The 143756-nt window shown below is 41.2% G+C and overlaps 5 protein-coding genes across 18 annotated transcripts; 2 read left to right on the top strand and 3 right to left on the bottom strand.

Moving 5' to 3' along the window:
• Positions 1-2333: 2333 nt before the first annotated feature.
• Positions 2334-19629, top strand: AKIRIN2 (akirin 2). Of its 3 annotated transcripts, none has more exons than XR_014227535.1 (6): positions 2334-2984; positions 14053-14196; positions 14792-14926; positions 17644-17837; positions 18712-18783; positions 19095-19629. XR_014227535.1 is itself a non-coding variant. In XM_082305273.1 (5 exons), exons 1-5 carry the CDS (start codon positions 2780-2782, stop codon positions 19103-19105), a joined length of 582 nt encoding a protein of 193 aa, XP_082161399.1. In that variant the 5' UTR covers positions 2340-2779; the 3' UTR covers positions 19106-19615. The 3 variants fall into 3 exon arrangements, 1 of the variants encoding a protein (XP_082161399.1); XR_014227536.1 differs by having other exon boundaries at positions 2337-2984; positions 14777-14926; positions 19095-19618; XM_082305273.1 differs by lacking the exon at positions 17644-17837 and having other exon boundaries at positions 2340-2984; positions 14777-14926; positions 19095-19615.
• A 247-nt stretch (positions 19630-19876) lies between these two features.
• ORC3 (origin recognition complex subunit 3) lies at positions 19877-64439 on the bottom strand. 12 transcript variants are annotated; one of them, XR_014227527.1, is made up of 22 exons: positions 64308-64439; positions 61642-61696; positions 58292-58389; positions 54093-54237; positions 52690-52794; positions 51756-51910; positions 50684-50829; positions 48440-48599; positions 47542-47655; positions 45557-45690; positions 45015-45078; positions 41756-41872; positions 40778-40857; positions 36687-36820; positions 34883-34965; positions 34310-34407; positions 33262-33403; positions 28241-28357; positions 27053-27126; positions 23320-25894; positions 22235-22283; positions 19877-21462 (listed from the first exon to the last, which is right to left on the bottom strand). XR_014227527.1 is itself a non-coding variant. In XM_082305268.1 (20 exons), exons 1-20 carry the CDS (start codon positions 64329-64331, stop codon positions 25789-25791), a joined length of 2151 nt encoding a protein of 716 aa, XP_082161394.1. In that variant the 5' UTR covers positions 64332-64439; the 3' UTR covers positions 23245-25788. The 12 variants fall into 12 exon arrangements, 5 of the variants coding, with proteins under 5 accessions (XP_082161394.1, XP_082161396.1, XP_082161393.1 ...); XR_014227526.1 differs by lacking the exon at positions 22235-22283; XR_014227528.1 differs by lacking the exon at positions 19877-21462 and having other exon boundaries at positions 21771-22283; positions 54093-54228.
• Positions 64440-64652: 213 nt separating this feature from the next.
• On the top strand, positions 64653-104286 carry RARS2 (arginyl-tRNA synthetase 2, mitochondrial). The gene is made up of 20 exons (XM_082305274.1): positions 64653-64726; positions 65349-65422; positions 66039-66144; positions 70166-70249; positions 73592-73689; positions 74817-74872; positions 76420-76503; positions 80200-80276; positions 83397-83552; positions 85490-85596; positions 86213-86308; positions 87673-87733; positions 91935-92011; positions 93339-93463; positions 97610-97677; positions 97776-97885; positions 98935-99030; positions 101736-101810; positions 102693-102756; positions 104143-104286. The coding sequence occupies exons 1-20, from the start codon at positions 64688-64690 to the stop codon at positions 104227-104229; spliced, it is 1740 nt and encodes a 579-aa protein (XP_082161400.1). The 5' UTR covers positions 64653-64687; the 3' UTR covers positions 104230-104286.
• A 1778-nt stretch (positions 104287-106064) lies between these two features.
• SLC35A1 (solute carrier family 35 member A1) lies at positions 106065-120359 on the bottom strand (the record flags this gene model as incomplete). Its single annotated transcript, XM_082305275.1, is given in 9 exon segments — positions 106065-106195; positions 107555-107689; positions 108096-108272; positions 110948-111014; positions 111827-111979; positions 112362-112521; positions 117077-117254; positions 120277-120331; positions 120333-120359. Coding segments are annotated over 9 exon segments (1083 nt in total).
• Positions 120360-122023: 1664 nt separating this feature from the next.
• CFAP206 (cilia and flagella associated protein 206) lies at positions 122024-138271 on the bottom strand (the record flags this gene model as incomplete). Its single annotated transcript, XM_082305481.1, has 12 exons — positions 122024-122254; positions 125337-125480; positions 126716-126909; positions 128938-129075; positions 129784-129982; positions 132118-132237; positions 133058-133266; positions 134193-134351; positions 134618-134806; positions 135920-136010; positions 136340-136423; positions 138164-138271. 12 exons carry the CDS (start codon positions 138269-138271, stop codon positions 122024-122026), a joined length of 1866 nt encoding a protein of 621 aa, XP_082161607.1.
• Positions 138272-143756: the final 5485 nt, after the last annotated feature.

Genomic DNA, 143756 nt, shown 5'->3' on the forward strand with positions numbered 1-143756 from the left:
AACTATCAAGCACTTTGTCACTGCTGTTGGACTTTTTGCTGCCTTAGGGCTTGTCTACATGCAAAGTTACATTGGTTTAGCTGGGTTTAATTTGCTGCAAAGGGCTGCGTGAATTCTTATTTTGACTTAAATCAGACCTACTTCAGTTTAGTTCAACAAATTAAAGGTCAGATAAAGCCTGAGTAACTCTGTTGATTAGGACAATCATGGTTCTAATCAATTGCTTACAATTATAGTGTCGCCTGCGCTGGCAAAAGCTTGCTTTCTAGTAGCTTATCCTGATGAAGTTTTGCCTGATTCCTCAGACTGTTTTAATTGACTTAAATTGTGCCTGAATGGTCCTTAGGATCTGGTGTCACATGAGTTAATGTAACCAAATTTCTTCTGCTGCTGAATGCAGAATATATATATATATATATATGAAATATTAAGTTCAGTGGGACAAATATTAAGTTCAGTGGCAAAGTGCTGATTATTCTAATTTTTTTTTTTTCAATATTGCACCCAAACATGGGCACTTCCCAGCACAGAGATGAAAGCAGAAGTGGCTGTCTCAGTCCCGTATGGGCACAGGCATTCCAAACTAAACAAGTGCATCACACACATGCTGAAAAACATGCAAGGTTTCCTTAATTCAAAGCCTGCAAGAACAATTTTGCCTCAGTCTTCCTGGGTGAATTGCTTGGTAAGAATACTTAAGACTGTCGCACGAACACAGGGAAACTTATCTGCTTAGGGAAATGTAATGGAAATGAGAATTAAATGAATGGAAAACCAGCCATCATTATTCCAAAGAGTGTCCCACAGAAGGAGTTATACCAGTACAGTAATAGTAGGACAATTATAACACTGTCATAACATCAGTACATTTCCTGCCCCTTGTTATGGAGAATCAGAATTTGTCTTAGTCTCAGAAAGGCTTGTCGGCATCCTCCTTACCAAGGAAATACTCTAAGTACTTCCTCCACAGAGGAAAAGGTAACTGCAGAGGAATCATTTTGCTATTTTCTGTAATTAGTTTTAGGCCAAGGCAAGTCAGGTAAACCTAAGGAGAATTTCACCTAATTGTTCCAACATCATCATGAACTATCTGTTACAGAAAGCAAATTATTAATTACGATTTCTATTTTTGTTTAGCAGAAAAGCTCTGCCAGGTCACCCCATCACTTGCAGCATCAGTTACTCCAAGAACTGCACAACCACATTGCCAGCACAGACATCAGATTTGTGTTTAGACTGACTGAGTGCTGTTATGGCTTAATTAACAGTATATGCCACACATGGAGCATGTAAAGCAAAAACTTGCTTCAAAACGATAGTAAGGTTTGTTTTGGGTTTTTTAAATGCCATTAGAGAAAGGCTAGCTTATGTTTCATGGGACAATAAAAAAACCACCAAAGCGTTAACATTTTATTAGGGCATATTCCCCGTTTTATCTTCCAAAGACAACCCATCTTTGTGTTCATAGTTAAATAAACAGGATTAGATACAGAAAACCTGAAGGTTACACACATTTTGGGGCCTATCGACCCCTCTTAGCTTTTCCACTGGGGTGAACCGCGACACAGTTTCTTTCCATTAGGAAGCTGAACAGGAAAGAGCCCTGCTCTTCCCGCAAGCAGCTGTAGTTCTTTGAACCTCTCCTCTCAGCACCCTCCTTAAGGAAGGAAAGCCTTTACGCAACTGCAAGGAAAGCAGCTGGCTACGCCGATACACCACTCTCGGCATGGCGGGGCCCTTCCTGGCGTGCCCTCAGCTGTCACCTCCACCTGCTTCGGACCTCAGACTCCCGCACGCTCCCTGCTCTGCCCTCATCATGGAGGCCGCGAAAGGCGCCTCGCCTCTATTTCACGCACAGACAAGCGGCCTGCGGACACACAGCCGCCGGCGGACCCGCTCGGGGCCTGCGCTAACAGGAGGCCCCCCGGGCCCTTTGTGTCTCCGGGACCCGACGGGAGCCCCCCAGCCCCTTCCCCAGGGCCGCGCCGCTGCCCGGGGCGCTGGGGGCGGTCCGGGAGCCGCCCCCGAGGCCGAGCCCCGCTGCCCGAGGGGGGCGACCCCGCCGCCCCGTCCCCACAGCCTCAACCCGCACCCCACACCGCAGCCTCTGAGGGGGGATTTAAACCAGAACCCGGAAGCCGGGGCGGCCGGCGCAGGGCACGGCGGGATTTGTAGTCCCGCCGCCCCTGCGGGCGCCCCGCCGCCGAGCCGCGGGGCCGGGGCGGGGAAACCACGAGTCCCCTGAGCCTCTGCGGCCGCCACCGCCCCAGGAACGCAGGCGCAGTGCGGGGGGCTGGTTTTTGAATCCGCGGCGTTGTTATTGACGCCATATTGCTGGTGTGGGAGTCACAGAGGGAAGCGCCGCCGCCGCCGCCGCCCGGGCCCCGCCGCCATCGCTCGTCATCGGCGGCCCCCGACCGGGTAGCCGGGCCCGGCCCCACGCCCCTCGGCCCAGCTCCCGCCCCGCCACCGGCCGCGGGCGGAATTGGCCCGGCCAGGGCAGGGCGGGCGGCGAGAGCGGGGGATCCAGCCGGCCGAGCCGGAGCCGCTGGGGGGGCCGGGGCCGCTCCCCAGAGAGAGGCCGACAGGGAGGCGGCGGAGGCCCTGACGCAGCTGCCCCCTCCTTTCCCTGCCGCCCTCCCTTCCCTCCCCACCAGCCCGCCCCAGACAGCGGGGAAGGCGCCTCTCGGCAGGGCCGGCTGCTGCTCCCACCGCCGCCGCCGCCTCCCCTGCCCCTCGCTCCGAGCCCGGTCCCTCCGCCCCGCCGCCGCCCCGCGCCATGGCTTGCGGCGCCACTTTGAAAAGGACTCTGGATTTCGACCCGCTGCTGAGCCCGGCGTCCCCGAAGCGGAGGCGATGTGCGCCATTGTCAGCCCCGGCCTCGGCCGCCGCCTCCTCCTCCTCCTTCGCCGCCGCCTCCCCGCAGAAATACCTGCGTATGGAGCCCTCGCCCTTCGGAGAGGTGTCGTCCCGGCTCACCACAGGTGAGGGAGGCGGCCCCGCCGTGCCCCGCAGCCCCCCGGGGCGGCGGCCCGGGGTGGGGGTGCGGGGCGGCGGCGGCGGGGGGGACCTCGGCGGGGAGGGCAGCGGGCCGGGAGGGCGACCGGGGAGGAGGAGGAGGAGGAGGGGAGGGTTGGGTGGGTCTGGCGACCCCCTCCAGCCATTTTCTGTCGGGCTGCGTGGCTGGCAGCGGCGGGGGCCGGGGCGATCCCTGCTCGGCTTGGCACCGCGGCGGCGGAGACACAATAGAAATGGCCGTTTGCAGCAGGAGAGGGGGAGGAGGGACGGGGAGGAAGGGGGGGGGGGGCGGGTTGAGCCGATGCGGGCGGGTGGCCATAGGAAAGGGACTGGAGAAAGGGACCCGAGCGGGGGAAGGGGGGGGCGTTGGTGGGGGAGGCTTGATCCGGTGCCGAGGAAAGGGGGAGGCCGGCTCTCCTCGCCTGGGGGACGGGCACGGAGGTTTTTTTTTCTCCAACCCCCCCCTTCCTTCTTCCCCGGGTGCCTGGATGCGGGAGCCGCAGGGGCGAGTCAAGCTGCGGAAAGGCTGGGGGCGGCGGGGGGTGCCCCTGGTGCCTGCGGGGGCGGGGGGGGCTGGCTCCCAGCCCCTCCCGGCGGGGCCCCCCTCGCCCCCCGGCAGCCATTATCGGTGGGTCGAGCGTTGCCCGAGCCGAGGGGGCGGCGGCGGCGGCTCCTCCCGTTGCTCAGACATCGGGCGGGGGGGGACGGGGGGCGGGAGGGCGGGGAGCGCGGCCTGTCATCAATCACCCGCAAAACGCCAGTGGGAAAAGGCAAAAGCAGATAAAACAAAGAGGTAATTCCGCTTCCAGGCCCTTAGCGCCTGCCACCGTCCCGGGTGAGCCGTTCTGTGGCATCCTTAAAGTTTCGTAGGAAAACCGAGCGATGAAGGCGATTGTGTGCAAGGGTGAGAGTTGCCTTTAGGGCAGATAAAATGGAATCGGGCAGCCTTCTCCTCTCGGAGACGCTGGGCGAGAAGGAAATCTTTTTACATTCTTAACGCGTGAGAGATGAGTCAACCGGTGGCCCGGAAAGCTCCGGGTCTGCGCGTGTAATTGTCGTCAATTAAAAATCAACCGAGTTCGTTTTACCAGCGAGCAGGGAGAGAAGAAAGGAATGAATCTTGGCTGGACAGGCAGGATTGATTGGCCCTTGCTACGGTTAGTCTGGTGGGTAGCTTCCAGTAACGCACTTAAGAAGGGTTAAGCTCGCAGCCGTGAGTGGCTGTAGCGCTGAGGTATGGATCCGTGTCCTTTGTGTGCAGGAGAAAAGCCCGCTGCAGTTGTTGCAGCTGAATTCCTTCTGCTGTTGCGTTGGGTACTCCCTTGTATACAAAAGTTGGCCCCGGATTACTGCTAGTATTACCCAGCAGTAAGTTTGCATCTGTTTTCAAATTGCCATCTCCTCCACGTAGGACAGTGCCTCGTTTCAATATTCTTAGTTCTGAAAACTGTACAGGAGAATATATTTTTTCCCAGGTTTTAATCAAATAAAAAAAAAAATGCTATGGAGGAAACATATAGATGGCATACAAAATACTTACACTTGGCATCAGTGCCTTGATTTTTTTTTGCACCTCTAGGAAAAGATCTTGAATGAGTCAGCGGTCTGGGATGAGAGTTGTGACGGATGGCACTCCCTGGTACAGTGAGGCATTACATGTACTTTGAGATAGATGTTTAAAATCAGAATTCATCTGATTCTTTTCAGAAGATAAGTGTTGCCTCATTGCAAGGATTTCTTTTGGCTTGTTTCTTTGGGATTTGGAGAGCTTAGGTTATGAATATTTAATATAAATATTGTCTGGCCAGTAAATGTGTATTGCTGAAAGGAGACAAATCAATAAAATTTTCAGCAGAGATAACCTACAGCAGTATTTGAGGTAATAACTAAACTATCTTAATGATTCTGAAGCTCTTAAAAACTAAAATGTTACTGAACTTGAGCAAATACAGGCCTCATCATCTCTTGAGAAAATCAGAAGTGCCGGTGGTAATCCATGTGAAAAGGTGATTTTGTACTGACAATTCTGTAAGCCATTTGTATAATACAATGAAAAGCGAAGGACAGTAAATCAAAATGTCTCTTACAGCACTTGAATGCTCTTGAGCACAACATTTATAAATTGTGCACGTTTACATGGGTTTTGCTTAAAAGCTCCCTCTATGGTTTCTGTTACAAGGAAAAAAATCTTTATACAGGGCTAGTGCAAATATGACTGTTAAGCAGCTTGCTTAGTTTTTACTTTCAGTTGAATTTAGGGGTGTTATGACATTGTGTATATTTCATTTCAACCATCAGCAAACAAAATAGAGCTTATCATTTTAAAGGGGCCACTTGAAAGATTGTGTGAGATTCATCTAGTCTAATTTTGTAAATGTACATCTGACCTAATAATTTGTGGTTTTCTTGATAGTCGGAAGAAACAGATGGTTTATTCTAGAGCTCTGACTTAGGATGAAGCAAAGTGTGCTGTGGAAATATGTATTGCTTTGCACTGACTGTAAAATGAATTTACATGACCATTTCTGATGTAGATGTCTACATTTGGGTCAGATAAGTCTTGCTCTGTTTGTGAAAAGAATTCCAGTCTGATTTTAAAAGTGTTCCCAACTGAGTCACCGTTTTGTTCGGTTTTTATCTTGGGAAATTCAGTCACAATAGCCATAATTCAGTTGACTTCACTTAGGGTTTTCTCAGCATGTTGCTGTAACGCTTAGGTTCCCAGCACTTGAAAAGTGTCTGTCTGAATTTTGTTTAATGAAAATTAATGGTCATATGAAATCAGAGCTCTGGATATAAAACCTGATGCTGATACTTTATTTTAAGTTCACGCTTAAGCATTTTTCTTCTATCTGATACTCTGTCCTGGTAGTATTTAACTTCACCCAATGGGAACTATATCAGCACCAGAACTTCTTACCACATGGTTAGTCATTTAAAAAATGAATTATCTGGAAGCACAATACAGATTGATCGAGGGAGGTGCTGAGAACTAAGAATACAGTGTGGTAGTCAGATGAGAAAACAGCTGTCTTTATAGAGTGGTCATAGACAAATAAACGATATGTCTGTTTGAGAGATGGTAGGCTTATTCAAGATGAAATTTATCTCTCACAAGAGTGTTTTAATATTTTGTGGTTATTTGAACAGCTGTTAGGTCACTTCCAGTTTCTCAATGAATTTGGCAGCCAAACTGTAATTGTGGCTTTACCGTCTATACTTTCTGTAGAATTGTGCTTACTGGCTTGAGCATACTCTGAGTGTGTTTGCTAATTTTTGGATACCGTTGTTTGCATCTAGAATTATGTTTTAAAACTGTGTTCACTATAAGCGGTGCAGAACATATCTGCCTGGGCATAAGACGGGTTTGATTTTGAAAGAGTGGCTCCTCTACGAAGTTTTCTGCTGCTTTCTGAATACTCCAGATGGGTTTTACTTCCATGTAAGTTCTAGCTGTAAAGGAGACTGTTCTGTGTATGACCAGAGTAACTGCACTTGGGTCTGGATGCCTGTGTGTAATGCCTTGTAAATGTTCGGTTTCCTCTGAAGTCCTAAGGGTGCTGTCCTGTTTTGAAGCTGTTAAATGACTTCTAGAGGGTGAAAGGAGGAAGGAGCAGCAGCAGCACTATTTTTTGTCTGTTCTCTGCTGGGTGTTTTAGAACCATTATTTGCAGTTTTAGCCTGATGAAAGATTATGGGGGGGGAGGAATAAATACATTTGTTTTTCAAATTCAAAGGCAGGTCAGTGTTAGAAAGCCTGCATGTCTGGATATTTCTGAAATTGAAGCTACACTGGGAAATACAGTCCAAAGAAATGGCGGGGGGGGAGTAGGGAGAGATAGTGTTGACCTTAGGGATTTAAATCTCCTAATTCATGGTACACAGTAACTGAGAAAACAAACTGAAATGAGTAGCTTTCTTCCATACTCCTCACCCGAAATCAGAGGTTAACTTGCAGAGCTAGAACTTTGTAGAACCAAAAAGAATGTTGTATTTAAAGACAGTTTGTGAAAGCGCTTAAAAATCCGCAAACTTTTGCATCTGCACATGCAATTTTTCCTCCATCTGAAACATTCATCTGCCTCAACACTTCCCCAGCAACTAACTGATGTTGCAAACCAAAAATTGTAGTGGGTGGGGTTATTGAGAACAGTCCTTCAACTCAGGTCACTGGTTGAAATCTGAGCAGAGATAATGTCAAATGCTTGACGGAATATGGAAACTGTTGAATTTATGCAGTATTTAGTAATGAGTATGCATAATTAGTATTTGCTGCTCTAATGGCAGTTGTATGGCAAATGTCTCTAGTTAAAGATGACAAATGGAGTTGGTTGTAAGAGTCCCTCTCTCATGAAGGACTCCTTACAAACAGAAGGTAGATAAATTTGTCTTTAATGTATACCTTTTTCTTTCACAGAATAATCTGGGAAAAAAAGGATCTAATACATTTTTTTTAAAGTTAATGCAAGAAAATGACTTTGACCTTTTTGAATAGGAAGAACTGTTAGTCTTCCCTGTAGGCTGTCCTCCTGTGACCTTTCAGTTGCCCTCTTGAGCAAACTTAACTGCTTCTGTCTGAAACTTGGTCAGACAGTGGCCAAGTACAGGTTTGGCTTTTAAATGAACCAATCTAGTGGCTTTGGAATGTGACATATTAGTAGTGCTGCATCTCTTTCTGCTTAATTTCTGTTTTGTTAACATCTATCCTCATGTGTATTTATTGCTAAATTATCTTGGCGAGGTGCCAGGTTTCTCATTGTGCTCCAGTATTGCAGAAATCATTGGGATTTTAAAAAACAAAACATTCCCACCTCTTAAAAAAAAAAAAAAAGGCACATAATGGCTGCATCTGGACTTGATAATTTAATTTATATGAGAAATTTCTATATAGATGCCTGTGGTGACTATAAATGTTAAATACACTTGGTCGTAGATGTCATAAAATGTTGAAGCAGTTTTTGTTTCAGTGGCAAGTCTGATAGATGCAATGTGACATTTTTTATGTGAAAAGAAAGATCTAATTGCTGTGTCTAATACATTTTGCATTGCTTGATTTATTTCTCATTCCTCGACCTCTTGATCAGGAGAACTGGGATTTCCTGAAATAACACATTTGCAGAATGAGCTAATGCTCACATATTGTGAGCATGCGACTTGTTGTGGGAGAACCAGAACCTTCGTCAGCCTGAGACCTTGAGTAATGGGATCTCGTGAGGTGGCCAGCTCTGTGCCACGGAGTCCATTGCGAGCTGCTTCTGTCCGTTCTGTAGCTATAGACGCTGGCTGTGAAGTGCCAGCGTGTAGCCGTTATCGGCGTTCTCTCTGGCGCTTAGAGCATGCTCCTCTGAGGTGAGCATGATTTCCAAAAGCATACATTCTATTACGGAAGTCTCGCAGACCATGCCTAATTAAGAAATGTAACTGGAGTGATCCATGTCTATGACCAAAGCAAGAGAGTAAGAGGAATATCTGGATTGTTTTAATTTCTGTCTGTGCCTGGGGATTCCCTGGTTAAGTAGGTATAAAAAGTGAAGAATACTGTTACCCATTGCTCTGCTGCAGTGCTGCCCTTCGGGGAAGCTGTCTTAAAATTAACATTGTGTGTCAGTCGTCTGGTGGGGAGACCAAAACTAGGAATGTGGTAGCATTGACTAAATGTTGAATAAGGGTGATGGCCTAATGGAAATGCTACAAATCTGAACTAGGACAGTGAAGCAGTTTTGCTTTAGCAGGAGCTGAAATCCCTGAAGATGTATGCATCAGGATAGCATTTGATTGATTCACATAGGAGAAATCTCAGGCATGGTTCAGGTTTGAATGCATATGTTGAATGGTGACATTGCAAACTGAAACCTGAGCTTTAGGTTCCATTTCGGGCCAGGAAAACTGCTACTCTGATTTCAGCCTATTGAGTCACCTTCCTACGTGTTTTGCCAAAGTTTCCTTCAGCTAAATTAGAGAAACCAGGAACTAAGATGAACGATTGCTAGTTTAAAAATCGAGGCCCCCCCCCCCCCCCCCCAAAAAAAAAAAAAAAAAGAAAAAAAGAAAGAAATCCTTCAGGGGAAACAATCAGCACCTTCATAGTTGATAAGCGGTTATTAAAATGGAGAAAATAATTGTTTGCCTTGTTACCTTTTCAAGTTGAACTGCTGTTTGCCTTGTACATAATTTCTAGGTAATTACAGGTCAGGATGAAGTAATTAGATGACAGAACTTTGAAAAAGAATACTTGCCTTTCTATCATGAATTAAAGGAAGTAGGAAGAAGACATCACTCCTTGGAAGTGAATATTTGGCTTTGTAATCCATTAGTGTGACAGATCATATTTCAGATGTCAAACTTGAATTCTGAATTGCCCCCTTCATGTTTGATGCACTCTTCATTGAGTGTGAAAGCAGCTGAAATTTTGGTTCCCTGAATCATATCTCAGATTCTGAAAGAAGACTGGCGTGGATGCTGTCCCCCATCTTAAGCAGTATTTTATGAACCTGTGTACCCAACTTTATGCTCTTAGTACACAGAACCCTAGAAAAAAAAAAGGGGTATCTATGCATTTCAGGTGTATGCAGTTCAGGTGTATTTAACTGAGTCTCCTATGCCTTTAGTGGTTACGGTGGGACAGTAGCAATCTTCGTTTGCAAGTCTTTATCTTAGCCTTGAACCTGAAGGAGGAGAAGGGGGCATATAATACAGTCTTGCCTAACTGGCCAGGATTCATAGTGATCTTGAATTTGAAGTGTCATTTATGAAGTACTAATGCATTTCACCGTGTTAGCAGCGTAGCTTTTTCTTGCTACTACCCTAGATTCAGCAGGCCTAATTTTCCCTTTCAGCACCTCTGCCTGGTGTTTCCTGTTAGCTAGCGCTCTGCCTTCAGAGGTACCTCTAACCAGTAGGAAACACTGAGCACAGGGGATAAAGTGAAATTAAAAAGAAAGTGAGGACAGGCCACAGCGATCATATCAAATATATTCCTTTTGTCATCTCAGAAATGCTGCCTGATGTACAGTGTTTGAACTTGAGCACCTATAAGATGGATGCAAGTCTTTATTTAAAATACCTAATGAGTTCTAGTATATATGATAGAAGTTCTCACTTCAGTTTTATAGTCTCAGAGAAGCTCACTTAGGTTAGGTTTTCTTTAATGAGTGCGCTTTCAGATTCTAAATTTTTATATATAAAATAATTTGTTAATTAAAATGCATGTCATTGTTGAAAAAGACAATTTGGGCCTCCGTATTGAGGAACACATAAAAAAACTGTCCTGTGTTTGACACCAGTTAAATACACATTTTAATTCCGTTGTCAACTGCAGAGAGAATTGTCAGAGCTAATTGGAAGTAAAGGAAGTTAAGAAACAGAACTTGAAAAGGCAGGAAGGTTTTCTGGAATCAAAATTTGGTTGGAAAATGAGATCTGCTAACTCTAAGCTTTGTTTAACTGGGCCAGGCTTTACAGTTAGATGTCTGCAATATAGGTGTTGTTCAAAACTTGCCTGGTTTGCACGGCCTTAATATTTCATGGCTTCTTTCAACTGCTGAGATGCTATAAAAACTGTTTTGAACAGAATATGTTTGTTCATCAGACATATTTTTGTGGCTTTATTGAGCAAAACTGTAAATGCCAGAAGTAACTTGGTGCATTTCAACAACTTTTCTTACTCTCCTAGATTGTTGGTTTTTTTTTTAAAAAAAAAAAAGACAATTCAATTTGGCATTCAGATTTTCATTTAAAATCAGTCATAAGTATTTGCAAGCTTGCATTTCACTTCACAGTGAAGTACTTTTGTTTAAAGGCATAGATTTTATGCCACTGCATGTTAATAAAAATGTCTACTCAGTCTTTGCTGCTGCAAAAATGTGCCTGCTTAATTTGAAGCATTACTAGCCTGATCATTCACGTGAGAAATGATTGAACAGTTTGGTGCTGTGTTAAACTTGTGTTTCTTGACTGTTAATCTCCGTTTTACAAATGGTGGAGATCGGGAAGTATGAGATGAGTCATGCTCAGTCATCTTGCCTGCTAGCAGCACGGTACTGAGTACAGCTTGTAGTCCGGTTCTCTGTGCTGAGCAATAGTGCCTTAAATCTGGTCAGTTAAGCTAAATAGAGGAATACCGTTTACCAAACCAGGTTATGTACATGCTCAACAAGTGTTCAGTCAGGACTTCAGATTTCAGGCTTTTTTGTCCTGGTGGCTGTTTGCAATGTAGACAGTGTATTGTCATGTTTAAATAATCCCCTCCTCCATCCCACTTTGCTTAGTTTTATACCTTTACCTGAATTTATAGTAATACAGACTGTCAAAGTGGTTTTGTCAGGACGGGGATCTCCCAATGTATCTGTCAGTGGCATTTCTTGAGATTTTTGATTTTCAGAGCAAGATTTGAAGATGGCACATTAAAAGTGTTGCCAAGTTAGAAGTAGATGAAATTCCTGTAATATCATTGAGACTTCTGTGCTGACAATTCAGTGTAATTTGGAATAGAATCCCGTATCCTGAGTGCACAGGTCTTAATTTCCTGTGTCAGTTGTTACTGTTCTCCCAGAGGCAGTACCTGATTTCTCCGCCTCCCTTCCCTGTCCTGTGTTGTGTGTCCCCCCCTGCCCCCCTTACGTTGTTTTTGCTCCTTCTCTGCTGGCTGGTAGTGTAACATTTTCTCTGAATTATTTCCTGTTTAATTTGCAGGGGTTGTTAGGGCTGGAGGAAACCTGGCTGATGGTTGTTGTTTTAACTCTTGGAGTTTTATCCATTGACCAGAGTCTGTTCAGGGTTTTTTTTTTTCCCTCAATGATTTTGGTGGTTAATGTGGTTTGAGATTGTTTCTGCAAAACGATAATATAAAGGAGAGCTGGAGAGATTTGTATCAAAGTTGTTACACCAGAAATCTGGCTGATGTTTTTGCAGCTCAAACAGAATTTGGAAAGTATGCCCAAGACAAAGTAATGTAGTGAAGGATGGATGCATGCGATCTGTTACATTCTTCAGTTAATGTAAATACAGTGTGAATGTTTGCAGTCACATTTCTCATAGTGTAGACATGCTTTAGGACAGATGTTATCTTATGAGCTAATTTGGTTCCCACTCAAAATTACGCAGTATCGCTTTAGCTAGAATAGCACGTGATTCTGAGGAAAAGTATTGTTTTACCACCATAATGCTGTTGAGTAAAAATATCGCAGGGCCATTCTTTGACTGATGCAGTATGTATGCACGTGACAAATTCTACATGGGATTCTATTTAATTTTGGAAGCCTGACTGCATTTCGGTTTAACCTGATTTATGTATTTCTGTACCATGCTGGGCTCCAGTATGTATCTTGTCCTACAAAAAGTACGAATCCTCCAGCCACCCTTGAGTACTTTTTTCCCTCACTTTCTCGTAGGTTCCTTCTCTTGATTTTCCTACTGTGCTTCTTTATTATGTTTTGTGCATTTGCGGCTTCTTTATACCAAGTTATTGATCCCCCTTTAGGGAGCTGAAAATTGTACAAGCACTGTAGGCATGGGACTGAAAAGGTGTAAACTGCAAGGCCTTCGTCAATGGACAAAATCCAAACAAGAAGCTCCTTTGCTGAAAATGCTGGTATTCCTGTTGACTGGAAACAGTTTCCTCTCCTTTTACGAGTTGGAAGCTCCCAGGCTGACTTACGGAATTGAAGAACCACCACAATAATTAAACCCCTGAACTAGGAATTGGCAAATGTTTGCTCCTGCTTGGCCTAGCATAGGCTTCAGCCACTTAACGAATAAGCTGGTAGCTGAAGTTACTTGCTTCACATGGTTGCTTACTAGAAAACGTTCAAATAAGGAACCTCAGTGGCATGCTGTTTACAAACCTGAAAATTAGTTAAGTTTTCATGGTATTGTATTGGCAAAATGCCAGACAGAAGTAGGAAGGTACTGGGTGAGTGGAGTCCTTTGCAACTCTGGCATGATCACATTGATTTCTATGTATCCGAGTTTTGGAAAGCTGTCTCTGCCAAAAGTCTAGCAGCCTCAGTGGAAGATGATGGTAGGGAATTTTTTTAAATGCCTTTGAGCATTTGAAAGTAAGAATTGTCATGAAGAGGGAGTCCTTGGAGGTCTCTTTCTGTGAAAGTCTCCTGTGAAAAATAGAAAATGGCGTTTAGTTTTGTTTTGTTTTCTTTAATATTTTACATTGCCAGAGGATATGCAGTTAGGGCACTGATGTACCTGTCCTTTTGGTACATGGAATTTCAGAGAGAAGGCACACAGGATTGATAGTTTTATTGCAAGGATTACTTTTTTCCTTGTAATTCTACCGTGGAGATGAGATTATTAAAAGCACTTGCTGTATTTCATTCAGTGCAATCAAATTCTGAACTATATATTGCCATATTCCTTTAAAAGCGACTATTGATCCGTCCATTGTGTGTGTTTGGCTAGATCTGAGGCTGTCAAAAATGTGGAAGGTTTTTTGTATTTTGTCGGTTTCCAATTCTTTGAGATTTTTAAGCAATAGTTGCTTTATGCATATTCTAAATTGTGTTTTCCTCTCCTCTTTGCTGCCTATATGCCAGTAACTATACAGAGAGGAATGGTATTTCGCGTACACGTTTTATTCTGGGGTCTTTTGTTACGCGTAACTGTATAAAGGCTGTCTGGGGGAAGAAAGATGATTGCAAATTAAATGTATGAAGGGAAGTTGATGAATACCAGTAGTAGTTCTATAGCCTAATTTTTATACATGTGTATTGTATAGTTGATAGTTCCTAAATTTTAAGCTTATGCTGTTTATTTTTGTTAGCAGTACTCTGGCACCAATACCTGACCTTGACTAACAACATTTTTGCTAGTGTTCTCCTGGTGAAAACAGGACGGAGTTACCTTTCTTTAGTTAGTTTCATTGTATGTGTCTTAGGTAAAACATGCTGGTTTTTGCAGGCCATGTTTTAAGAGTCTGGCTTTTATCATCTGTTAATTAGCTACGGTGTTTGGTGTTTGAGTGGAAATAAATACTGAAATGTAATTATTTTAGGCTTAATTTTCTTATTGTTTTTCTTTTAGAACAAATTCTGTACAACATAAAACAGGAGTACAAACGCATGCAGAAGAGGAGACACTTAGAAAATAGCTTCCAGCAGACAGATCCTTGTTGTTCTACTGATGCACAGCCACATGCATTTCTTCTTACTGGACCAGCTTTGCCAGGTAACCAGAAAATTCTGTGTAATTCTGCTATGTGTTCTTAGACTGTTTGCGTAAATGATTCTCCCTAGTTATCTGGTGGTTTATGGCACCTTCTCACCAGTCACTGTTGCTTTTTTTGGCAATGCTAGCATTGGTCTGGAAGATTGTAGCTTCTCATTTTAAGAATCAGTAGGACACAAAGCTTGCGTTGTTTTTGAGAGACCATCCTGCATACCCTGCCGCTGATACTGTAATAGGCTTTTGCAAAGCATCTGTCTTTGCAAAAATATACTGTGCTGTAATTTTTACATAAAATAGAAGCTTAAATTTGTAAATGGCAGCTGCCATGGAAATGGTGTTCACAGTGTTTGTGTAACACTCTTGGTGTTTTGATACCCGTGCGTATTGCCCATTGTAGATGTCTTCCTTTTGAGTGTCCAGTTTTACTTTAGTAAATTAAAGTGTTCAAATGGCAGAGGAAGACTTCTCCAAATGTTCTGTAAAGTTCTTTTAATGTAAAAGATGTGAAGAAAGCTGATAATAAAAATGGTTCTGAATTACTTGTAAGTGTAAATTGGTATGCCCAAATATTTAATCTTAGGTACTTCATCTGCAGCATCATCACCATTGAAAAAAGAACAGCCGCTGTTTACTCTCAGACAAGTTGGAATGATCTGTGAACGTTTGCTGAAAGAACGTGAAGAGAAAATCCGTGAAGAGTATGAAGAAATTTTGACCACAAAACTTGCAGGTATATTATAGTTCAAAATAATGTGTTAGGATGAGTTTGAAAGCTTAAAACTTTTTCTCATTTTTGTCTTATGCTGTTTTTTTCTGACCTAATCTGATTAAGGAATGAGATTCCATACAGCACAGATAAAATGATGTGTAGTCTCTTTGGTAGGATTTTTTCTTCTATGCTGCCTTGGATAGACACTGACTCCTGGGTATTACTAATCAATGGAAACAGTGGTTTTATTTCAGATAGAACTTTCTCTTGCTATCATGTTTCAATCGATAACTTCCTCCTCATTTTTTTGCCAGAAAGACTTTCTATTCTACTGGCTTAAGAGCTCTTTGTGAAGGACTTCCCCCCCCCCCCCCCCCCCCCGCTTGGGAACTGACTTCCTTTTTCTGGAATTTGGCAAGATGACAGTACCTAAGATTTCCCTTTCTCTTCCCAGTACTTACCATTACTCTGCTGCCAGCGGTGTTTGGTATCTGCCTGAGCGTCAGGAGTTTAGCTACATTTCTGATGCTCTGTGTTGAATTGTTGTATTTCACATCATTCAGCTGATACTTTTGGCACCTGATGTCACCTTACCTTTTCATAAGGATCATGTTAGTGTCAGCATTGTAAATATCACCTTTCTTTAGTTGTTGACTAAGCATCTTGCTAGCATTTGAGCACCTAAATTCTGTTGCATTCAGAGGTAGGTGCCTTCACAGTATGATTCAGTGTCTAATTTAATATTTAGTGTGATGATAATGAACATCTGAGTGCACTCTTCGGCAGCAAACCAGCTTTTGAATACCCACGGCTGTTCTGCTCCCCACCTGAAAACACATCAGAATTAAAGTTTGCAAATCTTTTTAAGTGTGGGATTAAAAGCTTCTGCAGGCATGCCCGTGCTGAAAGTCACCAGACTTGTGTCAGGCTTGTGGTTTGCCTGTGACAGTATTGTCTCTGCACCCGAGCCTCTGTTCATGTTCTGTGCTTGCTGATCTGCCATTGCTGTGTAAGAAATGACTATAGTTCTAAGTCCCTCTTAAATGTACCTCTGTTTACAGCTGTAACTAGAGCCCTAAATACTTCTGTTGCTTTGGGCCTTATGTTCCATTTCTGCATTTTTCCTTTTAACCTGCTTCAGACTGATGAATTAGGACTCTGTAGAGCTCTTTTTTTTTCTTCTAATTTATGTATGTTAGGAATCAGGTCATTTCTTGCATTCTCTTAAATGCGTTTCAGTTAGCAGTGATCATCATAACCATTTGAAGACCAGATATATTTACCTTTGTTCCAGATACTTTCTGAGTACAAACTTGTAGTTCTTTACAGCAGGAACCCCTCTGGCAACATGTGCTTCATCTCTCAGACCCAAAGGGAACGTTTTTGGTTTTGTTTTTGGGAAGGGAGGGGGATGGTTTCTGTTTGGAGGGTTGTGGTTTACAGCGAGATGCGTTAGGTTTACTTGTTACGATGGTGGTCACCAAAAGAGCTATTAGAAAGATCATGTTACTGCATCCCATATATCAAGCCAATAATAAATTTTCAGCATTATATGGGAATTTAGAAACAGAGTCTGCCAAAAGAATTTAGGAATTCCTTACATAGAAGGCTAGTTATGTTTTTCTGCTGACAGAATGATTGTATCTTTTTCTAAACTTTGTGCAGTAAGGTGATACTCAGTCTTACAAAGTAGTGAAGTCAATGGAAATGTAACTGGAAATTCTGTAGTAAATCTCAATTGAATAGCTTCTTTGAAGTGACTTGACTTGAATGTTTGGATCTCAGATATTTTCCTCATTCCTTTTTGAATCACGGTTTTCTTTTAGGTAGTTAGCCAGATACTGCCCTTTTTTTCCTCTCCCATGTTCTTTGTGAGCAGAGTTGCCTTTCATGCAGAGTGAGCGTTTGATAAATGGAAAACTCAGATTGCTGTAATGCCCTGATTTCCCCTCCTGCCTCTGTTACCTGAAGCTGCTATGTTAGCATGAACTTGGGTTTGCAAGATCCTTTGCAGGTTTTAAAACCAGAGGAGGAGTGTAAGGGGCTAAGGGGAACTTTAGGTTGAAAGAATCTGTGAAGAACAGCTTTTTATACTAAAGGTCAAGTCGTAGAGTATAGTAGTCATATTTGTGGCATTTACCCACCTTTTGACTTAAAATAGATACTTAGAACATAAATGATATGGGATGCCAGTGGTATAAGTATCTTTACAAGCGTTCGCTTAAATATTCAAACAGTTCACTGTAGGTTGCTCTTACCTTTGGATTGCTTAACTTTCCCAATCTGAATGCCACAAGAAAGGGGATTTTTAGTAAAATGGATCATTTACATTTCCAAAGCCATGATTTTAACAAAGATGGTGCTACAAAGCAGCTGTGTATGTTGACTTAAAGCTTTAAAGAAGAAAGCTTGCAAGTTGGTTTCTGGCCTTTAATACACACTTTTAGGAAAAGTTCTGGTTGCTGTTATTTTTGGAAATGGTTTCTGGGCAACAGATCCTTCAATCTGCTCTTTGTGTTATTTTGTTGTTTGGCTAAGATCCTGGCATGGCTGCTGAGAAGCCATCAGTCAGAACTGCAGTGAAACAGAGGTCCTGCTTGTGGGCAGAGGGGAGCTGGCTGCCGTGACCCTGGGCCCCTTCAGTCAGGGATGAATGTCCGTAGATCGCTGGGTCAGGTCCGTGCTTTGGGCTGCTGCTGCACTACTTGCTGATTACTGATACCCTGTTTACTTCAAAGGTGAAGCTCATCCCTGCAAGAGGATGGGGACTTTAATGGGGCAAACCTGTGGGACTAGGAACCACTACAAATCTAACTGCATTTTTGGTTGAAGATTGCCTTCTTTGACCTTGCCCTTTTCTCAGAACACCCCACATTGCTGCACATGTATTTTTCCACAAGGGAGGAAGGGGAATGGAGAGGAGCGGCATCTGGTAGATATTACTCTCCTTGTTCAATTTCCTAATTCTGAAAGGTGATATCCTGCTGATGAGTGCAATATGAAAACTGAATAAAATATTGCGAATGTATTTGTATGTATGTGTGCATAGAAAGAATAATCTTTCTGGAAAATAACAATGCTTAGTTCAAAGCCAAATCAGTCCGTTTGATATCTAAATTTCATTTCAGATTGCACAGTAGCTGTTTTCATGAAGTCCACAGTCAACTATATGTCTCCTATTGTGGCTACTTCTGTGACTGGAATTAGTCAAGTGTTAGTCACATAGCATTTCATCCTTTTAGTTTGTCATTTGCTTTTGATTTTCTGGTGGTCACCAAAAAGAATTTCTAACTCCGTAGCAAGTCCCTTTCCTGTACTTCTGTGTTTCCATTTCATTAAATTAATTTTCTTACATCTGGTAGTGATAGGAGCAGAGAGAAGTTATGTTTCCAACGCTAGCACTGACCTTAATGCCGTGTTTGCTTAACTACTCTGCCCCCATTATGGATCTGTGAAATGGGCACACTCGATTACTTCAAAATACAGTGTCTGACGCTTAGCCAGGTGTTAGGTGTATTGAGGTCTTTGTGTACGTGCAGCATAATTCTCTTTGAGCATATTACTGTCTTTCCCATTACAGAATTTTGTAAGGGAAAGTCTTTTAATTAAGGGGACATGTGCTGCATTGTTGTTCTCGGGGAGGAAAAGGAAATGGCAGCTATGAACTGTGTAAAGTCACTTAAAACTACTGTTAGTGGATGCGTGTTTAATTTACATGATTTGTACGTATAAAAAAGTAGCCTTGAATATTTTTCAGCTTGAGTTAATCTCAGTATACTCACACTTCTAATGCTTCATGCTTGCAGAACAATACGACGCATTTGTGAAGTTCACGCATGATCAAATCATGCGACGATATGGAGAACAGCCTGCCAGTTGTGAGTATCCATTCCGGTTCCTATAGCAGCATTAAATTACTGAATGTTCAGTAATTTAAGTGACCATTGTTTCTTGTTAAGCTTCAGCTAGGCCCCAAGTTAAAGTACTTTAAATTGGTAATATGGAAGACCGAGGTTGAAAGGAAGGTGTGAGATAAAATGCAGCTTTTGTTTAAAACATCTAGATCTCCCATAACATTCCGTTTTTTTATTTTTGAAACAGGTTTCCATATTGCCATAACAGGTTTGTGATAGAGCCGGCATTTGTGAACTCTATCTTTAACTCTTGCTTTTTTTTTTTCTCTTTCCAGACGTTTCATGAATCACACTTTCTGCATATGTGGGCTGCCCTATACACCCTGTTTTATTGTTGCAAGCTGTCCCAGTAAAGACTTGCAGCAATGCCATATTTTTTCCCCCTGTGAACACAGGTTATTTCAAGCTTTTGTCAGTGGCAACCACTCTTATGCAGCAACTGGTTTTGGAGTGCTCCCTGATGTCAGTACCACCTGGATGTGGACCTTTGCTACCTGTAATAATACCAGTGGCCTCATTTGCTGTATCATTACAATTTGGCTTCTTATGTTAATAAGTTTGAAAAAGTAAAGGATTAAAGCTGGTGTTCTAGAAGTTGCCCTTCACTGGTTGTGTAAATAAAAATGTAGAATGACACTTCTGACTGAAGTTAGTGTGGTTTTCATAACTGTGCACTACAACAAAGCTGTAATCACAGTTAAGTTAGAATGTAATCCCAGGACAATTTTAAGCAAATAGCCCACAGTACTGCCTGTGAAATAGTGAAGGAGGGCATTTCTGTATTCCATGACTTTTTTGGGGGTTAAGAATGGGTTTATATGATTTCTCATTTTTGTAGTTTTTATTTATTCTATCAGTCTTTAACAAATGTTTATTGCTGCAATTTTTCAGTGTATCATTGTTTTACTGCCCTTGTAGTACTGGAATTTAGTTGGAAGAATAAAACATTTACTTCTAATCTGTTTGTTTTTAATATGCAGGTGGAACTTTTGCTGTGTATGAATAAACTTAAATCTGAGTGTTTAAATGAAAACTTTATTTACTAGCAGGAGTGGATGGGTCAGAATTTTAGATCAGGAGAAGGAGGTGGATGAAAATCTTGGGTAATTCTTCAGAGGCGAAGAAATCTTCCTTAGATTGGCTGTATTGTTTCCTGTTGTGGAAGCGTGTTTGTTACAGAACTGCTAAGAAACTGTTGATTTAACTTGCTGTGGCTGACTCAAAGAGCTGTGCTCATCTTCCTTCAGATTTAAATGACGCATCAAAGGAAATCGGTTCATAAGATAAGAGCAGGCACTTGCACCACAAGCTGGAACTGCGTAGGTATTGGAAAAGCTAAAGGTGTGTAATCTTTGTGTTCAGGGTCGAGGAGTTTGTTGTTGGATGCCTTCGGCTGTTTCCAGACTGCTGGATCAGTGCTGGCTGCTGCTGGCTGTGCAATTCTGAGTCTCGGTGTGGATTACTGAAAAGTTACTACACGGCAAGTCCCGGTCTGTGTGCTGTGGGGTAGAAGTATTGCTTACCAAATGACTCGGGTTATCTGCTTTGGGGACTTAAAGGATTACTTTGAAACTACTTTAGATTATAAACTGTTGTCTTCTCTAACTTACTATCAGCTTCTGGTTAAGTAGAAGTCTGTTGTGTAATAGATCTTTGTACAACTTCAAATTAACAGAAGAGTTTTAGTTGAAATGTAATTGAAACTTCAGCTGGTAGATACATGCATTAATTGGCTCATGCTTGATGCTCGTGGTTTCAGAGAAGCCATGTGATGAGCTCTAGCTCTTAGTGAACTTTTATTCACTTCGTAGTGAGATTATAGGTTCAGAATTAGGTACATCACCACAGTATCAGAGTATTTTCTGCTCACTTGTCTGAAACCTGTCTTAGCCAAATATTTGGATTTTTTTTACTATATTTTCAGAATCTCAGAAATGGGAAATCACTGCTAGACTCCCCTCCTGGGTCTTCTGTTACTGAAGATAAAACTATCAAGGGCTGTAATTTCTGTTGTCTGCCTCAGGGCACTCAGTCTCTCTCCTTCCTGCTCCTCGTTTTTTGACCTCCTTGTATTGTTAACGTGCTCAGGGTAGGAAAACCACTGCTTCTCGGTGGACCACTACCCAAATTCCAGCATCCTGATACATTTCCTGCGCCTTCTGTGTTCTTGCAGATCCTTGTTCTGACTTGATAGAAATGTGTCTCTGCCTAACTGATAATTTGAGATAGGAGTAGAATTAAGATACCAGCCATGGTGATTGTCTCTGCGCCACAGCTTATCTTTTCTTTTGGGATATTAAGGGTTATTATAAATAAGAAGTGATGTCATGTTAGCACCCAGCCACTCCTGTGCTGCTCCAAATTAATGCATAATAAGCAGTCTTCTGGCAGATGAACTGTAATGCCACCATGGGTGCTTATGCATCACAGCTATGGTATGCTTAATTTGTGCCTGTTTTGAAAACACGGTTGCATTCTTTGAAACTTTTCATTTTTTAACCTGCTGCTTGTTCTGTCTTGGACTTCAGACTGGCTCCTTTTCCTAGTCTCAGTGCCAATATCTGATGTGATGAATTTCACATGAAAGGCTTGTTCTAACAGGTGACTTATCCTTTAGCAGGAAAATGGTTGGCTGCTTGATCACTGTTGAAAGAAATTAGGAAAATTGGGGTGCTGTGAGGAGCAGGCTGGTGCTTAAAAACAAACCTGCTTTGGAGAGCCTTTTCCAGGGCTTTTGAGTCAAGTACAGACGGGTAGGATTCAATAACTGCTGAGTTCTTGGACCTACGTTTTGTGGTGGCCACATTTAGAACATTTTTGCAATTTGTACGTAACTGCAGTCTATCCGAAAGCAAAGCAAGCTGAGGACAGTTAATTGCAACTTAACAGAGTGAAACCAAAGATCTTGATTAACCTATTTTTAAGGTAGTGATGTGCAAATTCTTTTCAAGCAGATCTCAGTTACTGTATACGTAAAAAGCAGCACGTACATCCTGACTGCGTGTTGATTTTTGTGTCTAGATGTGAAAGCATGTAACCATAAGGTTATTCAGCATTTCTCAAGGTCAAAAAGGAAGCAATCTTGTGTGCTGATGCTTGATATCTGCCTGTGTACTCTTGAGCAGCAAGATCATTAGCAGATTTTGGTTAGAAACTGCGTTTTGTGAAAGCTCTCTGGGAATTGGGAAGGATTTAGCTCTCTGATTCCACAGTGGGGAGGGAGAAACCTGAGGCTGGTAAAGTATTAAGAGTTTATGCTCTTGCTGCGAACCAGTGCTCCTGACCTTTGTATCGGAAACAGTTCTCTGAGACGAAAAATGTGAGGATGAATGTGTGGCTTTTACAGGCACCTGGCTTATTCTTGTATTCTTATATTTTACTGCTGTTGTAGGCTCCAAGATAAAGGAAAAATTACCAAGTTTGTGTTTGAAACCAGTAGTGCAGTAGGTGCCAGAGAACAGCATCTGTAACAGTAGAGAAAAATGGTAAACTATTCGAGCGAGTTAACTTACTTTCAGGTCTGATTTTTGGTAGTAGTTTTGTTGAAAGCTGTGGCTATTAAATGCAATACAGTTATCAGCTCAGAGGTGAGGCTTTACATCGTTACGGTTTCAGAGCTAGTACCACAATACAAACACTGGCGCTTTTCTTTTTTTTTTGTCCTGTTTGCTTTCAATGCACACTGCAAACAGAGGTGGTTTCCTGGAGTATCTGCAGAAGATGTTACTACTATGCAGATAGTTGTAGAAACTAACATTTTAAAATGACATATATATTTGCAGTTGAAATCTCTTGTGTGTGTATTTCAGCTGAGGTATGTGAGGGTGAGTTTGGAATATTTATAACAGAAAGTAGTAAAATGATACGAGAGGAGCCAAGTGTAAAATTCATACTGTATAGCCAGGTTATCTGCAAACAGAAAGCCTGGTGTTCTTAGACCCCTAGCACCAAAATTTCATTAGAGGAGGAAAAGCACAAGGTGCTTTTTCATAGCTGTAGTGTCTCTGCTGTAACTGATGTTGGTTCAGAATTTAGCGATGTTAAGCTCCTTGCAGGCAGCTGGGACTCTGACGACAAAGTCCAGCCTCTGAAGATAGGCAAACTAAATGAAATTTATCACTGGTTTTGTTTAGTTTGTGTTTTTAACTGTCCAGCCTAACTGCACTCCTTGCTGAAGAAAATGAAATTACACAGTACTTCCTACATAATTTTAGTCAAGTATTTGCCCTTTACACATCCTACAGGCTGAAGTGCCACGTACTGAATTAAGGATTTGATCCTGAGAAACCGTATGTAGCATAGCAAACGTGACTTTAAACTTCAAAATTTATGTTACTAGTTAAAGGGAAGAAACAGCCATTAACTATTAACTTTTCTGTTTTAATGTCATGTTACCTGCACATTTGGGGATTAAAAGCCACACACTGTTGGGGCTTGCTTCTCTTTATTTCCAAATACTTTACCCTCAGAAGGCGTGGAAGTTAGATGGTGTGGGCTTACCTGGCGTTGGGCGAGGCGGGGGGAGGCTGCAGGCAGGCGGCAGAGGACAGCTGCCCAGAGCACCTGGCTCCACGTCCCTTTGCGGATCGATGGGCGAGACGTTTGGCTGTTCTGCTGCTCCCTTCCATTTGTCAGGTGTGTTTGCAAGATAAATAGGCGAGGCTCAGGACAGAGGAGGGCCGTTTAGCATTCCCCTCCTACGGAAATGTCTCACTTTCGTCTCTGCTGCTTGAAAGCCGTACATTGTACTGCGATACAGGTGCCCTAGCTTGCTCTCTGGAGCGAAGAACAGTGGAATTTGTTTACCCCCGTGTCTTGGTGGGAGAGAGGAGCTTGTGCAACTGCTCCGCGGAGATCCTAAAAATTCTTGCTCTGAGCTTTCATCATTACATTTCCCAAGTAAGTTGTATGTTTAGGCAGTATAAAGGCTGATAAACTACTCGTCCTCCTCAGCCTCTCGATTTGCCTGGCAACATCCAGAACCAGGCCCTCCCCTAAGTACAGCGGGAAGCGTTCTTGTCTCTGCAATTAGAGCAGTTGGGAAATACGTGACTCCTGCCCTCTCTGAGGGTATTTAAAACAAGCCTAACCTATCTTGTATACATTCCTGGGTAAACAGCCTGGAAAGTTAACAGGTTCTCGTAACAAGACTTCCCCCCTCCTAGTACAGATCTGGTTTATGCAAGTGATGCAATCTTCAGCGCTCCAGGCTATCCTTTTCAGTTGTTTTGAGTAGGCTGAAGTGCCAGTGCAACTAAGTGGGAGCATCTGGATTCTAGCATGGCTGAACAGATGCACTTAAGAGTAGCACTTGAATGCTTCAAATAGAAGGAAAGTGAAGTCTGTAGTCCTCTCACTCAGCTGAGGAGGTCTGGGAGGTTTTTTTGGGGTAAATACAGTCTTTTACAATAAACTTAAGTAATCACCATTCCATTTTTAAGTAGGCTGGGAGGAACAAAGTCTGAACACTTTAACTGTGCCCTTTCCTAGGTGATAAGACTGACCTGAAGTCTCCACCCATACTGGCGAAATGCATGTGTCTCAGCCCTGGGGCCAGTTTACACAGTGCTGGATGGAAACACTGCTTTTCCCCTTTGGTTTCCAAGGCTTTTTCCATGGTTGGAAAACATGGGACACTGACATCAGCATAAACACGTTTGCTCCCCAGACTGTCTGAGGGAAGGTGAAGTTTAATGCAGGAAGATCTGCAGTGTGGCTTCCGAGTGCTAAAGAGAACAGATTGGGCTGGTTAGGACATACCCATGGTACTCGGATACCTGCAATCAGGTGTAGGTTTTTCTTAACCACCTCAGCTTCCTTCGGGACCAGAACTCCAGCAATGACTGTGGTTTTTTACAGCTTTCTGGCACTTTTTTTTTTTTTTTTTGTGGCTTTTGTTCTAGTATCAGGCACTGATCTGTGACTGACTCTAGGCAGAGACTAGCAGCTCTTTGGTCTATCCTGACAAGATCAGAAGTGGCTGTGAGCCGTTCCAGTCCTGTTCCTACACACGGTACAGCATTGGTAACCTGTCCTGGGGTGTGGGCACTTCTCCGTGCGCTGGCAGAAGCTCAGAGCGCATCCTGGGCTTGCTCCGTCCAAGTGGCCGAGAAGGCTCTTTGATGATCAGTCAGATAAGCAGTGGTTTAACACCCTCAGCCAACAGTTGTTGTTTTCACGTGGCTGTTTCCTTTGCTTGTGTACAGTACAAGTCCTCAGCAAAGAGAAGAGGTACAGTGTGCACTGTAGGGGTGGATTTTACTGCCTTCCTCCAGTGCGCCCGAGTGCCATGTTCTCATTTAGTCTATGCTGACACAAGTTCCCCTGACAGCAAAAGGCAGCCAGGACTAATCAACTTCACTAGAAAAAGGGAATTATTTAAACAGTTTGCTTTTGCTCTTGAAGAGCAAAAAAGTTTCGATCTTCAAAATTATTCTGTTCCTTTCTCCTCCTCTTTCATGAGGGTTTTCAGGGAGTTATGACCAGTTTTGGTTTGAAGAACACGCAGCAGAAGCTGAACATGGAAGCTTACTGTCTTTTTTAGCATACTGGTTTTATTTATTTTTAAATCTGTAGTTCAAGGATCTGGAAGGCATTTTATAATGATGACTCAAATCCTATCAGCTTGCAAGCAAGTTAATAACACTGCTTCATCACTTCTGTAGCTTACACAGCCAGTGTTGTCCTTTTGGCTTGCTAGCCTGAATTGTATCAGTATAGTGTTATATGTAACACATCAAAGAAGATTAAAACTGGCACAACACTACAGTATTTGGAACAGAACAGTACGTTACACAGGGAGGCTGAGTATTAAAAAACAACATTGCTATTCAAGTCCATCCAGGCACTCGGAATGTATCTCGCAGCATTCAGTCATGCTTGGTTTTGCCCCAGTATGCAGAGTTCGCAAGGACTAGTTTAGTTGCACAACGTCAGAAGGAACAGGTTTATTAAGATCTCGGTGGCACATTAACAGCCTCCCCATGTCAACCTTGCCACGTGGTCGGTTTTCTGCTTGCTAGGCTTTATGAAGCCTAAGAGTTCCAGTTCAGAAACAGCTCGAATAAAACGAGCACTGGGCACTTCAGTAAAGGAAATTGAATATACTTTTTATGACATATATTCATGGAGACACCGTTCTCTCTAGGAGGGGAAGATTTCTAAGTCATGGTAAGCACAGATTACACAAAATGTGTAGCACACTAAAATTATTGGAAATAAGGGTAAATCATGATTTGCCTACAAAAGCACAAATCTTCAATCTACATTGCTGTGTGCATACAATGTGGCAACAAAGGAAGAGTTCCTTTCCCCACTGCTAAGAGAACCTTAAAGCCTACAAAGATACTAATTTTGTAGTCTCTCAGAAGAATAAAGAATTTACACTTTCATGTCCCTCGACCAAAAAATGGGAAGATAGATAATTATAGATTTTTTTTTTTGAGGTTTCATAAAACAGCATCACCTTTTCTTTACTTGCTCTTCACTATACCTTTCTTGCTGCCTTCCTGACACACAGCTATACATCCTGGAGTTAAACAGAGGATTTAGTTTTGCGTTAATTACGAGTGGAGCTTGTAAAAAAGGAAAGGCCTTATAATAAAGGAACGCTAGGTGTAGTATTAGAGCATATAAATGCTCTTCCTCCTTTTGTACAACTATTCATCGTTTCTCTGTGGCAGCACTACTGTTGTAGCCACGAGTTTTGGTTCTAAGGCTCAGCCTACTTAAATATTTTTCAGTTCTCAGTTAAGAATCAGGACAAAGTGAGAAGCAGAATGGATGTTTTGTGGGAATTAAAATTCTCAACTCTAAGGTCCTAGAACTCATGGCTTCTACAGAGACACTACTTTTATAAGCATTTCCTCTGCTAATGCTTCCATCTTCCTCATAGTAAACTACTGTCCCCATTTCTCCATCTGTTCTCGAGGGCACAGCTGTCTGTTCCCCAGTAATGCTCTCCCCCTATACAGCAGACCTACACAGGTCAGTCTGTTTCAGACCCAAACAGCTCCTATGGACAAAAGCTGCTCTCTTACCTTGCCACCCCCAGCCCAATTGTTTTACCTGATCTATTTCTGTGACATTTTCAGTACATTAAGACTGTTTAAACTAGCCATCTTATTTTTCTGGAATTAGTTATCAGTGCATGTGAAGCTATATTTTAAAAATCCTGGTTCATTAATCCTGTAAGCATTTGAATGTCAAACTTGAGAGAAATGAGAAAGGATACTGGATAATATCATCCACCTGGTCTGAGGAAGCCGCAGCTGGTCCCTCAACTGCCATCACCACAGTTGAGAAAGCCTAGAAAGGGAAAAGCAGCAGAGATTTAACACATTTCATAGACAGACAGAGCTGCATATAAAATAATGAGCTTTGAGCTGATGACTGTCACTCGGGAGGAATGAGATCTTGGAGTGACAACTCCATGAAAATGTCAGTTCAGCAGCAATCAAAAGAGCAAGCAAGGTTACATACTACCATGGCAGGAATACAGAATGAAAGACATCACTCTCTGAACTCGTGTGCCTACATTTTAAATCCCAATGCAGTTCTGGTCCTTGACCTGTTCTCAGAAAAAATACAGAACTGAAAAGCATTCTCAAAGCAAGACTGCGTAAGCATTCTGGAAAAATGAAGGGGATGATAAGTTGGCTGTGAAGAAATCTATAAAATTGAGGGACAGCAAGAGGCGGGGTAGGAATCTTCTGTCCACTTTTATTTCCAATACACAAACAAGGCAGCAGCAAACAAAACATAGTCGGAACAAGTAAAAGGAGTGTCCTCTGCACTGCAGGTAATTAAGCTACAGAATTTCTTGCCAGAGGATGCTGTGGTTGCTAAAAAGTTATATTGGTAATGTAACCCAGGTAGGCTTACAAAATACAGAGAAACCATTCCAGGTTTAGGAAATTTTAGAGCTAAACCATGATTGTTAGCTAGGGAGTATTTGGAGAATGTATCACATTAATGTATGTTCTCCCGTTACGCGCTCTCTGCTTTTGGTCCCAGTACGAGACAGGACGTCAGGCTAGAAGGACCTTTGCTCCTCCCTAGCACAAGCATTCTCTCCAAGAGCCCCGCACTTGCCTGTTTCCATAAAAATGTCACAGAATACTTAAAGATGAAAAAAAAAGGGAGCTTTGTGAAGCATAAAATCTGATCTGTGCCAAGCATAAAACAGAAGCAAAAGATTTTCATCACAGAGTAATAATGCTGAAAATAAATGATTCACAGCAGTCAGAGGAAGACTCTGTGGGCTGGTGATTGGAGTTACTGTGTGTTCTTGCCCAGGAGGGACTGAGGTGTGCAATGATTTCAGCTGTCAAAAGGGGCACTGAAGAAAAGCAGACATGCAGCAAAAAGATAAATCAGAACACTGAAAGCAGGTAAAGGCACTGTTTGCATTGTCACATACCTCTAACCAATCAACAAGATTAATCAATCTGCCACACTCTAAATGAAGCTTATACACTATGCATATGTCAGGGGCTTTATTAGAAATGCTTCCTCCGTCACCTTTCAAAGCTTGATTCTGATGAAAAAAAAAAAAAAAATTAAGGCAGTAACCTTGATCAGTTTTTGATCTTGAACAATTTTAAGGGCTAGATATATTATTATTTCAGGAAATTCACATGGTAGGTATTTTAACTAAATGTTTATTGTTTGTGTGTTCAGTGGCAAGTTGACGGTACAAAGCAAAAAAAACCAAAACACAGGAAGATAAGAAAACATACCATTAAAAAAAACGCAAGAAAAAACCACCCAGCTACTTCACTCCTGGTGTTCCTTCTACAATTTTGTCCACTTATGCAGTCTCTACTCTAATGAGTGATTATCTGATTAGGCTTTTCCCCAATTCTTTTGCTAGTTCTACTTATGTATCACAGAGAAATATTCTATTCTGTGGATTCAGGAAAACAAACTAGTCATGATTTGCCTCAGACTGTACTACATAGAAAATAGAAAAGTGTCTCTTCCCCCCTGCCCCCCTGAAAGGAAAGAGGAAGTCTTGGTATAGATCTATCAGATGTACTAAAAAGCAAAACGCTTCTCTCATCTTTGAGTTTTATCTTTGAAATGTAACAAACATTTCTCTCTGGCTTGAAACTCAGCACCTCTATGGGCAAAAGTCTAATTTCTCACAAACTATTCTGTATGTCAGGAAATTTAGGTCATCAGCACTGAACCATTTACTTGAGAAGTAAAAAAGCCACTTGAGCCAGAAGCAAAAGTCTCTGTAGAGTTGCAGAAATTTATAACATTTCATATCAGTTCATGATTTTTCTTCCAGTTTTCAGTTTCATGTACTCTAAGAAGCCAGCTCTCTTAACATGAAAACAGCCACTGATGATTCAAGTTCAGGTCATAGAAATTTTTGCTAAAATGCTCTTATACACATTATGCGTACACAAGCATGCACATTACTATTGGGAAGTCTATAAAGAGCTAGCAAGGATACCTTCATAAATAAATGCTTTTCAAGATAGGAAAGAAGGTTGGGCAAAGAATATAACCTTGCTCAAGAATCTCCAGCTTACCTTTCATAGATCTCAAGCCCTGCAATTTGTGAGACTCAGATTCAGTTTGGACTCTAGCACTTCCGAGACACTTCACAATTTCCAGAAAGCCTAACGATTTTCAAGTTTATTTATTCTGTACAAGGAACACAAAAGCTGCAGACATTAGCTTAATGTCTGTCAGTTCAGTTCAGTCCAGATGGTCTCCAGATAAATTCAGAGTAACATGGCTAAACCCTCAAAATGTTACAATCCAGACATTAGTTTACCAGACTATAATTCAGGAGCATACCATAATAGTTTCAAATACTACTGTGTTACTAACCAGCACAGGTGAAGTGACACCTTCTGGCTGATGTAGTGGCTCACCACTGCCCAGAGATAACCCTACGCCTTTCTCTTTTCCCCTCTGCTTCTTCTCCTAACTCTATGGCTTCCTATACTTTGCACTGATTTTCTAATCTTAAGGCCAGAACAGTTATTGCAACCAAGAGAGGATGCAACTGCACTCTCCTGGAACAGGTTCATCTGCAGAAATTAATATCTAGCTGGACCACAGGCGAATGCTGAGAACGATCCAGGGAAGATATTACTGATAGCGCTGCAGGGTCTCTGCCAGCACCTGAAAGAATTCAGCCTCACTTGTGATAAGCAGGCCACGTTGTTAGAGCGCAGTGAGAGGGAGCTGCAGCTGCCTGCGGGGAAACCTCAGCTTCCTGAGGTCGCAGCACAGGCGCCGTCCCCGAGGGGAAACAACCAGACCCACAGGCAGGAAGCTGCCCTGAAACCACCCGTACAGCGCAGAGGTGCTGCTTCCGAAAGGGGAGAGCGTGGCAGTGGGAACAACCCAGAACACTGTCGATGAGGGGTTTCTCTTGCTCGACCCTGCCCTGGAAGCTAGGCAGAGGACAGACTCATACCTTGCCCTGGAATCAATGTTACTATCTTTCCCAAGGACCAAATGCTAGTATCTCCTTTCCCTGATCTGGGAGCTTAATTGCAACTCAAGGATTTTCGTTTCATAGCAATCAAAGTATCTTCATGGGTAACAGGGCTCATTCCTTGAGATTAACGTGAAAAATCGCCCTTCTTACCCAAGGTCAAGAATAAAACTTGCATGACCATCTGAACTCCAGGAAGATCCAAGATCACATTTCCTTGTGCTGACACAATGCTAAGCAGTACCTTGCTGGTATTCCAAGTTACAGCTTGTTGAATTTTCAAGGGATCAGTGAAAACAGAATTATACTCTTTTTTTTGTGTTTTTTTCTTTTTTTTTCCAGGATAAGTATGATCCTTGGTTCACGTTTTGCTAAATAAATAACTGAACTGGATTCCTGTAAGAAATGCATCACATATTAATAATTTGCTGGTACTCCACTGAAGCAGATCCTTTTCTGTCCTAGCCTTCTGGAAGAAACAGCTCTAGAGAACTTTGCTCCGGTCATGCCCAGGAAAGTACAAGCCATACAGAAGGCATGGATACAAGCAAGAAAAAAATATCTCTTTGACTCACGCGGATTAAAATGCTAAGCAAGGTACTCAGCCAATACTGCTGCTGTTAGAAACTATGCCAAACCTTCACTATCTACTCAGAAAACATCGGAAATACGTTAAAGTATGTCAAAGAACGAAGTGCAGGATGACAGAGGGCTTTAAATCCTGTCAACTCATCAAAGAGAATACTTATTAAGCACATCAGTAGCTAGATTTTGCTAGCTCTCCTAATCTATATTTTTACCGGTGTTCTAAAAATATAAATTACTGAGGTTCACATGGGTCTCTCTAATGGTAGCCCACTTGCTAACTACTGTTTTCACAAATAAGCTCTCTAAGTGGTTTTAGAAATAACTCCTGCACACAGCAAAACTGACAACCCTCGTTCAAATAGAGGCACAGTGCCAACAAACCCAATACGAATTGGGTTATAGATTTCAAGGACTGATCTTTATCGAGTACAGTTCTTGATAAGTGCTGGCTTTGACTCAAGTAACATATAATCACTCAGATATATCTACAACCACTGTTTTCTTCAAAACAGTTGTCACATTTTTAAGGCAAATGTTAGGGCACAAGGATAGCTGCAAGTAGCATCTATAATCAAGGACAAAACAAAGAAATGTATGTTCACTCCTTTTCCAGATCCCGCTCTATTCCTTTCAGTCAGTCATTCTGTGTATTTAATTTATGAAAGAAGTGGAAAAGGGGCTGCTTTTCTTCTCTACAAAATGGCAGGGTTAACTAATAGAATCAATGGCAATCCTTTTCTTGGACTTGGAAAAGACAGGACGTCAATACACAACAGATACTAAAATAAATTTAAAAAGAGAAACAAAGGACTCCTTTAGATATCATAGAATGCTTTGGGATGGAAGGGACCTTTAAAGGTCATCTAGTCCAACCCCCCCTGCAATGGGCAGGGACATCTCCAACTAGATCAGGTTGCTCAGAGCCCCATCCAGCCTGGCCTTGAATGTTTCCAAGGATGGGGCATCTGCCACCTCTCTGGGCAACCCCTTCCAGTGTTTCACCACCCTCATCGTGAAAAATGTTTTCCTTGTGTTCAGTCTGAATCTACCCTCCTTTAGTTTAAAACCATTACCCCTTGTTTTATTGCTATTGGCCCTGCCAAAAAGTCTGTCCCCATCTTTCTTATGAGCCCCCTTTAAGTACTGAAAGGCTGCAATAAGGTCTCCCTGCAGCCTTCTCTTCTCCAGGCTGAACAACCCCAGCTCTCTCAGCCTTTCCTCACAGCAGAGCTGTTCCAGCCCTCTGATCATCTTTGTGGCCCTCCTCTAGACCCGCTCCAACAGGTCCATGTCCTTCCTGTGTTGAGGACCCCAGAGCTGGACACAGCACTCCAGGTGGGGTCTCACCAGAGCAGAGGGGCAGAATCACCTCCCTCAACCTGCTGGCCACGCTTCTTTTGATGCAGCCCAGAATATGGTTGGCTTTCTGGGCTGCAAGAGCACATTACCGGCTCACGACAGCTTTTCGTCTGTCAGTACCCCCAAGTCCTTCTCCTCAGGGCTGCTCTCAATCCCTTCATCCCCCAGCCTGTACTGATACTGGGGGTTGCTCCAACCCAGGTGCAAGACCTTGCACTTGAGGGTGCACTCGATCCCGCTGTCTATGTCACTGATGAAGATACTAAACAGCACTGGCCCCAGTACAGACCCCTGAAGGACACCACTTGTCACTGATCTCCATCTGGACATTGAGCCGTTGACCACTACCCTCTGGATGCGACCATCCAGCCAGTTTGCTATCCACTGAACAGTCCGCCCATCAAATCCGTATCCTTCCAATTTAGAGAGAAGGATGTTGTGGGGGACCGTGCCAAAGGCCTTACAGAAGTCCAGACAGATGACATCCATAGCTCTTCCCTTGTCCACTGATGCAGTCACTCCATCATAGAAGGCCACTAGGTTGGTCAGGCAGGCATATACTGTATTTAAGCTATTATTAATGTCATCACTCCACCTGAACAGAGCCTTCACCTTACAGCAAGTCTACACAGTGAGGACTAAGCACCAGCCCTGTAAAGAAAGTCTCTGGAAAGAGCCACAGACACTGTATTTTTCCCCATGGACAGTCATCCCATTTGTAATGGAGGACAAAATGACTTTTCTCCTACATCTACAGGAGAAAGAAAAAATCATGACTTGAACAGGCTCTGGAAAAAGGATTCCCCATATAAAACTCTTTCCATAATTAGCTTCTTTATTTTAGCCAGACAAATTTCCTAGCTCTTCGCGAAGTCCCCAGTTGCTTATCAACACTAACTTGCTGGTTCTCTACAAAACAGCTGAATGTATGCCAAGCTTCATGAAACAGCAAAACTAAGCCTTACACATCATCCTCACGTGCAGCCTTCAGAAACTGCTCCAGCACCACAAACAACTCACTTGTTTCTTACCTTCAGGTAGCAGTATGGGTTATTTAAAGCTGTATGAAGTGCAATCCTCGGGGCAGCGTTCAAGTGTCCACGGAGAACACTGGCTGTGTTGAAATACGCTACCTCATGCAGAGTTTTGTGGTCTGCAGGAACAAGGTACTTTCTGAAAAAGCAACATGAGGTAGGGGGGAAGGAAGGGAGATAGAAGCTTTACCTTAAGGGAAACAACAGAAGTCTACTGCAGTCAGAGACTACAAGAATGTATGTTTCCCAACCAGTACTGACAAGCGTCTGAAAAAAATGAGACAAACGGCACTGAAATCAACTTTTAAGCAAGGAGGTCAGCTATTATCATCTCTACATCTAATGGATTTAGCATAGAACTCTAGCTGGGCCACTGACAAATTCAAAAATAAGGGCAGCAGCTGAAATGCTATCACGAGTCATGTACTCTACTCCACAGATCTTGCTTATCCATCTCGAGGGCTCCTGATGAGTCTCTGCTCACCTTTGTCTTCACGTCTGAAGCTTTTTTCTTGGCACAGTCATACTTCAGCTAGCTTCTCTGCCTCCTGCCACCAAGGCTCTATAATTAACAAGTGCCTTCATCTCTTCCCCCACCCCAAGCCTTTCACATTTTCTCCTACAGAGCTGCCTCCAAAACCCTGTCTGCTATGCCTTGCTCACCAAAACAGTTCCCAAAATGGATAGGATATCACACTTGACATCTATACAGTTTCCTAAGTAGAACAGATCAGCAAAGATTAGGGTAAAAACTCTTGACTTTATTTTGCCACATATACCCAGTCCTCCCTCAACTTTTTTCTGTCGGCAAAATAAGTTGGTCAATTCATGTGCCAATTACTTCTACTCATCTATGGAAAAGAGATTTATTTTTTTTAATTATTATTTTTAGAGCCCTCATCAAAGAAAGAATAGGAAGGAAAAAAAAGTGTGCTTCACACCACAGGGACCAAGACAGAATTTTGACACGATTAACATGTTAGCAAAATTTCTGTTACAACGTATGGTGCAAACTAATGCAGGAATATAAAACAGGAAAGCTCACCTTACAAGACTGTCTATATAGTCAACAACTTCAAAACGAAGCATTTCAAACTTTGTCAGTTTCTTAGACCGCCTTGATTCCTTCAACTCCAACAAAGTCTTTAAAAAAAAAGCGGTGCATAAAACTACATGGGAGGTAGTTATTCTCTGGAGAACACAATCTATATGTTTAACATGTGTAATTAATTTTTGCTGGCATGTCTTCACTGATGATGTTTGAAAGTGTGATCGAGCAGTTATTTTTATTTAGGCCAGTGTATTCAGTTCTAAACTGGTAGGAGTTTGGGAGAGAAATATGTGTTAGGCAGAATGTGTAATTTACAAGTTAAATAAGAAGAAAACTCCTAATTTGCATTTTAAAATCCTATTTTATGACAGATATTCTCTATAATTTTCTATGCGTCAGGTGGGCCTGACATAGATAGTTGGTACTTATTCATTGATTTTTAAGGAAAGTTACTTATACACAACCTTTACTCAGAGCTCCAGCAAGCTGGGAAGAACTAACCACGGATGATTAAATCGTAAAAGATTCAGTTAAGGAACTCGTCAGTAAAACCTACGCAGGCCTAACCTTCTGAAGATGATAAAGGTCTGTCTTCTTCTGGAGCTCCTTTTGTGATGATACGGACACATCTCGTTCTTGGAAAGCTTCTGCTACTAGAACAAAACTGATGTTTGATACGTGGGGTAAACTTTTCCTGACTACCTATACAACCCCCCTAACCCAAGCAATCTGAGAAGTGTTCAGTTACTTGTTCACATAGACCCAAACACAGGCAGCTTGGAGTCTTGCACCTTCTAAAAGATGGTTAAAAAAGGAGTCTGCAATGCAGCTTAACCAACAGTAATTAAGTGACCGAAGCAATTCAGCCCTGAGCAAACATCCAGCACAAGCCTTGCACATCACTTGAATTCCTCTTATGTCATCCTAGGTCATACCCTCAACATTTGTAAATTGGACAGATTAGTACTAGATACTACTGATGTTTTAGGAGCATTCAAGAAGGCACACACTGCATATTTTTTCCTTCTCATATGCAAAAAACCACAAAGTAAGAAATGAGTTCTCCCTACTTAACTCCGAAACTGCAACCAGAGCAGCAAACCAAAAGTGTGCTAAGGTATTTCATTGTGCAGTTTTATTCTCATCTTGATTTATAACAAAATTTTGTTTTCATAGCCATGTAGTTTGTTGATCAATTGCACCAATAATTAGTAATTTTTAGGTAAAAACAAAGAAGCAAAAACTCCCAAAGCACAATCAATGCCAGAATAAGTGATAATCAAAATCAAAAGGTAACTAGATTTCTTGCCTTACTTATGAAGATGGTAATAAGATGGAGGTTCCACCTACAGATCACAGATAAAGCTCCAATCAGCAGTGACAATCATGATATATGAAAATTTTCTGGTGACCTACATAGAATGAGTTGGTATTTTCCAGTGCCCTGTGGACATTTGTATTTGTGTTGAAGACTTCAAAACAGAGAACTTCCTCTCTCCACTGGCAAGAGCCAATTCTTCTAAACAAGCCTCAGTTAACCCTAGAGCATTACATGACTAATTAATATTAGACTGCATTTGGTGGCTTATTGCCTACTTGTCCAAATGCTGGGTAGCAACCACACTGATAATAAACTTCATTTAATATGCATAAAACAGACCAGATGATAACCACTTCATCTTCAAAAGGGAATCATAGGGGAGCACTTCTCCATAGTTCAGGAGAAGCAACGAAATTCCTATTCCAGAAGAATGCTGGAATATGTCATATTGCTATTTCAGAAGGAAGACAGCAGTTTCTCTTAACCTGCCTCTGAAAGGCCGAAGGCTGCCTTACTAAACTTCCAAATATATCCTCTACCATGAACAAACATATATATGAGCCTGAAAAGTTACAGCGTAGCAGCAGAGCCCTGACAACCGGTGCTGGCTGTCCTAGCTCTTACATGAATTTAACTGAAGGTGCAGGTGAAAGAACTTTATAAACATTTGGATTAAATACCATATCATAAGGAAGTCTGCTCCTATTTATCTTTCAATATCGGTTTTTATTTGTTAAATGATGTTAATGATTGCAACATCTGGTAAAATGCTCAAAATGTACGTATGACACATTTAGTGAGTAATGTTTGCTGATCTGTCCAAATTCTTATCTTACATCACTCTTCCATATTATAAAAAGCATGAACCACATATCAGTAAAGAATATAAACATTTCCTGATTTTGTGCATGTATTTAAAAAAACAATCCCGAAAAATCTGATGGTTTGACACAATGACAGGATACCACCAGGGAAAATGATACCCACTGGTCAGATTATAAAACAGCTTTAATGTAATCTGCAATGGAACGTATGATGGTACACACCCACCTTCTAGTTTCTGAAACTGGGTCAAGAACTCCTTCAACTCCTCTACTGTCTTACCAAACTCCTTTCCAGAAGATGACACAAAAATTTCCACACATTGTTGAAGCATGGTTACCAAATCAGACTTATTCAACATCCTAAAATACACAATTGTTGGCTGAAGTTGAAACACAGAATGATGAAACAGCTTTCAATGTTCTTAGTTGAAAAAAAGTTAAAAAATAATTTGAAAAACTCCTTTTAGAAAGACAAAACCTCCAAGACTTCAAGCATTCAGTCTTGCAGTACAGTCCATTTTTTCCTTGCTGTCGTTAACAGAAAGAAACAAATCAACTTGGATAGATGCCCTTCACATTTTCCTGCAGAACTGACAATGAAAGCTATTCTGGTATTCTACCTAAAAACACTTGCTGGATACAGTTATAATTTTTGAAATGCCAAGTCAGATTAAAAGAAAAAATATGGTAGGGTTCATAACTCATTCCCAGAATGGTAAATGAAATGGTTAAAAAAAAAATCAGATTAATATATATTCACACATCCACAAAATCCATTACTCTCTGTGATTCAGAATGAGTCTCAAACAAAATCCGAAGTGCTGTTTTCTGTATTTAATTGCTATAAACTTAACCACCACTAGAATCCCAGAATCATTTAGGCTGGAAGGGACCTCTTGAGATCATCTAACCCAAACTCCAGCCTAGCATTTACTTACTTTAAATTATGTATTAGGGCATTTTATAAATGTCACCAAGCACTGCTCAGTCTCAGAATCTTCATTTAAAAGATATCAAAGCAAGTCCTTGCAAATATCCATAAATGAAATCCAGAATTACAGTCATTGCATCAAGCCAATACCATTACATATGCATGTAACTTTTTTCATGCAGTGGGAGAGGTTCCCATTGCTAAACACTCTGGTTCTGAACAATCACACATTTGTAATAGCTGCTGTTACTAGGAGCTCTTCCCAGCCTGGTGTGGTTTTGCTTTGTCTTATACAAAACAAAGGTGCTAAAAGTTTAAGGATTTTAGAAGACACAAAAACCACAGCCACACAAAAAAGGGAGCATGACAAAAGAATGAAATGATGGTGATCAATGTGTCAGGCAGTGGGTCTCCATATCAGCTACCTAAACACTAAGAGAGATTTAAGGAAGAACTTAGAAAAGGCTGAGGAAGCTTTATAGACGTCTGGAGGGACAACTGCAATTTAAGCTCTAGTTTCTAACTGGCAGTTGATGCTAAATGCTTGTAAAGGCTAGAATTTGAAACTTCAGGTTATCTGATTCAGGGTTATGGATTTTTGCAAGTCGGGTGTTGCCTTCAGATACACTTGTTTTGTACAGAAAAGCATCGGGAGTTAACAACAGAAAAGGTGACCTTGACCACACAAAAGGCTAGAAAACATTTTGAAACTGTCTTGTAGAATGTAACGGGTAAACAAGATAGCCTTCTTCCAGGCCAGAGAAAACCCTGCAATAATTAAACACCTAAGATGGAGAAAGGATAACCAGACTGATTTGGAGAGCTGTGGATGGGAAAGAACAAATTTATTTTAGTAATATTATTCAAAAAGAAGCTGCAAGTTCTAGAAAAACTTATTTACGACAACAATGGGATTACAGGGCCCGAAGAACAGGCAAGAGGATGGTTATCACATATCAGGAAACAGTAAAGTATCCTTTTCAACCTTTTGGGCTTGAGATTACTGCAAGGCATGCCAGGTATCAGAGAGCGGCGTTAAGATTTTATTGTGGTCAGGAGACAAGCTTAAAGCAGAAAGGAAGATCTCAGATCATCCAAAGACAGTAAATAAATCTGTCTCTGATTATTCAGATGCAAGTTATGGAAGAGAAGAAAGGAAGCTAGGATGAAGTCCATAGAAACTCCTTCTGAATGCTTAAGTGGGGAAACATCTGAAGAAGTGATAACAGAGACTGGTCAACAACAAAATGTCAACAGTCACAGAAGGGCAGGACTGTGATAAGCAGTATGTGACGAATGACATCAGTGATTAGCAGGCAAAAAGGGAGTACAATATCTAGATGGAAGACAATAGGTCCCCATGATATTTTTTAGACTCTAGACAACTAGCTTACAGTAGAATAACTATTGTCTAGACTGCTCACGTTAGATCACCTGAAACACCATCTTTGAGGAGAGCACTTTTAGCAGAAGGGATAAAAGCCAGTCCAAGGAAAGGCTGAAGTAGAGAAACAACCAACCAACCACAAAAGGAACTCAATGCAACAACTGAAAACGCCACATTCAAACACAATTCATGAAGGGCAAAAGAGAGACCTTTTTACAAATTGAGACATAAGCTGATCAAAAGCTTCTCTATTTTTTTACTTTCTAAATACAAGGAAAAAAGATGGACTCCAGAAAAACACTGAAAAGAAGAATAAGGGATGGGAAAGGGTGAACATCAGGATATAAACAGGTGATGTGGCTGCTGGGAAGGCAGAGATATTAAGGAACAGTGAATAACTTCCATACCTGAGCAAAGGGGGGGGGGGGGGGGGGGGGGCAGGGATAAGATAGTGAGTAGAAGGGGGAAAGATCACATTTTATCATTTTCTTCTAAAAGGCAGCAGCAAGATTCTATGCAGAAAAAGCAGAGACAAGCGGAAGTATGTGTAAAATGGAAGAGCGAGTTAAAGAAAAAGTTAAAAGCTGAAAAAATAATAATCACAGCTAGACTCCCAAGTATTTGAAGGAATCGTGTTGAAGGAGTTTTGTTAGAAAAATGACAGGATTCCTGGATTAAAAAAAAAGAATCATTTATGAAAGGAATGACCATGATTACTGTACTTCTATCAGAAGCTCCCACAGTGGGAGCCATGACCAGAGGAAAAACAAGAGGGAGATTAACAGATAAGAATAAAGGGGAAGCAAGCCAGAATCTGATGGCAGTATCAACTTCTAGATAGGAGAAGAGGAAGATTAATTCAGAGGGGAAAAAAGCAAATTAAACATAGCAGGAGAAAGAAGAGGGGAAAAAAATGGCCAAGAGTTATTAGAGATTACAGAACAGACGGTACAAGAAAGCAAAATGACACATTTGTGGGCAAGGGTTGATAGGTGATTGAGTGCTGTCAAGATTCAGGAGAGTCAGAGAAGAATTAAGAAGGAAAGACTGTAGAAATGACAAATCAACAAATCAAGCATGTAATCCTTTCAAAGGGATGAGGGTAAAGAACATAGTGCAGTGGCGGTGCATAAGAACCACTCAGTATGGCAAAGGTACAGTTTGAAGAGTATGCTTCCTTGGGTATATGAGCTCAGGAAGTTATCCTCCACCCACCAATGACATGATTTTTCTATTCAGTTTTACTGTCAGACACATCAAATCTCACACGCTCAGAGGCTCTTGAAGAGGCAGTTATGGTAACGGTGTTGCATCAGCTCCTTGTGCAACAGAACCGATGTATTATCTGAATGAATGCAGCTATCGGGAAACAGCCACTTGCCACAATAAAGCACGTTTTAAAAGCCTGTAGCTGCAACATTGCAATTGAAGGGTTTTTTATTAAGAAAATTGGTTTAGATGACTTTTCCATTTTAAATACTGACAGGCAACACACATATAGGCTCTCCTAAAGTCCTAAGCTCACAGTAACACAAAAAATTAACTCAGTCCCTGTACAAACTGCTAGACAAAAGAGGCAAAGGGAAAGCAGTAAAATAAAAAAAAAAAAAATCTAAGAAAGGCCTCAGCTTCTCATTTGGAACAGATTCTAATTTTCACAACAGATTAAAATTTAGGTCAACTAAAACTAATAATTTGGTTGATAATATCTAACACAATCATACTTTAAAAGACAAAGCCCAACTGATGTTCTCATTCACACACAGTAATCTCTGGTTTCAGCATAATTGCTCAGGGCATAAGAGATATTAGAACCTGGTTGAGTTTCATGGAAAACAGTAGAAAGACAACATGAAAACAGCAGTCAATTATACTTGCAAACAATTCTACAACTAGCTGTGAACAAGTAATATCCTCAGCTTTAAGTTCTAGAATAACAGATGACTGATATTCTCCATGTGTACAGTGGTATTAAAACAAAATGGGGGGGGGAAATCACCTTGCTAGCTGAAGAAATGACTCATACTCCTCTGTCTCCCACACTCGGTTTTCCAAACATGCACAGTGCAGCTCCCTGATCTGTTATGCAGAAGGTGAAGAAAGGATAAAGTGTTTTACAAACAAAGCAATACGGAACTCATACAACAAGCTTTTCAAAGTAATATGTAATTCCTTTGGAGCTTGTTTCCCAGAGATGCAGAATGATTGCAAAAGAAATGAGAGCATTTAGGATCTTACAGAACTAAGCTCCTAGTGTTGCTGGAGTCTTTCTGTTGCTCTGCACCAGATTTCAAACAATTAACATTCAGATGAAGATAAATGCAGAGAACAGAGAGGAATTCCAATCAAATGCCCCAGTTAAAACATCTTTTTGTTCTCAAATACTGGGACAGTTCATGCTGATTTTGTAGTTAGGGACACATTCTAATAACAGCATGGAACACATCGAGAACTGACAGACAAGTGCACATGCACAGAATATATTGCTCTTCTAGTGGAAGAAGAAATTGCTTAGCATGACAAAGAGGATTTAATGGCATTAGAGCAATATGGCTACTAAGAACAATTATCACTGTTCCCTTACTATTGTTCTATTCTGTACAGGAGGTTGCTAAAACTCAGTGTCTTCACCTGAATTTGGCTAGTGAGCTAATAGGTGATAGAAGAGTATACATTGTCTGCAATGCATACAGATAACCACAGGTGTGGGAAAGTCAATGTGCGGATTCTTTTGCTGCTCTGTGCATCTGCCTCCTCCTGGAAACTCCTTGTTGACTGACAAGGTATCATCCATGCCACTGAAGAAACCACATGCTGTTGCCCTCTGCCCACAGCAAGAAAGCATCTGTCTCCATTTGAAGAAGCAGGGGGCAAAGCAGCAGAACAGTAAACAGAGAAAGAACGAATACCTATTCATACGTCATACTTTGCAACAAAAATCCCCACGTTTCACTGAAATGGAGTAACAGTACATCACCTGCTTGCCCAAAGGATACTTCGGAAGAGAAGATGTGAAAACATGAAGACATCTCAGAACTGAAACATAATTTTCATGGTAAACATGCAAGTCTTCCAGCAACTTCTGTATTACTTCCTACAGTGACAGAATAATTGTTTTATAAGTCATTCTGACATCCATTTATTTAAAACTCTCATGAAGTACTTAAAATTATTCTGAAGTTTTCAGAATTTGAATCACCAGTGTTCAATTAAGACCACTATGCAAAAAAGCTGTATTTCAACAATTCACTGCAATCACATTGCATATTGTTAACTTTACTTTCTTCCTCTGTCTCACCGGAGAATTTTTATTGATTAGCATTATTATTTTACCATTTTCAAATATATTTAGCCTTTAGATTTGGTGTATCATCTTGCAAAAATGAGACTATACACTATACCTTTAATAGGCAATGAGAAATTATATAGCTACTTTTACTGAAATACTTATTATTTGCATTTTTTCTTATATTGTGGGTGGCTGCTGTTTTTATTAGTTAGGTATACATAAAAAGACCACTCCACAGAAAAGAAATACGCAGTTGCTGCTCCTGTGTGCTCTTAATTAGACTTCTGTTTATTCACAGATTGAGAACTGCAGAAAAAAAAAACCTCATGTATTAGGAAAAAGAAATTATTAACTGCTGCTACTGAATTTACTGGATGGTATCTCATTATCACTGGCCTCCCATGGAAGCATAAGTAACACTTCCGGAAAACCACACTCAAAATTTTTGGTAGTTGTATTAAAGTACTTTGGGCTCATTACATTTAAGTTCGTGAATCAGAAGATCTTCTCTCACCTGTCTTCAGTCAAAGATAAAGAGGAAAAACCCACAGGATTCTCTACATATTTTATTGCCAATTTGCTCAACTCTGAGCAAACTATTCCAAACAGAAAAATAAAACAAGCCACTGAATTTGTCTAAAGTTAAACTGAAACAAAGAGTATCAAAGATTAAAAAAAAGGCAAAACCTTATCTGCAGGCAACAAAGACAGTGCTGTAGAGAGCTTTCTGATGTTAAAAGAGTTCGAGATGATTAAAAACATTAAAGACATTTCTCCCCATAGACTTTTTATCTATTAAAATTTAAGGGTCACCGATATAACAATTGTTTAAATTACTTCCAAGACCTTAGGGCAGACACAAATTCGTATTTTGATCATTTAAAAAAAAAAAAAAGAAAAAAATTATCCTCACCACAAAAAAAGCCAAGAGAAGAAAACAAGTTCTCTTTAATGCTGCTACATCAATCTTATTCCCACAAACCCAGAGCATTATAGCATCTATATTTCCCTTATCTTGTTTCCCAGCTCAAGACTGGTATAGTTAACATACATAAATTGCAATGCAGTAGTACTATGTATTTTGCCAAATAACAGAGTGAAAGCGCATATTCTGTTTTAGAAGAGTTTGAAGACATTATTAGAAGACTATGCAATGTCATTTCCATAAAAATAGATCACCACATTTATATAATTTCAAATGAAATATGCCATGAAAACTTCAAGATAGAGTTGTAAGTAATTAGGATGTAAAATTGCTTTTAAAACTGATTATTCTAAATAGGTGGAACTCTTCCCATAGTTATTAAAAAAAAATGGTAACAACATGGAATATAAATTGCAGCTGACAAAGGGTATGGCAGGTTTAGGTGCTTAAGCTTGAACAGTAAGCTCCTGAACATGAACAGCAAACTTATATGAAGTAGTACCATAGTGACTTTGGAAGTGTTTCCTAAGTTCGGAATGATATTGTAGATTAGTATGACATACAGAATAAACAGCACCTCATTCATGCAGCAGTAGGGCCTTTTCTCCCCAAGTAGACTACACTGCCAGCTTGGCAATGCAATAATAGTCCTACTCTTATTGTAGAGGTTAGAACAAGTGTCTTCAATTAAAATCTTTCAGAAGCATCATATGCATATAAGCACAAGAATTCCAGCTTTTTTCCCAAACTTGCAGGGTGAGGCTTGTGAAATAAGGGGTATATTGTTAAACGTATAAAGTTTAAACCACAAAGTTTTAAGTTGATGAGTATTCAACTTTCAAAGTAGCAGCCCATTACATGGTCTTTAAACAAAGAAATAGAACTGCTCATTCCCACTCCTTCCCTCCTCCTGTTGTTTCAACAGAAGCATTTATGCACCTGCAGAGTGAACTGCGTTGGGGAAATCATTCTGCAGAAACAGCTCAGCAAAGAAATTCCCATGTCTTGTCTTTTTTTGATCAGGTTACTTTAATTGGATTGTTTCTCTGATTACATTCATTGCACAGCCACACAAGCAGTTGTTCTGGCACAGCTGAGGTGTGTATAAACAGCAAGGGACAGCAGTAGCTCAAGCTATTTTTGCCACTGAAGACTATGGATCATAAAATCACGTATAAATCATGTCTCGTCTTGACTACTATAATTGCACTGCACTTGCAAACTTGCCTGCTACCAACCTGTCTTTCATTGTTCTTCACACCTGAAAAGTCCTTACAGACGAGGAAGCTCTGCTAGGATAAATTAATTGCTTTATCTCTAGTAGTACCATTTGCCTGACAGGTTAGCTATACTTGAGATGAAGAGTTAGGAGAAATCCTTTACCCTGAGCAATGCTTCTACTGGGAGTGGTTCAGCTGGTAAAAAAAACCCGACAGATCTTTGTTGGTGAATTCCTAAAGGGCTCACAATAGTAGTAGCCTGACTTTAATTACTTGACAAACCTTCAGATAAACAGGTAACATAAATTAAAATTTTAATCCTGTAAGACATTTAGTGTGAATGTGTGCCTCGGGACCCAGACTGCCCTACTGAGTTCAATCAGAAACTACACAGAGAGTATAGAGGATTAAGAGCTTATGAAATAACCTCCAAGATTACTTACTCATTCTTCAAACACTTCACTGACTTTCCAAGAAAGTCAGTCTGAGTAAGCATTAAAAGACCAGGCCATAAATAAACCTTGTAACCTTCTTTTTAAGCAGTTATATTTCTAGACATAGCTAAACGTTGGTGTAAGAAAAGTGGTGCAGCTTTGTATAAAGGTATACCTGGCAACCCTAGAGATTTGGAATTTTGATCTGCCAATCCTAATTCTCCATTACTGGACATGAAGCACAATATGTACTGTACAAAAGATGTTATACAAAACTATACATCTTAGTTTTGTATTATATTATGCTCTACAAACTAATATATTGGGAAAGGTATTTTTGCTCTCCAAAGACATTCTTAAAATTTTACCTTTAAGAAGTCATCTGCTGTCAGCAGTGCAATCTGTTTCTCTGATACTTGACTTTCCACATACCTGATGCCAAGAAAAAACAAGAACATAAAAATTATAATGTAAATAATGACTAAAGATTATAGGATTAGAAAATTCAAAAAGTTTATGCTGCTATAAGGATTTCTTTGGAAAGATTCAAAAAGTGACAGTCAAATTCAGCAAGTTGAAAGGCCACTCCAAAACCCTAGAGATTATGCTCCAAGTCAGCTTAACAAGTTCAAAAGTGATTTATGGTTATTTGTCATAATAGCTTGTTTCTGTATTAAGAACAAGAGAAAAAAAAATGCAAGTGATTACACATCACAGAAGCTGTACTCTCTAGACCAGAAGATTAAGGCTTCCTGAAATTTAGAACTGTCCTCCTTTTGATCAATTTACCTTTACTATAGAAACATATGCATTAGTGATCTACAGTTTTCATGGAGCTACATTTACAGATTCCTTTTATCTTTTTTAAAGCTAAATACAAGATTGTTCAAAAATTTATTTCCCCTTTTACCTTCTAAAAGAGGGCAGTCTTCGAATGTTTTCACACTGATCATGTGATAAAGAATTTACTCTCTTCTTAGCGTCTACCAGTTTGCAACACAGTACACTAAGAGGCTGGGAATAGAAGTGCTCCACAATACAGAGCTGAAAAACAAAGCAAGACCCAGTGATGTTAATAAAATTCATCCTCTCTGCTATATCTACCTTATAATGCTTTCTTATTACTACAGTGCATATACTACAATGGTAGTAATGGTATTCCTTTAAAAAAAAATTCATTACATTTCATAAATATTCCGTAAGTCACTACAGGACACTGATTATTCAGTTTTAAATACAGTCACATAATTACCTCTTTTGCTGTACGCGCTATTCATTTTCAGTACCTCATCTTCCCGCCCTCTTACGTAACGATAACTATAGCTTTTCAAATATTTTCTGTTCACTTATGTGAATTACTGCTTTCTTTAGGTTATACATTCAGCTCCAATGCTCAGAAATAACAAAGAGTATATTTAAAGATATGAGAAGCAACTACTGTACACAAGCAAACTTATCACGTCCTAATTTTAATTTCTCTTTCACGTACACAAAAATACACTGCTAAGCTCTTACTACGCAAACGTACAAACATGCTTTATCACTGATTTCAGCTGCACTAAATGTTTGTAGCATCATGGCCTTACACAATAGTAGCATATACTCCTCACAACTATTCTTAAAAACAAAACAAAAAACCAATCAGACTACCTCACTAAAAACTTTTAAAACATAAAAACTGTCAAAGAGGAAAGACTCTTCCTGTCAGAAAAGTTAACATCACTCCTAGATATAATGAGATGATGGTGATCCCATTTATCTATCACTTAGGAAATCTGACCTGAAATTGCTTCATCCTTGAATACTTTTAATGCACAAGGACACAGCCATCTGCTGTCAGGGCTAGGACTTGTATTTTCATATCAGACCAGTGGGGAATCATTACATCCTGGTGACTCTTTCAAGCAAGAGGAGTTGAAACCTATGACAGCCCGCGCAGGTCTGTCTGCAGGAAGAGGTACTACAGCCCGGATATTTCTCCTGGACATGTGTAATCGTTGAATCTTAGATACTGAAGAATCTGAGACACTCTAAAGGTATACAACACTAAAAGGGCATGTTTTACTAACAGGTTCACACGTGGAACCAGGCAAAAAAGAAACAATTTCACAAACCCGCATTAAAACAGATTACAGGGACTACAAATTCTTCGGAGAACTCTTGTCCGCAGTCCACAAAAGGTACAAGGAGACTCGGACATGAAATACATCTAGATATGAAGATCTATATAAGCCAATAAAAATATAATTATCACGCTCTCTATAGAATATTTTTTGAAACTTTGAAGTCTTCCACTTCATCTCCTGAGAGGGTAAATGTAACTCCCACACTGCTGCACAGCTGCCTGGAGCACAAGCACCACCTACTCTGAGGCACAAAGTAAGTGACCCTACAGCTCCTGTTTCTCTGAAAAGGTAAGAAGTGTGCACCCAGAAACTGTGCCAGAGGAGTCCAAGCGGGGAAGAGACACCACTGTAGCCTACTCACACCGTGACGAAACAGAGTACAAGGACCTGGTACAGAGGATCAGAGATGGAGAGTTCTGCCAGGGGCGTTAGAGGCTACGAGTCCATCTATAGCAAAATACAGGTCTTTCTACCCACTAAGGCAGGTCACCCTTTTAAATGCAACCTTTAAATACATTTTTTTTGTGTGTCAGAGTAAGCTTTTTTACATGCTTCTTCATACTTGTCTTACAAGTTTTCCCTTAAAATGTTAGCAGTTAAGTTTTTAACCTTAAAACACCCACCTGTTCACAGATCCAAACTGTTTCCAAAGGACATTTTTTCATCCAACTCGGTAACAGTAAGATTAGGACCTAAAAAATCTTTCAGTGACTAGTAATTACCCTTTGTTTTCACAACCATAATTTGAGTTCTTGTTACCATTGCCTACCTGAAATCCTTTGATAAAATTCTGGACAGAAAAATCATGGTACAAGAATACGTTGATGAGAACCTGCAGAACTTTCTCACCCAGTTTAAAGGGCAACTGGGCTGTCAGAAGCAGCTAAGGGAGACAAAAAGGAAAAGCAGTCATAGCATAAATTCTTTCCTGAATTCAATTCAGCAAAATTTATAAATACAATTTGATACAACTCTCAGGATGTGTTAGCATTCAACTAAATGAGATACTAAATACACTGCCAACTTCTAAAAACAATATTTCTACTAAAATATCCATGCAAAGACTGATTTTCAGTTTACTGTTTCACCACATTTTTGTAAGTACCTTTTACTAATATGCAATGTTTGAAGCTAGTTTTGCTTAATACTATTTTTGTATTTATTTTTAAAATTACAAACAACAGAACAGAGATTGCTGTAACAACCAGGGATACCACCACTTTCAGCATGTGTAACAGTGATTTTGGAAATCCTGCACAAAGTGGCGTACCAAGAATCGCACAGGCACATTTTTGACAGGCAGCAAAATTCAGGCTGAACTGAATTTTTCTGTGTTTAAAGGTATCTTTTTCTGGAACAAAGTAAAACTCAAATCAAAACACTACTTTAATTAATGGGTGGGAATGTCAAAGTGTAATTGCCCAAGTGTGTATGCACAGATGTCAATGAAAATGAAAGGTGAAAGCAGCTGTCTGAGTGTGTCTCAATGTGACAGGGAAGCTCTCAGTATTAAGCTACTATGCAGTTATGAGTAGACATACCCAAAATCCACAGCTCTCAGGAACAGATTGCATCTCAAAAGCTTCAGACAAAACTACTTTTAAAGGCCACGCAAGTACACTGTGCTTGAATACGCATACGCTCCTCCTATTTAGAAAGGGAATTACCTTTTCAATTATAGTAGACAGGTGCTCCTTACAGGAAAGGGACTGGAAAAGCTCTATGCACAGCAGAGAAGAAACAGAGTGAGGAAGTAAGCTGTGGATAATCATTGGAGATGTAGCGATTCCAAAAATCAGTACTAGAGGTAATTCATGGATATGCTGACTAGATCACGGGGGAAGGGAGAAAAAAATATAATAGTTACATTACAGAAAATCATGAAACAAATGCATTATGTTCCTACTACAGCACTGAGCTTAGATGCAGAAAGGGGTAAATTAAAAGATTTCTTGCCAGAAAACCAAAAGAGTTTTGGTGTGGAGTAAAATAAAAACAAAAGGAAGCTATTTAAAGCCATAAAGTAGAAAAGCAAATTAAATTATATTTTAGGATTCAAATTTCAGGAAGTGGCATAAAAAGGCATCTTTTCAGTTAGACTATTATACTGGTCCTATCTTCCCAAAAAGTTATATTCAGAGAACTGAATCTTATGAGTTTTTTTTTCCCCGAAGAAAGAGAGAAAAAATAAGAAGAGACATTAAACAGCTAACCGTCAAGAAAATCTACAAATTTTACACCATTTAATAAATTTAAAATAAATATTAAACTCCTCTAACATTCTATGTTCCCGTTATACTTAAAAAAAGAATTCCAGCTTCTCCAGATTCAATCTTTCTCTTCAGATAATTTTTAGTATATGCTTTGAGAACTGATAACCAGGACTGAATGCTGTATTCCTTGTGAACAGCATACAAATTATACAAAATACAGTGTTTTCAGTATTATTTCATCATTATTTTCCATTTTTATTAGTTTAAAGGAGATACAAATTCTGCTATCTTAAATATCTTCCAGGTTACAATTGACAATTTATTCCTTTTCTGTTTTCACTACAGCAACTTTTTGACCTTTGTGTTTTATTATCCCACAATTATTTCATTTTTCTAACTCCTCAAAAGTCATTGCTAGAGACTTAAGCATAAAAAACACTAAACTTCATATATTACTGTCCACCGCTGATAACCTAAAAGAATATCAGAGAGAAATTGAATGTTGTGATTAACAATTCAGAAGAACCTCTCATGTTTACCGACTTCACCCTTATTATTAAACGTGTTTAAGACTGAAATGGAGAGAATAAACCCAAGCTCAACAATTAACTTAAAGATCTTTTTCAAAGTATTATGCAACTCTGCTGAGCTTCTATTTTACCCATCTTCTACTTTACTTTAATCAAGACAATCTTTAGTTATAAGATTATTTGAATCCTCTAAACCTTTCTTTCTGAAGAGACACACAGCCTATGAAAACAACTGTATTTGCAAATAGTAGACTGATAGACCTGAACTGCACTTCATCTTGCCACAAAAAGCAAAATAAAATACAACACTTAAAAAAATTAAAACCTCATTTTCCCCTGCCTTACACCCTAATTATTTCCAGATAATTGTACATTTCTGATTTTACTTCTTGAAATGTTCCCCAGAGAACTCACCTGCCAGATCTGAAGTAGAAAAATATTTTTATTGTGGTTCTCTCAGCAGGTGAAATAGCCTAGCCTTGTTTACAGGTAATGTCAGGTGTGCATGCTGCAGCTGAATTAATTGCACAACTGCAGCCCCAATTCTGCTGCAACTGTAGGTTCAACCCGGGGACTAAGTGTAAGATGCACTTTTTTGGAGGACAGCATGGCTTTTTTATTAGAATGCATGAGATGATATTAGGGAAGACAGGTTAAGGAAGGACAGAAGCACAGGAGCACCTGAAGTAGTCAGCTACTCATTACATATCCTGGCCAACACTGAGAAATTCTCTGGGTAAGTTTTATATACTTCTATTAGTAAGCTAGTGACCTTTAAGCAGCATTACATCAGTAGTTACACAAAAAATATACTTTGAAAACAATTTTAAAAGTCGACTGAAGAAATATCTAGGCATCTTAGAAAATTAGTTTCACAATCACAAATTCTGTAACAACTAGTACCAATAAATCCTCTTGTGTAAAGAATTAAACCAGCCAGCCAGTATCTCAACCCAGCCCTTAGGCACTCTGGTTCAGAGTCCCAAGTTAGCTTCAGGATAATTTATCCCCAAAACCTAGCAAATAGGTTTTTGCTCAATCACTGCCGCAAAGAAGCGGCATCAATATTTGATTCTGACTCTCCACTGTCCTCATTGTTACACTTCAAAACAGCTGCAAATAGAAAATGGGTAAAGGAGTATAAGAACTAACCTTCAGGTAACATTACCTGCTGATGACTATGAAGTCTTGAAGTACTTTTGCGGTGAAACTTTCCATGTCTTTGAATATAACTACAACTGGAGGAGATTGCCAGTGTCTAGAAGCTGAAGTTCTTTTTTTGCTTGGAGTTTCTGTTTTCTTTAAAGCCATTCGCTGTGGATTAATAAACAGAAGACAGAAAAATAAAAAGATCAAATCACATCTACGATTATAACGCTCCAAAGTGACATGACTGACTTTCTGCTACAGTTGTATTTATTATTAGCATCTAGAATTGCAATTTTTCTTTCTTCTGTTTGGCACAGCAGGAAGTACAAAGAATAAACAAATTTTAAAAACCCACATTCCAACAAAGACAAGAACAGCTCTGTGGGACAGAACTGGTGAAATTCTGTTGGGACCGAGGGAGAAGATTTGAGTTGTGTACATGGACGTTGCCCATTTCCTGTATCTTTACCCAGTAACAATAACAGTATGCACTCATTAAACTTTTATTTAACATACTGCTCTGATGAAGTCATCATAAAATCAGTTCTTTTATTAATGACAGAAACAGAACTTAAAACTTCATTAGCTCTATTAAATACAAAGATACAAAAACATTTTGAAAGTTATTTTCTCACTGCTTGTCAATGTAGCGTGGGCTGCAGATGACATAATGGCACATTAGCGCTAATACAGTGCCTTTCCCCTGGATGGCTGTTCTTAAAGTGTTGTTTTAATAAACAAAACATCTCAGCATTCCTGAGAGAAAAGCATCTGGCATGAAGTTGATACTGCATTTTAAGCTTCTAGTCCCAATTAAACATATGATAAAATAGTACTTTTTGCTTGTTTTTTAGAATTCTGACATTCACACCTCATCAGAAACTAACTCTGCATTTGTTACATATGTTACAGATTTATATTCAAATCACGTCAATCTCGGTTATTTCTTAGTACTAAATGAAGAGCTAACCTTTGGCATTTTTTCACTACAGCACAAGAATTTGAGTTATTCAGTTTCTTTTTTAAAAGCATCTAAAGGTCAGGCATTTTTATAAACTGGTGATACAAAAAAAATTTTAAAAAAATCATACCTTTGTTACGCTCTCATACCAGTTGATAAGAGAAGTCATTGAACAACGTATTCTATTCTGGGAAACCTGCACATAGTCCTCGTCTTCCAATGAGTCCACATCTACGTAGCAGTTCATCAGCTGCCCCATCAGCTTCTGCATCAGATTTTTTATGCCTTCACAACACATTTTTAGACACACAGTAAAGACATTTGGTTATTCGGTAACACTTCTCCAACTCCTACTCTAAAAAATTACCTGAAGTTATCACTTATTATTTTTCACTTTTCTAATTATTCTCCTTCTCTCTCCAGAATGCATATCTCATGCTCCAGAAAGCTTGAAAGTATTCATGATATGCATGTTGTTAATGCAATAAAAATTATCCTATTAATTTAACTAGATAGCAATAATTCAGGTTAAGATGTTGGCCCTGCACCTTTCCCAAATTCCAGCTATATGCTATTAAAGTGACCTAAAAATAAATAAGGCAGCCAATCCATAGATCTGGGGACGCTGCCATAAGTTATTCCACTCTTTTTACTTAAAAAATAAAAAGGGAGCAAGGAGAGTAGCACAAAATTTTATTCTACCCATTTCCTCACTGTAGTAATGTGACTGTAAGCATTTAAAAAGTAGAATGCATACATACACTGTCCAGTTAAACGAGAGGAAAGCCAACCTACAATATCAACATGCAATACACTAAGCAGCATGATCTTGACATTTATGCTACAACTAAGTAGTATTTCAGTCTTCATTGTTTTAAACAGAACTGGATACCGCTTGAAATACAGTAGGCATTACCGCTATGTTAACATGGGATTGAGCAAATCTTTAGAAAGTCTTCAAGACCCCTCCATCCCATTATTCTTACATTTGGGGGCAAAAGCTAGAATTTCTAGTTAATTGACAGCTTATTCAGATGAAGAAGCAAAGCTACTGTAGTATTTACCTGGGCAATCTTTGGCTTCCAGCAAGGCTATATAAGGAGTAATGTTATTCTGAAGGACTTCTGAGAGACTTCTAAAAGTTAAGTCATGATCTGTAACATTTACACCTAGAAGAAAGACAGATTTTTAAGGGCATTTTTCCTGTGATTTGTGACCACAATGATTGAACAATAAACTGAACAGCAGACAAAACAGAAGATACCTCAAATATTCAAGGAGGGAATGAAAAGCATCGCATCATCTATGAGGAAAGATGAAAAACTAGCACAAGATTAGACAGACATGTCAATACTAGCCCATTAAAAAGAACAGGGAGTCACTGCAAAGACCCCTCATATAGCTTGGGGTTTTTTTTAAAGAAAGACTTCTCAAGGGTGCAAACCTGCAAGGAGTAGGATTGGTTTTCTAACTTCCCTGCTCCTCATACCCTCAGAAGCCATCCACAGTCACCTAAGGCCTGCAGACAAGATGATGAAATTCACCTTCTCTAGAAGAAGAGCAGTGCATACACCTGAGACCTGGATCCTCACATGGGTTATGTAAGGAAGAAAATTACTACAAGTTAGTATGAACTACAGTCTGAATTTACTGCAAACTACTCAATATTTACTGCCTTTGTTAACAGCCTTAATCAACCAAGAAAAAAAAAAAACCCTCCAGAAGGCAATTCACAGCTTTTTCCACAGAAATATTCAAAGCAGGAATTTCTCACTTTCTATTACCTACAAAAGTAGACTACCTTCTAAGCTTTGTTAGTGCTTACATGGTAAATTTGAAGCACAGGCCTGATTTTAGGTTCCCTAAAATGTTCCACTGAAAATGCAATCAAGTTGCCTTGAACCAGGTTTAGGATTACAGTTACAACTCTTTGAAAGAAGGGGGGGGGGGGGGGGGGAGAAAGACTTCACAACTTCACTGACTTCAGTAATAAGATCTTCAGCTATTTTCTTCACCCTCTGCTCCTTTTCCAAGATAATGACACTGCTTTCCTACACGTAAAGATGCACTGCAAGAACATACACCAGAAATGCAGCAAGAACACATCTCAGAAATGCAGCAGCTGTGTAATTCCGTGGTTAGTCATAGAAAGCACGTTGGTGGCAGAAACGGGGACAGAATCAAAGGATCTCCAGTGAATCAGGAAAAAAATGCCAAATCACTACCAGCTGCCTAAGACAGACCTTTAGAGAAGGTGTTACCTTACTGCACTATTATGCATACACACAAAGGGGAAGGAGGTCTTATCCTGCTTCCTTCTCCCAGCCCCGTCTCTTCTGTTAACATTTCTGAAGCTGATATGGCTCACAGTAATTGCTGGAAGACAGCAATGTATTTTTCTTTGATCCAGAGATCAAAGTCAGTTTTAAGCAGATGTACGTAACAAAATATATCTTTAAAAAATTACCTAAGACAAGAGCTGCAGTAGGGATTTCTCTGGACTTCATCCGACAAGTCCATTTTGTTGTCTTCTCTTGGGACTCAGAATGAGACCGCCTCAAAAAATTTACGAGGTTATCAAATAACTGCTTATTCAAGTCTTCCTGTATTTGCTGTAAACAAACACAGAGAGATATTATTTCTAAAAATGTGGAAACACCACAGTATCTTCCTTTTCCTACCCCCTTCCTGCATAATTTTTAATCCTTAAAACTCTGGGGTAAAATCTTAAGTAACACTAAGTTTTCCTGTGAACTATAAACATGCTAATTTATTCACTGCGTGGCAAACACAGACATTTCCCATCTTGGAACTTCTGGTCAAATGCCTCAACAGTAACTTGGAAAGCAAATGAGCTTAACTGTGTTGTCCCACCAGGGGCTTTAAAGAAGGAGGAAAAAAAAAAACCATCCTGACAAAGTGTAAGTGACATAGAAAGAATAAAACAATATAATTAGTTTCTGGAAGAATGTTCATGAAAATTCCTGTTATTTCCTCTTGGCTTACAAAACACCTGTAAACATTTTTCTGAGAAACCTATATGAGAGCAAACATTCAGCTCCTCCAAATCTAATTCAGGATGAAAGAAAAAAAATACAGGAAAGCATTAAGTATGTTTCATAGGAAAAAATACTAAACCATGACTGCCACATTTGCTACACTGTCTTTTGCCCTTCAGGATGATTTTCATACAAGAATATGTATATGCAGGAATATATGGAAAGGTAAGAGAAAGCAGGGGGAGATAAAACTTCTAAAGGTAGATATATAGTGGCAGCATTTTGTGTTTCTTTTATTATGTATGTGCCTTTGAGAAATGTGTCTCTAATCCAAGACACGCCTTCTGCTAGAACAGACAAAAAACCCCCTGTACTCTGAAGTTCAGGATATCAATATATACTCTAGAACACAGATGTTAGAAACAAGATTAAACCCCTGCCCCCAATAAAATCATCATCAGATTTATTAGCAAAAAGAAGTGACACACACAGCAGTGAACTTGATTTTAAATGAAGTGGCAAAGCCGTCTAGCAGCATTGAGGAGGTAGCTATCAAAGGAGTTAAGGTCGCATCTCCAGAAGATTGCACACGATGCCTGTTCAAAAACCTGAGCTCCATTTCCATTATACAGAAGAATTCCTATTGCTCTCCTGAACAACTGATAAAACTGTACACAAAGTAATCTTATTCTTTTCACCCTCTACTTATTAAAATATATTCTTCTGGCCTTTCTGATGTTGATTGTGCACCTCTGAGCTCCCACATGATAAATTCTATGGCAATTCAGAAGAGACTGTAACATGGCATTTTAAAAAGAAGAGCTTACGCCATCAGCTTTATAACAGCATTGTAAACAGCTCCTGTATTACCATAACAATCCTCCAAGCTTCTGCTTCAGAACCCATCAGACCTTGAGCTTCTTCTGATCATTATTGTACAAGTTTTCACTAAGCTGCCCTAACAAGAACCTAAATCATTACTTTGCATGGTTACAGTATATATTATTTCTTCCAATGCACACTTGTGAAGATGGAATTCAGTCTGCCATAGCACTACATATTTACTTAGCTTTCTTAAAATCCATCAGTTACTGGCACTATTTTGGTAGTGCTCCAGAAAGTATAGTAGGCTGCTCTGCATCTCAAGTGACCAACTCGTTTACTCGCATGACACTGCTTACGCTGGAAAAGTCTTGGGAACTGGAAGTTCAGTCCCTGCTATGGCACTAGGTTTGGTCATGATTATCTGTTGTGTGGTCTGAAAACCATTATCTGCACATTAGAGCTAAAATTACCATATTACAGCCCTGCACTTAGGCTTTTTGTTTCTAACCTGGATCCTGGTGGTGCAACTGGAATTCCTCACCTTACAGGAAGGGAATGTTTCTGAAAGCCCTTGATGAGATGTGTCATAATAAGAACATTTGCAAGGCCACTGCTGACAGCAGGGGTCAAAACTGGGATACCTTGCAATACTGAAACAAAAAAGGTCCAAAATTCACCTCCCAAAAATGAAGGACGGTTCCCGCAGTCCTTTTGCCAGCTTTTCATGCTATGAGAAGCTTGAAAGGATGTCATCATCAGATGACAGATGGTGCTGCCACAATCACAGCACAGTTTATGATGGACATACAAAGGCCAAGAGCGCTCCGCAAGGAAGTACTTGGAGGTCAAATCCTCTTCACTCTTCAACACCTCAAGTAGATACCAGAGAACTGGGAAAACACCAGCACAAGCACATGGCCTGCTGACAAATCGTCAGGCAGCAGTACCCTGGCAAGAACTTTGGAGAACATCCTGCTAGGCTCCCTTAGCACACTACCAGAGCCCCTAGAATGAAAGTCCAAACCAGCAAGCCACGCACTTCCCAGGTATTCTGCCATGGATCAGGCTTACTACACCAGGGTTTGAAAGTATGTAAGAAATAATATCCTGACTGGATAAAGCCCACACCTACCTGGTCTGACCTCACAAATGATGCCGCTTTGAGCAGGAGTTCAGACTAGAGACTTTCTAAGGTCCCTTCCAAGCTGAATTATCACACAATTTTATATGTAAGAACAATTATCACTTCCAAGTCTGCCAACAGTGACATAAAGGATAGTAATTCAAAACTCAGTAGAAAAAAAATATCAGGGGTACCCCAGAAGCTGGATAAAGAAAATTCTATGTATAGGAGCAAAAGTAACTGCAGGTAATCTGCCCTTGGGCAAATCAAATTCTAAGGCAAGACCCATATTAATTTGTCAATGTAGCATGAACTGTCTTCCATCAGGAGGAGGAAGAACAGAAGAAAGTATCTGGCAAACTCCTAGCAGCCTCAAAGAAAACAAGGGTAGGAGATTTATAACAGGAAAGAATGATGATTTTGCATATGGCAATGGCTCTGTGCTTCTGAGCGGTTAAGGGAGGCTTTCACTATGATGGGCTGTGCCTGCTGCTCTGGGAGAAATCCTTGCAGAGAACTAGGAAAAAAAAACCCAACACTTCTTCAACCTGAAAATCCTGCAGCCGCTGTTGGCAACGTAGAACCATTGTCTCAAAAGCCTTGACAACACTTTGCCAAAGAAGATCCAAGAAAAGGCCTTCCAGAAGTAGCTACAGAATGTCATCTTCCCTATAGTCCACTGCGTAGCTCACAAGGCATTTTCTGGTGCAGCTGCCAATGTTACTGCCAGTGCTGGTAGCTAAGAAGCAGTCGGCAGGAAGATACAAATATACCTCCACAAACTTCTGTGTGTTCTCTGTAATCAGCACTGCAATGTAGTGCACTGCTTTGCTCAGCCTGGCTAGTTATGGTTTGAAAAGGGTGCTGACTAGTCAAAGTGAGCTGGATCATGGAATAGTAGGAACAGAATTAGAGGAATTTATGAGTTTAGCCCAAGGGACCAGATTGTAAGCTACATCCAGCTGGCTTCTACTGTACATCCCAAAACAAACTTCGGAAAAAAATTTCTCATAATGTCTAGAGCGCAACAGCAGGCAGAGGAATATGGAATATTTGCCCAGAATCCTTGACACGGAATAGAGGAGGAAATCCCTGCTGTACGGAAGCAATTATTCATACTATAATACAAGCCAGCTGGCCATAGGGACACAGCAACAGCATGCCATCTAGCACACAACAATTAGGAGGCCACAGTTCAGCATGAAATTAACTCCGATCCCCACCAGACAACCCCACTGACACTGTCCGTACTAATTCAATAGACTATGCTTGCAGCTGTGTCATTCAGGATTTGACATCCATGCAGTTGTATTCACATAAATCCACTGTGACTCCTGGGCTGCTATGAACTCTGTAACACTGAGGTCAAGAGCAGCCTAAAATCCTCAGAGGGCTGGCAAACACGTAACTGAGCTGAAGGTAGAAAACAGCAGTATGCCAGGAATTAATAAAAAGGACAATTAGTAAGAAGAGAAGCTTAGAAGCAGCAGCTTGAAGCATCAAAAGCATGTAGTTGTGTGGTTAGAAGTAACGTGTAATTGATGGATTTATTATTACTATTTTATATTCTGGACAGGGATTTCAGTCTCAGTATTTCTGGCCCTTTTATCACTTTAACTAATTGCCCTTTTAAGCATGTAAAAAAAGATCTCCAGAAACAAAGCAGCAAGCAGTGTTATACATGCAAACCACTGCTTTAGTATTAGGTGCAAGACTCACCTCTGTTTCCCATTTGATCTCATTCCATAAAGCCTGACAAGTAACAAACCGCAACTCAGCATCCTCTGAATCATTGTTTCTTTCTCCGAAATCACGAGCTAGAAAGACAGGAAGCAAAGACAAGCACAAATAAGACTATTAAAACATTTTTTGTTGAGAAGAAAATGAAGCACCCAACTGAAACAAGAACATCTTGATATATCTGTATTTCTGAGGGAAATGACTTTTCTCTTAACCAATTAATTAACTGCTGGTATCTGGTAGAATAAGCAAGGGAACAAGCAGAATCTATTACCCAAGTATGCAGGCAAAAGGTAAAGAACTGGCTTCCATCTCAAGTCCCAGATGAGCTAAAGGCTAAATCAGAACAAATAGCCTTTATTATTAAAATAAAATAAAATTTTAAAAAAATCATTCCCTTGCTTCAGGAAGTTTTGTGGGTCTCTTTCACCTATTAAATATTCAGTCCTCCTTCACTATTACAGTCAGATATGAACCATAAAGGCTTGCAAGAATAGATACGTGAAAATCCCTTCGGCTCCCTAGGGAAGATGCAGCTAACACCAATTTCTGAAAAAAATAACGAATACTGGGAAAGGACTGTCAGGTTACATGAAATACAGATTTATTTATTTTTTTAAAATACATTTAACCTACACAACTATGGCAGGAAAACTTTTAAGCGCAAACCAGGCCTACATTTCTGGCTCAGCTCTAAATTGCCTCTCACTTCTATAAATGCTCTTTATGAAAAAGAAAAGGAGAATCAGATCTTTCTTGGTAAAACAGTGTCTTGGCACATTTTCTGAATACATCTGGCTTCCCAGGTGCTCCTCTGCCTCACAGATGTGAGTACAGAAACTCTCCACCAGCTCCCAACTAAGAAGGACAGAGCTGCGAGTAAACTGGGAGACTGAATAGAAACTAGTATAACTGAGTGAGATTTTTCTCGTTGTTTTTCCTCCCCACATTCACACAGTCTACATAAAAAAAAAACCAACCAAAAAAACCCAAAAAAGCACAGGCTCAGAACCATCCTTCTACTCCCAGCATACATTTAGCAGGCCTGGTGTAGCTTTAACGCTTCACTAACACCACCTGGAAGAACACAAAGACTGAAGGTTAAGTAAACAGCCTGTTAACTGTTGCTACAAGGCAACATGAAACATAACAATTGATTTTTTTCTAAACTTATGCATATAAAAAATGTAATTTGCTAGCCATTAATGTCCATTTGGTGGCCATTCAATGGAGCATCAGCAGTGGTCTGATCTCTAGAAAAGAACAAGTTGATGAGCACGCTCGGTCTCCCAAAGCATTAACAACACCCAAAACAGCTCTGTAAATGATGAACAAGAGGCACCCCTTGTCCTCCATTTTCATCGTCCTCCCCTAAACTAACCTCATTTGTATCCCTAAGAAAAATCACATAAAATACATAACCCACCCTGATTACACAGGGCTTAGGCTTTAAGTTAAAGAAAATCCAGCTACCACATTATTGGTAATATACCAAGGCATAGTATTCTTTTTATACTACCAAAACTCAAACTATAAGTGCAAATGTGCACAGAAGGCCTTCTGTGGGGTGCAACAGTATTATCAACTATCGATGCTGTGAAGTTTCACAACTGAAACTTCACACTTGAAAGGTTTGGGCTTCCAGATGCACATCAAAGTACTCTTTATTTAGAACACCATTCTAACCAACTGCTGTGAGCAGCCAAACTAGCTCACCTCTGCCTCTCTTTTAGGGGTAGTTCAGTCGAATTTATTTTTCTGTCTCAAAGAATTTGCTAACTAGAACAACATGCTTAGTAGGATTTATCCAACTACTACTAATCTTGCAAAAACGAAAACATAATATCCAGTAAGGGGTAAAACTTCAATGTGGTTTAAGTGCATAGGTCTTGGTTGTTGGTTTATTTATCTCACAACAACTTGGAATGACAGCACGGATTCTATTTCCCTGCCTCTCATTCCCTGAGCTACAGACGTGCCAAATCTCACAGAAAAAATAATTTGGGATTAATTTTAAAGCAGGTGTTACAATAAGTCCCTCTGGTAATGAATGAGCCTGTGGCGATTTCCACAAAAATCTGGCCTTATTACTTTCCCCTCCACTTTTTTTATACAAATCTGTCACACCTTTTGACAGCTCTGGTGCTGCCCAAAAAAGTTTCACCTGGGAATAAGAACAGTAAGCTTCCTGAGTCTCAAACATCAACTATTTAAGCAGCATTATTTGTGGCTCAAATAACAGTCCTGTTCAGTCTTCCTCTAATGACAAGAGACCTGTGTACACAGCATATAGGCTGGAGAAAAGAAAATATATATAATGAACACTAGTGGACAGAAGCCATGGAATCTTCACAAATGGCTTTTCTTTCTTCTTTTCCTCAAGAAACTTAGGCAAACTACTGAGAACAGGATGCAACTTATGTATGGGATATCATTTCTGACTCCCATAGCTTAAAAGTGGCTCATTCAGACTCTTCAGATAAATAGTTTGCGTCCTGGTTTCAGCTGGGATAGAGTTAATTTTTTTCCTAGTAGCTGGTACAGTGCTGTGTTTTGGATTTAGGATGAGAATAATGTTGATAACATACTGATGTTTTAGTTGTTGCTAAGTAGTGCTTACACCAGTCAAGGACTGTTCAGCTTCCCATGCTCTGCCTGGTGCACAAGAAGCTGGGAGGGGGCACAGCCAGGACAGCTGACCCAGACTGGCCAAAGGGCTATGCCATACCGTATGGCGTCATGCTCAGTATATAAACAGGGGTGAGTTGGCCAGAGGGGCGGCAACTGCTGCTCAGGAACCAGCTGGGCATCGGTTGGCGGGTGGTGAGCAACTGCATTGCGCATCACTTGTTTTGTATATTCTTTTATCATTATTATTATTTTCCCTTCCTTTTCTGTCCTATTAAACTGTCTTTATCTCAACCCATGAATTTTACTTCCCCCGCCCCGATTCTCTCCCTCATCCTGCTGTGGGGGGGAAGTGAGCAAATGGCTGTGTGGTGTTTAGCTGCCTGCTGGGTTAAACAACAGTAGTCTGTCAGTCAGTAAACAATTTATGGTGACATGGAAAGGAGTTCTCCTGTAAAAAAAATTTGCAAAGACAAAGATAGCTATACAATCCTGATTGCTGGAGATGAAAAAAAAAAAAAAAAAAAGCATTTACATTAGCCAACAATTTGCTGGGGGTTCCTCTGAAGAAATGAGTTTTCAGCAATATCAACATCAAGGAGCAACAGAAATCCTCATACAGCTATGACAGAATTCAGTCAGATGTGGTGAACCTTCCAGGATTAACCTAAGCATTGCAACATATATCAAAATGCACTAACCTGTTTTCTGAGACACCCTCCTCTTCTTGGGACTTGGTTTAAAAACAAAGCAGCCCTAGAGAATAGCAAAAAAAGATAAACTTCAACATGCGCATCAATCTGACTGGCTCCTGAGGCCACTTCATTCTCCTTTAATTTCAGTGCTCCATTAAACCAACAATTTGAACTGAACTGCCAGCATCTTAAGGACATCAATTTGCATGTTGTCCCTTTATATTCCTGTTTCAAGCTGGAAAACTAGTGGAAGCAGTATCCCAGCATATTTGGGAGGAACTTTTTCACCTTTCCATTATGTTCTTCAATTCAACCATCAACTAGAACAGCAGCAGATTCTTTAAACTTATTATAACCTCCAACAGATTTAGAATTAAGAGGAAATGATTCCCTGAGGACGTATCAATGGAGTCTTCTCAGTACAGTTTCAGTCAAAAACAAAACAAAAGGAAAAAAAGCAAGAAGCTGAGATGCATAGAAAAGGTGACCCCGAATAATGCAATGAGTATTATTAAGTCACTTACAAAAGCCAGTGACACGCCCTAGCTACAGAGGACACGTGCATCCCAACTCGAAAAAGTAAAAATGGTTAGAAGCACAACGACAAATGATTTGGAAAGGGTTCAGATAAATAAAAACCCTGGCTCCAAGGAAGTCCTCCAGACAGAAGTCATCTCCCAGTTAGATCAGTTTCCTCACAAAGGTGGAGGAAATAAACCACAAGTATTAAGCTTTGAATTCTGGATTTTTTTTTTCTTTTTCCTCTAGAAAATCTGAAATTTCTTCCCTCATCCTCTCAAATAAAAACTCATCTCTTTTGAAGAGTTGTAATAATTTCCTATATATCAGAAGTCATATGCATTCCTCAACTCTCACTGTGAGGTTCTTGTGCTACAGCAAGGGGAAAGGAAACACACAAATGTTCAAGACAGATAAACAGACTGCTTCACTCCTGTGTTTCTCAGCGGAGCTGCTTATGCAAGCCAAGATCACTGAACTCAACCTAGGACAATTCAGCCACTAGCGTAAGAATGATCTACCGAAAATAAAACTCCAGAGGTATGTTCACTTTTGATCACAGGCACTAGTCTGTTGGGTGACTTTGGACATGTTATTTCCCTTCTGATACAAATAAGAAATTGCAGTAAAACACTGACAATGGTATCAGCCTCCTCTGAAAAACAGCCTTATGGAGATGCCTTCAGATACTTTCCATTTTATCATGTATATCAGCAACCATCTAAAACCGGCTGGACAAAAGTTGTGATTATGCTACAAATCCTAAATACTCTGGAACAATTCCACTACAAAAAGCTATGCTACAGCCTTATTTATGCTGCAGTAGGCACAACATATCAGAACAGCAATTCACAAGAGCACAACCGGAATCGGCCACAGCAACTATGAATCATATATATAAAAGAAAAAACAATGTATGCTTAAGTTAAATGAAACATATTATGTAAAGCTTTACAAGCATTGGATTTCCCTACACCACTGAATGTAGCAGAGACCAGAATATAAAATGGGAAAGAAGTATTACATATAAGGCACGGGAGGCAAGGGGGGGACACCTTTCACTACCTCACTACTTGATGGCAACAGCCATTTTTGAAAGGCAAATCCACTTGTTTTGGATTAAGTTTTAACTTTGTTTGGAAGTACTTCCCTTTACTCCTAAAAGTAGTAACCTGCACAGCAACTTCCATGCTGAAGGATCCAGCTGCACATCACAATTCAGTGAAAAACAATATAAGGGAGAGGAGGCTTCTGACGATAAAACGCGTCCCTTCCTGCTGTGAACCACTGCTACTGTTCACTATATAATCAAGCAAAGCAGAAAATCAACGTTCCAATGCGACATTTTCAGTCTCGCTACATATTAAGACTCTGATGTCCCTACTGCCAGCCCTGACTACAGGCCAGATAAAAGCTTTCAGCTCAGAAATATCAAGGCGATAACAGAAATTTAAGATGACATGTGAGCCACAGCACTTTTATTTTTATTTTTCTGTTAACTTAGTTTCGGGGGAAGACGCAATGAACGTTTCAAAGTGGCAGCAAGCGATGCCAACAGACTTTAGCTGGAAGTGACAAAACCTACAGCTGCAACGCTACTGCTCAGTTCTAGGCGAGGTTTACTTCAAGTACGAGCGCTTTTCGTGCGCCAACAGGACAGAGGAGCAAGGCAGGAGGGCTGACTGCTGTGAGGAGAAAAAGTGCCTGGGGTAAAGCGGGACCGAGTGGATGAAGAGCCACCAAGGCTTGACACAGCAAGGGAAGGGAGCAGACAGCGGAACGGGGCAACCGGGGGAGCCTGGGCACAGGGGACGAGGGACAGGGCAGCGGGTGGCGTTAGGAAGAGGGGCGGAGGCAGGAGGCGGCAGGGAGGCCGGGCGGTTCGGCGGGGCAGCCCCCTCAGCGACCGCGCTGTTCTCCTCACGCGGCCCGGCAGGGCCCGCTCCGAGGGGGCCGCTCGGCTCGGACGAAGCCCCCGTCCCGCCGAGGCGGGGGAGCAGCCAGCGCTTCGGGCACGCCGGCGCCGCACGCCCGGCGGCGGTACGAGGCCCCCAGCCGCCCCGCCGCCTCGGCAGGGCGGCAGCGAGAGCCGGCGGCCGTCCCCCCCCTCACGGGGCGGCGGTTGGGCGGCAGCCCCCACCCCCTCCCCTCACCTTAGAGACGGAGCACGTGGTCATGTCGCCCCTCTCGCGCCCCGGCCGCGAGCGGTACCGGACACGCCGCCCCGCCGCCAGCCCAGCCGCAGGGGGAGGGCCCGCGCAGGCGCGCTGCGGGAAGGCCGCCCGGCTGCCCGCGGGCCGGTGAAACGCTCCGTCCCAGCGCGCTGGCTGCGCCGCTCTCCCCGCTGCCCCGCGCAGTGAAGCGGCCCTCTGCCTCTGCGCACCTCCTCCGCGCAAAGCGGGGCCCGTCGGCTCTTCCTGCCCCCTCCCACCCCTGTCCTGAGAATGGTACGACCCAGCCCGCCCCTGGGCGGGCGGAACGGAGAGGCGGGGGGGGAAGGGGCGGCCGCGACCTTCCGCCTGGTGGCGCAGCCATGGCCGCCTGCTCCTTTCGGAGGAGCATCGCTTCCCAGGTACGCCGCTCCCTCCCGCGGCTTGTTCGGAGGAGGGGCGCGCCATAACCGAGGCTTCCCGTTTGCGCCCTCACCCGGACCCCCCCCCCCCCCCCCCCCTTCTCCGAGCGTCTTACAGTGCCGAAAGCGTTAACTCGGTCCCCCCCCCTCCCCGTGGGCTTCAGCCCCTGAGCGGTTGATGAGGAGGCTCTGCATCTTGGCGAGCGTCCAGCCGCTCGTGGCTCCTTAGAGAGGCCCTGGCGCGGGGTGGGCCGCCTCGTCCCCCGCTTACCGGGCGCGGGGTGAGCTAAGGGAGGTGTAGCCACTGGGTAAAGGCATGCGAGGGTTTGGTGGGATCCTGCATCGAGAGGGAAAAAAACCGAAAACAACCAAAACCCGCTCTACGTCGCATTTTGTCACGCTTCTTCTAAGGCTCCTTTAACATTTCTTGGGGTTGATGGAATATTTTATTGTATTGCTTATAATAGTTAATAAGTATTTCCTTTTTTTTTTTTTTTTTAATCTGGGTTGAAATTTGCTTTCAAATATAAATGATGCATCCCCCGCGGGTGTTTAAACAGGGAGCAGTACTTTTCCTGGATCTTTTTTGCTTAAGCCGGTTTATTCTTTATTTCAAATTTAGCTTTCAAAGGTTTTGGATCTGCCACCAGAAAACTTAGTAAAGTCCATATCTGCAGTTCCTGTCTCCAAAAAAAGGTAGTGTTTACATTTTGTCTTACGATGTTATGGCATGTTTTACTATTTTCTGTTGTGCTTATTATTACAAGAGCTTAACAAGGCTTTAGGGAAAAAGACATACATAAAAAACAAACCTAAGCTAATATACCGATGCAATTTCAAGAAGATACCTGAATCTAATGAAATCTCTGTAGTTTTTCAAGCAAGCTCAAAACAAATATAATTGCTTAAAAAGCTGTACAAATTATAGGCAGTGGTTGAATGGCGGATGTTTCAGCATTAATGATCTGAATGTGAAACTGCTTAGAACCAATGTGCAGTTATGAGATTTGTTTCAGTGTCCTGCTTGAGAGTTGTAATGATGTTAGCAAGTAAATTACTTTTATTCATGAGCATAATTTTTGTTTATTCTGAAATGGTGTTCTCACCATGTCTACTTTATGATTGTATTAGAGCAAAGGTAATATTTGGCCTTCTGTTGCAGCTTTCTAAACATAATGAACTTTCAGGTATCTGTGACTGGCTTACGCTTGGCAATTAGACTTGTCATATGCAGAGTCAGCTTGGATCTGCCAAATTTACTCATCATCTCAATAGGGTTTTTTTCCTGATTTTCATATGTTCTTTTTTTCAGGCATGTTGCTGATTTCCAACTTTCCATCGCTTCTGTAACAGAAGACAGTTCTAGTGATTGCTTAGCACAAAACCTTAATCTTCAAGCTCAGAAGCTAGCTGAAAGGGTATGCTAATGCATTAATCATATATTTATGCAATAACAAACTTACAGACTAGAGATGTAACAGGTGTCATAAGGTGAATAGTATTCTTTGTCCAAACATCTGTTTCGGTCAGAGTAGTTTAATGGCTGCACCTAGCGTAATTGTACACAGAATCTTCACAGGGAACTGGAGAAGCAGTTTTAGTTGAGGTTCTTGTGAAATTATTGTTTTCAAATAGTTTGAGAGTGAATAATATTTGTGAAGTTAGGAGGGTATGCCATGCTCTGTACTGTTGCCCAAAACTTGAGGAAGAAATTGAGTATGCAGTGGCTTGGAAAACCAAAGACATCATAGGATCATAGAATCATTAAAGTTGGAAAAGACCTTTAAGATCATCAAGTCCAACCATTAACCTAGCACTGCCAAGTCCACCACTAAACCACGTCCTCGAGCACCACGTCTACCCTTCTTTTAAATACCTCCAGGGATGGGGACTCAACCACTTCCCTGGGCAGCCTGGTCCAATGCCTGACTACCCTTTTGGTGAAGAAATTTTTCCTAATATTCAACCTAAACTTCCCCTGGCGCAGCTTGACGCCGTTTCCTCTCGTTCTGTTGCTTGTTACTATGGGGAAGAGACCAACCCCCACCTCGCTACAGCCTCCTTTCAGGTAGTTGTAGAGAGCAATAAGGTCTCCCCTCAGCCTCCTCTTCTCCAGGCTAAACAACCCCAGCTCCCTCAGCCGCTCCTCATAAGACTTGTGCTCTAGACCCTTCACCAACTTCGTTGCCCTCCTCTGGACACGCTCCAGCACCTCGATGTCCTTCTTGTAGTGAGGGGCCCAAAACTGAACACAGTACTCGAGGTGCAGCCTCACCAGTGCCGAGTACAGGGGCACTATCACCTCCCTGGTCCTGCTGGCCACACTATTCCTGATACAGGCCAGGATGCCATTGGCCCTCTTGGCCACCTGAGCACACTGCTGGCTCATGTTCAGCCAGCTGTCAACCAACACCCCCAGGTCCTTTTCCACCAGGCAGCTCTCCAGCCACTCCTCCCCAAGCCTGTAGCATTGCATGGGGTTGTTGTGACCCAAGTGCAGGATCCTGCACTTAGCCTTCAAAATCCAGCACTAGAATAGCAATGGATAAATTTATCCCATGGGACAAACAGGCCAGGCTTTCAAATCCTTAACAGCTTGAAATTGAGGAACAGCAGGTTTTTCAGGTGTGTTAGTCTGGGAAATGGCAGTAGCTGAGGTGTTAAGACTAACTACAGCATAAAAAAGAAGTAGCATGCAAAACAAGGTCTACAGAAGTGACACAAACCTTGAAGAAAGGGAAAGAAATAAAAATTTGGAGAAGTTGGCATGCATAAAGTTGAACAAAAGTGGGATCAGAAAGGTGATACTGAGGTTTGAGGGATCATTTGAGCTGAAAAAAAAATCATTTACAATCTAAAAATATGTTGCTGATGCCAATGCAGAGGGGTATAGACTAGGAAATCGTGCCGATGCTAGTTGCAAAGCGGAGCTAGATCAAATAATGAAAGTGCAAATGATTCTTCATCTGCATCCGAAAGAGCAAGCTTGAGAAGGAATCAGTTGGGTTGCTATATGATCAGGAGTTAAAAAGGACAAATAAAAACAGTTGTAATACTACTGAGAAGCTAAACTGTTTCTCCATGTCAATCTTCACTGATGAGATGTTGAAGAGTTCTCTGTCTTGGACCCATGCTTGTAACAGATGAATATTCTGACTCAGGTGAAAGAAGAACTGATGGTGCACAGATGTGCAACCAAAAGTTCTGAAACAGCTTAAAGATGATCTAGAACCATAAAATAATTCATGTTGGAAAGGACCTCAGGAAGTTATCTGTTCCCATCTCCTTCTCAGTGCAGGTTGTTGAGGGTTTTTGGTGAGATTGCTGCAGACTTTTAAAATCCTATCAGGTTTTGAAAGCCTCCAAGGATTAGACAGCCTCCCTGGGCAATTTGTTCCAATGACTGTAACGTCACGGTAACAATTTTCTTCTTTATGTCTAGTCTGTCACTTTAAAAACAGCTGCTGTTCCCAGTGTTTAGAAAGCTGCAAATTGTCTCTCTCCTTTATTGTTTGTGGCTCATTAAATAAACCTGAGACACTTAGCCCTACTTCTTTACATGGAAGAACAGTTGTAACAGTAAAGAAGAACAGACCATCAATATAAGCCCCAAAACTGAATAGACTGTGCTGGTTAGACAAAGAAAAAAAAAATCATTGATCTCATAGGAATGTTTTTTGTTGGGAACTGGATAAAGGAGATGCATTTAGCATAATTTGTTTTGACTGGTCATGTCATCCACAAATAAGGTAGAGTGTAGAAATTAGCAAAATATGACCATATATCAAAAACTAGCAAAGAGACAGAAAAATGTAGGCAGTTATCAGTTTTTGTCATGATAAACAGTTGATGGAGTGCCTCAAGGTTCAACAGTATGTTCTCAGTCACTTCTGAGGAAACAGGTCGCAATATTTGAAATACAGATATTTAGGTTAGGCAGAAGAAATGGAAATTTTTCTCGTTGATTAAAATAGCCTAAATAATAAGGCAATGTGATACTAAATGAAACATGTGCTCTGATGAGCTGAGAATTGTCTGTCAGGTCAGAATTGTCTTTTTTCCATGGGCTTTTGATTTCATCTGACTGGTTGGTTCTTGTTTCATCTTTGGACTGTTAGTTCCTTGTGGAGGGGACGTTGTGTTGTGGGGTTCTTATGCCCCTGTACGGCATAGTGGCATTCTGGTCCAAGCCTTAGGCACGGGGAGATCTAGTTACTACTTGGAGGAGAGGTTGTTAAAGCTAGGAGAGGCCAGATGAGCACTCATGTTAAAGAGAGATAAAAACCACTGAGATGACAAACGACAGATTGTGTAGAAAATACTTGGCAGAACAAATGGTATGGAGAAAGTTCAGTGGGAATTTCTGTTTTCTCTCTGCCCCCTACATAAAAAGGACCTTTTCATAAAATAAAAAGGTGGGAAATTCAGAGTCAATACAAGAAATATTTTTTTCATGTAGCTTGTGAATAAGCATTGAAATTTGTTGTTGTTGGAGCTTGTGAAGGTTAAAGAACTTCAAGGTTAACCATGATTTCATCTCCTGGTTAAGTTAGTGTCTAAGCTGGAGACCTAGAATGGGGGTAGAACTTCTTCATGCTGATGAGCTTCAATAGGAATGTATAGCTTGTCTCTCTCAAAGATTAACCAAGTGATAAAGCGATTGTGTCATCTTTTTCATCTTTTATATGCTTTCCATGCCTTTTTTTTTTTTTTTTAAGACAATTTCTTGGCTGCAAAAGACAGCTAGTTTAGTAAGAAACTCTCAAACCTGACAGCTTGAGATCCAAAACTCTCAGCCTGTGTAGAGGCCAAAAGTTGTGTAAATAGGAGGTTGGCATTAGGGATTGGGTGCCCAAATATTCCTTGTGGGTTCAGAATTTTCAAAACATGTGCTTCATGGAAATTATAAATGAATTTTTTAATAAATTGGCCTTTACCATCTTTATTTTGTATCACTGGATACTACAGAACATTGTCATTAAAGTCAGAAACTTCAAGAAACAGCAGTCCAAATCTTCTGTCTGAGGTTTCCTTTAAGACATTGATCTTGATTTTTTTTTTTTTTTTTTAAAGTGCTGTCAGGTACTGAGTAAGCTGTGTAATGTATCTCAGCTTTTGTGTGTACAGAGAGATCAACTACTGCTCTAAGTCAAAATAAAACAGACTGTACACATGCAGGGACTGAAATAAAACATATGTGCGACATTTCAGGCTGAGTTACATTCAGAGCTATTAAGCATGGATTGGAAATAATAAAATCATCCCTTTTCCATCAGGATTGATTAAGTGATCCATTTGTGATTGTTGTGATTGCTTCAAACCGATAAAATAACATTTAATGTTTATAGTGGATTAAATTAATATTTATAGTGGATTGAATTAGAATTTTCCAATTTACCTGTTTTCACATAGATTTTCTGTTTTGTTTTGTTCTTTTAGCTAAAATGTGATGCTGTAGTGAGTGAAATCAGTGCTGGTCCAGGAACAGTGAACTTTACAATACACAGGGAATTATTAGCAAAGGTGAGTACTATATTTCAGGTGCATTAAGGTAAAAATAAATTCCTCAGTATAAAACTATAGAATACTTACTGTTGTCTTAGAAAGGTATTTTCTATGTAAAACTGCCATTTGTAAGTTCTCTTTGAGGATCCCTGTTGCTGATTTGTTATGTAGGCCTGGAATTTGGAATGAAGCTCACATAAATTTGTCCTTATGAGGGAACAATGTATCTACCATTCACTGATAATCATAAGTCATCTTTTTCCTCTCTCTTTCTGCTTTAAAAGGCAGGCTTAGCATCTGCTTTGAGTTTCTACAGTATACAACTCAAAAGTTTTGATCTTGCATATAAAGACTCTTGTTTAAAATAGAAAAGGATGATGAAAAGATGCCTGAAATAAAAGTATTTGCTAGCAGATCTATCATTACATACTTTGCTTAAAAAAAAAAAAAAATGTATTCCTCAAAGTCTAATGCTTGGCTGAAATTGAAAGCTTTGTTTGTTAAACCAGTAACTTAATGAAAGGAAGACACTGCTCAGTCTATAAGAGTAGTGTCTCAGTTGTAGTCTGTCTGGATTATTTGCAAGAGCTGCATAAAAATAAGTGGATGGCTGGTACTGTTAGACTGAGGACTGAATGAAAGCTTTGCGAAGCCAGTTCAACTAACTTGTGGAGCAAGCTACATCGTGTTGTTGTTCATGGCCTTAATCTGTAGGCTTAGCAACTCTTGTGGAAAGTGGTATCGTGGTCTTAGAAAATTAATCACAAGAAGTCAGGTCTCACCTAACACTGGTGAAGTCCTCTTCCTATCATGACTTCCACTGAGTCACTTAGGCTTGTAGTCCTCTTTTCCTGAATGGTAAGACCCTTTCTTCTTGTGAATTGCTAATTCTTAGGCATGCCTATCAATCAGTTGCTTTATCCCTTTAATTTTTCATTAGCTATTTATAATCAGTCCATCTTGATAAGAACATGGCAGCTGACTGTTCACGGAAAGAGTAGTTTCAGTGGTAGCTTTTATTCATGGACAGGATCTCACAAGGTACTTTATCTGTAGGGATTCTAGTCAGTTTGATGATTCAAACAAAACTGTGTCTGGCCTAGTAGAGTTTTGCTGGAAAAAATGTGGAATTAGGACATGTAATTTTGCATTATGTCACTGAAGAGAGAGGAGGAGATAAAACCTAGCTGTGACTTTCACTGATACGGAGAATTGGTCTATGGGTAAATTTGATGATTTCTGTGTGTGCTTACCTTCTTAGGTGCTGTAATATGAACAGAATTAAAGGGTTTTCTACAGTTCCTTTTTTTTATTTATTTATTCCATATATCTATTGCAGAAGAATTTTAAGGGGATTTTTGGAGGAGAAAAAAAGAAAAGCTTCCACTGAATGGAATGAGATATCCACTTTAGTTCACATTGTTAAAGGCCTCCATTATCTTCAGGAAGTTTGTCCAATACATACAGCTTCACATATTAGGTTTTGTAGTGTATGGGCATCTGTGTGACAAACTGAAGTATGTAGGGTATGTACAGGGACTTACCCGGCTGTATGAATGCATTACTGATAATATGGTCAGCATAGGATTCCTCTTCCCACAAACTGTGTTCAAGCTGTTCAGGAAATATTTTAAGGCATTTTACACAGTCTCCATACTTTCAAAGTAGAAACATTTTTGTAGGGACCATGCACGGTGTCCTTACAGAGTTGCAGGTGGGGGAAGGGAGGAAGGCGTGTTTGGACACATGAGGACTGAATAGTTGGATTTCTTTGGCACTAAAGGAGTAGAAAGCAGGCTGGCTTTTGGTGCCTATAAAAACGTAGCAGTTTTAGTAAAATGTGAACATATTATTTTTTCCTCTTCCTGTTATAGACTTAAGTGACTTGGTAGTTCTGAGGAGGCTTAAAATCTTGCAAAAATCTCCTGTTTTCTGCTTCTTCATTGTATATACATGCTCTCTTCCAACGGGAAAGGAAAAGAATATTTGGCAGATGCTATTCCTAAAAAGCATTAATGAAGAAATACAGCAGACAGTGATGTAAAGTAATTGGAAAAAGGTAGAAACATTAATCTGCCTCATGTTCTAGGATGAACAATGAAAGCATTTTAAGTTTATACTACCAAAATTAGAAATAGCTGCACCTCTTTTGTCTGTGTCGCTTAAACTACTGGTTGATGTTTAAATATGCTGTTAGAGTTATGAATGACCAAACGTTCCATGAGCTGTTGTTACAGTCTACTTGCAGTGAACTGATGGAGAGGATTCTGTAGTAGTAGTTTTGTCTCTTAAATTGTGTTTAGTGATAATCATGAAGACTAGAACTCCCATACTTCTGTGTGAGATTTCCTGAAGTGAAAGAAATGTGTTCGTGTGCCATTCAAGTGACCTGCATATGCGTGGTAATGCTCATGCAGTCAGAACTCATGGGATTTCTTGCAGGCCCTCAGTCACAAGGAGTATGTGGGAGGTCTGATGTGTCCCAAAGGGTTGGACCTTCGTGATCTGGCTGTGCTGTGCACAGCGGGTGTCCCCTGTATTCACACCTTGACAAAAACCTTGGATATAGGACAGGACTCTTAGCAATTTCAGAGAAATGGCCAAACACCTCAAAGTGTGCCTAGATAAGATGTATTTGTGGGAAAAGGACACTTTTGAGGAAGCCCAGAGGTATGGTATGTAGGGGTTTTTTTATTAATTAAAAAAGAAAAAAAAAAAAAAAGCCTGTTGAGAACATTTGGCTACACAATGAGGTAAATTCTCTAGTCAAGTTTACAGCTCATAAGCTCTCCTACTTTTTCATCCAAATGTATGGTGTGGTTCTACAAGGTACTCTTTTTATTTTAAAATGTGTTACCTGAATTAGGAGAGGTGAGAGTCCTGGTTAGAACCCTATTTATGTGAGAACTCTGTCATTTTACATAAGGTCACTGTTCTACCCACATTCGTGGACTTAGTGTCCTTTTCTGCCCACCAATTACTCCCGGGTTACTCTCTTGCCCTTTCATGTTATGTAACTAAAAAATGATAAAAACTAGGTTTTCCACTTCCTTTTAAATTTCCACCAAAATCAGCCTTGATTTTCACCAAAATCTCTGCCTATCATTTCTCTAAATTTTTTGATTGATCAGATGCAGCTTTCAAAAGTTAATGGCATTTACATCTGCACATGAGATCTTGTTTGCTTGGCAGACCAGCCACGTAATTGCTGATGTGAATAAAGGCTGTGAGATCATGGGATCAGACTCTTGTGTGATGGGTAAACAGTTTTCCTGATGACGCCTTCTGTTGCTGAAACATATTTTCCCTTTTTTTTTTGTCTTTCTTTTTTTTTTTTTAAAAATCTTCCTTGTGGTTTAGACTGTGTTGCAGCAGGTGTTGAAAGATGGCTCAGAGTATGGAGTAAAAAGTGAACTTTTCTCTACAGTGCCTAGACAAAAGGCAGTGGTTGAGTTCAGGTAAGCACATGTGATGAGTCCTTTGAGAAGAGTGCCTTGTCTGCTGATTTGATATTTTGCTGATTGATACTCATTGCTGTAATGTATGATGCCTGTGAAGTTAAACCATATTTACGGTATTATATTCAGCTGTATTTGATACTCTGATATATTTGCCAAGTAGAATATAAGTTATATTTAGGGAATTGAAGCTTTTTCTCAGAATATATTTTTGGTATTTAAAGAAAGAGTTCACACCTCACACTGCTCTCCACTAAGAGTATTCTCATTTAGTGCATAATAGCATTCAGTTTTTAAGTTGGCTTCTTTTATTTTGTTATCGAGAAACATGATCTGAATTTTCAGCCACTAACCCATTTATTTTTTCACCTTAATACCTGCCTCCCTGACTTGCTAAAGCAGCCAGGCATTTGTCTTGCTAAATCTTCTCAACTGCTGGCCCCAAAATTTCTGTCCAGTACAATTTTGTTTACAGTCACCTGCTCATGGAATGAAAAGTGGCTGACTCAGATCTCTTTATGTATAAATATTTTTGTTACTTATACTCCCTCTGTAGGCTTCCATAGTCACGGAAAGTAAGCACTTGGCTTGGCTTTAATTTGGAGGGTGAATTTTCATAGCTGAACTTCCATTTTATTATCAGGGGCAAACAACTGTGGATACAGGTTTTTTTTTTGGGGGGGGGGGGGGGCGGGGAGGCATTGCTGGTAGAAGATGTTATTTTAGTTACTGATTCTTGTACACAAGGTCCCCTGTCCTGGCATCAGATTTATCTCTAATAAAGGTATGAGGAGAATGATCCATGTGTCCAAAACATGTAAAAAGTGAGAAGATAGCATAAGTCCTTTGTCACTAATATAGTTGGGTTTTGGGGTGTTCTTTCTTGTGGGGTTGTTTGTGGTTTCTTTTTCCCTGTAACACTGGCTGTTAACTGATATTGAAGGAAAACCTGGCTGGATAGGAAAATTTGCTGTCTAAAACAGAACCTAATCAGGGAATTTTAAGGGAAAACTGAAAATGGTTTTATTTCAGTTCTTCTGCTATATGCGTGAGTTGAATTCTTTTTGACCTGGTGGTCTGTCAGTCTTGTGCATTGAACCAACATTATTTGTGAAAATTTGTTACAGCTCCCCTAATATTGCCAAAAAGTTTCACATAGGACATTTGCGTTCCACAATAGTAGGTAAGTATGCATTTAACCCTGTCCTAAAAGGGCTTCTTTGTCTTCCTGCTTCACTTGACAGAGGAACACTGCTAACCTTTCACTCTTCTAGTGGAGTGGCCGTGTCAGGCTTGACTTGCTAATTAAAAACCTTATGCTCACTGTGCAATGAAGAAAAGAGCGTGGTGTGTTGCTGGCAGATTTATTAAGTCACACGTAATATAGTTTTATGACTGTGAACATTAAATGAAGTAGTTTAAAATTGTTCTACAAAGAAACCTAGGGCAGTTTTCTTTGAGGTGTTAAGAGAGTCCTTTGAGTTTTAGATTTCCAATTTGCACTGAACTGCAGAGCAGTCAGATAGTTATGTCTTGGCGGCTGTCTTGCAAAAAGCTTGCTTTTATACGTTAATTACGTTATGCCAGTATTACTAACACTGTTGCTGTAATTTGTAATGGAATAATTAATGTTTGTTGTGCAGTACTCTAACGGCATATGGAAAACATTATTTCTCCCTCCTTTCCCTCTCTCACAATAAAAACTAGTAGGTTATTAGCAAAAGATCCTACAGCATCTGTGCAGCTAATCATGTATTAGTTTTTAATTGTATTTAATGTATCATATATAATTATTAATTACATAACATTAAAAATTCTGCCTTCTCATGGACCGATAGTTGAGTGAAATTACGTGTTTTGGGCTCTTTATGTTCCATTTCTGGACCCTTTGCTATAGAAAAAACACACTTTCAAAAATAGTTCTGTGTATCAGTGTTTGTCCAGTAGTAAGAGAATGAATGGACTACAGAGAATGGAATTGAAAGTAATAGCAGGCTATAATATGGTGTTAAAATAACAAAAGAAGAGAAAGCTTTCTGCATCCTTTTACATCAGTATTGTAATTAAAAGTTACCCTTGAAGCACAGGAAAATAGAGGAAAGGATGCAGGTATTTCTTCTTTGTAATTCTGTGGTTGTAGCTAAGCTCAGGAGAAAGATGAAGGGTATTTGTTGTAATAACAGAACCAAGATGTGCTTATGTGACACGGTAAGTTTGGAGCATATCAGACACATGTTGTGTTAAGTGCAGAGCTCAGTACTGCTCCAGCAGTATATAGAGATTCAGGACCTGATGTTCTCTATTTAACATCGCAGTTAACAGCAGTTTGTGAATTTTGACTGCTTGCTTAACCTCCTGGTATGTGGTTGCCTGACTGTAACGGGAATTCTATATACTGCCACATATTTGTGAGAATACAAGAAGACTTTAAAAAGTGGTTTTCGTGTTCATATACTTTGCAGTATGTGCATGCACATCCAAGTGTATGTTTTTATCACTGTTGTGTGAGATGCTTTATGGCACCTGTCAAATGCACAGCCTTTCTTTTCCTGCTCAGAATACTGTTGCTTTTAGTTGTGAGGTATTTTAGCAAATTCTGTGGAGTAGTTCATGTGATTGCTTTTCCTCTTCATTTTGAATACAGATCGTACAAAACCAGAAAACTGGGTTTTTTTGGGATGAGAGACTACCTACAACTGAATAATAATACCAGTTTTGTTTCCTTACCAGGGAATTTTATAGCAAATCTCAAAGTTGCACTGGGACATGAAGTAATAAGAATAAATTACCTTGGTGACTGGGGCATGCAGTTTGGTATGTTCTAATACTTGTTTCTCCTGTTCCCTTTTCTACTGTACAATATGGACTAGGTTTCCAGCTTCAGTTTTTGCAGGCCCATTGGATTCACTCTAGGCTCAATAGAGTAATATTGTGTTTCCATGCATGTAATGTGTTGTTACTCTCCTTAAAATATGAACAAAACAATCCAGTCTGATCCATCAGCAGCATGACCTATACTACTGTACAAGAAATAACAGGAGGAAATTTACCCAACAGTCCCTCTGTCCCTCAGTAGCTCCTCTCTCAGATTATGTATGTGTAATTTGGGGTTTATTTTTAAAGGGCAGTATAAATATTTTCTGAGTGCCCTAGTTATACCTTTGGAGCTCTCATAGCTGAACAGTCTTGTCTTGCTGCCTCCAGACAAAATGCGTACATATTACCATAGCTGTCGCATGTCTACTGTAATACTGTCTTCCTTATTCAGATTGGGCATGTATAACAGTTGTAGAAGCGTAAGCTTGCTAACCTACCTATGCCGCACCTGTACACACAGCAATAGAATAATTGTAACAAAATACATATTTTATATTTGGCTGTCTTTTTGTGTGTTGTGGTGTTTTCCTTATCTGTTCTTTTGTTCCCTCTGGAAATTAGTTCATTTTTCATAGAGCATAATTAACTTCCACAGCAACTGCATTTTGGCAGGTTGAAGCCCAGAGAGTTTGTATCTTTAAAGATATCCCAGCCGTTCCCCCAAAATATACAATTTCCCTTTAAAATGTAGCAAAAGGGAGGTGTGTAGATGGAGGATGTGCAAGTGAATAGGCCCTAGAAGACTATCAATTTTGCATGCATGTGCATTGGCGTGCATACACATACACACTCCTACCTCTTCCGAAATGTCCATCAGATAAGTGAGGACTGAAAAATCCTCTCATGTGCAGCCTAGCATGGCTCGATATTTATTCCCTGACCAGAAATCATTTATGTCCAATTGCTGGATCTGTAAACATCCCTCTTACATGGCAGTTGACCCATGCATAGGATTCACAACTTCATTGATTTCTGTTGTTAATCTTGCATTTTAAATTGATCCATATTCTCCTCTACTTTTCTAATTTCCCTCCCGAAGCTGTTTTTGACATATTTTTAGGCATTTAAAAAAAGGCAATCGTGCCCACTTCCTCGTTCTTGAAAGCTGGCACACTTGTGAAAACTATAAAACCCCCACATCTTTTGCAATAGGTTCTGAACGCAGTGTCCATATATTTATTTTTAAATGGCAAACACAAAGTGCAATGTCTAGTAAGCAGTCACTTTTGCTCATTCCAGCCCTTATGCTGCCCCCTCCAGTTTCGCTGGTACTGCTGTTTATGGGGACATCAATGAATCGATTTTATGAACAGAGCTGGGTTAAAAGCTTAGCATAAATACCCTACTTCTACTGCATTTATGTATTCAGATTCAGCAGTGTAGATAACAACTAAAATGTATTCAGTTCTGCCCATTCTTCTTTTAGAGTAAATTCCTGGGCTTTAGACAGTTGAGTAAAACATTCTTATGACTGTGAGAGCAGTAATAGACTATTTTTTTCCTTTGTTAAATTATTTCCTCTGCAGCTTGTCTTTCCTGATCCTGTTTCTGATCAAACAGTAGTTTATAGCAGAGCTTTGCTTCACTTAGGGTTTGTTTCATAGGAATTGAGTACAGAATGAGTTCACCTAAAATGCAGTAAATTTCATCACTGCTTATTTCATTCATTTTTGCCCCTTAGGCATAATTTTATCACTATGCTATTGTATAATGAATGTGGCAATGACAATTAAGCAATGAAATGCAATGTGGTTAAAGGGCTTCTCAACTGACCTCATTCACTCTGTCTTTGAAGATACTAAATTGTACTCCTGATTCTGAATATCGGGAGTTTTATGTATTTTAATACAAAGTTTCCTGAAGGAATAAAGATCACAATGCCTGTTACTTATATGTGTACCTGTTGTCCAGCACACATCTGTTAAAATCATGCTTTTGAACTAGTAGTTCAAACTGTTTCTTTCAAAATGGGTGCTCCTCTCTTTATTTGGGCTGGCTCAGCTCAAATATATGACAGATTTTATAACAAATAATATCGTCATGCTTCATAAAATTATAGCAAAGGAATATTATTATAATGGTCCTTTCCCAGAAGTAGTGCTATAATTAACGATCTGTCAGCATGTCTATCACAACTGCTATTGTCAGAGGCTTTCAAACGTAATAATTGAAAACATATTTTGCTGAAACATGGCAGAGAAGTCCTCAACCTCTAGGCAGTTTTGGGGCAGGTTTCTTAAGGTAACAAAGCTTACGCAGTCACACTGTCTCCATCTGTCTTCCTGTCATTCTGCTCCTAATAAATTTTGAACTGATTGGCCAACTTCAGCCAGATCCGACAAAGACAACCATCTCCAAGAGAACAAATTTATTTTGATATTGTGACAGTTGGCAGCTGAGTAGGGATAGAAATACATAGTGCCCTCTGGGAGAGAAAGTTAACTTCTGTGTTTAGACCGCGGGCTAACCAGTCAGCATATCTAAGTCAGAATCAGTCCCAACACATGCTGCATCTGGCCAATAATTGGTGAGTATAACAGGGGCTGGGGATAGTTGGGGAAGACAGAAATGTCTGGAAGGATGTGTTTGGGTTGAATAAAAACTGGCAGTCTTGCTGGGGGTTGGAGTGTGAAGCCAGCATTGAAAAGTGGCATGTGTAGGTACACTAATACCTAATAGAGATCATTAGGAAATCAAGCTCAGATTGCTCATAGAACAAGCTGTCCTTAAAGGAACTCCCTTTCAATAGGATGACACTCATTTTATTTCCTAAACCCTAAACTTGTTTTTCTTACCTAAATCTGCCACGGCTCCTATCGCACTCAGTGTTTCTAAGAGGGAAGCTCTTGAGACAGTGCTATTTGTTTAGTTGCAGAGGGCTTTTCAAAGGGATACCTGCATACCTATTCCTCAGATGCTGTCTTCACATCAGTCCTGGCCCTTGTCAGCTCAGAGGAATGCGATGGCTTTAAAAGCAGCCTCAGAAAATCTAAGAGTCTTCAGAGTTAATATTGCTAGATTACTGAATGAGTTAATGGGCTCTTTTGATTTAGACAATAAGATTGGGATTTGGATCTTGCCCTTTCAGATGGCTTTCGGAAAATGCAGAAGCCAAGTTGGATACGTGAAAAAAGCTGCATATTCTCAGCATGCAGCAAGAAGTTCCCTTGAAAATATTGCATGAGTGATATGTGGAATACCATACTGTGTCCCAGTTTCTATTGTCCTTGAAATGATAATACTGTTAAGGGAGGAAACAAAACAAGGAGTTTTGAGCACGTTCTGTTGCTGGACAGTTTCCACTATGTGGCTTCTCAGTTGCAGCTGGTTGCTGTGTAAAAGATAATTTTGTCTACAAGTCCAGAAACACAAATTCCATTTATGAGGAACTGAAAAATCAACATAGTATTTCTTAATAGTTTCTAGCTGTTATGGTTTTGGAGTTTTTTCATGCAGTGGAATAATAGGTTATGTTTTGATTTGTTTTTGTAGCATACACCATTATATTTTTTAAAAATGTAAGATATTTATTACATACAATGTTAAGACTAGATTTGCTTATGAAAACAACTTAATCAACAAAGCAATATACTCTGGGCTGTTGTCTAACTTTGTATTTAATTGTTGTTCAAGGCTTATTGGGTGTTGGTTTCCAACACTTTGGCAACAAAGACAAGCTAAAATCCAGTCCTTTACAACACCTTTTTGAGGTAAGTTCCGAGAAGACCAACTAGGGACTTCAGAGGACAGTCCACTTCACTTAGCTGTCAATTTTGTACAGAATGGTATGTCTGCAGGGTCATGATGACACTCATGTTGGATTTAAACTACCTTGCTTGAAGGACCAGCGCTAGCCTGAGCCATGGCAGCAGAGACAGTTTTCACTACGCAATGGCAGCAGAAACAGGATTCGTTAGGCTGAAAAATCTGCCCTGTAAGGGAGGTAATCATGTGGATACTTAAGTTGCATTGATTGCTGTTACCACCACAGCTGGCTTGACCGATATCAACTGTCTTAACCAGGCATAGGTGACCACTGAGCTGACTGTGGTAACTGTGGTGGCATTGGTGTCTCGCATCTAATGCTGTAGTATGTTCGTTACCAAAGTTGTGAAAAGAAGTGGCATGTATGGTGTAAAAATTCTCTTATTTTTAGAATAAGTAACAATTTACATTGCTCAATACATGATTCACTGTGGTTGGGGAAAAGGATCTTTAAAGTGTTTTGTATCTAATAGGGCAACAAAGCTGGTGAAGGGCCTAGAGCACAAGTCTTATGAGGAGCGGCTGAGGGAGCTGGAGTTGTTTAGTTTGGAGAAGAGGAGGCTGAGGGGAGACCTTATTGCTCTCTACAACTACCTGAACGGAGGCTGTAGTGAGGTGAGGGTCGGTCTCTTCTGCCAGGTAGCAAGCAACAGGACAAGAGGAAATGGCCTCAAGTTCTGCCAGGGGAGATTTAGATTAGATATTAGGAAAAATTTCTTCACGGAGAGAGTGGTCAGGCATTGGAACAGACTGCCCAGGGAAGTGGTGCAATCACAGTCCCTGGAAGTGTTCAAAAAACGTGGATGTGGTGCTTAGGGGTATGGTTTAGAGGTGGACCTGGCAGTTAGGTTAACAGTTGGACTCAATGATCTTAAGGGTCTTTTCCAACCTTAACGATTCTATGATTCTAATATGGAACCGTAGCATATATAGGTAAGGAGGAGTGACTGTCACTTTCCAGAATACTGTTCTGGCTCTGCAGAATGCTCTTCTTTCTTCCATGCGTGTGAAAGAGCCAGGAGCATTAGAAGGTGCAGTTTCTGCTGCAGGAAATGCCTTTCAGCAGTAGGGAAAGCTGTTTCATTGCAGGAGGTTGCCCCCTCGGTTGCCCACCATGCCCATCAGCGTAGTGCAAGTGCTATAGATTGCATTTCTGTGTGTCAGGGACAAAACTGACTCAGTGGACTGTCCTGGTTGGCAGTAAAGATCGAGGTAGTTTTACAAGCCTTGTTTTTCCAGGACTAATATGGTTTTGGTTGTTGGTTTGCTCCATTCAAATATTCCTATTTATTAGTTAGTATTTATTTCTTCCTCTCTACCAGTTCCTATGCTACTTCTTGTTTCATACAGTGCAACAAGCAAGAAAGGTTTTAATCAGTCTTTTGGTACTTGTAAGTGATCTTTGGTTGACAACCGTGCTGGGTGTAACATGTATACAATACGTGAGAGAATGTGACTTACATACTTACCTGCACAAATCCAACAACCATAAGGATAGGTGGAAGAAATTTTCTGAATGGCTAACGTTCAAGCCCTCATCCTTTAAAAGAAAGATCTCACATGCTAACGGGGCTTTGTCAACATTCTTGTGTGGCACTGACAAGTGTCTTCTTATTACAAAGCTGAGCTGTGCTTCACCCTCTGAGCTGGATATGGGAGCTATTGCTAATGCCAGTGTTCAGATGGTATGTCACAGGATAACTGTTTCACATAAATCTGTTTACTGGCAAAGGAGCAAACTGTGTTTGAACACTTGGATACTCTACAGCTGAATACATATTAGGCAGATTGTTTATGTGGCAGAGTAGCTCCTTCTGAGCTTCTTTGACATAGATAAATTTTGTTCACTTGTTCCCTCATCCCTGAGGCCTGCTCAATAAAATTGATAGATTCTCAACACGGAGGTGTTTTAGAGCTGTAGGACTGATTTAAAGTGATGACAAGAAGTAGTCATATTCTTGTGGTTGTGCATTGCTGCATATTATTTAATTTTTATTTGTAATTTCATTCCGTTCTTAGGATTTAAATTTTGAATACTTGACTTTTCCACTAAAGCTTTAAAATACCATTTATTGCAGTAGCATGTAGGCTTTATGACCTTAAAAAAACTACCTTCAAGTGTAGAGAATGGTATTCAGTCAAGCTGCAAAAGGTTCTAAAACAATAGTTGTTCCAGACCAAATTAGTTTCTCAAATATTTCCAGTTTTTAACTGTTTGTTCAGCTGTATTCCTGGTTTATATAAAAAACTGAGGCGTGTTTCAAAGTGATGTTTTTTCTGCTATTGTGTGAAACTAATCTTTCCTTTAGTACATTTAAAAAGAAAGTTTCCATAGCACAATTTCTACATAAATAAATGTATAGACAAATGTACCTTTCCAAACCTTTTTGCACCCTCCATTTTGGTCAAGAATCAGATGCGAATATGCCTTTTGCGTTATTTTTGCTTTATAACATCAAAGATTGGTGGGGGGGAGGTGTTAGGATGTGTGAAGCTACTAATGGGGGAGGGGGAACATTGTTCTTGGTAAGGGTTGACTTTTCCCTCTACTTTAAATTTCTTTTTTGTGGCAGAACTAAGCAAACATTAATCTTTGAGGCTTGTCAGCAGTACTGACTGTTAAAATCTCTAAAAATCTTTTAAAAAAACTGGTTTTGTGGGATTTTTTTTTTTTTAGCTTGTAAAATGTCTTATCAACTTCGTGGTCCTCTGAAGAAAAGTCTCTGGTTTAAAATTCTGTGATGGTTTCCCTTTCATGCATAAATTAGTTCTTCCATATTCTGCTGCTGAAGTTTGTTTCAAGGTTATGAAGAGGACAATAGCGACAGCAGTAATGAATTATGGCCTTAGTCTTGTTTCAAGATAAGCTGCACATTTTCCTATTAGAGTTTGGACTACCCATTCATCCTTCAAATAGAAAATGTGTTCTTTTAACACGGCTTTAAAATTTTGATGTTACAAATGTCATCTTTGAATGTATTTGTATTGTAGAACTTTGCTCTGCTTATTTTTATTGGAGGACAGGATTATACTTCTTCAACATTTTCAGTGACATTATATTTTAGGTGTATGTGCAGATTAACAAAGCAGCAGAAGATGAAAACACAAAAAAGCTGGCTAAGGATTTCTTTAGAAAACTGGAGGAACACGATGAGCAGACATTATCACTTTGGAAACAATTTAGAGACTTCAGTATTGAGGAATACATCCGAATTTATAAGGTACGAATCATCCACTGCTTCTTCTCTGTTGTTGGTAAAATGGTCTTTTTTTAATCTGTTGCTCCACCAATCTGATTGACAGTGCATAGCACCTTTTCATCCAAGAAACTGCCAAGCAGTGAACTGACTTAGCAACAGAGGTTGCTGTAATGTTGTCAATTCATTGCCTTTCCAGTAAACTTTACAGCGTTGCGGGGAAGATGTTTCTAAATATGCCAGGTTATGCTCCATTCTGTTTGGAAAAAGCAGTGTAGTTGATTTAACATCCAAGCAGACCATCACTTTACTAGCTGACAGCCTAGATACGTTTTGTTTAACGGAGTCCGTGTAATTGACCCTTTGACTACTTCTCCCTTCTCAGAAGCCCTGAAGTTAGGAGTATGGTGCTAGGCAACAAAGCAAATCAGTGTTAGATAAATACTGTTCAGTTTTGCTTTATCTTTGAAGACAGCACCAACCCACTAAATTTAACAGTTTCCATGTAATAAATTTTATTAGGAAATAACTCTGTTTTCACACTTGTAATCTAATGTTATAATGCAGAGCTGTGTATGTTACATATTAAATTGAGTGTAAATAATTATAACAGCAGGAGTTTACAATAGTAATCAGTGCATAAGTTACCTGCAGGTTGAGTTGAGCTAATATACGGCCATCTGTTGCATACTGTAATCTCAAGAATGGAGCTGGTGTCCACTGTTTCGTGGGAGATGTTTGCAGCACTGACCACAAAATGAATCTTATGAATTTGGAAAACAGGAGTGAGATACGCCTTCTGTCACTGAATCCAGTCTCTTGGTATTAATACTATGTAGTCTTACTCAAGAGTCCATCTGAAAACCAGCTAGTGTTTTTCTTTCCCCCATTCTTGCAATGAAATTCTGGAATGGGTGCCCAGTTTTGACAGGCTTAGACTTTTTTTTTTTCCCTAACTTGCAGCTCCAAAGAATTTGTGACTCGTCCTATATCACGTCCTCCTTCTAGCATTAATCTTTACTTAAAGTTGCACTTTTCCATCTCCCTCCTCTTGATGTATTTGTAGAAATTGGTCATGTCTTCTTTCATCCTTGATTACAAAGTTGATAGAGAAGTGGCCTGCCCCTTCCTCAGTAATCCAGATAACCTGGCTGTGCTTTAATTTCTTCCCTGAAACACATCACTGGATTCATGCTAAGTACTCCAAGTTAAGATCTCCCAAGTGAGACACAGGCTAGATAACTCTAGTGGAAAGCTGACCTGTTAGGGTAAGCGGGTATTGGGCTGTGTATGCAGCTGCATCATGATGGTCACTCATCACTGATCACATGGTGACTGGTACAGCTAGATCTTTCTCTCCTGATTCCTTTTCAGCCAAATAAGTATCGAGCTGATGGACAGCTGACAGCTTTGTTGCACTCTGTTAAAAACCTTGTCTTTTGTACTATTACGTTTTACCCGGTTTTGGCAGTTAAGGTCATCCTATGTCTCCTAGGTGAACCCTCAGCCTTCTTAGTAATGGTGATTTCTGTGTGCTTAGCAGTGTTTGTGAGCAGCTCCTGCTTTTTTAGATTTCTTTTAGCATCCTTTTGAAATAGGATTGGTTTCAAGTCCAAGTAACTTCTCTGTAGTCCACTGATTTTGCCTCCAGCACAGCAAGTTAGAGACCTACCTCAGATTTTTTGTACTAATTGCTCTCTCCAGTTTACTTCTTATTTCTCATGAACGTTATATTGAACACTGTATTAAACTCAGGGAGAATAATTCTAATGCAGAAATCGATTAGATCAAAATCCAAACATCCTTTCCTTTTAGCAATGAAGTGACATTTCCTGGAATAAAATTAATCTTTGCACTCTATCTGACCTGTGACACAGACCTATCATCTGACTTAATTTGAAGAAATGATTAGCCTCAATCTAACAATGTGTCCCTTCTTTGATATTCTTGGAACTTTTCAGCGTCTAGGAGTGCACTTTGATGAATATTCTGGAGAATCATTTTACCAAGAGAAGTCCCAGGAAGTTCTAAAGATGTTGGAGGATAAAGGACTCCTTCAGAAAACAATGTATGAACTCATTATTCAATCTGTTGGTGTAGTTCACTTAACAATTCAGTTGCATTTCAAATGAAATATGATGAGTGAGGTGTGTACGCCATCTAAAGGGAAGAGTTTTCTCTAGATAGTTTTGGTAGCTGTTCTAGTAGAAGGCCAACAGGATTTGTGCAATCACAGCTCAAAATTGAGCTTGCCTTTTCTTGTGGCTAGCACAGAAGCCTGGCTGTGACAAATTAGGTACAATGACAGTGTTCAACTCCTAGTGGCCTTTTAGGCTGTTAATTAGTTTGGCAGCTGCACGTGCCATTTAACGAGCAGAGTTAGATGAGATCCTTGCCTTGATGTGCTTCCTGGCTGAACTGGGACAGAAGCTGTAGTCATGGAGTGCACCAGAATGTGGGCAGGCGGCTCCCTGGCATCAGCAGTGGTGACAACAAACTTAAAGGAACGGTCTTAAAAAGACTTAAAGGATACAGTCATTCAAAGAAAAGAATGAGATTGTCTAGAGTGAGGGGGTTCTATGGTAAGAGGCCTTCATTTTGGTTCTGACCTCTATCTTACCTGAACTTTACCTGTATTTTGGATCTGGCTTGCAGTTACTTCAGTGTTTTCTCTCCACTTACAGAACAGGGACAGGAATTGTGGATCTTTCAGAAAAGAAAGACCTCTCATCGTTTTCCACTGTCATGCGTAGTGATGGGACATCGCTTTATATAACAAGGCAAGTAAGGCCATCTGTGTTTCTTGCCATTGATTTTGCCAGTAAACTTTTGTACATGATTACATTTGTAACTGATAGTACAGATTTGGAAGCTTTTTATTTCTGGGATGGAACACCTTGACAAATGAGTAATTGTAACTGGAACCAGCAATGTGACTATGATGGGATGAAAATGGCTCAGGAAAAACAACTGCTTTTAAATACTTTTCTTCCCCTTAAGCAGTCTGTTAGTAAATCTCCTTCTTCCATAAATCATAATACTTTCCGCAGCTACTGACTTTGAAAACAAAGCTGGTATCTCTTAATCTAAGAAACACTTGCCAAATAATGAAGGTTTTAGAAAGACCTTAGCTTAAAATGTTTATTGGCAGTGTGATGCAGAAAAAAATGGCTTGTTCACCCATGTCTTCATTGACTCAGTGGACCACCAGCACTGTACCATCAATTTTATCACTGTTTTCCTGCCTTCTCATCAGTATCCTATAATTCCTCTTGGGTATTTTAATATGGAAGCTTTAACAGTTTCTTTGTGCCAGTAATGTAAATAAATCAGATGTCTAGCCCTTAGGGTAAACTGTGTACAGCTTTTCAGGACAAGGGTATTAGAGAGATACTGCAGTCAATCCTGCACATTAGGGAGCTGCTGAATCCTGTAGCCAGAAGGAGGCAAGGCTGCCACAGCTCCATGCCCACAGTTCCCACCAGCAGTGAGGCTGAGCAGCTGTTCCCAGCAGGCACACAAACACACATACATATATACACAGAGCCAACCAAACAGGGCAACACAGACAAAACCACTCAGACAGCATGAATGGCTTAGTTTTGTTCCCCTCTGGCTGATTAGGGTGAAGGTTTAATAGTGTGAAGCAATACACATGTATGTATGTCGTTCCTGGTGACCCCTGAGGTGGGTTTCAGACTGGAACATGGGGCTTATGGCTCTCCTGTGACAGCCCTGGTTGAGGCTCGAGCAAGTTGTTTCTCTGTACTGCTTTGTGTGTTTGAACATGAGCTTTTTATCATATAATCTAATGCTGAGCACTGGGTTTGTTTTCCAGGAGAGGGTTGTTTCTCTCAAGTCTCACAGTTGATTGATTGTCCCAGTAGGCAGACAGAAACCAGACTTCCTCTGTGCATAAGAACTGTTTCCTCGGTAATTTTTGTAATTGGTTGTTTAAAAAAAAACATTTCAAACACGTCATGTGAACAAAGTATACATGTCCTCTTTTTTTGTGTAAGGCATACATGGATCCCTCTAATCTGGCAGTCCTCTTCCCTCCATAACAGTAGATTATTTTCCCGAGAGGCAAATAATGAGGTATGTTTGAGTGAAAGTCCAAATAGTTTCTCATTATCTCTTTCAGAGATCTTGCTGCTGCTATAGACCGAATGAATAAGCATAGCTGGGATACTATGATTTATGTGGTAAGTAATTCTAGATTCACAAAATACTTTTGAGCCTGACTCTCGCCAATAATCCAGGGGGCCTTTTGCTCCCAGTGTGACTTTGGCACATGGTATTTTTGGCAGTAAAATAGATGCCCTTACTGCCCAGCAACTGTGCCTCAATGTGGCAGTGTTTCTTGGTTCTGTTTCAGTTCATGACCCACAGAACAGTTGAAAAATCAGCTCTGGAGTTATTCGGTGTTTTAAAAATTCATTGTGATTCATTTTAAAGGAATTTGTACTCAATTGACACTGTATTTTCTACTTAAATGTTGTAATTAATATTTAAACAAGTCAGAAAAAGCTGTTAGTGTTATAAGGGGTTGTAAAATGTTAATTTAAAATTTTAGAAATTAATGTTCTAAAATAAATCTAAGTCTAATCTAAAGTCCTGATATCTTATCCGAAATGTAAATTTTTATGGCTTTGAACAGTGCCTTGGTTTCATTATGTAGAAATCGCACATAAAGTACTGCTTAATCAATCTGGAGCAGTTGTAGACAGGGAATCTTTTTATGTTTCTTGGTTTGATTATTTTGCTCTTTAGCAATTCCAGCAGTATCAATGATGAATAGCAGGATTATCTCCTCACTTGCGTGAAACTTCTTTTGCTATAGTATTGCCGAGGACATATCACATGATGCTTTTAAATTTTCTTTTCCCCAGATTTAGAAAAAAACATTTTTAAAACCATGTTCTATTATGTGAAGTCAATTAATGACCCATGAAAAAAATCTGCAGGTTTCTGGCATGTCCTTTGTGATGTGTTTGATAATGCCCATAAATCTTCTCCGGTGCAACTCTTTCACAAGCCAATATAATGTTACAAACACCATGATTCAGGGGAGAGGGAGAGATCAGTAAGCATAAAACTAAATACCCGGACAGTTTAAAGTGCGACTTCTAGTTAAATCACATTCCTCCTTTTGTTTTCAGTCCTCAGGAAGTTGCCACTAACTTGTCATTCCCACAGGTGGTCATAGAACAGTTTTTCATTTTTTATTGTGTTTTTTGGGGGGAGGTTACCTCTACTGACTGGAACATAGTAGGTTCACTGGCATCGAAGAGCAGTGTGGCTGTGAAAGTGCAATGCATTAGGAGTTAAGGAAGCTTCCTGCCTAGTTCATGTGGGTAGGTAATTATTTGTATTTTTTATACCATGAGGTAGTAGGGACCAAGGGAGAAGGAACAATTAGAAAGAAAGAAAATAACTGGTGGGTATTGTGCACAAATTAGGATGGGGGCTGAATGTTAAGCTAATGGTGTGAGCAAGTACAGAAGCAATAGTCTTGAGTTGACTGGCTGCTCGTAGCTGAACTGTTCGCTTCCTTGCCTGGGCCTCTTTGATCTACTCCTGGTCCAAACAGGTAGGCAGCAAAACCGGACTGTGGCGTGATTGATGTCACCATTATAATCAATGTCTCATTCAAGTTGGAAATGACAGATGAGCCCGTCTAGTGCTGTTCTCTCAACCGTGCTAAGGTTGCATGGTTTTTGGATAACATGGTTAGTATTTCTATCATTTCTGACTTTCTGAGGGCTGAGAAAGTGGGTCATAAAATGAGGGCAATAACATGAACTGTTAAGAGAGTTTGTGGGACAGATAGCCTGATGAGGGAACTGCCAGCCTTGCTGAGTTTTGCTGCTGTTTTGTGGCAGTGCTTTGTAGTGGGTTAGGACTTAGTGTTAGCAGAGGCGGGAGGACTTCATGGGTTTAAGTGAGAACACTGATGATTTTAGTCTTTAATTATTAAATACAAATGTATTTCAGAATCCTGATCTCATTACAAGAAAATTATTTAGAGGATCTTGAGTCTTATTTCATAAGATCGTCTTATTTTCATCAGATCAACTTGTTTAAAAGAACATTAAATTGGCTTATTAGTTGTAAGGCTGTAAATCACTGCATTCAGCAATTTATATTTTAAAAAATCCTACTTACTTCATAAAAATGCAGTGATCTGAGCAAAATATTCAAAACATTTAAAAATGTGTGACATGTATTATTAAAGCGGTGCTAAGATTCCATTGAATGTTGCATTCAAAACAGGAGGTGAAAACACTTTTCTATATGAAGGATTAAATATAATCCACACTCTCAGACTGCAAACTTCTCCCTTAAAACTAACCACTTGGACTACATTTGGACATGTATAATTTTGGGGCCTGCAAGGAAAAAAACCTGCCATTCTTCATGATACAAATCTCCTTTTTGAGCATTTGTGTTATTTTTGCCATGCTATGAAGCTATGAAAAAAAAAGTAGTTTTATGAAATGGTAGTGTCTGCAGGTTCGTCTTTTCTAACCTACTTACACATCCATGGTTTGAGTATTACTAGGCAGAGATGAAGTTGTGTGGTACTCCCAGTATTTATTTCCATCCTTCTTAACAAATTTGGTTTTCATGCAATTTTAATTATATGGCTTGTTCAAGCATAAGAAACATGCATTGTTATGCTTCTTGCAGTATCACACAGCATCCCAAAACCACAGGTGTCGATGCTTAGTGTTCAGGTGGCCAGCTGAAACCTGGAATTCAGCTTGTACTGCCTGATAGACATTCTTACCTTGGCCTCTCTTGTAATGTTCTTATTTCAACATGAGTTTAAAGCATTATTAAAAAAAAAAGCATTATTAAAAAAAGCTACTAGATTATTATCAGATCATTTTCTGTTAATGATTTTAAATATCCTTCTGTATGCTATTTCTATATACATTGGTCAAGACAAATAATTACAAACTTAAGTCGGCTTTTAGTTTAGTTTTAGCTGAAAATTCTGCTCTGTGAACAGTCACGAAGAAGCAGTTAAGTTCAGAAGGATTGGAGTCTTTTGTCAGTGAGTATTGTCATGATATATTACAATATCTACTCACAAAAGACTCCAGTCCTTCAAAGAGGCTATTAAATGCTGTGATTGTGGTCCAGGTGGTGAGGGACATGCTGTTGGGCACACAAAATAAAAACCAGTTTTTGTCACAGAATCTATAATCTCTTGTAAAACAGGAGAATAGAGGTGAATTCAAACTGAGAGGGAAGCAGAGGAAACAGTGAGGCAGCATTGGCCAGTACAGTGAGCTGGCCTTAATCTAACCTTTAAAAGATCTCACAATAAACTTTATAATGAGAGAGATCTGGCTTTGTAACAGGTACAGAGAGTGTCTCTCATATGTAAGGTGTGTGGACAAGAGCTTGGAAGGCCTTGTTTGAAATGATGACCACGGCTGTCCATTTATCAGCCTTGCTTGTGAATCGGCACAGGGAGAGGTGATGCATAGGAGCGGAGCAGGTTATGAGGAACAGCGAAAGAGGAGGCAGGTGCTTGAGGCTTGGTACAATGGTAGAGTTGACAAAAAAACACAGATAAGCACTTCACTCAGTGCTCACTCCCTGTCTTGGAACACCAAACAAATAAGGAAACAGAGGTTATTCGGTTATGACTGCAGTGTTTTTTAAGGAGGGATAAAGGAGTCTTTGAGTGATGTAGTCAAAGCAACTAGGTAGGAAAGTGAACTTTGTAACAGCTGTAGCTAGAAACACAAACGAAGATCATTGTTAGACATAAAGAAACTTCCATCACAAACTGTCTTAAGTGATAGAAGAGAGTAATTGGAAGTGGAAGAGAGCACAAGATGCATCATTAATCTGAAAATCTAATCACGTGTACTTTTTTTTAAAGTTATGCACATGACTTATGGTGTAAAGCCCTACAAATGCCGCTGGAGACAAAAGAAACTAGTGGGTTCTGGAGACAGAGAGCTTAAGGAGGTGTTCTGTTTCTAAGCCAAGGGAACCTTAAAGTTTGGTGATACAAAACATGGGAATGTAACAAGAGCAGGAAGGTTCTGAAGTGAAAATGGAGGCATTTTGTTTGATGGGCAGCTCGCAGATTATGTGAAACTAAAGAACGCCAAGGTTTCATTTCAGTTCATGGCTTTGCCTTCATAACCTAGGAATAATCATTTTTGAAAAGGTAGATTACTTTTTCTGACAAGATGCAAAACCCCATTGCCGTAGATTCCAGCTGTTACATTTTTCAAGTCTTGCCTGTCTTCACAAGTCTTAATTCTGCTTGCAGTGACTTACTGGCACAATATCTGTGGTGGTGTGTGTTTGTGTGTTAAAAGCTAATCCTTATCAAACTTGGAGTGTTTCCTAATATGCACCAATTCTATTCCTTAGACAGATAAAAGTCAAAGTAATCACTTTCAACATTTGTTCCAAATACTGAAGCTCATGGGTTATGACTGGGCAGAAAGGTATGTATTTCTGAATCTTAATTATATACCCTTTTTTTTCTTTTCTTTTTTTTTTTTTTTAAAGAATGGGTGATATGTACATTGGCATTTCAGTGGAGTGTTCTTTTGAAGAGAATCTCCTGATTGTGTCCACCTGCCACCACACGGTAGCACATTATATAGGCATTTTGGATGAAACTAAGCTACAAGATGTGTTGCTGGTGTGCAACTAATGAACTCCAGAGTGCAAGGAGACATTTGGCCTGTAGGATCCAACTAGTGCTGGTCCAATAAGGAGGAAAAAATAAAGAAACAAAACCCTCAGAATTGTGTGCAATGTGGGCCTCAGGTCCTCGGCACTAACCTTTTCGCTTTATATGTCTGCTCCTGCTGGTGTGCTTTATTTGTGAAGGGAGACATCGCTGTGTGTTCAGGATGTGAAAAACAGCTCTGTCTCTCATTTAACAGGTCTTTCATAACTGCTTGATGTAAAAATGGGAAAAAGAGAAACAATCTTTCAGAGGTTTTATGGCGTAGCTTCTGGGATATTGTGTGATCACATATTAAACGATTACTTCTTGGAGTATGGTATTTTAGCAGAGATCTGAATCTGAGTTTGAATCATGCTTCAGGCTTGAAATATCTATTGCAGGGAAATGAATCCCCACTGTTACTCATTGTAATTACCAGTCTTGTTAGCAATCTGAGCAAAGGTCAATAATGGATCCACAGACTAAATCATACTCCTCTCTGACAGACTGCATGTCTTCTATGGTTAAATATAGAATTTTAGCCTTCAGGAATATTAGTCTGCCTCCTTTCACAGTGCTTAAAGTTGCATTAAAATTACCTTAGGTTATGGATCCAGAATAATGCTTGGGATTATTGTAAGCAGAAGCAATGAAATGTTTTAATATTAGCAATGATTAATTACACTTTTAGTTTAATGTGGCCACAATAGAATTATTATAACTCCCTTTCTAATGTTATTAACAGATCTGTGTTGCCACAGTAATTTGATCTGTCTCAATCCTGCCTCTCCTCAATTTATTGCAATTTATTGCATTGAGTCCTCTGTACTAAAGCTAGTAGCAAGAGAGGTTCCCAGGAGCACGCAAATGACCAGGTTATCATAATTCTGATCATAATTTTCCCATTATATAATAAGTGTGGAGCTTTGGTTGCTGAAATGAGAGTTACCGATTATATCACCAAGCTTCCCACGTTGGAGTGCTATTTATTCAGCTGTTTATTGCTGTTTCTTGGTAAGAATCCGGCTCTGAACAAACACTGCAAACATTTCTCTTGATTAAAATGTAATTTTAGGTCCTGCTGCTTTTCAACACAGGTGCCAGCATGTGTCTTTTGGACTAGTTCAAGGGATGAAGACTCGGAGAGGAGAAGTAATTTTCCTGGAAGATGTTTTAAATGAAGTTCGCTCAAGGATGTTACAAAACATGGCTTCTGCAAAAAGTTAGCTATTTCAGCTCTTATTAATTTCTTTTGATGTTCTGTGTTGATCAAAAACGTGTTGTCTTTTCTACCCTTCACTTTTCCCTGCATCAGACTAATCGCAGTGATATGCCCTGATCTGTGCACTTTTTGTATCTCCCATAATATAAACAATGTTAAAATAATCCTTTGCAACTCTGTGAACTTCCCTAAATCACAGATTTACAAATTTTAACATTCAGTGAAATTATTTCATTGTGCTTTTGCTCTGGGAAGGAAGTAGCTGCCTTTGGGGGACAACGGTTCCTTTTTTCTGGAGGGAGAAACTAGTCAATAGTGGGGTTGGGGCTGGAGTTCAGGCAACAGTCAGATTTCTTCTAAAGGATTTGTAGCTCTGACGGTTTTCTCTGGCACGATTGACTGTAGCTTGTCTGCAACTACTGCTTTGTCATCCTCCCAGCCTCATGACTGTTTCCAGAATCCCCACGAGGTCACTGCTCTGCAGCAGAATCTGCTGAAGGGGATGTTTGCCTGCACCTCGGGCTGTGGCTCTGAAGCTGTTTTGTCTTGACCCACTCAAGATTCAGGCAGTTCCCGATGAAATGCTGCCCCCTCTTGTGCTTTCTGGAGTGAGGTGCTGAATTGAATCAATGAACTCATCAGGTTAAGTAGTGTGCATCTTCCTTGCTCTGCCTCCTCAGCTTTTTTAATCCAGATAATTTTGCTTGTAAAGTGGACGAGGAGAAGGGGGGCCAGGTGGAATGATAGATTCAAACCAGTTTTACTGCAGAGAGGAATGGAGCTTAAAGCTTCAGTTTAAAGGTCAGTATCGTAGCTGAGTGCAAAGCAAACTTATTTGTATGCTGGACTGAACTGACACAGCAGAGGAACAGACCCATGTTCCATTGCACAAGCAGTAGGCAGGAACAGCTAAAAGTAGTAATGTGTTCAGATGGCACTGCAGCATTCCCCAGAGCTTATCCATTAGATCCTAAATCCCACCTGTGCTTGTAGAAATTTTCCCCCTTATGTCTGAATTCCTGCCTTCCTTCCCATTTCTTAAATTAGAAATCTTAAATCCTTGACTCATAGCAATGACTTCAATGTTTGAAAAGTGTTTGGATACACGGTGGAAGATATTAAAAACTTGTGTGTGGCATCAAAATGCCTCACTGCCATTGAAAAGATTTTGGGATCTGGGCATCTAACAGCCAACGCTAGCTTTAAAAATCATGCTTGTGTGGAGCTGGAGCTGGTTAGTTAAATACCTTTGTATAAACTCTTTCTTTGCTATTAACTGTACACAGTTCTGCTATTTAAGTTTCTGTTATTGGCATCCTTTTTCTACTCATGTCAATGAATCCTGCAGTCCACGTAAATCTTTATAATGCCTATTATTTCCTTTGCTGCTTTACTTTCTCTTAGATAGCTTTGTCTGTGTCTCATCAAGCATCTAAACAAAAGCCTGAATTCTGAGACAGTAGTTCTGTTTTGAAACAAATCTCAGTTATGAAATGTAATAATGTAATCTAAACGTATTTGTCTTTGTGAATGAATAGCCAGTCTGAGACTTCTCAGGGCTATGAATTATCCCCACACTTCTCAAGCCTAATCCTTTATGAGTTTTGTAAATAGCAAAGGTATGAGTAGTGTGAACTACTCAAAGTTGTCTCAGTTGGCTTTGCTGACCTGCCACAAAGGAATATCAAAGCAAAAGACAGAAATCTAAGTATACTAAAACTATACTGCAAAACTGTTTCAGCATAAGTGGTACCATAAGAGACCAGCTGAATTCTCCATATTCTGCAGTTAGTGGGAAATCAGCTGGGATGGGAAATCGTAAGCTGAACTCTGCAAATTTAATAGATTACATATACCACAATAAAAACATGCACTTGGCCCTTGCTAAAGTGGAACAGATTTGCCTTGTGAAAGACTATGATAGGAATCCTCCTTTCTCTCCAGTAGAGACAAACAGGAAGAGGAGACCGTGGTAGAGCGCACCATGATCTGAGTTTAAAAATAGAAAGTGTTATGTATGTCAAAAGCGTCACCTTTTTACTAGGCAAGGTTGTGGGTCCAAACACAAGTAATTGATTTCCCAGAAGATCCAGCATCTAAAAAGCTGTTATGTGGGCAAGTTTACTGTACCTCCGATGAACTGGAGCACCAGCTTGGCCCTGTGAACTTCCCTGTGAGACAGGGAATGAAACAGGCCCTTCACTGAATTTCTATACACAACAGCATGCTGCTTGTCTGCTGAAGAGTATCACTTGAGTTGTGAAAAAGCTGGAAATAGCTTTGCAGACAAGTCTCTGCAGCTGTTGTGAGGACATTCTCTCTTAGACTCTTCCAGATTAATTAGGTTTTGTAAGGATAGACTTAAGTTCAGTCTATTTAGTTAGAGGAGCTTTGGAGAGGTTCTTGTCATGTCTACCCAGGGAGAAGGTCAAATCCTGCCTGACTAATCTAGCGGCCTTCTATGATGGAGTGACTGCATCAGTGGACAAGGGAAGAGCTATGGATGTCATCTACCTGGACTTCTGTAAGGCCTTTGGTACAGTCCCCCATGACATTCTTACCTCTAAATTGGAGAGATACCAATTTAATGGATGGACTGTTAGATGGATAAGGAACTGGATGGCCATGTCCAAAGAGTTATATGTCAGTGGCTCAATGTCCACGGTGGAAACCAGTAACAAGTGGTGTCCCTCAAGGGTCCATACTGGGACCAACAGTATTTAATATCTTCATCAATGATGTGGACAGTGGGATTGAGTGCACCCTCAGTAAGTTTGCAGATGACACCAAGCTGAGTGGTGCAGTTGATTCACTTGAGGGACTGGATGCCATCCAGAGGAACCTAGACAGGCTTGAGGAGTGAGCCTATGTGAACCCCATGAGGTTCGACAAGGCCAAGTGCAGGGTCCTTCATCTGGGTCGAGGCAGTCACTGGTATCAGTGCAGACTGGGGGATGAATGGGTTGAGAGCAGCCCTTAGGAGAGGGACTTGGGGGTATTGGTGGATGAAAAATTGGACATGAGCCAGCAAAGTGTGCTTGCAGACCTGAAAGCCAATTGTATCCTGGGCTGTATCAAAAGAAGCATGGCCAGCAGGGCGAGGGAGGTGATTCTGCCCCTCTGCTCTGGTGAGACCCCACCTGGAGTGCTGCATCCAGCTCTGGGACCCCCAGCAGAAGAAAGACATGGACCTGTTGGAGCGGGTCCAGAAGAGGACCACAAAAATGATGAGAGGGCTGGAACACCTCTTGTTTGAAGAAAGGCTGAGAAAGTTGGGGTTGTTCAGCTGGAGAAGAGAAGGCTCCATGGAGATGTTGTTCTTGTGGCCTTTCATTATATAAAGGGAGCTTATAAGAAAGACAAAGACTTTTTTACCAGGGCCTGTAGTGACAGGGCAAAGGACAACAGTTTTAAACTGAAAGAGGGTAGGTTTAGATTGGAAGGAAGAAATTTTTTATGATGAGGGTGGTGAGACACTGGAACAGGTTGCCCAGAGAAGTTGTGGATGCCCCATCCCTGGAAGTGTTCAAGGCCAGGTTGGATGAGGCTTTGAGCAGCCTGATATAGTTGAAGATGTCTTGGCCCATGGCAGGGGGCTTGGACTGGATGATCTTTAAAGGTCCCTTCCAACCCAAACCATTCTGTGATTCTCTGAGTATAGTCAATTTAGGTATCTACAGTGGATGGTGTGATTAGTGCCTAAATGTACATCCGAATGCTCCATTAGCCATTGGAACAATTGTTCTTTGACTATTTATGCCTCTATATCACTTGGAGTTTTTTATCAGTTTTTAAACAAAATCTGAATTGCCTTGTCATTCTCTTCCTGATCTTAGAGATTGGCTGTCTGAATTGTGAAGAGGAATTCAGTGCAGGCTATCTAGCCTGTTGTAATGTACCCTTCTGACCTTAAAAATCTGCATAACGCATACTAGGGGAAGTGGGAAAAAGCCCATCTGAAACAGCTGTATCTCAACTTTTAAGAAAGATTTATATCCTGGACTTCTTGCTGTATGCATCCGGACAATTTCCCTATTGCTAGTTCACAGTTTTAGAAGATGCTGTTTATTGGCGTCTCCAAGTCTGAGGAAGGGAGTTGTTATGCTACTACGGACTTAGGATTTCTTTTCCTCTGTTTCTCTTCAGCAACCAAAGAGACAGAAGACCCTATGGAGACAGCAGAGAAAGTTGGTCTTGCAGCACTAATAATTCAGGTGAGTCTGAGCTGCCTCCCGAGGTGTTTGCATCATCTGTGAAAAGTTAAAATTGAGATGGAGAGCCATATCTAGGTGACATGCATTTATTGTTCCAGGACTTCCGGGGCCTTCTGTCATCTGATTATCAGTTTAGCTGGGATCGAGCTCTTCAAAGTCGTGGAGATACAGGCGTGTTCTTGCAGTACACCCATGCCAGACTCCATAGGTAAGAGGAGCGTTTGTATGCAGAAGTACAGTTTGACATGTATTTTAACATTATTAACTTACTGCTTTGTTAAGTAGTAGTGTTAACTCCTTCCCTAAATATGACACGTTCACTTTTTCAGCAGAGGTGTGAGTTTACGATAGGAATCACTGAGACTTCCCAGAAGAGCAAGCCAATTAAAACGACATTTCCACCTCATTTCCACAGGGCTGAGCTAACTGTCCATGTACGTTCTCAGTTCTACGAACAGCCTCTCTGTGTGGTTGGTGTCAGTGATGAACAACGGTGGCCCTAGGATTAAGGAAACTGATGTAAAAACCAAAATGCCTGTACTTGTAAAATGCACCAAATCACAGAACTTAGATGTTTTTAGCTACCACTGTAACTAGTGTTTTTTTTTTTTTAACATTCTGTTATTTCCCACTGTTCGTAACCAAGGTTAAAAGCAGACCCCTTCCTGTTGACTCAGGTCAAACACCTGACATGTTTAATTATTTTTTTAAAAGAATTTCAGAAGAGTCCAGTTTGAACAGTTTTATCAATTATAGTGATCTGTCACAGCATTTTTAATGCAGCCATCAATATGTATTTTCATAAAAGCATGTAAGATACCTTCCTGGATCAGGCCAAAGGTCCGTAACAACCTGATACTCTGTCTGAGGCAATGGTAATGGGTGATGGTATTCAGAAGATCATGCAAGCCTGGTCCCTTTCTGTAGTCTGTTCCTCTCGTACTCCCTTATCATCGAGCTATTGATGGTACTAGGGTACCATTACTAGGGTATTGACTACCTCCCTAGTCCTTTTAGCATCAGCTTCTGGACCTGTTGTCCATGCATATCTCTAATCCTGTTGTTACTGAATGGCTGGCACAAATTTTAATTTTTTTATCTTGGGTTGAAGTCAGCTAGTCTGTCTCAGTGTTCCATTCAGCTTGAGCAGAAGATGCCTACCCTTTTTTCTTAAAAACATGAATTACTGTTTTTCTTGTTCAGCTTTGCTAAGAAGAGTTTTTCATCCAACATTTGTTTTTCATTCTTACGTTTTAGTTTGGAACAGATGCATGGGAACGAGCACCTAACTGACGTTAATGTGGCGTGCTTGCAAGAGCCAGATGCCATCTCTGTTCTTCAGCATCTTCTCAGGTTTGTCTAGTTTTCTTTCCAAATACCAGTTCCCTTAAAATAAACTTCTGAATTTGCTGCCAGCCTGTTGAGCAGGCACAGACTGCACGATCATAATAGAAAAATGGCTGTTCCAGGCAATGGCTTGTCTGTTGGGCCAAACGGATTGCAACAGTAGCCCTCACTTGAAATCTTCACAGACTTTAGAAGCCTTATGAGGGAAAAAGCAATATTTGGAACGTACTCTGTGTACATAAGCCCCTTAATTATTTCTTGTCTTCACAAAAATATGCTAAGCTTTATGTAAATATTAGCTGCAGATTTGCTTGGTCACTCTTGTTCTGTTTTTGTCATGTGGGAAAGGAGAGAGGATGTTCTCCGGGGTGAAGTGAAATGGAGTATGTGCACGCACCTTCAGTAGCTCAGCACCCTTCAGAGCTACTGAACGTGCACAACTAATACCTGTTAATAGCAGTAATGTTCTTCATCAATTCAGTCTTAATGTTGAGCAGTTTCTGTTTTCATTATTTCATAGATGTGTAATTAAAATACGGAGACGAAGCAGTTGTCCATGTTGCGCAGCCTGCGATGAAGTTGGAAGTAATTGAGGCTTTCAGAATTCCTAGTGAGAGGTCCTATACACCGCATTGCATACTGCACAGTGCCAAGGCGTTAACTCCTTTGCCCACACCAAGGCCTTCTTCAAGGCATCTGTTTAAAATTCAGACTTCCGAAAGTCGTACCAGAGTCCCAGGTGGCTGCTTTCAGCCTGCAGCTGTAGGTTGCGGAGTCCTACCATTAACTGTAATTGCTTCAAGAGGTCTGCTTGCAGTTTATCGTATGCTACATGCTCTCTTGAGCAACAGCAAGACCAGCCAGCACTCTAAATAAGACCAGTAGTGTCTTATTTATCCAGTGCAATTGTATTTCACAGAAAACTCATGGGTCATTTCTTGGTTTTTATCAGATTAGTGTATAGCTGCCTGTCTTATATGTGAAAACTGACAGGGTTAATGTATTTCAGATTGATTTGCAGGGATCACTGCATCCCAGACAGGTGTCCGTTTTCAAACAGACGTCGTTGCTCCACTGCAGGGCTCTCGTTTTTATTGAGCTTCAGGTCTGCTTATTGCAAAGGCCTTTGAGTGTGGCCAGGCATTATATGGAATCTGTATGAAACATCTCCTGGGGCCTTTACTTCCAGCAGAAAGCGGTATTTAGGATATCCATTAGACCAGGCACTCAGTGGCTAACGAACTTAGGTTTGAATATCCCATGATTTCAGGAGTAACAGTTACTGTTCAGTCCTCTTTTTGAGTTGCCATGAGTAGATTCTTCTTGAAAAGTTTCCATGATAAACACTCCTGAGTGGTCAGAAGCCCGCTTCCCACGGCTCTGCGTCTGCTGTGTGAAAAACTACCAAAAGTTTGCCCATAAAATTAGCTGCCCAGTTCTGAATACCAGTAACTTTGCGGACTAATGAATAACAGATTGAAGGTAGCGTGTATATCCCTGCAAAAGCGGACTTATTGAACTGATAATCTAACAGCTTCTCGTAGGCCAACACTGAAATGTTGTCAACAAAAGAGGGCTCCTTCATGAAGCTTTATTAATGGCTGTTTGATGGTGCTTGTTAAATTAATTTTTCTATACCTACGTCGCTGTCTCTGAGGGGCCAACGGCTGCTGGTATCTTAAGCTGTCCCTGAGACAACGCAGAGGTTCCCCTGATTTCGTCCCTCTCACATCTGTTGCACAGGGGTATAAAGGCGGCGACCTTCCCGGTTTGAACAGTGGCCACCTGGGGCGTGCTGGGCTGCTGAATGCAGGTCTAAGAGGTGTTTTTGTAGCTCACCCACCAAGGGAGTGGGGAGCGCTCCCTCCCTGGTGCTGTAACTCTTAGGCCACCAGTGAGCCCTCGTTACCAGAGCGCTCTCCCCAGCTCTCCTGCAGCTTGCCGTTGAAGAAGGCAGATCCCAGGGAAGTTCGGCTTGGGCGTGCTGGCGGCGACGGGCCTGGGAGCTGGGCAAAGACCAGGCAGTCCACTCCCCACTTTGAATTTGAAACCTGTTCAGCCCCAGAGGTGGTGGTAACTTCTTGCAGGCTGTGAAAAAGAGGATGTGCACAAGTGGACAGCAGAACACATGAAGAAAGAACATGGATCTCCATGACTTTGCCTGTATTATCCAGTTTAATATTGTCTTACATAAGTCGATTTGATTCCAGGATTATGTAAACCCACTTTGTTTTTGTCTTTTCTAATGTTACAAGATTGCCTTTAGCTACTTAAAATTCTAAGCTGCATTTACTAAAGGCAACATCCTCTAAGGGACTATTTTGACTGCCTTGGTTATTTAATACATGTTTTTTTGCTCCTGGGAACTTACAATTAGTGTTGAAATGTAAAACCAGACATAATGTTCCAGGAGCAAATATAGCTCTTGTGTTCTCTTTGCTGTAGCCTGCCTCTCTGAGCTCTGCCATCTACAGTGTTTGCATGATGAGGAGCAGAAGCAATATCTCCTTCAATAATATGTGAACGAGGGAGCAATAATCAATTGTGTGCTAATTACATGGCTTAGGTCTGGGGCAGAAGATTATTTTTGTTAATTCTGCAGTTGTGGTTGTGTGTTTGTCCTGACGGAAGCAAGTCTGATGAGCCTTATATCTGAGTACGCCTTCCTACCACTTTAACACCAAAGAAAGAGCCCTGTCCTTTCTTCACAGGTACGATGAGGTCCTGTATAGATCTTCTCAGGATCTGCAACCCAAGCACATTGTCAGCTACCTCCTCACACTTAGGTAAGGTGATTGCTGATCCTGGCGTCCGTCTCCGGTAAGGACGGGTCTCCCCGAGCTGGCTCTGCAGCCCTCACATCTGCACTGCTTTGAAGAGTAAAAATAGTGGGAAGATGTAAATTTGTGGGACAGTTTCTGTGGAACAGGAAAGGTATAAGGTAGGATAGCAGATAATGTAATGAATAGTAGAGATCGAGGTTGGAACCAGGAACAAAGGAGCCAGGAGCCTCCTCAGAAACTAATTGCTTTCAAGAAAAAAGAATCACTTGGCTGTAACCCAGTGTCTGAACCCAAAATCATGCTGGACTAATCATATCTTAAAGAGCAGATTTGAGCTGATACTGTGCTCTCGGATGTCAACATTTCAGCTAGGAAATTTTGGCCAAACTCCTTTTAACCACTGACCTCAGCCTATGTGTTGAGCTGGACAAAGCATGTTACTACTGTGCGTCGTACTGCCTATGTGACCTCCTGGGAGGGTCCCCGCAGGGACCCGTCTGATCTGACAGCGCAGTGCAGCACTGGAGTAGACTTGCTGGAGGAAGCTGTAGAGCCTGCGTATGGGGAAGGCTTTAACAAGTTAAGGAAAATTGTATAAGGAATCATGCGCCTTGGGAATGACAGGGCAAGCTCTCAAGGATCTTTCCAGACCAGTTTGGGGTTTTTTTTTGGGGGGGGAGGAGTGGAGAAATTGTTTTGGGGTTATTTTACGAGCATTAAGTTGTTGGTGGCATGCCCTGACAACATGCAGGCAGGCTACAGGAAACCATGCCCTCCCTCAGCCAGGTGAAAGAGGCTGTTGGAAAAAAGTCTCGCGCGTGCTGCAGCTGTGGCTCTTCCAGTGCTGCTGCTTTCTCACCACTCTCACCGTGTCTTCCATTTCAGCCATCTCGCAGCCGTGGCACATAAAACTCTTCCTGTGAAAGGCAGCGCCCCTGAACTAGCCCAGGTATGGTATGGCGTTGTTACGTGGCTGGAGTCCATGTAGGGCGTCCCAGAGGAATGAGCCGTCAGGGCTTTGCCAGCCCGGCTGCGTAACCGCGTGGGTGAATGTGCACCCGCAGGCCAACGAGCCAGCAGGCAGGCTGTCCCGCGGGCAGCGCTGCTTGGAGGAGGCAGGGGTTGCTGCTCACGGCTGTGCCATCTGCAACACGGCTGCTCTGTCTGATCTTCCCCAAAAAGAGAATGCTCCATAAGGACAACTGCTCCGAACCCAGTCAAACCCCCTTCCTTCTCATCGCCTTTCCTTCTGAACTTTTTAAAAGTAAATGTTTGAGCATTTAACTTCCTGGGTAATTTCTGGTGGTTTTCTTTAGTGCTTACATGGGAAGACAGAGAATTAGGAGATAACCGACTCTGTCTCCTCCCTCGTGCCACCTACATATCCTAAGTTGTCTGTATTGCCTTTCTAGCTAAAGCGTGGAGGCTGGCAACTGTTAATGGGCAGTTCCAAATAGACGCAAATTATTTTCTACTGATCTCCCAGGCAATGTTTGACCCCTTAACTGCTCCGTAAATGGTACACTAATTACACTGCTGTTCTTATTTTCTCTTTCATCTATCTCAAAAGCCATTACCTATCTATCTGATTTTGGTAGGAAATCACATTTAAGTGTTGAGCTGTGTTGTGGGAGAAAAAAATTTGGTGGAATTGATGGAGCTTCACTCTGTATTTGCTGTAGGTATCCCTGCCTTTGAAGATGGACTGAGACAGTCCAAGCTATAAGGAAAATTTCAGTTCCTTATCCTGTAAAAAAAACCAAAAAAACCTCAAATATCTTAGAGTGTGACAGCTTTCAAGAACTGTATTTTGGAGCAAGGTTGATAGAACCCTTCCCAAGCAGCTGTGTAACAGCTAAGACATTGACAAGGAAGAGTGACATTTTCAAAGCAGCCCATAGTTGTTTGACAGCCTCTAACCCAGGCACAGCGAGCAGAGGGATTCCAGCAGTATCCTCAGGCTGTAAGAGCCTGTGGTGCATGAAAGATTTTTGCTTTTTAGCCACTGCTAGCTCTTTTGCAGGCATCTCCTCTGGTTTCTCTGCCCTGAGGGCACTAGACTGGGCTGATGCCCTTTTCCAGCTTCCCTTTGTGGACAAAAGTGTCCCTCTGTTGGCCCCGCGATGGGCTGTCAACAGCTGGTGTGAATCCTGTTGGCATTGGTGTGTTACTCAGTGCTCCGATAACGGCTATGTCCGAATGCCAGCGCCCTGCACGGGGACAGAGGCTGCGCACAGTGTTCTCACCTCTGACAGGCTGCTCCTAATGGCTGTCCTGAGAGCTACGCCCTGTTCTGGGGCAGTACCGCCAGCTGACGGCTGTTCTTGTTTTCCAGGCAAGGCTCTGTCTCTTTCAAGCTGCACGCTCGGTTCTAGCCAACGGAATGAAACTTCTTGGCATTACACCTGTAACTCAAATGTAGTGAGGCTGTATGCAACGTACAGTCACATCTCTTAGTAAAAGGATTTTTTAATATGAATACTCTCCTGTCTGTCATTGCTAATGCAGTCTGGGAACTCTCCGGCTGCTCTTGGAGGTTTGTACGCTCCCTCATACCACCTGCAGGAGAGCGCGCGTGGCACAGCCATTTGGGGGAGGCCAGGGCCGTCGCCATCGCTTTCCCCAGGCACGCGGTAGGAGCAGTGTGCTTGACACTAGTCTCTGCCTGGTGTTTCCCACAAGAGAGAACTGCTCTGTGTTTGCCATGTAAATATAACATCCTTTTGGTAGAGGAAGTGGTATTAACTGTGCCGCCCTAAGCAATCAACGTTGTCCCCTTCTGCGGTGGCCGTTGTGTACTTAGGCTGAGTGGTACAGCAGCCCCAGGTGCTCTGCGTCCTGTAACAAGCCCCGGCAGTCACACCATGCCAGAGAATTTTTTTTCCTGTGTGTTGCACCGCGCTCCCCTTCGGTGACGTTCGCCAAGGCCAGCTGCCGCCTCTGCCACATCCTGTTCCTCACCCATTCCTCTGTCGTGCCGACGCGATGACCGGGAGAAGAGGGCTCGCTGCCCAGCGGGTGGAACAGGACCCGCGGTGCTCCCTCAGCGCCGTACACGCAGTCGGACGCGGCAGGTGCTGCTTGGCAGCCCGGAGCCATCGCGCTGCTGGGGAGAGGTGGAGCGTCCGTGTGGAAGGAACAGAACGGCAGCATGTTTGTCACTGCTGTGTTTAACCCAGCTGGTTAACTCAGGTCTGAAGGAAATCTAACCAGGATATAAACTTGGTCACATTTTTGACTCCGCTTTGAACGTAAAAGAGTTGCCCAAATGCACCAAAGTCAGTTTCCCCTCAATGCAAAGTCGCAATTTCTGGAAGGGTTGAACTGAGGGAGGCCTCAGAAAATGAGGGATGAGGTTGAAATTACACAGTTGGCACTCATAAGTTAAATCAAAGCCTAACATGCATTACAGGAACTCTTTTCAAGCATCGCTGTATGCACAAAAAGGTTTAGAGAGAAAAGGTACAGATAAAAATCTCCTAGTCTGACACTTTGAGTTGACTCATTCATACTTAAGGCAGAGATATAAGAACACACGCGAACCTTCCCCTGTACCACTGGGGTTTGACAAAACACATAGAAGAGAAGATCCCTCTACCAGCTACAGCAGGTATAAAAAAAACATTCGAAAAGTAAAAGAAAATCTGCAACTTAAGAGAAACACCAGTCTTTCATTCTGACTTTTTAAACCAAACAGCAAGTGCGACTTCTGATCACTTCCAGGTAAGTGATGCTTGAAGCACGGTTATTCCTGGTGGAGTTGTGACATCTCATGTGTATCACCTAGAAGAGAAACTTCTGTCATTAATCAAACTGCGGTTGTCAACTAGTTTAAGAGAAAATGCTGGCAGTAGTTGCTCTTTTTAATAAGATTTTTATGAAGCTTTTGGGCATTTCTGCCCTCAAAGGGCAAGACAGTTTATCAAATCCACAAAGAACTGATTTCCCTCCATTATATACATTATGTACAATTGAGTGTTCAGTTCCTTCATTCTGCTTTCCTTGTAATTGGGCCTTTTCATTGTTTGATGTGAATGGAGAACACCTTCAATAAAACACCCCTCCGGCTCCTCAGCTGTAACGTAGCCTCAGCGTCAGCCACTGGAGACCTCACATGTAAGACAGAACTAACTTCTGCTTTCAGTCTATCCCACTTAAACCATTTCATGACTAGCTTAAGGCTAATTTTTAAAAAAATGCAGGCTTTTTTAAAGTCCATTTTTTCTCTTGTCTGTCTGTCCATTTTTATGGACAACGTCACACAGTAGCAAGTCTCTCTTTTGAGCTCTTAGTCTCTGACGGCTGGATTTTTGTGGTGTCTTGTCGAGGTAATCCGTAAAGGTAAATGGAAATACACACCAGGAGAGCACCCAGGGAGAAGGTAACAGCTGAAAGGAGACAAAATAGTTTAAATAAACACTTCCGCATAAGAAGAAATCTTCAGAAGACTAAGCTATATAAAGTATGATGTTATCTGAAAGACAGTATTAAAGTTACTCAGAACTAAACAGGACAAGCAGCTGTTAATAATTCACAGAATCTAGGCTCATCCTCTGTCACCAAGCACTCTCGAGTGTTTGCAATCCCCACGCCACTTCAGTTACCCTCGTATCAGCAAGAACGTGGTGATGGCCAGAAAAGCAAGTGTGAAACGTCTCCTGCAGTTCCAGATGCCATCCCACAGGCTTCACTTACAATGAACTTAACGATAAAACACAGTGGATGTGATAAAGTAGCCCGTGATAAGACACTTTGTTTGCCTTTCCACATCTAGACAGAGTTGAGAAACACTATTAATGGGGCTTTCACAGAAAGATCACCAGTCCAGGTTTGATTTGTGTCAACCGTCAAGAAAACCTTCTGCCCAAGTGAATTTTTAAGACTAGTTGTGTTTTTCATCACTTGGTTTAAGGTGCTCTTTTTCTGCCAGACACTGGGGATTTTTCTCCTTACGCAACCTTTCCCTAGGTTTCATCTCACTAATGCCACATCAGAAAGCTAGTTTTTTCCACCGTTAACACCATACTATCTTTGGATTGCGGCAGGAAAGTGAAAAATACCCAAAACCAAACAGGGAATGATTGAGCAGGAGCCACTGGATACAGTATCAGGCAGAGACTCCATCGAGAAAACCCTTGGTAGTTGCAGGACAGCCCAAAGCAATCTGCTGTTTCCTCTCAAAAACATTCACCACATCCGCCAGGACCCCAGGTGCTGTTTGACTCGCTCTCATGCCACAGCAAATAGGGAAGGTAAAAGTTAACGCAGTAGCAGGTATAATTCAACAGGGATGTGGCCAAGCCCGTGCAGGAATAGCTGAGGAATTAATTTGGCACTGGCTGTACTAAACCCATCAAGAAATGGTAACTTATCAACAGCAGTCTCGGGTAAACAGCTACATCACACACTAAACTGCATCAGAAAGCGACTGATGAATAAAGCTGTATCAACTCGTGAGCTGTTTAAATCGGAAAGAACCTTTCCGTTTGAGGTTGTAGGATGCCTCTGAAAGAACAAACCGTGAATGCCTTTGAAAGCACAGGATCATCGGGCGCCTTCTGTGACGCAACAGGGATGATACATTACTGCACAGGAGTCCTGGAGAAGACTAAGTTAAAACCAGAAAAAAAATTCAAAGGCGGCGCAAACGACTGCTTTGGTACGAGCTGCGCACAGCCTGCTAGCAGCCCACTAGCCAGGAAGGAAACGCGCCTGCACGGGCAAATCCAAGGCAAAAAGGCACTTACTTATCTGGAGGCCAAAGAGGATGACTGATGCCACAGTAGAAAGAACAATGGCTGCCGCTGCAGAAAAGCCTTTCATAATGTTATCTGTGTACTTAACAACCACCGAAGTGTAAAGGCCACCTACGCTGGCGAGAACTGGGAAGCAGATAACATGTTTCTATTAGTAAAGGTCCAGTAGGTTATTCTTGAAATGATACATTTTACTCCACTGGTGTACTCCTTGTTTGGGCTACACCACCCTAATTGGTGATTTAATGCAACATTCAGCAAAATGGGATGTCTACACAGCATCTAGTAGATCAGATAGGACTCATTTAAAGATGATGTACTCACTACTCAGTCCTTTAGACTGCTGTTTCAGCACAATTTTAAATTGAACAAGTGAATAATTTCCAAGATAATGATACTTTAAAAAAAAACACCTCAAAACACAGTAAAGAACAGTGGGCCAGACTGAATTTGTAGCTTCGTGCCATCAGTTATATCATAGTTAAAAAAACCCAAACAATGTAACAAGACCCAAAACCCACAAGATACTTACAGATGACAAACCAGACGCAGTACGTATAGCCGTAGAAAAACCCTTTCTCAAGAACTTGGGCTCCATCTGACATGTACACACCAAATAAAGTCACCACAATCCCAGATAAGTACATCTGAATGTTCCTCACCCACAAGGAAGTATCTGAACTCTTCAAGACCTTCTCAAAATAAACTCCTAAAAAAATAAAAGTTTCAGTAAGATGAATGAAGTTTCATCCTTCATGATTCATGGTTCATAGTGTTTTAAAGCCAGACAAGACTACTGGAATCACCTTGTCCTACAGACTGTTATGTTTCACAGAAGTTCCCAATGCAGAATGCCCAAAACCACATCCTGATAACATGCGTCTTCCACAACAGGATCCTTTTAATGGGTATATAACATCAAAAATAGATTCTATTTCTGTTTACAGTTGTCTTAACAATGACCCTCATCGACAATTGAAACTACTCCTCATTTCTGTTTGATTTGCCAGGCTTCTGATTCCAACAGTTTCTCCTGTACAATTCTATACCAGAATAAAAGCGTTTCACCTTGTCACCTGGTATTTTATCCTCTGGACAGTATTTATGTATTTCAGTATGATGAACAATTTTTCCTCCGTCAAGACATTTAGCAGTACAAAATAATAAAAAAGAAAAAAAAATAAAAGGAGTGGGTGGGACTATATTACCTCAGTACTGAGACTGAAAATTCCTCGGAAGCCTTGTGCTTGCAGAGTACTTGGCAGAGTGGCGACGTTCTGAAACCACAGCTCCAGGGGATTACACGAGCAACTCAAAACCAATGCCTTCTGCTAATTGAAACTACAGATTGGTTTTGAGGAAATGGAATTCATTTTAATCTAATGCTCTTGTTCTCAGTGCCATGCTGATGAGCATTACTTTTATGCTCTGCATTACTGAAATTCCCCAAATACTTTTTCATTATTCTACTTGGGAGGCGTACGTCAAATGTCGGCCTTTTAGTCTGACAAGGCCATCGGTAGCTGCCTTTTTAACCATTGCTCCTCCACCAGGACTCTGCTAATCTCTGGAATTTCCTCTGCATTTCAAAACATAGGCAGCAGTTTGCGGGACTCAGATCTTTCTCAGCCACTTCCATGACCTTCTGGTGTGAGTCCTACTGACTAAAAGTTTATTGCTGATTAGCGTCACCCAAGATCCTTCATACGATACGAGAAAAGTATATGGAACTGACAAAGACGGCACAGAGAAAAGAGCCGTGGGTTAGAAGGCCTAGGCACACACTCCTCCTGAAATCCCCAAGTTAGCTTCAAGGAAGGTCTTGCTACTCTTATTCATGAAAAATGCAATTTATAATTTAATACAGTATAGTGAATATTTATGGTGAATAAATTAGAGAACAGATTATATATTTTTTATATATTTCAGGAGTTCAAATAATAAAAACCCCAAGGAAATATTATGTTATCTCATATGAATGTACATTTTTAAAGTCTAAACAGTATCAACAAAAAACTAGTATTGCTAACAACTGCAGTGCTTAAAAGAACCCACAGTAATCTATCTCGAGATTTCTGCTCACTGAGAAGACCCCCAGAGCACAACCAGATGTAATCAATGTACCAGAAATTTGGCTTGAGTAAGAACCGTACTTGGAAATGTTATAAACTAAGAAAACAGTAAGCAAACCAATTAAATCATCCTTTCAGATTTCTGAAAATGCATAAAAATCACTCCGCTAGGCAAGATGAAGGAAGGAATGGGTGCTGTTTAGGAGAAATTACTCTTCAGTACTGTTTCAAGTCACAAAGGATCTGCCATTATATATTTGTCCAATGCTTTTATAAGCATTGTTGGGCCCCCGGATACTTGGAAATTATCACGGGATCAGCAGTTTGAAGAAAAATTTATTTGCCATCTCTGAGGGACAAAAACACATAACTGTTTTGAGTTTGCTGGACTAATATAAAACACTTAACATGGTCAGTCCAGAAACTGAAGGTTTAATGCCAAAATAACTTCTTCATGTGGGTGGGGGAAGGAAGAAGAGGAAAGGAGCCTGAATAGGATTTATGTTTTCAACATGTAAAGCCCCAAGGGCACAAGGAGCTCCATGGATGAACTACTCTGTCCTCCCAGCTGCCTCAAAGCCACGGCTGTCAGTGAGGAAACGCCCAAGCTGCAGTCCTTCTCCGGGAAACGAAAGCCGTATGTGTCTAAATCCTCCAGAGCCGCCTGCATCAGCCCTTTCAATGGTCTGAATCTGCAGACCTCTAGAAGCACAGTTGTCTGCCCGTGTTGTCAGAGAAAGCTAGAGAGCTTTAGCTTTAGGAGACTCTGCAGGCTTCACTGTGAATGCTGTATTTTGTCTCATGGCTTGGGAGCATCTCAGATTTACCACCTACAGGACTACAGCAATGTGTATTTCAGGGCTGAGCTAGTGCAAGAGCGAGGAGTTCAGTTCCCCTTATAAAAAAATGCAAGTATTTCACGTGATCACCATAAGGGAGCTGTTCACTGTAAAGCCAACTTTATAAAATTGATGTACATTAATTAATTGTACTGAGTGAGTCATTATGGATGTTCCCTAGAGTATTATTCTAAGCATTTGAAAGATGCTTCCACTTGCAAACCAGCCTTCTGAGCTGCATCACGTAAAACCAATAGCATGTGCTCCTAGTCATTTGCTTGACAACTAGAGCAATCATGTCATGGATCTGTCATAATTACTGCAAGTAGAAGGTAATCATGGGCAGAGGGGATAAAGTCCTTCTTTATCTTCTAATCAATGAAGACAGGTAACTAGTGTAGAACGTCCTGTTTTAAACATCATGAGTTCTCCAGTCCTTTTGATGTGACCTGCGTACGGAAATAATACTATACCTGCAAATCCTGAACACAATACAGCAACAGCAATCGCTCCAAACCCTAGCCAGGGATTCTGCTCCACCTGCAACATCAACCGTTATTTTAGAAAGGATACAACACTTCAGTAATTCACAATAATCAATTCCAGAGCTACTTTGTTAAGTACAGCAAAGTTACTAGCATTTCATTACGGTATAAAATGTACTTGCTTAGCTAGAGCTGTCCTTCAGATTAGCTCGGTGTAGCTGTGTGGCGTTTCACTTTCTGTGTGTACCCTTACCAACCCTTGCAGTGCTCAGAGGCACCGTCTACTTGGCTGTGGCCAGTCCTCCCAGCTGCGTGACCTGCCTTTCCCACCACTGCCGCTGGCCAGCGGTTAAGGCCTAAGAAACAGAAGACACTTGTTTCTTCTTCCGAGAACGGGATTAGGTCAGTGCCTCTGAAGGGTGTGTTTAAATGACATAGCCACAACCACAAGGCATTGGAGTTTCACTCCTAATTCCGCCAAGTGCTTCGATTCCAAGTTCTCTGCTCCAACAATTACAGTAACACCAGGGCCAACTGCTGGAAACAACATATTACTCAGATACATACTAATGATGGTGTGTTAGACTGATTATGACGACTCTGGTAATTTATACTAATTGTAGCAATCAGTTGCCTTTCCAACAAGTGAGACTGAAGCAATACCGCAAGCCTGCCTGAACTGGTATACAATAAATGTGAATGATCAAACTAGTGTTTACGTTGTAGATGAAGTGGCTGGAAATAGGAAACGGGTACTGCTGTGTGGAATGTAAGAGACCTTACCTTAATCCCAGCTGCTGTGAAGTGAAACACAAAGCATAAAGCAGTTCATTCTTTGTTGTGAAGTGGCAAAATGTAAACTCTTACCTGTACTTTCGTAGCCTGAGCAGGCTTCCACTGAACAAGGGTAACGCCACCACACAGCATGAAGACAGAGAACCACTGCAACTTACTAAGGGTACGGTTTAGCATTAGGACTGTACATAAAGCTGTACAAGGGATCTTCAGCTGGTATGTCACCTAAAGAAGATGGGGTATAGCATAGAGGACGTGGTTTTATAAACTCCTCCAAAACAAGAAAATAAAATAGAGAATTCAGCTACAGAATGACGAATAAAATTTTATATTCACCGATTTCCTACAGATCCTTGGGTTTCTGTCCCATCGCTAGTTACAACAAAGTGAATTTGAAGTGACTCTAGCAGTGAGCGGGTTAGCTTAGAAAACCAGAGCACTGCAACAGAGCATATGCTCTGAATACAACAAGGCATCATTTGGCTTTTAACACTGAGGCTAAAGAGGGTACTGTGTGCTAGGCCGACAGACACCTAGCAGGCATGTCACAGGAAACAGTAGAGAGAAATGTATTTACAGATCAGTTACTGACAAAAACATGTATTACCTGGTAGACTGCCGCATCCAAGTTGCTAAGAGCCACAAACGCCATATTGTTTTGGAGAGCATACACCAAAGATGGAACACTTAATTTTAGCAATTCTGTAGGACTTCCAAATACATTTTCTTTTAAAGATGTTATTAACCTTGCCAGACTTCCAGTTTCTCTGCAAAATAAAATATTAATATAACTGAGGGCTCTCTTAAACTGATATTTGAAAACAGAAATCCAATCAATGAATCCTTTGGGAAGGCTGAAAATTTGCTCTCAACAATCAGTTGTACCTTCTGCTGATTAAAGAAAAAATAACTGGGGAAAAAACAGTGAGGTTATCAACAAGTAGAAACCCCTGCAGGTGAAGAAGACATTCTGGAATCAGGAGGTTAGATGCATTAATGTGTAATGAAGTAAACAACCATGAACACTGTAAACAGTGGAATAAGTCGCTAAGTATAAAGGCAGTAGGAGAGAAGGCTGTCTTCCCCTCCCTTTTTTTGGGGGGACATTAATATTTGTGCGTGATGTCAAATGCCCGTGATTTTCCAGATCCCCTTTAAACTGGGCCTCAGAGTACGGCCAAAAAAGATTGAACCCCTGCGCGCTACTGAGCTGGAAACACCTCTCATTCCTCAGCCAGCCCGGGGTTCCTCTTCCCGCTTGCGCTGCAGGAGGCGCTGGACCGGCACCAGCACGCACGTTAAGAGGTCTGGCGGGGCGGGCGGCAGCTCCCTGTCACCTTGCATCTTCACACATCTCCTTCATGTAATTACAGCATGTGAGAGAGCAGGCAACGGGGAAGAACCTGTTGCTTGTTGCTGCTCTCCCCTTTTGTTATCAGTCATTGACATTATAGGCAAAATTGTTGGTTTACTTATTCCTCAATGTATTTATCATATTGCCCAGCATTGGGAGATAAGATGTACGAGACAACCTAGAGTTCCTGGTAATACCCAAGTACAGTTGGACTAAAGTGCTTCTATCTCAAACGTCTAACTGCAAATAAAATATAATTAGCACAGATACAGTTCTACTCTGTGAGAATAAGAAGTCAAAAAATACTACACAGTAATGGCTGCTTCTATTTGTCTATACTAAGGTGGGCTGTCAAACAAGAAAATAATATTTAAACTATATCTGCTTCTGTTCCAGACCACGCTCAGTGAATTAGCTGATCACACGTCTGAAGTCAAATCATAGCAGTAATAGTAGTTTCTGTCTACTTTGACTTCTCACATGGAATTTCAGCAATGAAGAATAACAGATGTCCAGTAAGCACCATTTTCACTTTAGTTTCTGACAACAAGAAGGTGAACTATCTAATAGTTCATCTTTGCAGTGGGTGTGCTCTCTGAAGCATGCACTTATCAAGAATCTCTAACTGTAAGCTGAAGTCAGTACAAAGATCAATGTGGAGACAGATTTAAATCTACACAAAAAAGAATTTAAAACAAGCCTCGGTGTGCAGCTGATAATGCAAAATAAGGTGCCCAAAGATGTACACTGCAAAATCAAATAAGAAAATAAAAAATGATCTAGCTCAAATTTAACATTCTTGATGTTGATCTAGATGCGACTTAAAAAACATATTCTGCTTTCTTCGTAGGTCTGACTAAGCGAGACATACTAATAACAATCAGTTCTGCAACAAAACCATGCATTTGTTAGAAAAGCTGAAGTTAAAACTAGAGTTTGCAAATCAGCTCTCCTTTTCTTCATCCACTGCTAAGTAATTATGTACCATCTAAAAATGTAGACAACGTAATTACCAGATGGTGAATTGGACTTTAAATAAATATGAGAAGTTGAGAGTACAGTTGAGTAAACAATTAACACAGTTTAAACTACCATAAACTTCTCTTGTGAAAGACAATCTTTTGGCACCCATTCAATGTGTCTTCCAGGAGAAACTTTAAAAGTAAACACGGCGAAGGCGTAGTGTAAGAATGTGGAAGAAAACAAATTCTGCAGCTGGAACAACGCAAGAGTCATACTCCAGTATCCTGTACATTGCAGTAATCAATGCTGGCTGTTTCAAAAAGAAATAGGCACCCACCCAAACGTATCCCGCTGTACAGACAAAACAGATTGTATTCTATCTTCTAGCTGGCTATTAAACTACAAAGGCACCTTGCCTTGGGTGAGACAAATTGGTTAGGACTTTAAAACTGCAGGAAGCTATGAAGGAGACACTGAAGGAAACTATGCTGGAATTTATGCTGTTCAGCGTATTCCTAAGTGATCTAAAATGGGAGATTACGAGGAAATTGGCAAATTTTGCTGATTATACTCAATTATATGCGATATCCAAAAGGAAACTTTCAACAGTTGCTGAAGGGTCTCTCACTACACCGAGCAGAATTCATCAGGTCTTTTGCCACCTGAGAAACAGCTCAGTTACCTGGACAGCAAAGGAAGGTATCCGGACCCACCAGCGAGCGAGACATCCTACCAGGAAGAAATGAGCACGGCCTGATGAAGAGTGTCTGCTGGTGCCCATCTCTCTCTCAGCTACAGAGAAAAAAAACTCACTAGCTGACCAGATCAGAATAGGTATTGTAACCTTCAATCAGCTCAGTGAATCAGATTCATCTCAATTTAACTGGCAAATAAAGCTCAGTTGTCAATAAATGAGAAAGAATCATAGGAAATAACAACCCCAAAATACAGCAACCGTCTCTAAACCAGTTGTGGGCATTTGGGAAAAAGATGCGAGTAGCTCTGCGACAGCGCCAGCTCAAGCCCAGCTGTGTTCGGAGAAATGAGTGGAATGTTACGAATCCCTAGGAAAGGAACCGAGGCCAAGACAGAAAGCACCTTCACCCCTCTGCCTAATGCCACAGCATGTTCACATCCTGAATGCTACATGCCGTTCTGGATCCTGTTCCAAAAGGCACGTAACAATACTGGAAATGCTGTGGAGACAGGTACTAGGATGATCACGGAAAAATTAGACTAGGTCTCTCAGCTTAGAAAATAAATGAGTCATGAAAACACAATACAGATGTGTAGAGATATGAAAATAAAAATGAAGGGGGAAAGATTATTCATGATGTCTGTCAACACAAGAAGACAGAATCCAGTGAAGCTGCTAGATGAAGTGTTTATTAAAAGGTACTTTTTCATATACCGTGTAATTATATTGCAGAAGTCATTTCACAGATACAGTAGGGATTAACAGTTCAAAAAGAAACTGGACAGTCTCACAGAGGACAGGATCGTTAGGCGCTACAGTCACAGTGTGCACACAGCATCCAGGCTGGGAAATCCACAAGCTTCTGCCACCAGCTAAGGAAAGTACAGCCCGTGCTTGCCCTATTGCCTATACTTCTGTTCTAAGCGTCCTCTGCTGACTACTGCCAAAAGGAGGACGATGGACTACGTGAATTGTTGCCTGTGCAGGGCTGTTCTAAAAACGTAATAGACTTCTGAGTTAAAAGTAATTGCCTTTTTAATTATTTCAAGCAAAAAGGCCATTCGTACATTTAATGAACACAGTATTACCGACCCTTAACAAAAGGCAGATTGCTTACGCTGCTGAACTAGGCCTCTCGGGTACACTATAAACAGCCTGGGTCCCAGGTGCGCAAGAACAGATCTGAGAAATTATACACACAGGTGAGGCTACCAAATGCCACCCACAGGTCCCTCACTACTGAGAAACGTGGGCTGCTGCAGTCTCCAGAAAGCGGGCTGGATCAGGACCCACACCGGGGCCACAACACCGCGAGAAGCACAGCGCAACCACGCGTCAGCAGAGACGCTTCTGCCAACACTTTGTGCTGGCAGAGTGAGAAGCCCAGTGCATAAAAAGAAAAATAGAAATGTGCCCTGGTCACACCTGCCTTTTCTAATGCATTACATTTAATGAAAGGTTAAACAAAAGGCATTTTGCCACAGCTGCCTTACCGAATTCAAATCTTGTCTCATTTCTAAAGCAAGTAAAATGCCATTTTGATGTTAAGTAGAAAAGATCTGATAAAAATCTGAAGTACACCATGTGACTTCATGATTCTCTAGCACAAAGCAGCCAGCCTTCTGATGTACCAAAAAGCCACAAAGAGAGAGACAGAGACCCTAAAAGAACAAATTCTACCACAACAGCAAGAACTGGGCTTTGGAAAAGACCAGAATATAAAGATTCTTCCAAGGAAGGATGTAGCACAGGGAAGCTGAGAGGAAAGGCAGCGGACTGATGGCCCCCCTACTTCAGATGCTCACATGTGGACTAAAGTTCTAGTTCTTAGCAACAGTCTGGGATTACAGAAACTCTAATATTTTCTGACCACAGCCTTTCAGCATTGATTCCCGAGGTTAACAGAGACAGCAAAACGTCTGTCTGTAACATTGCTTGGGAAAATTTATGAGTAGGAACATTACAATTTTATGTAACTCAGCAGACGATGGCTCACAGTCCAGCTTTCATCTACATCAATATTTTAAAGACCCAAAACATCGCAGATAATCCATACTGACATTTTGAACCTATTCCAAAGCATACAAAAATAGAAAATATGCAGAAAGGACACACCTGAATATTGTGCTGTTTACAGAGCAGTTTCAGTTGAGGAGGACTCACGAGCTCTAACCTGCTCTAAAATGACTCTTCCACAGCATGACTATCCAGCCACGTTCTCAAATGTATCTGTACTTTGGTATCTGAGAATCTGAGGTTAGAAGCAAGGATTCGTTTTCAAAATACTGATTAGCATTCCCATACTTACTTAGCCAAGATGCCCACGCTCAAGAACAACTTGAAAACTTCAGTGATGCACACAGCCGTCGTTGAAAAGTAGAGTTCTGTCTCCACTGTCCTCGTGTACCGTAATGCGACCGTGTATGTTGCAGCAACCAGGGTCATCACTGTGAGGCAGTACAACTTGAACGGTAAGCTGACATTTTCTGAAAGAAAACAAAGATGGCGACTCAGCATGCCCTTCATTTTAATTTAAGAACCGAAACAAGGTGTTCTCCAGCTGGAGGACTGTATCAAATACTACTGCGGCAGCATACAATAATGACAATGCTGTGAAACGCTTCCTATAAAAAGTTTAAGTTAAATTTCAAAGTCTCTTCTCAAAGAAGCTTGTATGGGAACTCCAGGTGTTTGAAAATAAGACATCCTCTTGCCCTCATAATCATCCTTCATTCTAGAAAAACTAATCATAGACTAATATTCATCTAATAGTAATCAGAAAGTCTTTCTGTGCTTTCCTGCTCTTCAGCTGACAGTGAGTGCTCACTCTGACACGGCAGCTGATCCTCTCCATGTAGTATGCTGAAGTCTGACACAAAGAGCGTTGGCAGACTAGTAAAAGCAAAGAGAGAGGAAAAGTTCAGTATCAGCAAAGAAGGGAATCAATCTAGCAAATCTTAATAAATAAGGCAGCATTTCCCTCAGCCTTATTTTCCACCTAAGTTAGTAAAAGAAGAGTTTTGCTCAGAACAGTGATGGGACTTCATACAAAGGGCTTTTTTGAAAAATTATTCACTGTAGAAAACGCTAAGGTTATGGCTATTCAAGTAAATTAAACCGTACAAGGACTATGTGTCACCTGTGTTATTCCCCTCTATCTTCCCACTGCTACACTCCTACAACAGTAGCAATTCTTGTAACAGTTTTGCCCTGGACCAACTATTATCCTGCATAATTTGGGAGTTAGCCTGTTCCCAGGTCTACCGGCGAAAGGCAGTTTTTCATACAGTCACTCTCTTCTAAGGCCTGAGAGTTTCATCAGTGGATGTGGCCAGGCCGCGCCAGTTCATTCCCACATCAGAGAAGGGCTAAGACTGCATCCGTACCAGTAAAGAGAAGAGTGCACGACTCCAAACAGGACTGCGCTGCACGAAGGCATTACCGACAACATGAGACGTCAGCAAATGTGTGCTGTCTACAAAACCGTTTTTCAAACTGGTAAATTATTCTTTGTTACATATGGCATCTGACGGGTGGATGCTGGTCATTCAGCAGCATCTTTTGGGCCATTATCTGTCATGTTCTGAATATCCTAAAGAAACTTACTTTAATTGGTGTAAGTTTATGTTCCTCTGCTGATTGGGGGTGAGCTAACAGATAAGCTCCGGGCAGATTTGTAATACCTTCGTTCATTTAATACGGAAATGAATTGCTGGATCCAGTGCAACCAATGTTTTGGTTCATTTTTCTTCCAAGGCAGTGATGTCTTCTATTGCATAACATTTCTGCAAGGTACAGTTAATACCTCCTGCTGCTGCAATCGTTTAAATTAGCTACTTCCTTATAGATAAAAATCTTACCCATGTCAGTAACCACTTTTAAAAGGTAGAGCCAATTAGTTTTTGGACTAACAATGCTTAAAAGAGACTTACAAGCTGCAAGCCATTTTTAAATTAAGTTTGGATTGCGCAGAGGGTGGGGAGGGGCGGTGGGAATCCAAGGGCACGACAACCAGGAAATAACATTCACCCAGTCCAGTTTTACAAAAATGTGTTTTCTAATGGTATTTTACTGCTGACAGAAATGATATTAACAATGTGTTTTTACACATAAAGATTTTAAGCCTATGCGCTACTGAACTAAAGCTAAATTTAACCCTTGCCTATATTAACTACTCTTTAAAAAATAAACGCACGCCCCAGTTTGGCAACCGTTTGCAAACTTGGGTGAACCGAATGCAGCAGGACATAATGAATCTAGTAACGATACTAGATAGTTCTCATGTTATGTAAAAAAGCCATTTGTAGTTAGTTTTCAGCCTGAACATTTCTCCAGCCTGGCTCACACGTCTGCATCAGTACCAGGGAGCAGAAGGAAGGCATAGCTGGGGCACCCGTATCTTCTGCTACTAAGTCTGAACTTATACCAGCCTAAAAAACAATGAGCTGAAAGAAGCTGTTGTTTCTTTCCCAGAGTTTCTCTCACTGGCTTCAGTAAATCCGACTCGAATGACACGATTTCCAGCAAAAGGGACCAGACAGGCCAAAAGCCTGAGGATATAAAGGCGGGCCTCCCACACGCCTCCACAGCTCACCCAACCGCCCCGCCAGCGCTCTGTGAAACGGCAGCCCAAGGCCAAGCCCGGCCCACGGAGCACAGCCCGCAGCCCGCCGACGGCAGCTGGGGCGGTGGGCGCCTCAGACCCAGCCTCACCCGCCCTGCGGGAAGCCCTCCTGCTCCCGGCCCTTCTCCTCCCTGGGGTCCCCCCACAGGCCTGCTGCCAGGAGCTGAGGAGCCCTGGGCAAGGGCCTCTGCGGGGCAAGCCGGCGCAGCGACGGGCATCGCCTCCCTGAAGGGTTCAAGGCCACCTGGCTTGCCCGAGGGCTCCGGCACCCTTGCACAGACCCCAACAGAGACCCAGGGGCCGCCGGTGTTTTCAGGGCCAGGAGGAGCAGGGGGGTGCCCCTGCGCACCGACGACTTGGGCCTCACGGCCTCGGGCTGAGCCCCAAAAGCTTTGCGCCACGTTCAAACGCCCCCAGAGCGGGAACCGGCGACGGAGGGGCCGCCGCTCCGGAGACGGCTGCGGCTGGTCCTAACGGCGGAGGAGCCCGGCGAGCCCCGGCCCGGGAGCACCCACCGCCCGCTGTCCCGCCGGACGCCGCCTCCCGCACGCCGGAGAGGTGGCGGTGCCGCCGCCAGCCCCGGGCCGGGCCGGTCCCAGGCGGCGGGAGGAGGGCGGGAAGGCGGGGCGGGGGGGAGAGCCCTTCCCCGGCGCGGCCCCTCGCAGCCCCTTCCCCCCGCGCCCGCGGTGGTGTCGCCCGGCGCCGCAGCCCCCGGCGGGGAGGGCAGTTCCACTCCCTCTGGGGCGGGGGAGGCAGGGGGGGAGCCGCCGGCGTGCGGGTCGCGCTGCGTTTTGGGGGGGAGGGCGGGACAGGTCCCCTTCTCCGGCCGTGCCGCCCCCGGGAGCCGCGGTACCCCGCTAACGAACCCGCTCCGCCGCCCTCACCTTTCGGAGGCGACATCGTGCCCGCAGAAGGCGCCAAGACCGCCGGGCCGGAGCCGCCCGCCGTGCCCCGCCGCTCCTCCCATCGCACCATAGAGTGCGGCGCGGCCGCCTAGAGCGCCCCGCCTTCCCTCGTTTCACCATCGAGTCGGCGGCCCGTCCCGCCTAGCTCTGCCCCCTGCCCGCGCCGCCTCTGGGCCTCCTGCTGCCCGTGCGCCCCGGGCGGCGGCGTCCCGAAAGCAAAGAGCCCCAAACCAGCGCCAAACGCCAAGGGCGGGAGATTTTCTCTGAATAAAAAATAATAATAATAAAAAAGCTGCCGCTGGTAATATAATTCATGTTTTTATTAATAAATCTAAAAATCAGTGCCTGCTCATCATTGAAAAACATGGAGCAGCAGCACGTCTGGCTGCTCCTGATTAATTTCTTTTCACAAAAGATAAAATCGCCTAGTGGAAACCATTTAGCTAAGTTTTTTCTATGCTCCCCTCCTGCTCCTTGTTTTTTAATAATGCCTCGCGGATTTGTCCCAGCTGTATGACTTTAAAAACTGAAGCCAGATACCCTGCAGACAGTTAAACAGAGTGCTATCCTGCGCGATGCCACCGAAAAATCACCCAGCGGCTTGCATCTTCCAGCTTCGTTGTCACAAGCTTGTTGTAACGGCGACCCAGGGAACCGCGCTGCACCTGACTAAAAAAAGAGACTTAGAAACCTTGGGACACCCTACGGCAATCACAGTTGCGCACCGGGACTTTTTGCCGATAGTGATTTGTGGAGCTCTTTTTGTTGTTGTGAAAAGTACCTCTGTTTTAAAGTACCCCCCGCTTCCGTTTGAGGTGGTGTTTCATCTTAAAGCTCAACCGATCCGGGTTTTCACGAAGAGAAACGCTCGCTGCAGTTGCGTTGATCAGACCTGGCACATGCTTCGCTGCCACAATGAAATAAAGCTAAAAACCTTTTCCTGTTGTGCTTTAGTTTTTCAAACACGAGTGAAACAGAGCTTTCAAAAAGGTCCCTCAAAGTCAAGTTCCTACGGTTTCCAGCGTGCCCGCCAGCACAGTTCAGCCAATGAGCGCAGAAATCACTGGAGACCTACACGGCTTCCAGGGCCGTCCAAGCCAGATTCCCTCCTCCCAGCCTCCCTGCCTTGGCCTACGCTCGTAACGCCCGTTGCCCTGCCAAGACGCTTGGGATAACGACGGCACTAACGGACAGGCCCGAGGACCCAGACGGACCACGTTTTGCTGGTTTTTACCTTCTTGACGATTCTGCTCGAAGGGTGGAGCTGTGACATCTGGATGAATCTCTCGGGATCAGTTTTGTTTCACGCCAATGGGAATTACTCCTCCGTGGCAGCTGCAGCGTTGGCCCTGTATCTCATAAAAGCTATTTGTCTTACATTATCCTTTTCATGTACCAAAGACATGGCTCTTAAGGACAGTGTTTCAGCAAGCAATCATTGTATTAAAACCTCAAGAAAATCCCAGAACACACACTATACATTTAAATGTTAGTTTAAGTTAAAGTCTTTGGGAACATCTTGATTCTAAATTGCTGTTTAGAATCTGGGTGTTTCAGGCTTATCTTTTTTATCACTTAATGCCAGTCAGCAGCCCCAACAGATAAGGTAAATGAAATAAATCAACTGCTCCTGGAATCAACAGACACAGTTTGTATCTTAATTCAGATATATGCAGGGATTTTTATATATACACTCAATATACACCTTTAGGTTTCTCATTTTCACTTAGGTTTCATCTACTGCTCTTGTTAAGTCTACTTTGACCACACGAGTAGCAAGAGATGATCCTCCTCGGAGACCTTCCAAGAAAATCTGTGGTCGGGGTACGTTGCTTGAGTTGTCACGCTTAGTCTGGGTGCTAACGTCTTTTGGCAAGTACACTTGGCTGGAGTTCTCTCTTCTCATATGGCTGCGATCAGTCTGCATGGCACGAGTTAATTTGCGGCGCAAATTGGCCTAAAGACACAAGAAGAATCAGATTAAGCAAAATTTTGTTTGACCGTTTTAGCACTAGTGTACACTCAGGTGTGTTTGTATATTTTACATCTATGGGCTTCACAAACCTGGAACGTGGCCCGCCTCACCCTGCAGTCAATACACAGTTGCAACTGCGATTTGGTAACTCCTGAACTAACCAGATGTGTCAACAGCGCTGTACGCAGCCCACACAATTTTACACCAGCCTCGTATTGCTTTCGTGTTTTCCTTTGGTCACTGTGCTTCAAATTTTGTTAAATGCTGGAGCCTTCGTTTTGTTAGGATAAAACGTTGTTCTCACGTTAGGCTCTTCCAGCACTTCAAATTAATTTCAATCAGTCTGAAAGCACACTGAATGGGATGGCAGGCAGATAAATATCTTTGGGCATCTGAAATCTAAAACAAGCTTGAGGATCCCAAATGTTGTGGATAACCAAACTACAGGATCAAGCCTTTGTCTGGTTTCAAACCAAATGTGATGAGGTTTAGGTGTCGGTGTCACAAAGTACCAGATAAAAGGGAAAAAATGCCTTCTTTCAAGACATTGCTTATTAACCCCTTGGCAAGGGGCAAAAGGTAAGGTAATTTATGATTAAAGCTCTGTTTAAGCACAGAAACTGCTGTAGATAAAACAACAAAACCACTTCTCACAAAGTGTTTTACAAAGTCAGCACTTGAAACAACAAAATGTTCCTTATTTCAGAGAACAACCTATGTCAGCAATGATGTAAAACACCGCAAATCATATGACATAATGTTGCCATCAGTCTTGTGTGGTGGGATCCAGACCCCTACACCTAAGTGAGAAAGTCCCTGAAGTCCAGTCCAGTCAGCGGAGACTGGAGTCAGTGGAAGCTGGAGAGTGATTAAGTTGACCAAATTAGGTGTTCGCATCAGCGTGAGTCAAAATCTTCTCCAGACTCCACTAGCCAGGTCTCTGTCAACTGGAATGGAAGTTGAAGCACCTATGTGTAGACACATTTTATCGTAATATAGATAGATAATCTATTAATAGATCAATAGATATCTTAACCCACAACTGAATCTTATGCACAGTGTCATCAAGAAAAATACAGGAAAGAACAATAAGGAATTTACAGAAGAGACGGCATGGAAACAAAGACAATATTTTAGTCTTTTTTTCTGAGGGTTTTAATGACAATTAAAACAAAAGCAGGTATGAGATACTGTTTCTCTGTTAAGTTTATCCCTCTTGAAAACTGAATGTATGCTATTGCAAGGCACTATGCTTGCAGAGAAACAAATGTGAGCTGCGAATTTTACTTCTAACATCAAGTAGGTGTTCTAACAAACTCATATTTTAACACTTCCTATCACTGCAAGTTTTCTGTCTAAGTACGAACAACAGAAAAAAAACCCAAGGCATCTGAGCTCATCCTCTAACAAAACCCGCAAATGCGTCCGATGCTCCCCTGAAAGTATCAAATTCACAGACGCACTGGTAAGCTATTTCTGTTATTTTAGCACTTTGATTCTAACTGTTGTATCACCTCCATATTACAAATTCAGCATAGTCCCTGTAGACCAAACGCTTTTGCATGCATCTGGGATTTTTTGTTTCAACTCAGCATCACTGATCTCCCATATGGACAGCTGAGGCTAAAACATTCTCAGCACTTCAGAGTACTTTCTCTACGTACTTCAAACTAATGAGCTACAAATCTGCTTGTGAATGGTCTTCATGCTCATCTATTGGAAAACATCCACCTTTGCTTACGCTAAAGATAAACCACTGACCGCATCTTACATTTATTTATGTACTTTTGTCCATTACAGAAGCAAAGGAGGCTTTTAGCTAGGCCTCTTGTAAACCTAATCGGCTTCTTTATATACCTCATTAACAACTATTACTTAGAATCCTTTATAAGCTGGTTAACACTGGCAAGACTTTTCACTCCAAAATTTTGGTTTCCTTTCATAGGGTTGGAGATTTCATGGCAAAAAGAACAACAGAGAGGAAACAGGCTGCACAGCAGACCACAGGCCTCCACAGTGCATCTGTTCACAGAAAAAAAAATAATCAGCCCTGCAGTATTCTGTGTCCAGTGGATATCGGTAACTGCAATATTCCCTGTACTCACAAGTTCATTTTGACTGAATTGTGAAAAGCAGGTGCTACACCTTGACAACTGCATGTGCCAGCAAACCATAGAAAGAAGCTTTTTAAATATACACTGTTACTTTAAAGGTTTTTATCTATGTGGCTAACCTTCTGTGGACAGACTGTGATTTCCAATCCAGCAGAAAATCATCATGATAGTATAACAAACACTTCCTCTGGATTATATACACAACACAAAACCTACTTGCTCTGTTTCTTACCTCTCCAGATTGGTCCTACATGAAAGGGGGATTTTTTTTTTCCCCAAAAAAAGCAGAATTGATTTTAGCAAACATGAAGAATCAGGATAAAATGAAAAATATTTCATTATGCAAAAAAAAAAAAAACAAAAGGCCTCATGCTTTGATACCTTTCAAGGATGGATAAGTGAGCTCAAAGACAGCTTCTGCAGAGGCAAACACAACCAGAGGTATTCCTAACCATTCTGTCTGCCAGTTACTACATTTTTCCTCTTCTTACTTGATGGTGATGAATATTAATATAAATTGCTCGACTTGCAATAAAGTTTTGCCTGACCCAAACCTTTCTGCAACTTTTCTTTTAAAAAGAAAGTAAAAGAAAGTACATAGCAATATCATCAAACTGTTAAATTTGAGTGTAAAGAAACAACTTAAAAATTCAATGCTAATCAACAAACTCTTATTACTTAAAAGAAGGCAAATGAAAAATTTGGAATGAATGGACATAGCAGCGGAAGCACTGCCCAAAAAAACTGGGGAAAAACATGGAAAAAGTGGGAGAATAAGAAAGTCTAGAAATACGGAGAGAAAATACCTGGAAAAAAATATTGAGCCAGTTTTAACAGAAGTATGTCTCTTTGAATAAGGTTAGACTTATGTTGCAAGGAACAAAAGTTTACAATAATTTATTCTGTACTTTGTTATCCAACAATGACAATCTGGTAATCACAATACAAACCAATTTTATAGCTTTTCTTCTCAGTTCCCATTCATTCCATTCATAGGACGTCACAACAGTTGGAGGCAAGATATGAGTATCAGTTTGAGTACTACTGTCACATTTTGTGGTTGGTTTTATCAAACATTTGTCTGCATTTCTGGCCTGGATGAAAAAAAAAAAACAAAACCAAGCAAGGCATCAATGAGAAGAATACAGACATCTAAGGAAAACACCATATGGATATGCTACTTTTTAAAAGCAAATAAAAGCCTGCAAACTGCAAGTGGATAATGAATTTTACATTAAAAATATTTTTGTTCTCCCTGCCCCTGCTACAAAAGAAGAAACCATTAAGTATTCGATGAATTTAATTTCTGACAGAAAACCCTTTAGGCAGAGGCCACAGCTGAATTTCAGACTCCCACATCCCAGGTGAGTGCTTTAATGACTGGATTTTGATAAAAGGGGATCCCATCACCACCACCAGTATTTTATGATGCAGGCACCTCAGTTTATCTTTATGAATGGACTAAAAATCACAAATCATAATTAGGAAAAGTGCTTACATCTCTGACAGAGCCGTGACACAAATCGCATCTTTCTCATCATGGGCCAGTTCAAGACTACGTACTTTGCACTGCTAGGGACCTAGAATTCACAATGTGTCACAGAGAATGTCTATGAATCCAGATCAAGTCTTTGGATTTCACATGGTAGCACTGTCACATTCATTACTGATGAGACCCCTTTCATTTTCTGATATATTCCATAATTCCTGTCCCCAGATATCACTACACCCTCATCCAGCACATACTGATGAACTGCTGAGCTAAAGCTCCAGTTAATATGGTATCTGGCTTATCTTCTATTGCATTTATTTACTGTCCCTTTAAGCTACTTTTGCAAAAATGAGAAAAAGAAACATCAGACACAGGATCTTAGAATCATAGAATCATAGAATCGTTAAGGTTGGAAAAGACCCTTAAGATCATCGAGTCCAACCGTTAACCTAGCACTGCCAGGTCCACCACTAAACCGTGTCCCTGAGCACCACATCTACGAGTCTTTTAAATATCTCCTGGGAGGTATTCTTGTAGAGGTTCTCCAGCCTTCCTCTTTCCTAGGCTAAGGATGAACAGCTTTTATCGCTGCCACAATCCTTTGGCTTTACATATTCTCCTATGAAGAGATAAGGTGAGAACAACATCAAGGGAAAATGTTTCTTATCAACACCCTGAAGACCTGGAAAAGATGGACCTTCAGACATTCTGTATGACTGGCAGATGATTATACTTCTTTTCTAAAACTGGGTATCATCTGTTCTCTTTCTGTTCTAGAAAGGACAGACCAACCAGTGACCCAACAGCTGTTCAGCAAGAGGCATGGGCAACGTGTACCTGTGCATACGGAGCAAGGTATTCAAACTGATGACGAAGCTCAAGCAGTTGAATTAGCTCTGCATGTTCTTTTGCTTTTTCTACATTCAGTTGAACGAACTTATCTGGATCTTGAGCAAAGCTGTATGCAGCTTCCTTGGAACTGAAAACATAACATCTCTCCTTGTGCTTCAAAATTCCAATAGCAGGATTTCCTAAAAAAAAGCCAAAATAAAACAAAAAAACCCAAGCCACAAAATAAAACAGCAAACAGTATGATATCCAATACAAAAGACATTTGTAACCAAGATTCTGTGTTTCTCTCGAGTCAGTTTCACTTCCTTTTTCTGAAATCAGAATAAATCCCTGAAAGTAAGCTTTTTAAATATAGAAAAGTTTAGTTCATTAAGTCAGTACAACTGCTTTTGATCAGTTCTCATCCAGCATGCCTGAATGCGCGTCTGTCAGAAAAACAACAGGTAACACACCTATAGCAAAGGCATAAGAAAACATTGCCCATACCCACAAATGTTTCCTCTATAATCTCCAGCAAATATTTGATTGCAGATCAGCAGTCCATTTATACCAAAGGGCATGACCCTGAAATTAACTGAAGAAGCAGATGAAGCAGCTGACAAGCTGAACAATAAATTAACAGAGAAAATGTCAATAAAGGCCAAATAACTTATATAGGAAAACACAAATTGAGCTCAAGGACAGTGCCAGGCTCTGCTTCAGCTGTTATTTCCCAGGAAAGACCTAGAATCATCATAGATAGTGCCTTGAAAATACTAAATGGCACTACTCAGTGGCAATCAAAAAAGCAAAAAGAATGTCGGGAATTATTAGGATGCAAACAGAAGGGGAGAAAAAAACAACATTATAACAACCTATATGCTGCATTTGTAATACTACATATTGTCCCAACACAACAGAGTAAGAAAAAGTAAAATGAAGGGAGCTGGGAGTGATCAGAGGCTTAGAATACCTTTCACAGAAGGAGGGGTTAAAGAAAGAGGCCTCTTTAGCATTAAAAAGAAGCAACTGCAGAGAAATAATGTGATATGGGGTTATAAAACCATGAATTGCATGCAATATAAAATTACTATTTGCTAATTTTCCTAATAGAAAGACTATGAGGTCTTTGATGAAATTATCAAGCCAGAGCTTAAAACCATCTCAAAAAGAAGTACCTTTTGATAGTATATATATATAATTATAATCGTGGGACTCTCTGACAATAACAATATCCCATGGCAAACTCTAAATGGATTCAAAAAGCAATTAGATAAATGAAAAACCTCTACCGGTGATTATTCAACAGAAAGGTACGGGCACAACATTTATCTGAGGAAATCCCATAACCACTGACTGCTAGAACAGGGAAGGATGTAATTAAGGAAGGATCATTCCTGCTTGATTTCTAATTATCTTCAAGTGTTCATGACTGACCACATGCAGAAATTGGATACAGGGCTAGAGAGACCTTCAGTCCAACCCAGGACAGCTGTTCTCATATGCAATACTAGATAAGTGTAAGTAATTTACGTTGCCGTTAAAATATCTATTTTTTAATACTGCCAAGAAACGGCAGCATTTTCCTCCCAAACTCCTGTCAGTTGAAGAAAGTTCTATATGGATAGGTTCTATAAAGGATAGGGAGACAGAAAACATTAACTGATGGGGTAGCTGAAATAAGGTTTGCTTTCAAGACAAATGACCATAGAAGGTACAAAAAAAAAATCCTATGATTAGTTGACTTAATCAAGTGCACTTTTGCATTCTTTTCAGAGAATATTTTTGGTACTTTATATCCACTGTTTAAAAATACATATGATGTAGGCATGAATGGGTCTGTTTGAAACACAGATACACAAAATAAAAGGAACCACCATTTTCCTGTGCCTGTATTAAAATACATTAACAACAATAAACAAACCTGCATTCAGCTGCAGTGTAGGTTATACAGATGCACATACAGCAGGAGGAAACATTTATCCATCTCATCTTGTTTCTGCCTCTGCTTGCTTGTGCCTACTTTCTCTTGGAGCCCTCCTACCTTCTATTTAGGGCAGTTTATTTGTGTAGTTTTAAAAGAAAAATTCAACAGGGGAAATAAGTTATCTGGGGTGAAAATTACAAACATGAAAATACAGTACTCCAGCTTTGACATAAGAGGATGCATTGAGAACATGTCTTTATGTAAATGTAAAGTATGGAAAAGACCTAACTACAAAGCGTACCTGGGAGGATGAAGCCTTTCACGCCAATTGCATGTGCACAGAAACCATGGTACTGGATTAGCAACTGGTCAAAATTATCAGTAGTCTCTGGAAAAAGCCATTCTTGGTTCTTGAAATCAGAAACATTCACTCTGGCTCCTAAGAAAAGGTTTAACAAAGGAAGGATTTCAGTAACAAAACATCAGATGTTTAGAATATAATAATGTTACAGGATGACCAGATTACTGCGGTCTATCACAGGACGACCTGCAGTGCCAAGATCCCAAAAGCCAAACTTTAGCCCTGCCTTAAGAGAGATCCTACTGAAAAATCAGCCCCGCAGGAGTCTTCCGCAGTAGCATTAGTTTCCTTTGGAAACAGGGGATGACAACAGGAAGGTAATATCTTATTCTTCTGTTTTGTTTTCACCCACTCACGCATTACAAATCCCCTGGAGTACAACCTGGTTACTAGGGATGCCATCTTATAAACAAATACTTCTGGTAACCAAAGCCCCATTAAGTTAGCTTTTTTATTCCCCCCCTCCATTTCAGAAGTTCTGGAAAGTATGAAAAGATATAAACAAACTTAAGAAATGTCAAAAAAAAAAGTAGAAATATTATTCTCTGATCATTCCGCCATTTTTATAAGGTATGTTTGTATCTAGTAGCTATGTTTTAATTTTATATATAGAAATAAAAGCCCAAACTAGACTACATGGAAAATAAATCCACACAGTACAACACTCAATTTACTGTGCAAATTCTGATTATCAAAAAATTAATGTGTAGCACCTTCTGTAAATAAAAGTCCAACCACAAAATTTTGGAAAATGAAGGAAAACAAAAAAGTAATAACTTCCAGTACCCATGGTTTCTCTTATCCTTTCCTCATCACTTTTCACAGTCACTCCTTCCAGAAGAGATGTTAGCACTTCCTCAGGAAAAAGCTGTGATTGGATTTCCGAGAACTGTTGGAGATTGTTAGTCATATTTGTGAGGAAGCTTAGCAGTAATATTTCGTCCTGAAAGCCGGTCCAGAGGTTAGACAGTGCAACAAAGAGAGGCTAGAAAATAAAGAAAATTATCTGAGATCCAGATTTGTTTTATGTCTGCAGCGTAACCCAAGTGTCGTGCACAACAACCGCTGCTATGAACAAAGCGGGGCTGATCTCCAAGGCCTTTGGCATCCAGAAATTCCAGGGCAACTCCTGGAGACTGTAAGAGGAGCTCCCATCATGTATGCCCAAAGCCAGAGTGGTATTTTTCTACATTTTACTCCAAAGCCTCTCCCAAATACATTACTCTGAGACCATGCTTAGAATTGAGCGCTTCACCGACAATACAGTTTTATAACTGAAAATAAGGCGTACAGGAATAAGAAGGACCAGAAGAAACGCACCTGGTTAGCTACCATTATTACAAGAACAGCCAACAGACTCAGCTCTGGAATTCATCTGCATCACTAATGCCGTGGAAATGTTATGGTTACAAAAATGGAAGAAGCTAAAGGAAGGGCAGCAAGATCAAAATCATTCTTACTAGAATAAACAAAGAATATTAATGAAATCTACTATGTTTCCTAAAACAAATACTACAAATATAGGCCTTATCCTACCATTTTTAAAAGGCAGACTGCTCTGCTTCTCTACATTTGTAGAGGATCCAGCTTCTCAGTAACTAGCTGAAGACAAGAATAACTATTTAAATGGTGTGTTAATAGAGAAATCTCTACCCGTAAAAGACCTGAAATCAAAAGACGTTACATGTTCTGTCTTCAGCAGAGAAGAAAAAAGAACTAACCAGCCTGAAGAGAGAAGAAAATCTAGGAAGGAAGCAGACAACAGCAGACAGCTTTTAGGAAAAAGGGTAGCACGTATATCAGTCACTTAAGCCCCACAAAGATACAGAAGAAGAGAAAAAAATGCTTTGAGCAGCTGGATGAGAGGGGAAAATGTTCTCCAAATGAGAACATCCAGCTTATAAAAATCACAAGCACACATAAACTGAAGCGTCAGATCACATCTGAGATGCACCTCGGTTAAAGTGCCATTCCCATGAGTTTCTAGCTCAGATGCCCTTACGTGAAGTGTAAAAAATACTCTGAGTAGGTGGTGGGGGCATAATCTTCCTTCCTCCCTCCTCCACGGTAGACTTTATTTTGCTTTCTAATTATTTGTTTAGAAGGATGAAATATAACCTAACATATGTATGAACTAGATGCTAGTTCAACAGCTAACTACAAGGAATTAAAATGATTGACGTCTCACACAAAATAATGAGCTCTTCCATGAAAAGCAAATTAAATGAAGTTGGTTTCCGACATATTTCTCTCCCATTTCCTTTACACCATGCCACCATAATAACCCCTGGTTTTCACAGGGTCATCGAGCACCCTCCTTCACAATACCTGCAGTTTGGATCACTCATTCCCTCTTCCTCCCACACCTCCCGCCCATATCCCGTAGCTCCCCACTAAGGGTGAAACAGTAACAGAACATGGGTGGTGCAGAGGTACGCGGCTGCCCGCTGGTCAGCACACAAACCAGCAGGTAGTTGTGGCATTCCCGTTTCAGACTTGATCTTAGGAGGGCTCTATTGTGTCTCTCTAGTTGCTTGTTTTTCATAAAACTTGCAGAAAATGACATATTTTGAGATCTCCAGACTCTGACAAATTTGACTGAAACTGGCCAACCGGTTCAGAAGCTGCTGGGAGGGGCAAAGAGGCTGAAACCCCCATCACAGAAACCTGATTTCTTTAGAAAAATTATATCAAGGAGTCATACTGTAATTACAGGAATTGCTATCTGAAAGGACTTTAAGAGAATCACACTCTGATGTGCTGTTATCCGTCATCATTGTGTTCTTACTATTTCTGCAGGGAACAGGAGAATATTTACACAAACCAGGAAAATATCACTGTAAATGTACAAATATTGACAAATGACTCAAGACACTTACAGTAAAATACCATTTAATTCTTTCTCCCCCTCTTTGTACCTTGCTTTTCTTTTACCTTGAGATCAAGTCTTTTAGCTTAGTTGCCCCTTCAAAAATCACAGATGCTGTTATAATAGAGAGAAAATAATGTAGCCTTTTTCTTAACACAAACTATGTGAAAATACACTGGTAAAGTATTTTGTAATAGTTTAGTAATTTTTTATAATTAAGAAGAAATAGGTTTTCCATTCAAAATACTTACAAAAACTTCTTTGGTATCTATGGAAACCTTATCCTGCACTGTGTTTTTCAGCTGCTCCATTGTTGCTGCAAACTGCACATTCATCTTTTCAACTTCTTGAGCACTTGTAATTGCATCAGACTGGAAAGAGAACTTACTTCAGGTAAGAAGTATGGCAGTCAAAAAATCAAGTATTTAGTAAGAAGTATTTACTTGGATCTCTTCATTCAATTATTTTCAGACAACTGTTTTCAGAAACGAAATGCACCCTAACTTTCCAAAAAATAAATTTTTCCTTAAGTGTTCAGGTATAAAACCAGGTGCTTCTCTCAAACATATACTAGTAATTTTTTATAGAAAACCTCTACATTTTTATAATGAAGAAAACTGGAAAAAAAATTAAAAGAGAATTATTTTTCCAAGCTTTATGATATACAGGAAAAACTAATAAACCCCTGCAGTTTCTCAAAAGGCAAATGAAAAGGTCTTCATAAACAAAACAAGTTTCAAGAATTTAAATGGTATTCCTTGAAGACCTCTGATGACTCCCTATTTTTGGGGGATATCTGCAGACTAGAATTGAGGTAATTTATGGATTGAACAAGGAGATTTTTTCTCTCATGCCTTTTGGGGCAGAATGACTATCAATAAGCAAACAAGAAAAAAGTCCTTCTTTTTTAGTCCTTTGTTAAACCAAAAGAAGGAAACCTCCAGAAATGAAATGGAAGCACAATCACACTGCAGCAACCAATTAATTCACTTTGTGTTTTACCTGACGGTAGCCAAACTCAGCAAGTTAGGTACAAAGTTCAGCATGACAGATGATGTAGGTTCTCACATATTGAGATAAATTTTATTTCTTTTATTTCTGAATCATTTTTCTTATATTTCTGCCCTGTACAAATTGAATACATTCCATCTGCAATAAAAACCCGCAGGATATAACGTGATGGTATCTCACCAGAAGGATGCAAAGGAAGGCCTCATATTGTCTCACATTGAACAGTGCTTCTTTTAATTTAGAAGAACTAAGCTGTGTATATCTGTGTTGGTCTTCCTGCATGGCTTCCAACAGAGCTGTGTACCGGTGGGCTAGCGTATGGCAAGTATTAAGACCTGCATCGACAGTCCGTGTAGCTGACGGAATGCCTTCATTGAGAATGGCTGGCACTGTTTATATAGAATAAATAAGAGATATGTATAAAAAGAATTCTTTAAATCATTCGCAAAAGATTACAGTGCAGTATTTGAGCAAAGTAGACTTCCAATCAAAGTTCTAAATTTTGTCCTTATATTCATGCATTTCCAAATGCCTGCATACTAGATGCAACCACTGTATCTTACTAGCCAAGTGGTTCCAAATAGTCAGAATTACAGGTCTGGAAATATCACAGCCAAGTCAAGGACTGTGAGAAAACTTGCTTTATAGTAGAGGCAATTCAGTTGATAGTACTGACATGGGTTTCCTGAGAGACTTCAGGCAATCTGCACAATTTTCAGTTCTCGGTTTCCTCTAAAACTGGGCTGCAGACCTTTCTTACAAAGAAGTCTCCACACTGAGCTACAATACTACGTGCATATTTACAAAAACATTTCCACTGACGAGGATTGAAAATGTAAAAGGTTTCTGAGAACATGTTAAGAATCCAGAGAGGTTACTCTAAATTATCAGAATACAGATAATGCCCCAGGAACTTTTATCACTTCTCATTACACATATGCAACAGAAAATTGTAATTGGATTGACAGTGTCCTTTCAGGACTTTAATTAAGTATTTTTAAAGGCAAACATTACATATTTAATTCACTTAATGGCAAGGGATCAGGGAAAAGTTATCACGAGGTAAATTAGTGCATGAAGTTAATGCATATAATCCCTCCATATCAACCACAGCAGGCTCACTCTTAGCTAAAAAATAGTAGCCTACATGGAAACCTATAATTAAATACCAAATATGTACTTTTCCTTCAGGTTTACAGACCCTGAGTGAAAGCCGTTTATCTAGAGAGATGGGGTATTATTGGAGCCACTACAGTGAAGAAGGCCAGGAAGAATTAATTGGGAATACAGAGCCCAAACACAATTGTCTACTTACAGTCATCAATGCTGTTTCCTCCTTTCCTGCATTCCTTGTTGTACAACCGAATTCCTGTGACTAGCATGGCAAGATTTTTCAGCTGTTGCTCTTTGTTCTTCTTACTGAGTGAGATGAAAGTAATCATCTCTGTCTGGGGGAATACACTCTGCAGGGCAGCTAGAAGCATTACAAAAGGTGAGAAAACCCTCCATGTGGGGGAACAGAAAAGAAAATCATTAAACAAGCAAAAACACCCTCTCCTGAACAACTGCAAAAAGTAGGAAATCTATGGCAAGTTTAGACTTCAAGGCTGAGCAGTGACAGTTTGGGCAGTAAGCATTCATCACAGTTTACCACATCTGTATCTAAAGATCAGCAAAGAGAAGGTGAAATTTTATTTTTCAATACGAAAAGCCCAATTTCACAGCTGGGAGTTTACTGACCTGTTACTTCCCTGACAACCTCAATGTCTGTTGGGGATCCCAAGCCAGAGCTCAGCAGCATGTAGCTAACGATCTTTCGATACACATTCTCCATTTCTTCTTGCACACGAGGACGACTATCTGTGATATCTCTGACCACGGGAGCCAGCCTTTCCTCCAGAACACGGTGCTGCTCGCTGAGTAATTCAGCTAGGAAAGAAGGATTGTTAGAAAGTGCTGCGTAAATTATTTAGAATTTGGGTTGTACAGAGGGTGCAATTCATTTCCACAGTCAGAGCACCAACTTAAGGTTTTTGAAGCACAGATACATGGAAGACATGTTCAAGGTACCATACCATTATAATTAACAGTGGAGTTAAAACATTAACATAATTAGCGTGATTAACATCAGTCAGTAGAGTCCAGAGAACTCTTCAGGCCAAATTAAGCAGCAAGTCTCTGGCTCTCTGGACCCCTCTGACTGCAGTAGGACCTAACACACACGCGCATATTTCATACACACCTGAAGTTACATGCCCAAATCTGGATGCTACTCAGGATCTCAGAATCTTACTGGACTTATTGAGGGTACTGAGCTTACTGAGTCCAGAAGACTTTGGAGCAGCTTTCTAGTTTTGCTGATTTTTGGTTTTAATCCATGCTAACAAGAAAACATTTTCATTACCTCTCCACACAGGAATGTTTATTTTTTGTCTACTCTTGTTCTGTGCCTCTTGTGTCCCAGCCAGCCCTCACTGTCCCATTGAGATCCAAAGTTACAGTTACAGCAGAGACATTTTCCCCATCTCATTTTTCTTCCACATTCCCATTCTCAGTCCGCATGGTCTCATCTCACTGATGAGACCAAAACATACTTGGTTAAAACCATAACTGATTGTTCAAGATTTGCTCATCTCAATTAGGGGTACTGATAAAACAGCAGGTTCTCTTTCGGATACATGAGTGCAGTTCTGGGTACTGGTTCTTTGAGATACACAGGTGCAGCGTAAGTTTTTCTTGCTGAAGGCAGCTAGCCACTGCACCTGAAAGCATAGCTGTTCTCAAGCGATCTAATACATTACATTCAGTAAATCTCTCAGACAGGATGAGATGAGCGTACTCTCAAATCTAATGTGCATTTTTTCCCTACTATATCCATACTGAAACATCATACTCCTATATAGTACATTTCTCCAAGGATTTTTATTTTGCTTTGCTGCCAGCAGTCATTTAATAGGAATCATTATTAGCCGGAGAGAGAGATTAAATCCTAAACTCAAAATCAACTTCTTCTATGAAAATATTTATTTATATTGAAATTACCTCGGTTTGCATAGTTCATATCAAAGTAAACCTGCATCTTAATTGTGCTCAGGGATGGGTTTGTTGTGTCAAGCAGCCTGGTCACACAGAGCTAAGAAGAGAGACAGAGAAGTGAGTTCCTTCTCATCACAGGGGAAACGTCTGAACTGACAGTGACTATGCTACAGTTTTCACAAGAGCAGTAAAGCCCCCTCCGTACCATTCTCTCGACATACTGTGAACAGTATGAAGTATAAGGCATTTTTTTACATGAGGAAACATATATTCCAGTCTTTAGCTACAGAACCATGAGAATAAAGTATCATTGAATTTTGAAAGTGTTCATATCAAAATAAAATGTCATTTTAGTTACAGGAACAGGTAGGAAATAATGCTATAGTCTTAGCTAAGTACTGACTCTCAACATCATGTCAGAATTACCTGGATAAGATTTTGCACATCCTTTTCTGTAAGGATTTGATCCACATTAAAGTCATTTCTTGGATCTAAACCAACAGCTTTCACCTAGAGATTGCCAAAAGAAAGGTATTAATTTACATCTCAACATTCACTCTTCGCAACTCGCCTTTTATTTTCTGAAAAATCTCAGATGCCGTAAATATTTCTTTACTATTCTTTTTTTCCATTTCAATCTTTGATAATGAAACAAAGTTACTTCATTTCACACATGTTGCCAGTTTCAATCTCAGTTCTCAGACAGAAGCGAAAAAAAAGTCTATTTGTGATGCAAACTTTGTAGAGAAATATTTAAATACAGCTTCTTTAAAAATTTCCTGGAAAAATATTTTTCTAAGTAAAATTTTATAAAAATCCATCGTGGTTGTTTATAGACTTTGCAGTTGGTGTTGTATGCATCAATATAAATGGTTGCCATTTGGATAAAAAATTCATAGTGTTCTACACACAGGGAAATATGTGCATGTTTGCAACTGGTATGCTTGCTGGGTATCTTGCCAGCCACATGCGAAAGTTTTTTACCCAGGAAAATTTTCTTGCTTACAATTAATATTGCTTTTGATCCCAATGTATTTTTTAAAGGCATGGTGTCACCTTTAGGAAAAAAATGGCAGACTAACAGTACTGCTGTGAACCATTTACATTCATCTACAGCTTTATCAAGAGCTAATTCTGTTCTTATACCATCAATAAAGAAAGAACCGAGCTCCATCTTTCTGCAGACACAGCTTTGCAGATGCATTCAGACTATATTCTGCAGCAGTGCCGTGTCTCCAAAGATGAGATGCCGAAGTGTATAATGTTTTTTGAGGATACTTACAGCTGTCTACCAAGGACAACACTGAGATTTATTCAATTTCATTTTTAGTTTAAGTGGGATCCAAGCCCACTCCTTCAAATATTCAGCCCATTTATACTACCTGGCCTGGCCTAAACAGAGAAACAAACAAAAGAATCCATCACAATAGAGGGAAGAGGTAAACATCAAAGAATAAATAAAGCTGCTGCAATAAATATTCACCTATGCATCATGCCTTTTTGTTCATTTATGAAAGAGTGGGAAGAAATGTTATTAAAACTTGGGAACACTTCTCTTTTTCACTTTAGAAAGAAAAAAAATGGTTTATCTGCCTGCAGAAGAAAACTAAAGGAGAACTCTCATTCAGAGTTCAAAGAGTTCCCAGGACGCAGTACCTGCGGCCTTTTCAGGGCCTTATACTCGCACAAATAGCAATTCAGAGGAACAAAATACTTTTTCAGGTCTTTAGGACCCTATCACTGAATGCCCCTTTAAAACTTCCCGATGCGGGCTACCAGAAACCGAGAGGTTTCCAAGTTCAAGTCAGCCCCGAAAGCCTGGGCTGTCGCCATGCCAGCCTGGGCGGTCGCCATGCCAGCCTGGGCGGTTGCCACGCCAGCCTGGGCGGTAGCCACGCCAGCCTGGGCAGGCCGCTGTGGAGCTGCCATTTGAAGTCTGTTGACTTTTAAGACCAAAGGAACGATTTATGTCCTCGCTTCACGTCGTTCAGCCGGAGCAATGCCAGTCAGCGGCTCTGGGGGAACTATTCACCCTACGTAAAATTAAGCCCCTACCTCACGAAAGCCTTAAAACCGGTTTGAACTGCCAGGCTACGGGCACCCAGGTTTGAAACTTCTGATCTACATGCTACCAATACATATTTATCTTAATATTTTACGGATCGCAACAGAATTTGAACCGGATTAGAAAAACACCCAGATGGAATAATAATTAAAAAAGCCTACCCTAAACATTTAATTTGCGCTTACCATGAACGCCACCAAGGTTTCAGAAAGAGTCTGTCCCCGGGCGGCGCATTCTTGCCCGATTTCGCGAATGATTTTCTTGATGACGCTTTGGGTCCGGTCACAAGCCATACTGGACGAAGACACACGTTAACGGGATTAACAGGTTTTGAACATTTCGGGTGCGTCTCCAAACGTTTCTCCTCAAGCGGCTGAGGGCCCCCCCTCGCCCCCGCACCGCCGGCCGGGGGCCGCCCGCCAGCTCCTCAGCCCCGCGGCTCTCCCGCCGCCGCCGCCGCCGCTTGCCGGGGCACCCCGCTCCGGGCCCTGCAGCGCTCCCACCGCCCCGGGCGCCCCCAAAACCTCCCGCTCTCCCCCGGCTCCCCCTCCCCGGCCCGGCCGGCGGCAAAGGGCGGGAGCGGCCCGCCGCCGGGCGCCAGCCGCCGGCCGTTGCCATGGGGACGCGGCCCGGCCGGGCCTCGGGCGCTGCCGCCGCAGGGCCTGTGCCGACCTGCGTGGGTGCGGGTCTGCAAAACCTGCGCCTACGTACAACACGGAGGTGCACGTAGAGAAATACGTGTTTATACGGCATACATATGCGCGTGTACGTGCAAAACACATATACACGCACGTGCCTGCGTATATACCAAACACAGGTATATAGAGGCGTAGGAATATATGGGTATGTGTACATAAACATCTGTATGTGCATACAAACCATGTATGTGGACGGCTATAGCTATATATAAATATACATACATATGGATGTATAAACGTGCATAGATATATTTACCTAAATATATACTCGTATATACAATACATATGTGTATGAATAGGCAAAATGTGTATATGGATGTATAAACATGCATACGTACCATACACAGGTATATGTACTTAAATATATACTTGTATATGCAATATATATATATATATGAATAGGCAAAATGTATATATGGATGTATAAACATGCATACGTACCATACACAGGTATATGTACCTAAATATATACTTGTATATGCAATATATATATATATGAATAGGCAAAACGTGTATATGAATGTATATGTATATGCAAAACATACATATGTGGTCTCACAGCCCAGAAAGCCAACCGTATCCTGGGCTGCATCAAAAGAAGCGTGGCCAGCAGGTCCAGGGAGGTGATTCTGCCCCTCTGCTCAGCTCTGGTGAGACCCCACCTGGAGTGCTGCGTCCAGCTCTGGGGTCCTCAGCACAGGAAGGACATGGACCTGTTGGAGCGGGTCCAGAGGAGGGCCACAAAAATGATGAGAGGGCTGGAGCACCTCCGCTATGAGGACAGGCTGAGAGAGCTGGGGTTGTTCAGCCTGGAGAAGAGAAGGCTGCGGGGAGACCTTATTGCAGCCTTTCAATATTTAAAGGAGGCTTATAAGAAAGATGGTGACAAACTTTTTAGCAGGACCAATAGTGATAGGACAAGGGGTAATGGTTTTAAAATAAAAGAGGGTAGATTCAGACTGGATATAAGGAAAAAATTTTTTACAATGAGGGTAGTGAAACACTGGAAGGGGTTGCCCAGAGAGGTGGTAGATGCCCCATCCTTGGAAACATTCAAGGCCAGGCTGGATGCGGCTCTGAGCAACCTGATCTAGTTGGAGATGTCCCTGCCCATTGCAGGGGGGTTGGACTAGATGGCCTTTAAAGGTCCCTTCCATCCCAAAGCATTCTATGATTCTATGTAAGTATGTCTATATACACATAAACATCTATGTGTATATACAAAACAAAGAAGTGTATGTATACATATACATACATATACATATGCACGTATATATGCATATGCAAAACATACACAAATATCTTCCAAAGGAGCTTATGACGGTAGGAGGAGGCAGGAAGAGCAGCAGGCACAGCTTTATGATTTATTTCTTTGTGTATTCTCTGTTTTACTCACAGCTCCTAGGGCTGGAGCTGCCAGCGGTGGCAGGGCAGCCTGGCAGAGGCAGTGCCGCAGGCAGAGAGGTTCTCCTGGCCATGGTGGAGCCATGCTTGAGATGCTTGAGAAGCTGGGGGTCCATTGAAGAGTGGCCGGGAAGACCTGTCCCCTGGGGAGAAGAGGAGGAAGGTGCGATCGACGATTGCCTCCATGAGATGGTACCCAGAACGGTGGGACAGCAGCGCTGCAGGGGCTAAACGCCAGGCTCAAGGCCACTTTTGTCATAGGTCCCCCTGGGCAAAACACAGCAACACAGCAAACAGCAAAGGCTGAAAGCAGCCATTAGCCACCTCTGCCAGGCAACCACCACACAGCTATAAATTCAGTCTAACACGCTCCGATCAAATCCGTCGCTATTTCAACCCCCTCCTCAAGCCTCACGTTGGGCACCAAGAAGGTCAGTGGTGGGTTGACACCAACGACCAGCAAAGAACCCACGCAGCTGCTTGCTCACTCCCAACCCTGCAGTGAGGCTGGGGAGAAGATAGGAAGAGCAAAAACGAGAAAACTTGTGAGTCAAGATATAGACAGTTTAAAAAGTAAAGAAAAGAGAGAAAATCCCCCAAGAAATTCAAAGGCAATCACTCAGCAGCTCCTACGAGTAGATGGATGCCCAGTCTCTGAGCAATGGCCACCTTGGAAGACAAAACCCCCGAAGCCAAAGCCCTGCCTCTTCTTCCTCTACCTTAGCTTGTGTAGCTGAGCATGATGTTATATGGCATGGAATATCTCTTTGGCCAGTTTGGGCCAGCCATCCCGTCTCTGTCCCATCCCAGCTTCTTGCCTGCCCCCGGCCTAGTTGCTGGGAGGGCAGAGTGGGAAAAAGAAAAATTTGAGCCTGTGCAACCAGACAGCCAAAATACCCATGTGTTATCAACAGCGTTTTAGCCACAAATCCAAAGCACAGCATCACAGGGGTTACTGTGAAGAAAGTTACCACCATCCCAGGGGTTGCTGTGGAGAAAGTTGACTCCATCCCAGCTGGACCTGGTACAGATAAATACATATACACCTATAAATGCACACAATACATAGATATATGCGCCTATATATGTATACACAAAAGGTGTGTGTTTGGTATACAGTGAGTGCTGGAGACAGAGGTGGCACAGACGAGGCAACTTCCCTCTGCAACATGAGCAAGAGAGCCAAGCTTGCTTTCAGGTCTCATGCTTGCTGCTGGAGGTGGCAGTTCCCCCGGGTGTAGCGGGCTTACAGCCTGCAAGCAGCAGCCCAGTGAGGCCCAAGTTCATCCTCAGCTCTCGCAAACACCAGCGAGCACGCCACTGGATGATAGTGAAGCCTTGCTGTAATTAGTTCAGTTAGTCAATACTCAATTAATTCAAGCTTTTCCATGTCAGAGAGAGGAAAGAGTAATAGCACATTAATGAAATTTAAAAGCCATGTCCCTAAAGTAAGCTCAAAAGGCACAGGGAATGCAGGGATAAGGGCTGACAAGCTACACCAGTTTTCAACTGATTTAGTTTTTTCCCTTTGGTTTAAGGTGTCAGACAGAGAGTACTCTGCTGAGAATTGTGATAGGATCGAGGTCATAATTTTTTTCCTCTGTGGCCTCAGACAAGTCACTCTTATCAGTAAAATTAAGATGATACTATGCTACCTGGAGAGTAGCTGCAGGATTACATCCACGTTCTCAGTGTGTGTACAAAGGTACAGTGCGATGAGTCCCAGCATCACCCGTGGGAAATGCCTTGGGAAGGTCTGTGGAGCAGGCATCAAAATAATCCTGCAAAGGACATTGTGAAGTCTTAGGTTTCATTCTAGCAGCACAGCTAATGGGGCTTCTGAATATGTCTTCTGCATTCCCATTTTGAAAAATCTTAATCCCTTCAGATCAGTAATTATAGCAAGACCTTTATCAAGAGAACAAAAATCTACAGGACCATTTTTTCCACAAATTGCAGGATGAGAAGATTTCAGGGCCCTTCCTGGAGTAGAAGCGTGTCGCTGTTAGTGAGCTTAGGGTCACAGAGATTCCCCTCTGTGCTTCCCAATAAATCACAGAAGAACCAGCTCTTCCATAGTTGCAGGTGGGGAGGAGCGAGCAGAGAAGCATATAGTTCTGGGGATTAAAAGAAAAAAAAGAGAAGGTGCCACTACCAGGTTTCTCTCTACAAAAGCAAATTTCAAAAGGCAGTGATAAAACCTGGTGCTCAAAGCAATGTCGGTAACGCTTTCTCCTGAAAAGATTATCAGCTAAAAGTGGGCGGTTTTACAGAGTTTAACCAAACACTATCTGCAGTAGAGATGGTGGCAGAATTTGCAGTTTTGCAGCTGCAGAAAGCCAGTTCCCATCCCATAACAGTCAGAGGCTAAGGCTAACACATTCACAGGCTTACACAAAGACTTTCAGAGAGAGCAGGAAGCCATAGGTAGGATTTGTCCAGGTTTTTAAGCCTGTATAATTGTGCAGTTTCGGCTCGACAATTTAAAGACTTTTTAAAGTCAATTTAAAGACTACTTCAATAAATTCTCTTTTCTTCTGGTACCTGTGTCTGTGTCTACATCTGCAAGTAGCACAACCTCTGCAGAGCAAAGCAGTTGGTGCTGAGGACCGGACGGCCACACCATACGTGCTTCAGTGGTTGTTACTTCAGCCGAGCTGTAGTCTGGTCCCAGCGGCTGGTGGTACATTTGTGGCTGGAGTGCATTAGGGGCGCTCCCAGAGCATGTCTGCAAGTTTAATTTCACCCAAAAGATTCACATGCTCAAAGCCTGCTCCACTATCCAAACCAAAGCACAGCACGTGAGGACTACCAAGAGATTCTCTCTGTAAACACAAGCCTGATCCTAAATTAAAAAAACGACACACCCTAACACACACATCCCACATCTGAGTTACCAATATTCACAGTCGTTTTAGTTTGCTTGACTATTTCCTGGAGGAATAATAAGATATAAGAACATCTTCAATTGAAATAACTGACATTCTTTGATAAACCCAATTTTGCTGTTGTCAGTAGGACACCTGCAAGCCAAAGAGCACTTGATTCAGAAGAAAAAACATTGGGAATAAATATGAGTGACTATATTGCAGTGTTACTGCATTCCTTTTGCAAAAGCTTACGTTATATGGAAATTCTGAAAAGCCACCAGTGCTAGCTCACACCTGTAAATCCCAGTAGGATACATCCAACTGCCTATACACTTTTAGGCTGCAGGCTGGAAGGAAAGGACAATGTATTTGCAGCTTAGCTTATTGAGAATTTAAATTGGTTTATTGTTTTAAGCATTTCAGTAGTATTAACCTGTATTTCAGATAGTACTGGAATTGAAAAGTTACAAACTGCCAGCAGCATTCTTACTAGAGAAAGAAAGAAAGGAAGGAAGGAAGGAAGGAAGGAAGGAAGGAAGGAAGGAAGGAGGGGAGGGAGGGAGGGAGGAAGGGAGGGAGGAAGGAAGGAAAGAAGGGAGAGAGGGAGGGAGGGAGGAAGGAAGGAAGGAAAAAGGGAAGAAAGAAAGAGAAGGACAGTCAATTATATATTTTCCAAAGAAAACTGTGGTTTCAGGGAAGGTTTGCAGTCTGTATTAGACCACAAAAATTAATTTAACTTGTTGGTAAGCTCCTGAAGACTTTAGGTGGCAGAACGCTTTTCATGATCAAAGCAGTTGGATTTCTCC

Source organism: Platalea leucorodia (genome assembly GCF_965183815.1).
Source record: "Platalea leucorodia genome assembly, chromosome: 3".
In the NCBI taxonomy this organism is placed as follows: Eukaryota; Metazoa; Chordata; class Aves; order Pelecaniformes; family Threskiornithidae; genus Platalea; species Platalea leucorodia.

Bases quoted from the DNA above. Each gene is read 5' to 3' on its own strand.
- AKIRIN2 (XM_082305273.1), top strand. From the start codon at position 2,780: ATGGCTTGCGGCGCCACTTTGAAAAGGACTCTGGATTTCGACCCGCTG. The intron at 2,985-14,052 runs GTGAGGGAGGCG...TTTTTCTTTTAG, and splicing joins GTCGTCCCGGCTCACCACAG to AACAAATTCTGTACAACATA. The intron at 14,197-14,776 runs GTAACCAGAAAA...ATTTAATCTTAG, and splicing joins TACTGGACCAGCTTTGCCAG to GTACTTCATCTGCAGCATCA.
- ORC3 (XM_082305268.1), bottom strand. From the start codon at position 64,331: ATGACCACGTGCTCCGTCTCTAAG. The intron at 51,911-52,689 runs GTAAATACTACA...TGTGTTGTGAAG, and splicing joins GGAAGCCAAAGATTGCCCAG to GCATAAAAAATCTGATGCAG. The intron at 25,895-27,052 runs GTATCCTTTCTC...TGAAGTGCCCAG, and splicing joins CAGGTGGATGATATTATCCA to TGCTCGTTTTATTCGAGCTG.
- RARS2 (XM_082305274.1), top strand. From the start codon at position 64,688: ATGGCCGCCTGCTCCTTTCGGAGGAGCATCGCTTCCCAG. The intron at 97,886-98,934 runs GTAAGAGGAGCG...CTTACGTTTTAG, and splicing joins ACCCATGCCAGACTCCATAG to TTTGGAACAGATGCATGGGA. The intron at 101,811-102,692 runs GTAAGGTGATTG...CTTCCATTTCAG, and splicing joins AGCTACCTCCTCACACTTAG to CCATCTCGCAGCCGTGGCAC.